Source organism: Trachurus trachurus, assembly GCF_905171665.1.
Source record: "Trachurus trachurus genome assembly, chromosome: 7".
Classification (NCBI taxonomy): domain Eukaryota; kingdom Metazoa; phylum Chordata; class Actinopteri; order Carangiformes; family Carangidae; genus Trachurus; species Trachurus trachurus.
The window spans coordinates 16,648,133-16,792,311 of NC_139901.1; the positions used below are offsets into that span (position 1 = coordinate 16,648,133).

At 40.2% G+C, this 144,179-nt stretch overlaps 2 protein-coding genes across 2 annotated transcripts; one reads left to right on the plus strand and one right to left on the minus strand.

Moving 5' to 3' along the window:
- Nucleotides 1-1,635: 1,635 nt before the first annotated feature.
- LOC310989003 (band 4.1-like protein 1) lies at nucleotides 1,636-26,702 on the plus strand (the record flags this gene model as incomplete). The annotated part of the gene is made up of 22 exons (XM_083975844.1): nucleotides 1,636-1,707; nucleotides 2,022-2,171; nucleotides 10,908-11,012; nucleotides 11,660-11,702; nucleotides 11,932-12,007; nucleotides 13,834-14,052; nucleotides 14,180-14,267; nucleotides 14,352-14,504; nucleotides 15,609-15,706; nucleotides 16,931-17,106; nucleotides 17,430-17,674; nucleotides 18,237-18,275; nucleotides 19,476-19,505; nucleotides 20,209-20,364; nucleotides 20,601-21,683; nucleotides 22,830-22,880; nucleotides 23,309-23,710; nucleotides 24,749-24,970; nucleotides 25,081-25,140; nucleotides 25,345-25,434; nucleotides 25,856-25,936; nucleotides 26,580-26,702. The coding sequence occupies 22 exons, from the start codon at nucleotides 1,636-1,638 to the stop codon at nucleotides 26,700-26,702; spliced, it is 3,762 nt and encodes a 1,253-aa protein (XP_083831970.1).
- Nucleotides 26,703-32,492: 5,790 nt separating this feature from the next.
- Nucleotides 32,493-99,605, minus strand: cntn3a.1 (contactin 3a, tandem duplicate 1; the record flags this gene model as incomplete). The annotated part of the gene is made up of 22 exons (XM_083974713.1): nucleotides 32,493-32,584; nucleotides 33,406-33,574; nucleotides 34,806-34,918; nucleotides 35,703-35,889; nucleotides 36,117-36,232; nucleotides 37,321-37,555; nucleotides 38,053-38,123; nucleotides 38,452-38,601; nucleotides 38,811-38,969; nucleotides 40,677-40,794; nucleotides 44,010-44,185; nucleotides 46,516-46,643; nucleotides 52,675-52,825; nucleotides 56,601-56,733; nucleotides 61,813-61,952; nucleotides 64,993-65,177; nucleotides 65,519-65,621; nucleotides 66,472-66,675; nucleotides 75,567-75,662; nucleotides 85,625-85,800; nucleotides 88,791-88,923; nucleotides 99,551-99,605. The coding sequence occupies 22 exons, from the start codon at nucleotides 99,603-99,605 to the stop codon at nucleotides 32,493-32,495; spliced, it is 3,090 nt and encodes a 1,029-aa protein (XP_083830839.1).
- Between the last annotated feature and the right edge of the window lie 44,574 nt (nucleotides 99,606-144,179).

The window sequence follows — 144,179 nt, forward strand, 5'->3', positions numbered from 1 at the left end:
GCTAACTCCATCGGCTGACAAGAAGTTAGCCAAAACGACCGGATCGCTTACTTCTGCTTTAAAAATGTTTTCACAAACATGTGATTAACAGGATTTTCTTGTGTAAGTTTAAAACATGGTCCAACGCACCGTGACACCGTAACCCCCCTCGAGAGATGAAGTCTGCTGACCACTAGCTTCTCTAGTTGTAGCAACTTTAATGACCGCACCATAACAAACAGCCTGTCTACTGATCCACGCGTAACCCTAACCCTAACCCATGGGTTAAACTCTTTAAATGCATATTGAAGTGTTAATTATGGATTTTTAAATGTTCAAATCAGCAACTTCAAAGTATACTACTTAATGAAATTCTTTGAAGCAGAAAAAAAAAATCATATTCTCTTTATGGCTGTGGTCAAAATCAAGTTTTTCTTGCCAAATATTACACATACTGTTGGCTAACGCATTTCCAGGGGTTTCTTGAGAAGAAAATGATAGTACATTATGCAGTAGAGTACTATATATTTCTTGCTTTCCGTCTTCCTCCTGAGACTGAAAAATGCATTTTAAGATAAACAATATCCTACTCAGTGAGAGGAAGAATCCAATAATTTAACACTTTATTTTCAACCACATTGGAAGACGGAAGCATTTACTTAAAATTCTCGTACTGCCCCGTTATAATCTAATATTTCTATTTAAAAAATAAGTTTAAAAAAAGGCTTAAGAATTGCAGCAGTGGTTAATTCTGATGAAAATTCCACTCTTGTTATCTTGAAAAAATTCAGCTGACATATAAGAAGTGTTAAACTTGTGACCTTGTGCTCAAGAAAGCTTTAGATTGACTCTGGCCTTATCTCTGGCGCTGTGTGTCTTTTAGCAGTAACACCTCATCTGAATATCAACTACTTTACGGTCACTGTGGAGCAGTCCGTTTCGGTAATAGCAGTGGTCACCTTCAAATGACAAGCCTCAACGTTGTATCAGCCTATATCTCACTTCCCTCTCCCTGGTGTCTCTCACCTCGTAACCTCTGCCTTTTACTCCACGCTACTCTTTCCTTCCTTCTGTCTCATCCTCAGATTGTTGTCACGTTCTTGGTGCCCTCTCCTTCCTTGTTGCGTCCCTCCCTCTCTCTCTCCCTCTCTCATTCTCTATCTCAGTGTGACTGCTGTCCTGTGCTTGTGCCGCAGGGCTCTGTGGCTGATGTAATTTATGCTATCTCCTTTGCTAGTGAGAGAAGAGAGCGTCCTGAAGCCAACACTCTTCATGCAGAGTGCTCCTGTGGGAGGCTGTGAGCCAGCTACCGGCTGAGCTACTCTCTCTCTCCCTTTCTCCATCTTCCTATACACAATGATCAGTCTGCATGGTGGTTCAGGATGATTAAAAATACCATAGTAGCTGTCAGCTGCAGAGGAAATTGGATGCGATGTCACCACAGGTATCAGTTCTGCGGCGGGTCATTACGCCACAATGTCATTTTAAGTGATGATTTGGTATGCTGTGTACAGACAGAGAGGTGTTCCACAGGCGGATTGGACTTTTAGCCGCAGTAAACACTCCACTGTGTTTTTTTTTTTTTTGGAGAACAGGAAAAGATTTGATGTTGACTGAATATGTTTATGTGTGGTTGCAGGACTGCAATCCATTTCAATGACAACAGAGAAGGCTTTCGCTGGGGAGATGAAGAGCGCAATGGAGGGTGACGCCAAGAGGACCAATCAGGTGGGAGCTGTGTGGAACTCACAGCAGCTGTAGATCATTTTACTCAGGCCTCTCAATCACTCAGGCACCTTCCGCTTGTCTGCTTTATATGCAAGGCGACGAGCAGCCTCTGCCCCTGCCAGCAACTCAACATCTTAGCAGCTCACACTACACCATGCATTTGATGATTGCTTTATGTGATCAAAGATTGTGGATTTAAATCACTTAGCAACCAGCCTCCTGAGACTGAGAATTCAACTGTTTAAATAAAGGACAAAGTACAGTGATTTGAGTGATTCACTTACTTACAAGGAGGGATTTCCTCTCTCCTGCAGGTTCCCGAGGACCATGGGGATATGGACGATAGCTCAGACAAGACCCCCAGCAAAGCCTCTAAATCCCCCCAGAAAACCACCAAGCGGCCCAAGACTGTCCCCGTCAAAGTCACTCTTCTCGACGGCTCAGACTATGAGACTGCAGTTGAGGTACACTTCTCGCTCTTTGACTAGTTTTTGCTTGGGAAAACACATGGGGAAAAAAGCCAAACAGGGCATCATGAAACCAGCAAGCTGATTACAGAGGTTTATATATATATATACATATATATAAAAACAGTATTATTAAAGCAAAAGTAAGCGATCCGGTCGTTTTGGCTAACTTCAGCCCGACGGAGTTAGCAGTCCCCGCCCTCGATCTATTGGTCCTCGTCCCTACGTCACCACATTCACGCGCATCCCTTGGCTGCACACACAGCCCTTCATGCCGTTCGCTCTCCTCATTGGATAAAGGTTGTAGGATACAAGGAAGTATACAAGAAGTTTTCTCCTCAGCTTACAGCAGAGCAGAGTGACTGACAGACCTGTGTTTCGGACCAAACATTCTATGTAAGTGATTGCTGTCGGAAGATATAACTATTTAAGACTTATATTAACACAAATATTCCGCTTACTTCTGCTTTAATAAAGGTTAATGATAGGAACTTATCCCTAAACTGCCAATTTAAAATAACTTGCTGTTGTTGAAATTACATGAATATGATAAATAAACCCACAAAACTTGTGTTTGAGTAGAGCATCAGTTGGAGATTCTCCTGAACAACAGAGAACAAAGCGATGCCCAGAGAGAAGTGAGACTTCAACACCCATGAGCTGTTCATGCATTCACATAAGAGGATGCAAAGAAATCCTGGAAATAGGCCTAATAGTATGAGGACACATTTAACATCTGGCTACACTTACATTAGCATTCACTTCAGTTACAGGTAAATTGTTCACATAAGTTATTAGAGAGTCCCAGGTTTTGTGGAATCTGTTGATGGAACCGTTGAGGGTACATCTGATCTTTTCCAGTTTAAGGTTCTGCATAACGTCCCTAACCCAGTGGTGATGTGATGGAGGAGTAGCAGCTTTCCATTTGAATAAAATCAAGTGTCTAGCTAATAAGGAGGAAAAGGCAATGACCCTCTGTAAATGAACAGAGGGAACAGATCCCGTTGGATCAGAAAACAAACCAAAAACAGCAACCAACAGAAAAGGTGAGATGTGATAAGCATAAGCATTAGAGATGACTTCAAAAAAGGATGACCAGAAAGGAACAAGTTTGGACAAGACCGGAACATATGATAGGAAGTAGCCTGGGTCTGTTTACATCTGTCGCATAATGGGTCTACGGAAATATTCTTGCTAATTTAGCTTTTGAGAAGTGTAACCTTTGCAACACTTTAAACTGTATTATCTACATGGAAAGTTGAAAGAGTTGAAATGTTGGAAATTCAGAAAGGAGTCACCAAAGAATTTTAACGCTTACTTTAGGTAGAAAGGTCATTATATTCATTGAAACAACGGGCAGAAGTTGCCTAGAAGAAGTTTATCTGATTGTTTGACAAGTTGCCTCTTTCTTCATCAGACTTTGTTGCAGGGATACGGCCCTGTACCCAGATCTCAGAGTGGTGGTTATCATTAGGCCTACTGATAAAAATGATGGACACAACTGCATAAGTCAGATCTGTTGCTATAAGCAAACAGCGTCCTTTCCCAAGAGTTATCCTGGACAGAATGTTTCAACAACTGCATCTACGGTGCCCCTGAAGTGCAAATCACAACGGCAAATCAGAAAACACAACATCAAATTATAGCTTCTGCACAGCAATGGTTGGGGCCGGGCAATTTTAGGCAAAATTAGGCAATTTGAAAATGAAAGTTCCAAAGCTGTAGCACATACGGTTGATTTGTTATGAATTTGTAACAGCAGGACTATTGTCTTGTGGTTTGTATTGGGCAGTATTGGGGCTACTTTTTGGTGAAAGTTGCAAAACTGTAGCACGTATGGTTGGTTAGGAATTTTCTAAGTTTTTAAATTTAAATGCTTATTGTCTGTTGGAGGATATGGGGCCTTTTTACACTTCTCAGGAGAGAAACTGTGTTCAAAGTTTAAAGAAAGCCATTAAAATAGTCTTTACATTTAAATATACTTTCTTTGGGTTTATTCTACATTAATTTGATAATTTAACATAAATGTTATAAGCTTGTGCGATTAATTAGTTAATTTTTTTTAATTGATTGACAGCCCTACAAAAAACACAACAGCAAATCTGTTGTGTTTTCTGATTTGTTGTTGTATTTTTTTATTTGTTGTTGTGTTTAGTAATTTGTTGTTGTGTTTTCTGATTTGCCGTTGTGATTTGCACTTCAGGGCCACCATAGAAATCATACGTAGAAACAACGATCCATCCATTGTAAGGTCGAGGCGGTGGGGGGGCTAGAGCCAATCCCAGCTGACATAGGGCAAGGGCGGGGTACACCCTGGACAGATTGCCAGTAGTAACAGGTATCACACGCACTCCCATTCACGCACTATGGGCTATTTAGAGTTGCCAGTCAACCTACAGTGCATGTTTTTGGACTGTGGGAGGTAATTTGAAAAAAAGGATGTCTTGGTGGATTGTTTTGCCAGAGTTACATGCATGCATGCTGTAAATCCATATCTTGCTGTGCAGTTGAGTAAAAGCTACAGCGCTTTTAAGAAGCTGGTGTACATCTCCACCCTTTGAATGGAGTTCTTGACTCAGCAGAGTCCACCACAGTACACCTTAGTGGGATTTAGTCTCCCTGGGTAATTCATGAGTCAGGAAATGCAGCTGTTACTATTCTCACTGTGAAGGCTGGAGGGAGGTGAGACAAGTTCTGCATTGTGGGGGATGGAAAGCTCAGAAGAGCAATCCTCAGCTTTCCTGAATCGTGACTGTATAGCCTTTTGTGTTTGTAAACAGATGGGTGTAGCTCGGTGAATTCCCACCTCTCTTGGTTTATTTGAAGTTCACAGTAGCCTACGTGCTCATCATGATTGAGCATTGTGGATAGTTAATTTGGTCTTGGACATGAAATGACTTCTGAGTTAGAGCACCACCGTTTCACACCAGATGAAATCCTGTGAAGGACTTGCATGAGCCGCACTTCCAAACATGCACTGGAGTCTCATTGGACGCCGCTGATGATGGAGTGTGATGGGAATGATCTTGTTCACAGCTCAGCCTCATTCATGTCAACAGAATTGTTTTATGACGTACTGTCTCCCACGTGACCTCACATGATTTACTTACAAGAGGCAGCGACTGGTGGAATGTGTCAGGAGTCCTGAGAGTGTCTCTCTCTCTCTCTTTCTCTCACACGCACACATTTCACCTTCAACTCCTCCACCCCCGATCTTCCCCCTCTGTCTCGGTTATGTGCGTGCCTACACATGTGCATACACATTTCTTCATGTCACCTGGATAGTGACAGTGGAGATATTGGAGTTTGACAGGAAATCCATACAGGTGACAGATTAGTGCTCTTGTGTTTGACCGGGGGAGAAAATAGGGTGGGAGAGGGAAAGAGGAGGAGCAAGAGATGAAAAGGGTGAGGTAGAAGTCTGAGAGTAACAGGGGGAGGAGGTAGATACCAGTTCTTGTTACTACTCACAGGAGTGTGCATATTAACGCGTCTGCAAATGAAAAAGGCAAGCGGGGACACAGTGATGAAGGCAGTGAAATCATCACTTTAATTGCAGTCATGATGTGCAGCGAACAGGCACCTGCTGATGATAAAAACGCAGAGAAGCTGCCTGAGCCTCCTATTGATGTTTGACTCACAACATTATAGATATTGATTGAGCACAGTGCATTTAAATTGTGCAGTGCTTGACCTAAAGCCATACCATTAAACAACAAATTCACCACCTGCTGACATTACTCAAAGCCTTCAAGCTGAGATGGAAAACTGTTTATAACCGTTCTTCAAAAAATCCGTTTGAATGAAACATCCGGCTTCTTAAACAGAAATCCCATAGAAACCATTGTACGAGTATTTTCACTGCTTAAACTTTGGCTGAAAGGGGATTTTCTCTGCAGGTCCAACTCATGAAATGCTAATGTTCATTGTAACGGTTTATTCATTTTTCCTGGTTAACCACAGGCCCATGGAAGGCTTGACTTTATTATAGAGACGGAGCTGGGTTCTGCTATTTCTGAATTCAGTGCTTTCTATGTCAGTGCTCAGCCTCAAACTGGGCGATCACTTCTCTGGAGGTGACAGAAATTATTATGAAACAAAATAGCTTTCATATGAATCATGTACTGGTACTTTTTGAACAATGTTTCCTTTGCACTAGCGTGAATTGTAACCCAAAACTCTAATATTGTAGCTATGTTAAGAATCCTTTCTGAAACTGTGACAGGCGTGTGTGACAGATGTACATGCTCAATTAAACCTACAGTGCTCAACATTCATGAATTTAGACTCACAAAGGAGACCAAACTCTTGTTTTAAGGATGATGAAATCAGCATGTATCTGTATTTCTTATTATTCACTCCCATTCAAACAACAGCAATTTAAAATCCATCCCCAAACAGACCTTCTCTGCTTCCTCTCCTCTTTAGAGTTCAGGCTGCACAGTCAGCTGCTGAGCCTCTAAGGGTTAAACATTTTGCTCAAGGGAACCTCAGAACAACATACAGCTGCCAATACTGTAGCTCAACCTGAAGGGCAGATTTTCTGTGTTCTACACTGCTTGACATCTTAAGAAGCAGCTTGTCTTACACTGGTGCTTTCAGCCACTACAGGGACTTCAAAATTCCACAGATAAACACAAGTGCTGAGGAAAAGCTGAAACAAATCTAAGTTATTTTTTGAAGATTTTGTGGTGTGGCTCAGGAGAAAGGAGCGGCTCATGCTGGGTGAATGTAAGGCAAATTGTTAAGCAATTGTCAAGCAATTTCGATGATCTATCTATTTCTAACTTTTTCTAACAGTAGAAAAATGTTCCAAAAGGTTAGACTGTCTACATCAGAGGTCACTAGTAGGCGGACTGTGGACCAGACACAGACCTGTTTAACCCCAGATCTACAACCTCTAAATCATTGAGAAATAAATCATGTTTTTGACAGAGCGTTTCCATCTCATGCAGCACAGCTCTCCAGCTGTTACGGCGCTGGTCATGTGATGCTACACAGCCATTCCAACCATAACCCTGTCATTGTAACTGTCAGAATCAGAGACTGAGACACGGATGAGAGACAAGATATAATAGAATACAGAAGACAGAATAAAACATTAGGAAAGGGGGTGTAGTCTGAATCTTAGCATTTTATTTAAGATTCCCTTTTTTTTCACATTTAATGAGAACATTTTTGTTCACCTCTCTAAACTTCATTGGAGCACAATATCAAATTGCTCCGGTAATACTCCTTTAATTACCAGAATTGTTCTGAGGTAGGATTTGTCAAAATTTAAGATAGAAGATACTGTACAGAATACTGATTTTGGCAGGGAAATGAATTTATGCAATTTATTTAGCTTTCACACAAGTCCAAATTGCAGAAGCCCAGAGCATAAGCTCTTGGAGGCTCCCCCAACCTCCCACACCCTCTGCATTCTCCTCACAAAGGGCAGTCCAAGTTTTCAATTATAGGTTCTCAGCAGAGGCCACTATTGGAAACACCTATATCTTACACAGCATTAAAGCAGATATCAGCTTCACGGCCGTTTCGGCTAATGCTGCGTTCAAGGCAGGCTTTTGAAACCGTAAGTTACAGCTTCAAGTCACAACTACGACTTGGTAGCGTTCCAGGTAACCCGTAGCTCGTGTTTTTACCATCCTGTTGTCTGTGAAAGTTCCCTATAACGGCCACTCGTAACTTCCGACCCGTGAACTCGTACCAGATCGAACTGGTATGACTTCACAGGAAGGAAAAACACAAAGTACGAGTTTCTTTGAACGCACCATGAGTTAGCAGCCCCCGCCCTTGTCAGGCATCAATTGGTCCTCGTGCTACGTCACCACATTCACGCGCATCCCTTGGCTGCACACACAGCCCTTCATGCCGTTCTCTCCCCTCATTGGATAACACTTGTATCCCACAAGGAAAATTTTCTCCTCGGGTTACAGCAGAGCAGAGTGACGGAGAGACTCGTGTTTAGGCTGAAATACTTCATGTAAGTGATTGCTGACGGAAAATAGGACTATTTAGGACTTATATTAACAAAAACATTCCACTGATATCTGCTTTAACTCTGACAGGCTACAGCCCTTGATCACAAATTGATACTGCTCTTCATAGGTAAACAAATAATACTGTTAATCTGTATCGCACAGAATTTACAACATATAAAACATGTTGATATAGTGATGCAACTAGAGCCAAAAAGATAATAATAATAATAGCCAAATGCCGGGGTGTGGGGGAATATTGTGTTGTTATTTACCCATTAACTCATGTGGTTAAATCAATGAACTTAATTTTCTCAGGAAAAATGCCATCTATACATTTTTAACAGCTTCCTCTGTCACTTCATTCTGTCCTCCAGTCTTGGCTGAATGGTTGAGCTATGGTTAGCTGAAATACATGAAAAGAATAGTTACATTGTTTGACTGAAAGAGTGATCACCTATCTGATCAGTTGTAGTAAATAAAGATCAACTTATTTAAAGTACTGTACAAAATAATTAGATACCTTACCCCCAGGCTACTCGTGTATAGGACATCACTCCATGACTGTGCTGACCGGTTGCACTCAACAACAAAAAACTGGAAAATTGGCTCATAATTTGGGAACAGGAGAGAACGGTGAAAAGGGAAAGATGTTTTAGAGGTCACAGCCATTTTCTTTCCAGATCAGGTTTTTCTTTTTATGGTTTCAATCTTTGTTGTTTGTCTTCTAAAAGACAATTATTTCCTGCTGTGGCAAATGGAGCTCAGCTGTTTGATGCAGTCCCTTGGCTAGCCTTTTTTTTGGGTGGGGTGGAGATGGGGTCTTAATTTACCCAGAATTCATTGTATCACAGTCTGGCTTAAGATAGTGAAGAACTAAACTGCTTTGTGCAACAGATGAATTTAAACTTCCATGTGAAGTCTATTTGTTATCTTAGACAAAGACAGTCTGTTTCTGTGAAACCAGTTCCAGGTGTGTGTTGCAGGGCCGTGTCTCTCCAGTCCAATGTGTCACTATCAACTATCAAAGGACATGAGGACATTAAATATTGGGTTACCAACGAGTGTTACGAGGTGATGTCAATGAAATCTGTGAGGGTTCAGGGCTTTACAGGCCATAGGGAGGACTACTACTCACTACTGTGATTAAACCTTTTCTCTGTTAGTGAACGTAGGTTATTTGCTAATGCTAAATGCTATCAAGTACACTTTCAAAAAAAAGTTGAGATGTAGGGTATGTTCTTTAATTTTACTGTAGTTCATTTCTGCATTCTGCATTTCACTCTCTTTGCCTGCACCACAGTTTCACAGTTGGTTTTCCATTAAGTTTTAGAAAACAAATTCCTAAGGCCATGAACTGTCCCCATCATTATGTTTGAGACATCATACAGTTTTTCTTGTTTTAAATTTGCCACATCTTTACAGTTTTTGAATGACTGTTTGCCACACTGATATATTTCCATTTGCATCAGTATACAGTAAGTGATGTAGTTCAATAGATATTACCCCGTCAGTCTGCCATAGAGTGTCTCTCCTTATCTTGTTTGCATTTGCTGAGGCTATCAGCAAACTGGATTTTTAGGATTACACCAAATGGCTGCTAATACAATCAGACCACAGAACTAGTTACAGAAATGTGATTGGAGCCAGTTGGAGCGACAACAGAATTTCATCAGCAGCTCCTGAATTGGTTGCCATGCTTGGGGGACCACCTGCGATGTGTGTTGCAATTTCATTTTGTTGGAAAATCAAATGAACGTGCTGCTCAGCCCCCCAAAAGTCTCTGGCTGCAGACTCTGCCTGTTAGTCAGCAATATTCTCTCACTAATTTGCCCATGGCAGCCTTGGTACAGCATGGTAGAAATCATTATTTATTTGATTGAGGCACAGATGACTTTATAATGCTTAATTAATTACCCTCTCTTAAATTTTTAAGAGGTATTCCAACTGTATTCCAGTTTTTCTTACTATGGCTGAACAAAGCTGTGTGATGGCCTTGTGGTAACCAGAGATAGAGAAGGGAGATGGCACATGCATGCACAGAAGGGACCTAGGCTATTACTTCTGTTTCCATGGTAACAGTTGCTTGGTTGCTTTGTCGCCATAGTAGCCAGGTTTCCCTTGGAGATGAAGCTGGCATGTGTGTGTCTTGTGTGTCTGAGCATGTTTTTGTGTGTGTGTGTGTGTGTGTAGCTTTTTTTCCTTTCTCCAAGGCCGTCTGTGAAACCCACAGAGGCCTGTTATCAGCCCTGAAGGGCAGCAAAGAAAATAGGTGTGGTCTCCTGAAACGCCACTGATGTGAAATGCAATTCCTCCCCATATATGGGCATGCTGCTGAGTGTGGCTCCTCCTACTCATCAGGAGAGAGGACAGACTGGAAGCATCTCTATGACTACAGTTGGGCTGGATTTTAGTGTGTCACTGTTACATATATTTTTACCTCCATTGTGTTAAGACTAGACGACCAACCACTTAATCACACACAATAAATGCACTGTCTTCCTGACTGGTTATCGATCAGGGTGTTGTTGCAGTCATGTGGTATGGATCGTAACCATTATGCCATCTGATGTCCTAGATTCGCACATATCTTTATAAAAGTGAATTACTTAACTTGCATTGACCCTTCTTTTTGTCTTTTACAATATTTTTCACAACCGGAACCTGAACCATGTTACCTGCCCACTTGCTGTGTGTTCTTATGCTGCATATTTATATGCATGTGTGTGTGTGTGTGTGTGTGTGTGTATGACAGAAATTTGCCAGGGGCCAGACCCTGCTGGACATGGTGTGTGGCCATCTGAACCTGCTGGAGAGGGACTACTTTGGCCTGACGTTCCAGGACACGGACAACTCCAAGGTCAGACTCATGAAAAAACAAACACACGCATTAGGATGGCTTAGCCTACAATCACTCTTTTACTTAAATCTGTAATTGACTAATATGTACTTTTAAACCTATATGACTCCCAATTAGAAACTATTCCCCATGTTATGTGGAGGTTTTATTTATAGCTGCTAATAAATAGTTTATTTGTGTTTTGTTTGGATTATGTCAGTGATTTCAGAGCAAATGTCAACCGCCAGTTTTTGCTGGTGTTTTGAAGCAGTGAGTCCCTGGTTGGCCTTCAAATTGTGCTCAACCACTTACTGCTTGAGACTGGCATACATGGCCTTTAACCTTTTAAAATATGATTAGACAGTATGGCCTTTTAAAAAATGGTGCACAGGTTATACAGCGCACCATGAAAGCTGTAGTGACATTAGGCTTAGAGAGGTGGACTCATCTGGCATTTATAGGCCCAATATTGATGCTTCTAGTGATTATAGACGCTTTCATCCATTTTTGTTTTGTAGTATTAATATATTCTTCTGTCAATTTGGAGGATATCATTTAAAATGGGAGAGCAGTAGGCAGTGCATAAAAGAGGCTCTTAAAAATGAATGATGATTTTGCTGAGGTGTAACTTCTCAAAAGAGCTGTCTCTTTCTTTCTTTCTTTATCAGAATTGGTTGGATCCCTCCAAAGAGATTAAGAAGCAAATTCGGGGTAAATGCAGCACACACACACACACACACACACACACACACACACACACACACACACACACACACACACACACACACACACACACACACACACACACACACACACACACACACACACACACACACACACACACACACACACACTGTACATACAGTACATACACTTATATACACAGTTCACTGTACAGTATGTTTTCTCACAGAAAACGTTGCTGGTGGTTTGTCCACAGTTGGTTCGTGGATCCTTGGATTTTCTGTCAAGTTCTATCCCCCAGACCCATCTGTGCTCATTGAAGATATCACCAGGTAGGTCTAAATGATACAACAAAGATGTTTGAACTCCTGGTTAAACAACACAGATTTGTTGTAGTTTGTGATTGGGCAGAATTTATAGAAAGAGCATAATAGATGAGAACAAACTGCCGTACTACTGTAGGTGCAGGAGCTGACTCTGGAGAAAACATGAATGTGTGAAAATAGAGCAGGACAACAAATTACTTCAGCGAACACTGAAGAAAGCTGTGTTGCTGAAACAGAATATGACAACTGTGCCTGTCTGAAACTAGCAAAATACTTGTGTTTTACCTTCTGCTGCTTTGCAGTGGGTGTAAGGTAGAGCCCAATATGCTAAGTGAGATAGTTTCTCAGTGGGGTTTATGGTGCCTGCCTTAACATATACAACTTTGCTAAAACATTTATCACCAGGCGAGGATGCCTGTGCTTGCTCTTTTAGACCAGCAGGGGGAGTGTTGGCTTGTCAGCCAGAGCTCCTGTGTTAGCCTAAGGTTGCTATGTCTATGTGACCCGCCATCTACAAAATTTGGGGCACAAGTCCACCCACGGGTGCAAGGAAAGATTGGTTCCGTCCCGTGTCCTTATTTCACTGGGCTCCCCTGCCGTCAACTCTTCCTTTCATGGCCCTCTTGCTCTGCCGTTGGATGTCGTCTCTATCCCCAAATCTACACACCAGACCGTCCAATACCGGGGGTTATTCCCACACACATCCCATAGGCCAATCACACCTGCAGCATTTTGGGCTCAAGGAATAAATGAATGGACTGTTTGTTTACATTGATACAGCAGGGGGCAGCCATCTTGCTCGTGCCAGGTGTTGCGGTAAATCACTCACTTGGGAACCTTTCCCTGTGCTCCCACTGAGCATAGTCACACCCACATAACACATTGTGACACATTGCCCAAGTTTAATAATCCATACAAACAAGATATAATATTAATGAGTCTAGGTTAAGGTCACGTTTATTTATAGAGCACGGTATAAACAACCTAGGTTGACCAAGGTGCTTTACATAAAATAAATAACAATAAAATACAATGGTACATTTCAAAAGACAATTTCAGCAATGACACATACAGTACATTCAGCACACCAAACAACTTTGTCTCACACAGGTCCGAAAGCCTGGGAGAAAAAATGGGATTTGAGAGAGGATTTAAAAATCTCCAGAGTCTCTGATGACTGGATATGCAGTGGTAAACTGTTCCACAGCTTAGTTTTTACCCTGCTTTTAGGCACATCCAGAGTTATTTCATTTGCAGACCTCAGAGCTCTGATTGGTCTGTGAACATGTATGAGTTCCACTAAGTATACGGGGGCCATACTGTTCAAAATTTAGAAAACAGACATCAGGATCTACATGTAGGCCTATGCTAGTAGTTCTGTGAGACTGTCCTCTAGCAGAAGAGGTAAATGCCACTGTATATGGCATGATTGTGCCAACATGCAAATGTTTAGGAGGTTCAGTGTTTTCATGTTTCCAGCCTAGCATTGACTAATAAGCACTAACCACAAAGTACAAATTTAGCTGACAGGAATGTTGTTAGTTTTTTACTAAGTGTTGGATAAAGTAAAATGTTGGTATAATGATGACACCTTGAATTCAAGGGATCACCAAAGTGATGAAGATTCTGAGCACCATGAATGTCTGTAGAAAATGTCACAGCAATCCATCCAATACTGGAGATATTTCAGATTGGTGCAGTGGCTCTCAGACACCTTGAAAAAGCAGCGCTGCTAGCATGGCTACAACTTGAAGTAGGTTACCGAGACTGAGAACAATTCCAATGTAGACACATAACTCTCGATGACAAGCAGCACCTCTGTCTTTCTTCAGGTACTACCTGTGCCTGCAGCTGAGGGACGACATCCTGTCTGGTCGTCTGCCCTGCTCGTTCGTCACCCACGCTCTTCTGGGCTCATACACTGTCCAGGCTGAAGTGGGAGACTATGAGGCAGAGGAACATGGCCCAGACTACGTTTCCGATTTCCGCTTTGCCCCCAATCAGACACGTGAACTGGAGGAGAGGGTGATGGAGCTTCACCGTAACTACAGGTTGGAGGAAATATGGCTTTGTTAATTTAATTAAATGGCAACAAGAAAAATTGTGGAAGCTGGTCTTTTTGATTTGTGGGATGAATATGAAAGAAGTGATGAATCATGCGTGACATTTTTGTTGTAGGGGAATGAGTCCAGCAGAGTCAGAGGTGAACTTTCTAGAAAATGCCAAGAAGCTGTCGATGTATGGTGTGGACCTGCATCACGCAAAGGTACAGAGATACTGCGCTGAGACTTTTCATCTATCCCTGCACATTTGTTGGGGTTTTTTTATGCTCTATGTCTATATTTACTAGGATTCAGAAGGGATTGACATAATGCTCGGAGTGAGCGCCAATGGCCTTCTTATCTACCGAGACCGCCTCAGGATAAACCGGTTTGCCTGGCCAAAAATCCTTAAAATCTCGTACAAAAGAAGCAACTTCTACATCAAGATCCGTCCTGGAGAGGTAAATACTAATTATAATGAGCTCGTGTTCCCTTTTGCTTCACTTAACAGGAGTTCACTGCACCACTATTGCATGCACACCCCCACTAGAACAGCTTATGACAGTCACTCTGCCTCAAAGCTGAGGCAACTGAAATGATCATTTGGTAAAGAGCCAACTCCACATTTCTATTTCATGGTTTCACAGTTGTTAAAATTACATCATTGTCTCTCTTGACTTGTCCCAAACAGCATAAATAGTCATTTCATGGTTTGATAAAAGAGTTATTTCTGAGATTTATCTGCTGCATATCATGCAAGGAGTTTTTTTGCAGACATTATTTATAGCGCTCAGAGATACTGTTCTTAAATATTCAGCTGATAGGTCATGTTTTTATTATTTTCCTCCTTGCCTTAGCCTCTGTAAAGCCTGATTAGCCAGTCATGATGATTTTTACTTCCATCAAGGATTTTACTTGCAAGTGTTTGAGCCACATTATGCTCGCACTGGCTTTCAACTCCCTAAAATTATTATGATTTACTGCTATTTTCCTTCATTCCTTGGCCTATGTGGAGTGTGCTTCACCGTTAAGCTGCCATCGACATCTTCATACAGACTACCAGGGCTATTCTGTGGATATACTTCTTTGTTCTGCAGATCTATCCTCTTGAGTCAGCTGTCACTTCAAATTTGCCTGGAGGGTCGTCATTGGTCTTTAAAGCTGTTGTACTCTAAACAGAATTTTTGTGTGGAACAAAAGTTGTCTTCTTCCTGTAAACGGGCTCCTCCTGATGTTTAAAGACCTGTTATGTTGCTAATAACCTATTGATCTGTAAGTGTAGTTTCTGTTCACGCCAATGAACATCTGATGGTGCGAGTGCAGGAACAGCTAATTTGTAGGTTGGTTAGAGATGGAAAATTTACCTGACATGGCAGATGCGAGATTATATTTCTAGTACAAGTAAACAAAAAAAACAACATTGATTTTTCCATTACTGCGGAGTAAACACAATTCGCACTTGCCACCACACCTCCGTCTCTCCCCACCACTCACTCCCTTCACTCTCCTTTTCTTCTTCACATCCCTTCCTCTTCCTCCACCTCCACTCACCTCTCACCTCTCAGTATGAACAGTTTGAGAGCACCATAGGCTTCAAGCTGCCTAACCATCGGGCCTCAAAGCGATTGTGGAAGGTCTGCATTGAGCACCACACCTTCTTCAGGTAGGACTTGATACTCACAGAGACACACCTTTGCTGCACTGCAGCTAAACCATGCATGAATTGTTAGCACGGTAGTGCTATCCTTCATTTGAACCTGTATTGTACACATATTATAAACCTTATTATACAGCTGTGTTGCAGCCTTGAAGGTGAGATTTACATGTAATTGTTGATCATGAAACGGTCTAGGTCGTTTATTAATACTGCGATAACATCAAAGCTACAGTCCTCAGAGAAAAGAGTCTGTATTTAAAAACTGAGCCTTAAAACCAGCCGTCATGATTTCTGTAACTGATGCCACAACAAAGCAGTCACCACTCTCAGTCATGCCAACAACCCCCACCCATACCTCTTTGAGAGGCTCAGAGCATCCTCTCTTCTGATTGGGTCACTGACCCATTGTTACTGGAGTTCCAGAGAGACTTCTGAGAGAGCAGATGTAAAACTACACTGAGATTTATTTGGTTCTTGTAATCACAAATATATCTTCTTATGGATCAACACTTCAAATATAACACAGCAGAAGAGTGAATATGGGAAAAGGAATATGGTACATCGCACAGTAGAGTTTCCTATATACTGATATGTAACTACATTAAGGTTGCTGGAGAGGACTGGATAATTTGCTACTAATATGTATATGTATATTATGCAGGCAGTGATCAGTTGGTACTAATTGGTTAATTAAATTCCAATTTCAAGTCATTAGAGAGTCTTGTATAATGTGCCTGAGAGCAAACATACAAATCAACACCTGTGTAGTAAAACACATTATTACTTCCTTGGATTTAAATGGGCAGTGTTGCTATCCAACTCAAGTGGAAAGAACGTGGTCAGTCTAAAGATCCAAACGTCAACAAACAAAAAATCTGCCTACAACTTCACATCTTGTCTGTCAGTACAAAAATCAAAGTGTGAAAATTGTATGTTGTGGTTATACGGAGGCCACACTATTTCCTGGCTAACCACAGCAACATCCTTTGTGGTTAAAGTGGAATCATGCTTTTCTTGTTTGACTCAGCAAGAAAGCAAATAAATGCAGTTCCCTAAATGTCAAAATGAAATATTTTAGCTTTTCTTCCAAGACAGTTGCTCTGGAAATCAGCACCTGCTCACAAATAAAACACATTTAGTTGCATGAGACAGTACGTAGTTATTTTCAGGAAACAAAGTACAGAGTCTTAAGCGCTTGTAGTAAACACATTAAATTGAACTTTCCTGCAGGTTGGTTTCTCCAGAGCCGCCTCCCAAGGGCTTCCTGGTGATTGGCTCCAAGTTCCGGTACAGCGGGCGAACCCAAGCCCAGACCAGACAGGCCAGCGCTTTGATTGACAGGCCCGCTCCACAGTTTGACCGCTCCGTTAGCAAGAGGTACCTGCTGCCTAGAAGCATGGATGGAGGTGAGTACCCTGACTATAGTCTACCTCGAAGTTCACTCATGCTCAGTAACCCTGAGCTTGAGAAGACAGATCAATGGATGATAGCGATACATTCATGAAATCATAATCTTCATCTCTCACACAGTGTAAATATTTTAGCAGCTGGAATGTGAAGGGAGTGCTCATCAAATCTCTGCGAAGAGAAATTAAGGCAGTTTTAACTTGCCTCAGTAAAAATTCAGACTTTATTATGCATGGCTCATTGAGATACAGTCTGATGCTTTAGAGTCATTCCGTATAAAAGTCCTTGTGGTTGATCGTCACCCTCTCTTACGCTTTTCCAGCCTCGGCTCTCGGTGATAGCATGGACCAGCTGTCCCAGCGAAGCTCCAGTGAACGCACTCAGTTCATGTCCAGAGAAGACCTGGACCAAGAGGGCAGCCTGGATCTGGACCATGATCATTACCACTATCAGGACCAGGATCAGGACCACTACACAGATCAAGAACTGGACCAGTATGAAGGCCACGATCAGAAGACGATGCACGGCGAACACTTCTCCACACCCACCAGGACTTTGGAGCTCAAGGTACATGATGATGATGATGATGACTGTAGCTCCTGTCGCCTTGGTGTCGTGGCTGTTGTAACAAATGACTTACCTTTACTTCAAAGAGAATTTCTTACAACAGTTACAACGATTAAATCAAAGTATAACATACTGCTAGAGTAACAGAGGAACAAAGCTTTGACTTCCTTTTGCTCATGTGAACAACTACGAGGCGCTTTCCACGGATTCAGACAAATCCTCCATGAACCTCGACTAACACCCTTCATCTCTCTCTCCCACGTTCCTTTTCATTTAAAACCGTAATCAACCTCCTGGTTCTTCACTCCTTAGCCTACTTCTCTCTGTTTTCTGCTCCCCTTCGGAGTTATCAGACTTCTCAGTACGACTTCTCTCTACTCGCTATTTCTTAAATCGCTTTCCCAAATCTATGTTGACCTCTTTGCTGCAGATGTTATTTTTTAACCCTGCCTCCTGCCTCTAACAGAATCTTTTCTTCTTGCTGCCGTAATATTAACTCTCTTTGCTAACCTCTGCTCTCTGTCTCTGACCTCTTTCTCCTCCACTTCATCCTCTCCTGCAGAGTGAAGAGTTAGGCTCCCCTGTAGACTCAAAGCCAGAGGTATTTTGGCCTTGGTCCTTAGTTTCTGTCTTTGTGGTATTGGTTGTCATAGGTTATGCACCTGTACTCTGTGTTTGTTAAGCACGAGCTGTCCATTTTTATTTATTTATTTATTTTTTGATTGTTTGTCTTTTGAGGGAATGTTATTTCTCCTCATGTCATGATATCCAGGATTTCCACTGAGTATAACCCATGGAAACTGCATGAATCAATCTTCAGATTCATAGAAACAAAATATTTAAACATGCATTCAGGCTCTTTCTTTTCTTTCCTGTCTCTGCCCCCTTGGGAATGGTTTCAGTGGGAATTCATATTAGATTCTCCTCATAGGCATTCAGCAGCTCTTATCTGCAGTGACTTAAACTGTTTAGCTCTGGTAGAAAAGGCCTCTTGTTTTTCAATTGTCACCATATGTTCATAAGCGCACATCTTTAACAGTGTCCCTGTGTGAGCAAAGAGGGATTGGTTGTTATTAGCAGATTAAGCAGATGGCCCCAAAGCGCTGGGATTGATTCAGTGAATCAGTGTTGTTATAAAAATCTGCTAGTAGCCCTGCTGAGTTGATTTGATAATTATTTGATTTGATTTGTAATCATTTTAAAACTTTTCCTTTGTTGTGTTTATTTCAGAGATAGACACATCCATGTCATTTCTTATTTATATGGCTAAGATTATTCAAGTGTAACCACTCTATATAATTTCATTCCTCAGGAGGTGTATTATTAAGTAGCTGTAGAAAACACTGGCGCTGCATTACTCACTAAAGGATCTGTTCATTTGTGGTTTCGTAAAGTCCTCTCACCAAATCTCTAGATGAAGTAGTATGGGAATAATCTCCCTGCCCAAGCACTTACGTTCAATCAATACACGACTGCATTAATTATCAGTTGGCCGACACTGTGATGGATCGTCTCTGGCTTCCTGGCAGAACATTAAATGGGTTAACAGTCTTAGTCCAAAGCCCCAACAGTGTCAGCTGTTTCTGTCTGTCTGTCTGTCTGTCTGTCTGGCCGCCTGCCTTTTTGACTCACCTGCAGCACTTTACCTCTTTGTCTCTGCACGCACCTGTTCTCCAAACCCACCACCACCACCACCACCTCCTCCTCCTCTTCCCCAATCCTTCAACCTCCTGCTTTGCTCAAAAAACCCTGCACTTCATCTCACTTGCCCCACCTTGGGCTCCCTCATCTGTCGGACAAGGATTTGGCCATCCCTCGGCCCAAACAGGAGGTACTGCTTGTCCTCTCTTTTTGGCACGTGCTGTGTGTGACCTCTGCCAGGTGTGCTGTGTTTTCTTATTCTTATCTGTGCCTGTTAAATACATTTAGAGCACAGTTAACGGCAAACAGCGATGAAGGTGATGTTAAAGCATTCAGTATGTTTTTACTACAGCACACCTAATCATTTTGGTGCATCAGCGTCTTTGTATCTCTGCAGTATCATATCTGTGCATGTCAGTCTTGTATTATTATCTGTTAAAGCATTTGTTACCTGTCTGGACTAGAGAATCAATAAGAATTTAAATCAGTGTGGGGCTTGTGCTCAGTTTTCTAACGTTTGCTTGGTGCTCAATAAGTGTAAATGATTATTTATGATCATCTAGCCTATAAGAAACAAAAAGAGCATCAACAGCGAAGTTAACCTTTACTTGATCCAGATCTCTATATAGTATTTAAAATGCAAAGTAGAAGAAATATGTTGAAAGTAAACTTCAACTTTGTCAGTTTCTAAATGATTGTCCAATCATTGTAAATCCCTTTACAGCACAATCTTGAAACAGATAACAGCCAATCCTGGAGCACGCCCTAATCAGAACAGATTTAGAATATTTTGATTAGTCGTAGAAACGACTGTGAGCATCTACTAGACGTTATGTGAGGATTTTAAATGATGTTAATTCATGTCCCTGATGTGCCCTTCGCTTTGTGAGCAGCAGTTCCTTGATAAACCAGACGATGTGATACAGAAGCACCAGGCCAGCATCAATGAACTGAAGAGAGCTTTGAGGCAGCCGAACAGCAAGATGGCTCAGAGAGAGAAACGCCTCTCCTCAGCTACTCCCCCTGGAGGAACGCCTGAACGGAAATCAGTAAGAACAACTTAATTTTCCTTTATCACTGTACTTAATTGATGAATCACTATTAGTTAGTGTCTGTTTTAAATGTTGAATTGATCAGTCTCTTTCCACCCTGTCTCTGATCCCACTGAGCCACAGACAACAAGGAAAACAAATACTCAATTGCAGTATTTATGTGGAGTCACTAATGGCAGAGCAGTGTACCTAGCTAATAGGCTAATGCAACTGTTTACTCTATGTCAACATAGGCGACCGATGATGGCAAATTGATTGACAAGCAGGATGCTCATGAAGGAGCACTGGACACTTACTCTAAAGTGGAAAAGAGTAAGACCTCCCCTATGAGTAGAAACACATTTGCAGTGACATCTTGGACTGAAGCAAATATGAAAAACTGTCAAACACACTGGGACTCTGTGGGAGCTGGACCTGGAGCGTTTCTGAAACAGGATACAGACTTTACATCGACAGGACTGCGAAATGTCAGCGCCTTGGAAGATACGTCCGCAACTAAGAGGCACCACGAGAACGCCATTCAAGAAAATGGATATGGATCGCCACCTGACAAAGAGAGGAGCACAGTGAACAACAGAGATGCGAGGCATTGTCAGCATGAGCACGGTATTCACAGAGAAAGACCAAAGAACTTTGAAACGCCGGTAGCTGTGGATTCTGTGCCGCACGCCAGAGCTGAGAATGATGGGAGGCATCATGAGACCTGGAAGATGAAAGACCTGAGCCCCATGGGAACGAAAGATTGCAACAAAACTAGGAACTCAGAAGTGACCAAAATAGTCCCTCTCAAGCCACAGCGATCAAAGAAGTCTTTGAATAAAGAGAACAAAGGTGATGTAAACCCTCAAACTCAAACCCAACCTGAAAGAGTGGTCTGTGGTGCATCTGGAGACGTACACATGACTAAATCAAAGAACGGATCATGTGAGGCAGGAAGGAGACCAGATGATAGCACCGCGCTGCAATCTGCTACAGATGCTGTCAAGGAAAACATAACAGCCACCAGACACCACAGTGAGGCCGTGATGTCATACAGGCAGCAGACTCAACAGATAAAGAATGAGTGGTCTGGACAACAGGAGCTGAGAGACTGGAGGGATGCATCAGGGCAAAGCCCGTGGACAAGAGGAGGAGGACATGAGGATTATTCCCAAAACAGCTCAGAGAATCTCTTTTCTAGCTATAGATTTCAAACAGCTCCCCCTCGAACTCTCCCTCTGAAAACGCAGTGGTCCCGAGAAAGACAGAGCAACGTGGACAACAGCCACATCCACTACAGGACGTCGACCCAAGAAACAGCCAAGAGAAAGCAAGCGGTAAAAAAAAAAAAAACCTGCCCCCCCCCCCACCCCTAACCTGTTTGTCAATCATCGGAAAGTAGAACATTGCATGAGCTTCAGGCGATGTCGTGCAAAATCTTGTTTTTTATCATCTATAAACAAAAACCAACCCAAAAAAATCACACGCATCCTTCAGAAACTCATGTGGCTGTTTATGAGAAAGCAAAAGTCCACGTTCCTCTGCATCGCATCATTGACCGACTCAGTTCACGTCCATGGTCCGGGGAGCTCTTTGCTTTCCCTTGTCCCCCACCCTCCTCTGCAAAGCTTGACATCTGCTTGGCCATTTCAGAACCCTGTTGGCCTTTAAGCAAAAAAAAAAAAAAAAAAAAACTCTCATTGCTTAAGCTTCAGGTGTCCGTTTTATCCCACCTTAACTTGTCACGTTAACACCTCTGGTCTCTCCTTCCAACATCCTCACAGAATAAAGGTGGCTGCTGTTGCAAGGAGCACAAGACCTTTCCACCATTTTTTTTATTTTTATTTTTTTTATTTAAATCCTTTTCTATAAATGGCTGTGAAGGGCATTTGGACCAAATGTTCTGCCTTGGCAACTCTGTAGCAATAGCAGAAAATGAAAAAGATGATTAGATGTAATCACAGGCTTCAGAGCTGCCAAACCTCTTCAGGGTTTAGGCATTCATACGCCACATTTATGAATATGAATACCTTTTTCCTGAAAGGGACTTTGAAAACCTAACCTTTAAGTGCATGGCATTACCGTTGCACTTGCAGTCATTTTTAATGATGTCAGCCTGTGAAATATACCCTATGTGCATGCTTCTTACAGTGGCCTTAAGATTTAGAGTCTCTCTGGGAATTTGTATGTGTTCATTGTACAAGTTGAGCACAGCCCATGAAGTTGATGGATGAATTAAAAAAGTGTCAACATTTTACAGTGCAGTAGAAGCCATTAGCATGAAAACTGAGAAGAGTACATGATAAATGTGGTTTCTCTACATGTAACAAGGCTTTGATATAGGAAACCTCTTAATAACTGTGTTTCTACAGTTACACACAGGTTATGGTATGTTAGGTATTAAAGTCTGTGGCTGTCGTTTCTATCAAGTGATGCATTAGTTTTATATCTACCTGTTCTTGTTGTTTGTTTGTCTTCTATAGGAGACACCTCCCACACCTGCTATTCATGAGGAGCCTCTCAGCGATGCATCAGTGAGTCATCGCTCACCTACCGGCCCCTTGTTAGGGTTTTCTTTCTTCTTTTTCTTCCACTATCTTGGTAACGAGTAAACGAGCAACACTTTGTTTAACACATTCTTCTTCAGGATGTTTTCATTTGCCTGTTTGTTTTCATGTGAAAAATATGTTAATGACTTGTCTTGTACGTTTGTTAAAGTACAGTATAGTCAAAAAAAAAAAAAAAAATCATTGCTTTACAGAGGGGAGAGGAAGGTTTGAAACGGGTAAGACTAGATAATGACTGATTCTGATAAACGGTGTTTTCATCCAGCAGGGAAAATAACACCAGAAAGAAAAACTGTGGCCTACATCCATTAATCGTAGTAATTGTTTCTGTGTTATGAAACTGTGAGTGGGTGTAAAATTTCATTATATTAATGCAAAATCTGTCTTTTCGGTAGAGGGAACTATGGGAGAGACGTCTGGGCTCTGTATCAGAGGATGACCAGGACCACGAGATCCTGTACCTGAAGGAGACCCACCTTGGCATCGAGCGTAAATGCTCCAGCATCACGGTCAGCTCTACATCCAGCCTGGAGGCCGAAGTGGATTTCACCGTGCTCACAGACCTGCAGACAGGCATGGAGGAGTTCTCCAGGGGCATGTCAGAGCTGGGGGACAGGGATCTGTCACCTGATGGGGGCCTGTGTCTGGGTATCGACTTCCTTCAGCAGCACGGCCCCTCGGAACCGTCTCCTCCATTAGTAATGGCCCCTCTGCCCAGAGGAGCCAGCAGCAGCCCACCTGCCAAACTTACCCCGGCTGAGGAGGTCCGACCAGAGGTCAAACGACCCGACGTTCAGGTAGACCTGTCTGTTTATTGCTCTTGGAGGTGTATCTTCCTTTTGTTGATTTGCTCAGGCAAGTGAGAGGAAGGATACTATTTTTAGGCACAAAAAAGAAAAAGAAATGTTACTGCAGGGAGTGTTGTTCAATCTGGGTGTGAACATAATCTGAAAGTACTAGCTAGAAATCCAGTGACATGTTTATACATCTCTCTGGATTTCTTTAAGACGTTCATGAGAAATAGATATAAATAAATTATAGAAATGAGTGAAAAACATCCTCCAGTATCAAGTGTAACTGCTTCTCCATCCCTGCCGACCCACCTCCTGTCACACCAACATATCACCATCTTAGTGCCTCCCAAGGTTCCTGCTAGGTACTGTATGATGACGGGTTACCGAAGTAAACTGTTGCGTTCACGCAAGTTTCATTTACAAGCAGTTATTTTTCTTTTCTGTTGTTGGTCAGTGTGAATAGAAAATATATAACAACAATGCAACTGTGGTGGAATCACACCTGAAGTATTTGTCAGCAGATTTCACAGAAGGTGATTTTCACTTTCTGTAAAGGGTTACCGTTTGAATCGACAAAAAGCTGCACAAAGGACTTGGGCTAAAATACACACATAGAGGACAACGATGCCTCTGGTGGATTTAAAATAAGAAATGAGCAGATAAAAGACAAAGAAAGTGGGTGTAGTGAAACCTGCAGACAGGCAACATATTTTGAGTTTAGTGATCTTAATTAAGAATGATGAAGAATAAGCTTATTTGGAGGGACCAGGGGAGAACATGTCATATTTTGGAGCAGATCTGGATCATTTATCATGAATGTTTCTCTGCTTTGTGTTGGTGAAAAGCAGCACTTGTCGTTTTTTTGTGACCTTACTTGAAAGATAAAGCATTCCTCTTTAACACAAGCCTGAAACACAATACAACAGAGTCTGTATGCTCTGTTACAGTCACTCATGTCTTCTGTTCTTTTGTTCCTGTCATTCAACTGAGGTACAAGATGTGGTTAAACTGAAACATGTTTCTTTTTCTTTTTCTCCTAAGCCCGTAGTTCCAAAAAAACCAAAGAGGTCAGTGCCGGTGTCATCATCAGTGGACAGAGATCAGTCGCACAGAGAAGCGAGTCGTGGCCCTGCCGTCACACCACTGAGCAGGGAAGCCAGTGATGTCATGCCCACGCCGACTGTGAGGAAGACAGACGTGAGGACGGAGACTCAGCCCAACGGGTCAGAGGTCACCACAACCATTGTGGAGTTCACAGATCAGGTTAATGATAGATTTACAATAATCATTATTGGAAACTGTGATTGTGTTATTTCATTTTCCTCCTCTATAAGCGAGTTGTTCAGGTCACATGATGGATTTGTCTGTTTCAGGATCATGGTATCGCCGGCCTCAGTGAAGTTTCTTACTCTACGAGACAGAGTGTTTCCCCTGTGAGTACAAACTTAAGGACTTCTCCAACTCTGCTCTGCAGGAGTTAAACCTACATACACAGACACAGATTTGTGAATACATTCCTGTTCTTAAATATCAAAAAGCACAACTTCTCTTTTTATCTGTAAGGATGACTGCAGAATTGTGTGTGTGTGTGTGTGATAATACATGTATTTATGTCTGCTGGCTTTTGCTTTTCACAGGTGCATATGGGAAGTCTTGGAAGAGAGACAGCAGGGTCGCCTATCCTGGTCACTGAAAATGTTACCTCGGCAACCACTCATGTGACCAAGGTAGAGAACGTACACAGCTTAAAATTCAATGTCTATCTTGTTTGAGAATTGATATTTCAGCCTGACAAAGGTACAGCTTCACTCTCCTCTCTGGATACAGCTTCACTGAGGCCTTTAGAAAAAACACACACCGTTGACACAGTATTGGTTCATATGTGTGGCCATGGCTGCAAAGTGTTTTATGCCAACAAAACATATGGAGAAAAAAAACATATTTCTATCATGTTTGTGGCTTGGTTCAGTATCTTTTACCCTCACTTTGGATTTTTGTTTGTAAAATGAAAATTATTATCCATTTAAATGATACCAGTGGTGTGACTGTGATGAAAGGAGCTCAAGGACAGTAACCCATTTTATTTTGGCAACACAGATATGGCAGTGTGTGGTAGGAGGTTAAAGGAAAAGCCATTGTGTGTTGCAGACGGTGAAAGGAGGATATTCAGAGACAAGGATCGAGAAGAGGATTATAATCACAGGAGACGATGATGTAGACCAAGAACAGGTGAGCTGAGGTGGACAAATGAGATGTGGATGAATCTAAAAAAATAACCATCTGAAATGCGCAGTTGCTGTTATTTTGAATGATGGATACTTGTAGTTCTTATCAGGTGTTATTTTGGATATATTTATTATTCAAATACATTATAAATCTTTAAGATCCATAAGATTTAGACATTGATATAACAACAAGTCTTTGCTTTGGATTCTTGCATACAGTATATCATGCACACATATTTGCAGTCATTAGCCTTAGATAACATCAACATTAGTTTTTTTCACTTAGCAAGTATGTTAATTAAGGAAATTAAATATGCAAAGAAAAATGACTGTGCTTTGCAAGCAACAATTTTTTTTGTCATTATGGGTTGATTTGGCTTTTACTTTTTTACTTCATAAAATCTCTAAGGTGAGATGAAATACTTTTGCAGCAGTGCAAAGCAGTGCAATGATATTTCATTTAAAATATTATATGGCAGAGAAAAGGAGCGCTCACATTTGAGAAGCTGGAAATGAAAATGTATAAAAGTAGTCTCCACTTTGAACTGGAACTCCGTCTGGAGCTGGAGGAGACAGACGTGAACAGATATCTTTGGGAAAGTTATATGAAGTTCTTAAGGTGTAAACAGTCTAATCTTTCATTGCAGGCTCTGGCTATTGCAATACAGGAAGCCAAGCAGCAGCATCCAGACATGCAGGTGACCAAGGCAGTCGTTGTCAGGGAAACAGAATCGTCAACTGAGGACCGACACGGTGTATTAGAGGTATAGGTGCCATCTTGACTCCAGAGGATAATATCTGGCCAGGATTTAGCCTTACAACCTCCTTTTGAAGTTCAGGGATTTAAGGTTGGCTGTCTTTTTCTTTTTTTTTATCCGCAGTCCTGATTTGCTGAGACGAGAGTGCCCCCCTTTGGACCAGAAGTATCAGTGCCCGACCTGAAATTGCCACCCACCATCCCTACTGATAGACTACTGCCAGTGGTGCTCAAGTGGAGGCTCTTGTACATGTTCTCACACACACACACACACACACACACACACACACACACACACACACACACACACACACACACACACACACACACACACACACACACACACACACACACACACACACACACACACACACACACACACACAAACACACAAAGCTGAACGAGGACCTCCTTTCAAATCCTTCTGTTTTGTTTGTATTCAAGCATCTCGCTGCTGATATCTGAGTAGTCTGGCAGTGATGCTGCAAAAAAAGAAAAACAAAATTACACATTCTTCATGGTCTTTTATCGGTTGACATTTATGCCACCGGAATAATTCCAAAACATCTGCAACAATTAAAGAGATAATCCAACTAAATTCCCTGCAAAGCTCTCAGGACCTCAATATTCAAACAACTTGCTTCAGTGCTCCTCAAAGGTCAAAGGGAATTAGCGTAGAAGGGGTTTGTTTCAATAATCTGTGCACTCATTCACACTGTGGAATAATCCAAGGTCACGTGTCATGTTGGTACCCTTTCCTCGCATAAAGTATAATTTGGAATGTGTGAAAAAAAAAGTGGCCATGAAAAGTGTCTTTTACATGTCTGTCCTGCTGTACGTAATAATTAGAAATCATCAGACTCCTGCTGTGTGTGCTGAAAAAGAAAACTACTAAGTGTGTGTCTTACAGTCTGTTAATAAGTCAAAGAATCCATTACATGAAGTGTCCAGCGAAGCAGGTTTAAGTGAGAGAAGAAGTAATTTAATGTGAAGTTTTCCCTCCTGCATAGCCTGTCAAATGAACAAATGAGTGCCGTCCTATGGCCATTACACTGACTGATGATGATGCACTAATTAGACAGGATCATGCTGTGCCCATAAGGTCCTCTGATGATGTTTGTTAAGGAATAAACTTGGAGCTAGTCTGATCCCCAAACACACAAACACACACACATACATACATATACACACCCCTGTATCTCAGTTTTTACTTTGTGAGATTCCAGCTGCTGCATCGTGATGGATTTTGATTGGATGTTTTGAGAGTCTCAGCAAAGAATTTGTCTTTGAACATTAATACACACAGTGTAGCTGTTGTATTTATTCAAATGGTGGCAATGTAGTTTCTGAGCATGCTGATGTTTCAGGGTGAGCCCAGTTTCTTGCCTCCCCCAGCCCTTAGATGTGCTTTCAGAATTCAGCTGGATAGAAATACCACTTTGGCCATTTTGTGTAGTAAGAACATAGAGTAGGCTCGCAACCTTGTTGAAGCTGCAGAACGGACTGCTGCATCAGTAAAACAAGTATTTAAATTAATATTTGCATGATAATTTTTGAGTAATATGGACATTAAGGCAAAAGAAGGATGGATCTCGAAACCCAGGTTTATGAAGGAAACAAGTAAAAAAAATCGTAAAGTGCATTAGTATTCACAGTCTGAAGTGAGATCTGAGTTCTGACAGGAAATGAAGAGTATTCATCAGAGAAAGTGGAAAACATCAAGCACACAATACACGCTAATGTTTGTCAATTGCCCATTTCCAGTGACGGCCCGATACGCCACAGTTGATTCAACCAGTTACAACCTCTCAAAAGCTTCATATCATTCTCAGTCACTGGTGCTGTTTCATATATTTTTACCCATCTCATTTAATTTCCCCATCGAGGAAAGTAAATTTGTGGTGACTGACATTCATTTTTCATAACTGTTTATTCTATGACAAAATCCTCTTTGTCTTTTAAGATTCTCTGCTGAAATGGTGTCAAGAATCAGAGCCCGTCCAATACTCTTTCAAACAAAGTGCAGTGTTAGAAATAAATGGTAGGAACATTATATTTGAACTTTTAGTTGTGTGTCATTTGGTACATGGATGTTAGAGGGATGCCATAGACATGTAGTGTGCCAAGTAAGGTAGCAGTCAAATTGTACAAACTCTGATTTTGTATGAAACTTAAACTTTATATGAACAAACTACTTTTAATTACAAAAGTGCCAGAAAGTCAAATGCATAAACTTGACATGGCAAACTTTTGCTTTAATTACAGTGTCTTTAATATTACCTCCTTGCGAAAGGCGTTTTTTTATACAAAAGTCATGTACTCCAGTAAATCAATACACGCAGCAGCAAAATCACTCAATTGAGGAAAGGCAATGTTAAAAACTGTCATGTCAGGTTTATGAACGTATTACTGAGGTATAACTTTGGCTTTCGGACACTAAACTTTAACAGTTAACATTTCACATGTGCAGTGTAACTCCTGTTGTGTTTCATATTTTGGTTCCAACTACTTTAAAGTGAAAGTGATCTCATGGCTATGGGTGTCAAACAGGAAGGTACAAAAAAGAAAAAAAAAGAAGAAGAAAATATGCAGCCATGCATAAAACCTTGTACTGTATTTTTGGTGGCGTTTGGTGGATTGTGAAGATGTCAAGTAGTTAACGGCCATGGGTTCCATGTACACTAGGGGGCACCAGTTACCTAAAAGAAGAGAGCTTTGCAGCAACATCAAGCAATCCCAGCTGAAATCCTCCTCGCTGTCACTCACTAGAGGCAAATTTACCCAAATCATCCTTGGATCAGTCTGGAAGGTCAAACTTTCCTCCCTTTGCTCAAGGAAATCTGACAGATAGAACCTGACTGTGATTAATGGCAGACTGTCGGCTGTAGCTCAGACACTTGGTACCAGACTCTGATTGGACGACCTCTGGCTGACCCTTAAACCTATAGCCCACTCCTGTCTGTGCAGAGCCCTCCTCCTCTTCTTCCTCCTGCTCCACAGCAGCTTCATCTCCTCTTCCCTGCTGCTCTCCATTGCTTGGTGCCGTGTCTTTGCTGTACATTGTACTTGCATTCCTTCAAAATGAATAAAGAGGAGAGAAAAAAAAGAAAAAGATGAGAGGGGACTCTCTGTTTGATCTCTACCATGTATCTGTGTCTTATTATGGCTGAAATGTTAATTTTAGGCCCTCAGGTCCTTTATTTTCATTCATGAAAATCAACCCTATAAGTAATCTTCAATGCCTTTTAGATGCGTTTTTGCATTTCAAAAGGGATCTGACTTGTCAATAGCTTATTCTAACTTATTTCAGACAGCAGAAATAACTTAATAAAAGGCTTTTCTTTCAATACTGCAATAAGAAGTGCAGCTCAGCTGTTTGTTTACACACATATAAACCCGTTCTGTATAAAAACGGACATGCCCAACATTTAACATTGTCTGGGAAGATGATTTCTATGATAGGGGAAGTTATATCATCTGCTTAGTGTGGTGATATTCAGATGTAGGCCACTGATATCATGTCCTTTCAAGCTTCTGCTCTCCACATCAGATACTGTCGCCATTTCTGATCGCTCACAGTTGTGCAGACACAGCGTGAAGTGTGGAACAAATCAACGTTCTCCCGTGTCTGAGGGCAGAAGGATCACCAAACAAATCTCAAGAAGGTGACAAACTTGCACTTAATGGATGGTATAGATCTGCGGATATTGACTGCAACTATGACTATCTGCTTTCACAATATTGATCAGATGCGTCCATGGAAGGATGACAGGGAGAAATGAAAATGTGAAACAGGAGATGTGCCACACACTCACAACGACCTGGAGCACAGAAGTAAAGCTACAGCCGAGGGGCTTAAAGAGATTAACATTCACTAAATTGAATTAGCAATTCACATTTTGAAATTGCCAAGTCAAGCCCTGATCTTTTAATTGAATGGGAAAAGGCTTCATGCAAGAAAACTCCGAAACCAAAGAATTTCAAGTGTTCTTGTGTAGAGAAACGGGCTGAAAGGCTTTTGACACAGCTACAGAAAATGTTTGGTTAAACTTACTTCTGGTGCACCATAGTTGATCTTCCACAAAGGCTTGAAGATATAAAAAAAATTGGAAGTATGAAATAATCAGACAAACCTTGACTCTCAAATGCGAGTGAGGTCAGACTGATACATTTATACAAAGCGACTCTGGCTGCTTATTCTTCTCCGTGACCTGGATGTTAAGTTAATTAAAAATGCAAAAAAACGTCTTCATGATCTTGGAAACTGTTTGACAAAGATAAAAATCTTACCTCAAGGCCCACATATTAGCTTTTTCCAGAGCAAACTCTATCACTCCATCATTGCCTGGCTTGATGAGGAAGGAACACTGAAATAACACAACTTTTAGACCCTCTACAGTATGACATCAGAGAAGGAAATGAGGAAAATGGCATTATGTTTATTAAAAGCAGGTTGGTCGATTCAAACATCCTTAGCAACGCAAGTACATACACTGGCCAATCTCATGCCATACAGCAGCTGACATCCGCACTATGTAATAAGCTGCCCTGTGCTCATCATGACAGATAGGAGAAAGGCATATTGTTTCTGAGCCCGAAATGCCCAAAAACATGATCTACAAAGTAACAAAAATGAAAAAATAGCAACATACTCAGCAAACAGCAAGGTCTGTTATTCATAAATTATAGCATGAGTGAGCCAAAACACAATGGGGGAAAACAGAGAAGGAAAATAAATAAAACGTGTCCTGAATAATAAAAATATGGATAATAATCATAAGACTTAAGGCTCATTTGGGACCTGAGGATTTCATACATACAGTGTACAACAATGCGGCTTACACAATGCTCAGTGTGCCTTTGTTACACACCTATTGAGGATGAGGGAGACACTGATTCATCAACACTAGTCTGCTGTTTACAATGGAAGCCATGTTGGGAGAGTGTACGCGCTGCATTTTCTCACAATGATACAACAGGTGGGACTGAACCACGTTGGCTCGATACCTTTGGCTCCAGTCAGCTTCATGGCAGCTCTTGAGGTTTTGATGTAACATGGTGTAACGCAAAAAGCATGAATAAAATCCAAGTTACAAAGGTCCCAAATTCTGGTTTGTCATAAAGCAATGAGGCTTAGCTCCCTGTTTTATTTTTATTTATTTTTTGGCAGGGATTAGTAACAGTTGGTTTTTCTTCTGAAAAAGTTGAGAGAGTTTCTCGAAAACAGTCCAAAGAGAGGAGGAAAATGACTTCAATCCATTGTTTTGTCTTAAGTCAAGCTTAAACTTCACTCATTTTTTAAGAATGAGTTCATTAAGTACTTTAGCTCTCCTCCATCCCCAGATAAGATACAATCCTGACATCCAAGGAAACATCCAGTGGTACATACAAATCCATTTAACAAAACCTGCACAGCCCCACAGAGAAAGCATATACACATCCTATTGTGCATCACACAACATGGGTCCTCCAAGGTTAAATCCATATGAGAATACCCATCGGTTAGAAGGGAGCAGAGGAAAAAAAAAACATCTTCAAGGAAACTGCAGTCAAGTCATGGTCTCCTCTCAGTTTCATAAACACAGCTTCTGAAAAAGTCACTTCCTTTCAGTAACTCCTTTAAAAAGGTAGAGGAAAAGGGTCTTCCTCACAAAGAGATCTTTGTAGATGGAAGAGGAAAGACACTGTGGGGTAGGGAGCAGGTGGAAATGCTGCTGCTGCTGCTGTCAGTCTCTTCTTGTCTTTGACCTGCTGTTCCACCTCTTAATAAGCGGCTGTAGTGCCTGGAATCTGCAGACGTTTGTCATAGCACAGTCCTGGCTGTGAGGATTAGGGCTGCAAGGTTAACCAAGGGATATGCAGAGGCCTCTGGGGCTGCTCCTATGGCTGGGGAGCCTGAAATACACAAACAAACCAACATCCAACAGATCTGATCGCTAAAAGTTTATGAAAACTTTTTGAAGCTACTTAAAATGGTATAAAGAACAAAATATACTAAACCAACTGTAGCCTATGAGATGCCTTCGTAACAAGATCTCTGTGGTGTGCGTACATCACTAAATCAATAGATGGCACTGGTGCGCTATGCTCAATTATGGGCCGACCTGACTTTCAAAGAGCTTGACTACTGAGGCGGGCGCAGCAACAGCTATAGTTTGATTAAAAGGAAAAATCCACTTTTAACAACCAGCTTCTGGCAAAATTCTTTGCATGTCTGAGTCCATTTTGTTGTTTTATGATATATACTCAGTCTGTGGATAAGAGACTGTGTTTTACTGCTGAAGATAAAAGAGAGCAATGGCTTATTTGAAGACTCACTATTTTGCACCAACATTTAATGGGAAGAAAATACCTCATAAATATCAGAGATACCAACTTATCTACAGACAGCAGCCTCAAAAGACCATAACACAAGCAGCTGCAGAATGTGTTGTGTTTGAGTACAAGAGTATATTTTTACACTTGCACACTGGTCCTTGATGAATACCAACAATGTCAGACTTTCTCTGGGATTTCTGGAAATCGGCTGCAATGGTAGAAATCACATTAGAGACAAACATATTCCTTATAAATCCTGTACACCAGCGTTACTGGTGTCTGAAGGTAGATGTTTTCTACTTTACCCTCGCTCAGCTGAATATACATGTCTTTGCAATGATGTCTCACAAATGAAGACAGACATCATTTCCATGTTTCATGTGTCAGGACAGTCCCACCTGCTATCTTGGGGATGGTTATCTGGCGGCTGCTGCTGCCTTCCCCGCCCTCGCTGAAGGGTTTAATCTGGATGACGTAGTCCTGGTTGACTGGCAGTGACAACTCCAAGGAGGTGGTGTTGGTCTCCACCACGCTGGGCTGGCTGTGTTTGTCCTGGCTGTACATCACCTACAGGAAGCAGAGAGGGAAGGATAATGACGATTGGAGGCATGGTACTATGAAGACACTCCAAAAATACAAGGAACCATTTTCTTGTTGATGCACTGACGAGTAAATCTGACTTCTCACGTTTTCAGACACCTCCATGAGATGTAACGTGCTGCTTCTGAAGCTAACAAGACTCAGTTTAAGTATTTGCACATAACTGTGTTGTAGGGATAAACTTGGAGGATGAAGCCAGAAGAATCAGTCCAAATGTTTCAGTTGCAGCTCGACTCTGGGCTGTGCAATGCAGAAAGGCCAGCTTTCAGATGATCAACTTTAGTGCAATGTAAGTAATGTGCACAACTGCAGAGCCATAGGCAGAGTTTTACATTCTAAATATAGGAAATTAACATACAGTATGTACCTTTTATAGTAGATTTCTAAGTCAAAACAACTTGAAGTGTACGCCCTGAAGTAATTAAGAAAATGTACATCTGCTACGGCAAGTCAAATGTCACAATGTGGGAAGTTGTCACAGGCAACTGTTAACATGTATTTCCAGCCATGACTCCCCATGAACAACAATTTTAAAAAGTTACAGATTTTGTGTGTGGCTGAAATGATCCGGCTAGAAATAAAAGGATGTCAGCAGTGGGGTTATTAAGGCTGTTATTTGTTATTTTGAGGAAATGAGGCAATTTGTTGAGGACTTAAAAATGTTATTCATATGCAGCTTTATTCGACCAATACAACTTCAGGATGAAATAGAGCATTGTGTGGTTCTCAATTAAAGGGACAACAAGGAGTTTTGGAAAAGTGAAGCCTGTGGTATTAGTGGTGGCGGAAATGCTGGTCGGCTCGACCAGCATTTCCGCCACCACTAATAATAACAAAATAACGATAGAGACAAAACGATATATTTATCAAAAATGGGCCCATTAACAAGTGTGGGTAACGTAGATTCATCCACATTAACTTGAGACTTTTTTATAACCAAATAGAAACTCCTCGTTGTCCCTTTAACTACTGTGTGAAATCAAGATTTTTTTTTTTTACTTATAATTGAATTCATGATTTAGTGTATTTAGTCAAAACTGACAAATAAGCACTCTACTCATATGAAGTAACTGGACCCAGTGACAGTCTGTCAATCTCTGTTATGTTACAATCTGTAAAACCATTTATTCGTCAGGGCTGCAGTCAGTTCCGTTTAAGCTTTCTCTACCAGAGAAGTGTAAAACTGTCCACTTTTTACCTTATACCCTGTAACTTCTGACTCATTCTCCAGAGCGTGTACTTGGTCCCACCTCAGGATGACCTTGGAGTTGGAAGTGTTCCACATTATTTTGACTGGGGCTTGACTGGGTGCTGGGGAAATATTACAGGAGAAGAAGAGTGAGAGGATGGAGAAAAACAACAAATTGCTCAGTCAGTAAACAGTTACACAGCATTATCAGTTTATCATACCATCGTCAGGGATAACTCTTTGGAATATACATAATGTGATGAGATACACAGGGGATTGTAAAATAAGTCTTGTGGCAACAGTTATGTGCAATAATCACCATATACAGTACTGGATCATAAGAAGCTACACATCTGCCTCCCTTTGACTTGTGGGCCCCTGTTTAGTTTGCAAACACATGTGCATGAGTACACAGCTCGCATGATGCACACACAAGAATGGTAAGTGTGAAGCCATAAAAGAACAAGAGGAAGAACGAAGCAGGGGTGAAGCAAAATGCAGAGGAGTTGGCTGGTGTTTTTAGGGAATCCTGCCTCAGCTGCAAACATCTCATCATTTGCCAACTTGGCCTGTATGTCAAATCACCCATTGTGACCCTGTTCACGTTGGTGCAGTGCCGAGAAACCAAGCAACAGGCTTGTGAAAGTAAAGAGAGGAAGAGCAAGACTGCTGGCTGATGTAAACTAAAATCAAATATTGAACAAAAATGGCTCTCTAAAAGATTGATGCGAGTAAATATTATTGACACATTTTAGGTTTCAGCTATACACAGTGTACTTACTGTATGTTGGTGAGACACACTGTCCAAGGAAATGCTATTGGTGAAATCATATTTATACTCCAAAGTGACCATGAGGCTATTATCAGAGATTAAAAAAAGAAGAACACAATGTGGTGAGTCCTTACGTGGTTTCTTGGTTGTGACATTGACTGTGACGCTCTGTGGGCCCATTCCAGCGCTGTTATAGGCCCGGAGGGATATGAGATAGGTACTGCTGCCCTCCAGATCCCTGATGAGTACTGAAGTTTTATTCCCCACTGTCTTGATCACTCTGGCTATGTCCTGCTTTTCTTTTTCACCCCAGTATCGCAACTAAAAAACACACCAACAACACACAGGTTATTCTTAATGGTCTGCAGCTGATTTCTAACTTGACACCTCCACAGTGTACAGTGGTTTGGGTGAATCCTGCAAAACCATGTTTATATAGCTTGTTTCACTTCATGAATGAATAATTATACAAACACTCATACAAAAAAAGGTTGTTGGCACTATCCACTATGTCGTGTTGTGTGTGGGCATGCATGTGTCGGCTTGACCTCGTAGCCCAGGATGCGTCTGCGGTTGTTGCTCCAGGCCAGCGGCTTCCAGGTGACCTCTACTTCGGACGCTGATACACTCCTCGCCCTCAGCCTCCCTGGGGCTCTGCTGGGCTCTGAAAAACACACGATAGTAAGAAGATATGGATTCAGTACACCCACACCTACAATATGACTTATTGAATGTTATTGACTGTAGTATAGCTCTATCAAATATAGCTGTATTAATGTGTAGGAAGGAGAGAGCGCTTCAATATTGACATAAAGTTGGATTTCACTGGAATTTGTGTTACTCAAAGTGTAGTATAACTTTTCTGGCTTTTCTACATAGACAACAGCCCCTAGAGTAATGCAATAATGCATATGTAGGACTAGCACAAGTACACTGAGAGGACTGCAAGTTCATTGGTAAATGGTGAAACATATAAAAATGTCTCTCTTCTCTGTGTCTTATGCACATATTTATATGGATAACATATATCTGTTGAATAAATGTTTTTACTTAAAATTTCTTATTAAGTAAATCATCTCACAGCCCTGCAACTATTTTAATTACTTAGCCAGACACAAAACCTTCATGTGCATGAAATAACTGCAATTTTTTAATTTCTTATAATAAACATCTTCTTTTTCTTTTGTGTGTAAACGACTAACCAAAACCTGCTCATGTCCCTACTGCCTGACTCCAATGTCACAGCTCCAGAAAACTTCTCGTCATCTTAATTAGTTTTGTTACAATGAAAACGATGTAACAAAAATTTCATGAACTCAGCTGACCTGGTTGATCCGGACTGTGCATATTGTGGCTAAAGAAATGAACAGTTTACCACCCTTGTTTCACTCAAACAATGCTAAACCTAAATGTGTTTGTCCCCTGTGAGATAACCAAACTTGTTTAAAATTTGTCATAAGGTTGTGTTTGTGACTGCAATTTTAGCCAGAAGCTATTTGAGAAAATATGTTTCTACTGCTTATTTTAAAAGTGTCTGGGGCCACAATATTAAATCCAATTCTTACAACAAAGAAGATATTCAGTGATAGGTAACGTGACAATTATCAAAAATACAAACAAAGGAATTACAGAAATAAAACCAAGCCAGTCTGATGCATTTGTGCAACGTAAAATCACTGGCTGTGTTAGAGTTGTTGAACATTCCCAGAGAGAAATTAAAACAAGCTTTGCTGTAGCTGTAACAATACCCACCTTCCTCAGCTGAGTGGATGGTGGTCACTGGACTAAAAGGACCCTCTCCCTTGTTGTTGTAAACCCCGACTTTGACTTGATAAGGAGAGAATGGAGGGATGCTTTCATTCTTGAAGACGTATCTAGAGGCTTCTGGGGACGTGACAGCAGCCTGCATCCAGCCTTGTGCCCCAAGTGGGCGGAAAGCTACCACGTAGCCAAAGCCTGGACCGCTCTGCAGCTCCTCAGGAACAGGCTAAGGAAGTATGAGATGACTCAGAGGGATGACTCAAGATGACTGATATTAAAGATATTATACCTAAAAGTAGTGCAGCTATGCATGGATTAGGGCACTTAGGAGAATAGTGCTGAGAGTGGTACTGTACTTGCAAGCCTAGCATGAATTTATCACTGTCTGGTTAAGTGGTTTTATTCTGAGGTGAAATATAGCAAAACTATTAGAGAGTTCATCTCTGTCTGTTCCGGTTTCACATTGAAATAACTGAATGACAAAACTGACTGGAGAAATCCAAGTCACCTTAAAAACTAAGTTTATATTTCATTATATATAATATTTCAATTTTATTGTGATGGATTTCAATATCAAAATAATATAGGCTTGTATTTTACACATAATATACACATTATACTAATGCATGTTTTTTTTTTATTATCAATATCAATTTCACATATAAAAACATATTTACATGTGCTCACCCAGACACACAAATAATCGAATGTATGCATTCCTACCTCCCAAGTGATGACCAGCTCTGAACGCCCACCACCACCGCCATTCACTCTGGCTGGAGTCACCCTGGGAACTAACAGATGAACACAGTGTTATGTCAGTTTGTAAACTCAAGTATCTCAAGTATCAGAGTAGGGAAAGGGTACGACCTTTCTTAAATTCATACTTAAATGTGCGTTATAAAAATCCCAACACCTAATGATCTTTATGAGTTCGGCCCTGTGTTAAGTAAGACGTTCTTTCAATGTTGTGAGTATTGTGAGACAGTATGGCTCTATTTTCATGTTAGTGCATAGAAATGTTCATATGTATAAGTGGTAAGAGCTGTAAGAAGAATGTTTCTACATATGTGTCACTCAATGTTGTCACCAAAGAAAATGTGATGAGATGTGGATACATACGCATTTCTTTCGTGCGGGCCTTTTTGGAGGGTTTGCTGGGCTCTCCTGTTCCAATAGCGTTGGTTGCCAGGACTCTGAACTCATACTCCACCCAGGGACTCAAGTCAGTGACAGTGGCTGACAGCTGCTTCCCCCCAAGCAGCTCAGGAACTGAGAGACATCACAGAAATAACCTTTCATCAAAGCCCTGCAAGATCTGCCACTGAAACTAAGCCAAGCTGGTGATGTGTTATTTACTGTCATTTTACGTGTGGTGTTTGAAAAGAATACCAATCACTCCCCCTTCACTCTTTTTTATCTAGTCAATGAACCTCACATTCACAAAACCTTCACCAGATTGTCAGATGAAACCAGCCTACCAGTGGTGACAGCTTGCCACCCGAGAGAAAAGGGCGTTCTGGCCTGGATGGTGTAGCTGAGGATGGGGCTGTGGTTATCCATGCCTGGTCCCCAGGACAGTGAGGCAGTGGTCTCTGTCATCTCTGTCACCCGACAGTCTACAGGAGGGCCAGGGGGACCTGGAAGGATAACTCACAGTTCACTAACAAAGGATGATATGTTTTGTAGAGATTAATGAAGACAAGAGAACCTGAGACACAGCGTGGGTGGATAACAGCTGCTAACAACCTGCTGAAGCTTAAGTACAACACTGAACTATAACCAGTCTAAAATGAATGTTTGTAACATTGAGGGTGAAATGGGGAAAAAAACCTCTTCAAGCTTCAAGCTTCACTTGTTTAAAGAAAGGTAGTCGATCGTATCTCATTTTCTGTATTTATAAAGAGCAGTGTTTGCGCTAAAACAGATCATAATAGGCTGCAGAGTAATGGTTCCTAATGTAGAAGTGCAAAGTAAATGACAGGGGTCACACGATGATTAACAGAGCAAGAAGGAAGAACACATTAAATCATTTTCTGTAATGATATTCATTCTTCTCTAGCCTTTGCTTTTTTCAGGAGAATGACCAGATAGTTTGACCTCTTCTGAAGATGAGTGAAATAAAACGAGGTAAGGTTATTACGAGCAAAATTCACTCACTTTATGCACTGTGTGTAACCTGTGATGAGGAGTCATTGGTTAATACATTTTTTATTTTAATTTTAAAGAGGTCATAAGTCAAAAAGGTAGTGAGCCACTGTCATAGAGGGGTTTCATGTGGGAAGGCAACGGTGCAATTATACTGTATGTCTGCATCACATGTGCCTCCTTTATAGCGCTGTAGAGACGCAGTGTGCAGAAGTCTGCAGCTTTCTAATTACATACCTCACAGTAGTTTGTAACATGCTGTTTTATAGAAGGCTATACAGGAAGCTGTAGTGCTTTTGTGAAATTGAATCAACGTGATTTCATTCACTGGAAAAAAGAGTGAGATTTGGTTTCAGAAATGTCTTTGCTAAATGTGTTGATGGATAACAGTAATCAAACTGTTCTCTGGGATTTCCATGGTGGTCACAGCCCTGACATACATTACAAGAATATCTCTTCATACTGGAGGTGGGTGTGGTGAATGCAGAAATCTGTTTGTTGGTATCATTTTGTGCAATAAATTGAATCCTACTGCTACCTATTGTCATCATTCATGCTGTTAAGCAGCCAACAAAATGACATAATGTTTGAATCATGTTCTTGAGGAATCAAAATGCTTTAAAAAAAAAAGCAAGAACTTCAACCATTATAACTAATGGTCCAGGTGGAAATCAATAGTGGAAAAGGAGTGGGAGAAAATATAAGTTATTCTTCTACTGCATATTGCATTATTTGCAGGATAAGAAGTTGGATGTTTCTTATATAAAGTGAGAAAGACTAAGTAAAAAAATGCTTTGACATGTCTTGGATAAAAAATGAGAACACTATGACAAAAACAGGCCATAATCACTCATTGCATTGATATTTATGCATGGAATCTCTTGTAATAAAAGACAAATCACACGCGATGAATAGATTATTATGAGGTAGAAATATTACTGCAAGAATTTGACTACTGAAGTTTGATTTATTACCCCCATCCATTGAGATAATGTTTTCACCAATGTCTGTCTGTCTGTCTGTTTGTTTATTGGTTTGTTGTCAGCAGCCAAACTTGGTGGAGAAATGGAGCATGAGCCAGTTAGAGTCAGGCAGATCCAGACATGCAGATCTGTTACATGGATTTTTCTTATGTTTAGTTTGGTGTATGATGTTTGACATTATGGAGTTTTCAAATGTGGTATAATGGCCATCCTTACCTCTGACGACCACATCAGTGGCAATAGAGACACTGTCCACCTTGGTCTGGACCGCACATGTATATTTCCCAGCATGCCTCAGTTGAATATTCCGGATCATGATGTCACCAGCTGAGCGCTGTCAGTGCAGAAGTAAAGTTGAGAACAAACAGCAAGATGAGTAAAGAAAAACTAGTAAAAGGGCAAAATCTTGAAATTCAATGTGATCAACTAAAAGGGCTGCAGAAACAAGAGCAATGTCAGAGTGGTTTCTTTTGGCATTCAGTTTATTACATTATGGAAGAAAAAGGTACAAGACAAATCCAGGGACACGCCAAATAACTGAGTGCAGGTTTTCATGATCATTTATGAGGACGGTTCTTTGTGGGGAATTAAAAAGCTTCTTTCAGCTCTATCCCTTTTATTCACTCTGAATCCATTTACTCTGCAGACATCCATTCAATGCCAAATGCATTATTAGCTTTTAACTTTAAACTTAGTGCTAATGTTAAGTTGATGTCTTATCTATGAAAATAAGGGACTGTGAAACAGGATGAGGCTCAGTAATTACTTTGATGTATAATCAGGGACATTTTATACAGCTAAAAATTCAGTTGCTTCAAGTAATTCACTCTTTGAAACTCCCTGCCATCATTAAAATAATATAACTAGGGATGGAATGGGTCACAGATCTCTCACTTTTGCAAATTTTATACACAGCAGGAAAAAAAAACCTCCTAGCTTGCTTATTAAATTAAGTGAAACTTCAAGAAGCCCTACAAAATACTGTAATCATAATGTTATGTGCCTTTTAGAAACAGAATAAAAAGAGGTGATCTCTGTCCATTTCACGTCACGTCTGCATCTGAATCTGGAGCTTGACTTAAGTGAGTCAAATGAAAAAACACTAATTGCCATATAAAACCAGTTAGAAAAGAATATGTTTCTGTTCTGAGCTGTACAAGAGAGAGGAGTCACGGCAAACAGAGAGGTTCATGTAGAAACTGAATGTAGTTTTCACTTTGTTTAAAATTTGCAGGAAACAGTTGACCTAAAGGTGCTGCTGCATTTTAACCTTTACTTCCCCTTGTAATCATTTTACCATTAAAATAATCACATCTGTCAAATTTGAATGGAACTGAATCAAGGGTTATTTCCTCCCATTCCTGAGCAGTAACACAGTACTCGAGGAGGTTGTGGCTTCATGTTTACTCAAGGACATGATTTTCATAAGACCCACACACCTACTTTAAACTGATATTCTTCATTTCGGTGTGTGTGTGTGTGTGTGTGTGTGTGTGTGTGTGTGTGTGTGTGTGTGTGTGTGTGTGTGTGTGTGTGTGTGTGTGTGTGTGTGTGTGTGTGTGTGTGTGTGTGTGTGTGTGTGTAATGGATTGAGATGACCTTTTTCATCTCTATGTAACATGTACAGAACTTGAGTGCTGAAAAGATAGTAATCAAACACTCGGATTTATATGTAAAGGGGAGTAGCTATGCTGATAAAGACTGCACTTTCCATACAGTATAAAAATTGACTCATTGCTATTACAAGTACATTATACAAGTTTTAATCTCCCTGAGTTCACAGTAGATTCTATCCGGACAGAAAAGGATGTCATGTCCTGCTCTTAAAGTTATATAGGTTATTACACTTCCTCTGCTGTGTCTTCGAGGAAGATTTGAGCGTGATCTTAAAGTGATGTAATGGACCAGATCTAGCTGGCTAGTGCGAGCTGAGGTGCTCAGAGATGCTATCATCTGTATCTATGTCTGTTTAATCCTGCTACTCTGCACAAGTATCTGTATTTGGATTTAAACTGGAAGCGGGAGTAGTTTGTACTGCTTTCTTGCTTCGAGATGAGAACAGATGTAATCAAATTGCAAAGGAACTTTTTTTTTAATTTAGGAAGGCTCTAAGAAGGAATGCTGTAGCATTTCCTCACATGGAGATACTGTATCGAGGAAGCACATCAAATAAAAATGTGCTTTCCTTTATTTTCAGATTAATGATATGAATATTCAGACATTAAAAATATTTGGATCCAACTCATTATCTGCGCCTTTCCAAGGAGACAGCTGTTGGCAAGGAGAGAAATAAAGTTTAATGCTGAAGTCACAAAATTTCCTCTAGACGGGTAAGTAAACAGATGTTAATGTTAACATTCGCTATGTAGCAATAGCTACAAATGGCTCCTTTAACTAATACGACCATCCACCATTAATATGGCACTGGTGTCTTTACTACAACGCGGGGGGTGTGGTGTGATGCAGTCAAGTGTTAAAAAGAAGTGCTGGGTTACATGCAATTATTAAAGCCTCTGTTGTTGTTCATGATCATGTTCAATGGAGAAAAAAAACAACTAGGGGTGATAAAGAAGCCAAGACCTCATAATTGCATTTCCTAATTAATGAAAAAAAAAAGAAAATTCTGTTAGATGATCAAGTGTGATGCATGGCTGAGCATTGCATAATGAATTTCTTAGTTGCTGCTTATGTCAGTGAAAAGGGTGGGAGGAGGTGTTATTAACAAGTAGAACAGGCAACAGAGAGTCCTCTTGTTCAGTCAAAAAAAAAAAAAAAATCAGTATGATTCATCATGAGCAAACAATATTTTGCTCCTTAAACTATGAAGCTAAAATGAATTCAGAGAAATGAGATGTAAATGTAATTTTTAATAGAGTTTAAATAACCCCCTTCCCTGTGGGTGACTGAAAGGTGACATTCTAATTATTATAAAAAGCTAAACAATTCAGATATAACTTTTATTTAAGCCAGGCCTCAGAGGCTGCATGCTTTTTAAAGCTATAAGGGCATCAAAACTGGATACTAAACTTCTTCATTTTTTTCCTCAGAAAATGTAACTTGGCCAACACAAGAATTTGTTGTTTCAATTATGATCCAAAAATATACATACAGTGTAATTCTCCCAGTTCAAGTTTAATTTAAAGTGAGTTACGGTACTTAGTTTATTGTTTATCTGTCAGGGACATCGTACATGTGTCAGTTGCACCAGAGTTAGCTGACAGCTCATTTGCATCTGCAGCCCTTGGCAGGCAAACAAGAAACAATTAAGACAGAACAAAAAATTGACAATACATTACAGTACAAAACCAAACATTAGAGTCACAGATAACAGTCAACTTAAAACCAGTGGATATATTAAATATGAATGTCATCTACAGTATTCAGCAATAATAAATATAAATAGTAATGTGCCCAATAAATAGCAAAGAACTCAACTCAGACACTTGAAAGATGGTGATCCGAAGGAGATGTAGGCATATCCCATTTCCTTTATGTTGTTCATTGTTCATACTTGAAAACATCAAAATATTCATAAATAGATGCACTCACCCCACCAACTTTTTCAAAATAAGCCCCGTGGCTTCCAAAGTGGATGAGCTGCTCGTTGAAGAACCAGGTGAACTTAAGGTCCAGCGTGGGGTCATGGGAGACCTGGCAGGGCAGCACGATGCTTTCACCCACAGTTACGTCCAGATGGCCGGCTGGACTGGTGATGACAGTTGGCTCTGGAAACAGGAAGCACCAAGTTAGAGAAAGTGAGCATTTCCCTGTTTATTCTCTCCAGAGTGTCTGCAATATAGATAGGTATTCAATTTCGGTTCACTTGCTTTTGTTTCTTTATGTATTTTATATTATCAGAAAGAATTGCAACAAAACAAATCTGTCCCAGATGTTAACCAAACAATATAAATTACTTTACAGTCTGCTAGGGAGCTGATATTGCATCTCTTTCAGAGACTTTCATAAATCAGAGCACAGCCTTACGTTCCACTTAACAACAACAGCTACAAAATTAAAGAAACAACCAAAAGGAAACACTCAACCGCTACTGCAGGTCAGAAGTGAGCCGATAATTTGGCTTTGTTTGTGCAGAGACAAAATACTCTCCCATTTCATCCTCAGCATGGTGTGCATCAACATAATCTTTGGTCCCTCGCAGCTGGGTGTCTCATTCAACAGCAGTGCAGTGCAAAGGCTGGGAGACCCATACACCCGTCCACTGTAGATTATGCATGCATGTCATAAGCATCTAATGGACAGGCGAGCCAATGCAGCATGTCAGGGGGCGTAAAGGTCTATATTCAGCTCTGTCAAAACAGGCCAGCTTGTTTATCTTGTTTATCTCTAAAGGGAACTGACTGGTCATGGTAGTGCATTCCAGGTGAGTGTTAGGGAAAGTTTGGCAACAGATGCAAAATAAGAAGAGCAAAACTTTCTGCTTGCAAAGCTGTCATGCTTGATGCTGATTTCTTGTTATAGACTAGAGGGCAAAACCACAAATTGGCTCCCTCATCCCCTACAGTTTGCTCTGTACATGACAAGTCTTATTGTGTAAATCTATGGCCTAATGAGAAGATGTTTTTAAACAGGTATAAAGAGCAGTTTTCACTCTATAGACCTCAGACAGAATAATATGGACTACAATATATACAGTACATATTTCGGTTGAATTAGCATATGAATTGCAGAAATGCGTTGTTATCCTCAGTGAATGGAGCAACAAAAACTGGCTCCTTTAAGACCAAGGAGATGGTCATTGACTTTCAGAGGTCTAGGGCCACTCTTTAGCAAGTCAACATACAAGGGAAGGGCACATTTATGACACACACATTTTTAATGTAATGCACATTTATAATTACCTATAAATACCCAGCTGAGCATCTGGACAGTAAATTGGACTGGTCTCTGAACACGTGCAGAATTTACTAAGAGGTGCAGAGCCGGCCTTTTCCTCAGGAAGCTCAGGTCTGCAGTTAAATCATCTCATCTCATCTTTTCTCATCCCATTCCACTACAGGACTGCTATCAGACTGTACAACACCTCAGCCAGAGGAAGTGGCTCATGAATGAAATCATATTGTCATTATTATTATGAACGAGAATGAGGAATTAGAGAATGACCCTGCAGATTACCATAGCATTAATTTAGTTATAGCCCTTATCAACAACAAAAATATTTACTGTATGCATGTAAAATCTAGTTTTACTAAATGCTAGTACTTGTGCAGTTGAATCCTTCCACCTTTGATGAACATTTGAAACGCACATAAATGTACAGTATATAGTGAATAACAGCTGCGTTGGTTCGTGTAAAAAGGCTGAGGCAGAAAAAAACCCCTGCAAATTGGGCTTCTATGCAAGCAAATTTGCAATTCAAAAAACTTGTGAAGAGGAATCACCAAAAGGCATTTTAATAGAGCACTGTTGTTGACGCTGCTCTTTAGAAAGACCTAGAAAATTCATTGCACTGCAGAAGTGTGTGATTTAAATGGATTGAAATCTTAAACAAACCGAGCATGGCTATGAGCTACTGTGAAAAAAGAAGTATGAATTAAACATTGAGGCGCATGAATGCAATAAGCCTCTTGTCTCACTTCCTCCAGCCACTGCCACTCAACCAGCTGGACTGTGTGTGTGTCAGGTACGAAGAGGCTCCTAACAGCAACTCTGCTTTTTACTGTTTGTTCATCAAGTGTGCAGTGAGGGTCAGTGTTGGTACATTTAATTCCTTTGCCGTATGTCCCTCCAAAATACTGTCAACCACAAATGATGGGTTAGTTTATTACAGGAGCTGGGTAATAAAACCTGCAAGGGGTCCGGTATTCAAATGGATGACACAAAAGGGTTTTAATAAATAAGCACTGTACTCAACCCCATCTTAAAGACATAAACCTGGGGATTACCTTCGCTCTGTATTATGTACTGTATGGCACAAGACCAAAGGTTGCCAAGGTAACAGCTAATTGGCATGAAATAAATTATAGACAAGCAACATCCAGCTACCATTTAGAGTATATCCACAATGTCTGAAGTCAAGTCAAGAAAATAATCTTACCTTTAACCAAAAGGCTGCCAGCACTGCTTGCTACTCCAAACTGGTTCCTGGCTACACATGTGTAGAGTCCAGCATCCATTTTACTAACATTGGAAATCCGAAGGCTCCCATTATCCAACACAGTAACTCTGTAGGAATAAAAAGGTACAAAAATATATATATACATACGTACATCTGGTGGGTTGACAGCTTTAGGTTAATAAAGTCACTGTAAAGCACTACTTGTAGAAGCTCACGTGGCGGTCACTTTATATTCAACTGGCATGACAATCTTTTCTAAATGAGCAAGTCCAGTATCCTGTAGCATTTAACTTTAGCCCGATCTCAGAGAATTTTAATTGGCTTCTTGAGCTTCAGAGTGACAATAGGAGAAGCTCAGTGTGGGGCAATACAAGTTTCACCTTCAGTCCATTTTCATTTCACTAAATCCATCTATGAGCCATCTGAGTCACCTGTTCATATCTACATTTTTGTACTTTTAAATGTGAACCAGAGCTGCAATTGCAAATATGTTTTGTATGAAATGGAGATGAGATCATATTTTTTCTACTAAAGCAATAAGAATATTTGGCAAATTTTAGTCCCAAATACTGTAGTTGATGCTGATAAAACATTGTTGTCTGTTACCAAATTGATAACAGAGACAACCTAAACCTTTCAGGAAATGTTTAACTCCTAGCGCTTGGTTGAAGGTTCAGTAAGTATTGCAGTGTAGTATAATACAGAAACAAGTCCACAGTGACTTCTTAATAAGTAAAACAATTTTTTCTTAGCCTTAACTAAAATGTCTTTTACATTTGACCACAGATGGGACTGCAAATCTCTGATAGTTGTGCGGTTCATACACCCACCATCCACCCAAACCACCTCCTGCTAACTGCTCTTGTTCAGAAATGCAAATACTCTATTTAATTAAAAAGGAAAATAAAGAAAAAACGAACATAATCCATCCTTGGGTTTGCATTTAATAAAAAAGATATCTGCTGGTCCTTGTACATATATGCTATAAATGTAATTTCTAGTGCTGTTTGTCTGTTATGCGAGTGCTGGAAGAGCAATATGAGGGCACAAAATGTTATGCTGAAAAAGCTAAACCTTAAAATGTTGATGCCCCCTCCAGGAGCACTGAAAAGATTTGTGGGGGATGAGTTCTTAAAAGCATGCCAGTGTCAACAAGGCCTTGAATACAGTGTGCACAGGAAAGGTGCACAAAGGAAATATACTGTACATAAATCTATTCATTCTGCCCCATTTTGTGCAAACTCAAGGATAAAAGAGGATAAAAGAAAGAACGCATTTGATTGGGAAACTTGTTTGATGAGATGCACATATGCCTGAGACATTTAAATACTTAGTTAAACTGAAATGAATGACTGGGCCGTGGGTGATTGAGGCACACAATGAAAATACATTCGTGGCTTGATTAATTCTGTTTACCATGATGCCGAAAAAAGCATTCCTTTACTTTGGTGAAAAACTGGCCACATGCTGCACAGAGTACTCAGATTAAAAGCTAAAAGGGATTTATTCATGTTTTCAGCACTGCAGACAGTGCAACAACAAACATTATCAGATATCACCAGTACTAGCTTGGTATAATGTATCACTAAATAATTCATTTTTAATACCTACTGTTCATGTTTGATGCTTTTGTCTTTCCTGTTAACAAGGCATTCCAGCTGATTCAGACAAAATCTTTTTCTCCTTTGATCTCTGTAATTACTGGAGGTAATCTATCACAGCCTGTAAAAGACAGTGTGACTGAAGTTTTTGCTTACTTCCTGGATTTTGCCTGTTTCACATCACTGAAAAATGTTTCCCAGCACTTCTATCATGCTTTGAGGGGTTGCTATTTGCTGTCTTTCCATAAACTTGGTTCTACTGTAAAAGTAAATAGACTGAAATAGTTTCAATATAGTGTGTTTCTCACTCACAGTAATGTCAGCAATAAGTTGTTACTTTAGACTGACAAACCACTTTATTTTATTAAGTATAGCTCAGGTATGTGTTCTTCATTTTTGGTCACCAGTCAGTCTGATTAGAATTGTAATTTACAGTTTTGTTATCTATTTGTTAAATAAATATTTCATTTTGACATTTTCTGTTTCTTTATGTTGTGTCAATTGGACCTCTTGGTCACAGTTCACTTTAATCGTTCTCTGATGATACACATGTGAAAAAAATTCTTTGAAATCCAGAGTCTCAAAAAAAAGAAAAAAAGATATTCTAAAGCTTTTTATCCAAGACAGGATACCTCTTGTTAACAGTACAAACATGTGAAAAATGTATTTGAAATTCAGAGTCTCCAAAAAGAAAAAAAGATATTCTAAAGCTTTTTATCCGGACACCTCTTGTTAACAGTACAAGGATAAAAAAAATCTAATAACATGGCTTCAGAATATTCATACACCTTCACTTTTGAGCACTTTATTATGTTCTGGATTTGAATTGATGACATTTTTGCCCATTAGTCTTCCCATTAGTCCACTCAATAATTAATAGTGATAAAATGGATGAGCATGTTTTCCATATAAATCAAAAATATATATATATATTTTATTTCAATATGAGTTACAGTATCATTGCTAAATATTTGTTGTGTAAATTCAGAGAAACAAAACAATAATGGAAGCAGGAACAGGAGACCTCTCTATATTGTTGCCATGTTGGAGTCAAGAATCTGCAATGCAGAGGTGTCCTTCAGCAACACTAAGTATATCAGCTCAGATCTCCTGACGGGGGGTACGCATGAAGAAAAGTCCCTACAGGGATCAATAAAATATCACACTGTTAAAAGTAAGTTCCCTCGAGCCAACAAGACAGCCACTGATTGTTCAACTAATAATTAATTTGGCCTGATTATTACAAAGTTATTACAGACCATTAAGCCTCATGAGCACAGATTAATATTTCATGGCGTGAAACAGTTGTTTGTCTAATGCCAGGGCTTAGCTGACAAAAGGACAATATTTATGATAATTCACATGTGCTGGGATTTCGTCCTTGAAAAGTAATTTGTCAAAGAAAGAAACTTAAATGTGTTATTGACATTTTTGATGGATGCAAAGCAGAAAACGCTCCAGCTTTTCACCTCTTTTACAAATTCAAGCTACAGTGGAAAATCTATCCACAGTTAATTCCTTCAGTCAGAAAGGTCATGCCAATTTGATCAAATTATATCCAACAAATGTTTGATACTGTCTTTCAACTGTGGTTGTAGAACAATTTCCTGACCACATTTGAAATTAATTACCCCACTTATGAATGCCATGCCCTGCAAATCCTCACTAGTAGCTCCCATCTTATCTTCTAAAGTGCACATGACGGTGTAATGGGGTTGAGCCAGTGTCTCAAAGAAGGACTTGAACACTCCTTTCTAAAAGATCCCTTGAAGGCAGTCTGGACCTCCCAAAATGATCAAAAATGACCTGTATCGCCTTAAAGGCTGGAAGAATTAAAATACATTAGCCTTCTTGACAGAGTTCATTCCCCATGGATATGGGGGTATATTCTCCTAACTGAACTGAGCCCTTCCTTTGTAATGGACTATAACAAAGAGTTATGGATATGAGATGTCACAGGGATAAGACTTGCCATTAAACTGTGCAGTAGCTTCCTCTTCACCCATGCTACAATAGAATGGTTCAGGATAAAGATGTAAGGAGCATTATCTGTCTGACATGCTCTCACTTCTTTCCCTCTCCTCTCAAACATTGCCCTGGAGCAATTAAGTATAGGGGAAATTTGTGGGATAGATAAAATCTTGAGCAGTGATATAGTAAACAGGCACTTTACCTCAACCTTATTGGTTAGTGTAAAATTGAGCTACTGGCTGCAATCTAAAAGCCTGCTGTGTCTCTCTCTGGTGTAACAAAAACTAAGAGACTGGAAATGAAAAACATTATATTTTAACCACTTAAATCAGATAGCATACAGTAATTAAGTCAGTATGTTACTGGAAACTTACACTCTCATCAAGTTGTGCTTAATTAATTCACTACTGATACACATTATGTTTTGCAAACATATCCGGGAAGATCTTGGTGTTTTAGAAGCAGGATTATAAATTGATTCACATTGCTTGTTAAAGCAATGCATGTCATTTTGCATAACAATCTTAAACACAGTGGTTCAATCAGGAGGTAATATTCCTAAGAGCTGTTTCCTATATCCATTTCACAGTTTCTGGCAGTGGTCAGCAGTAAAATTAAATTAGGGTAAGCACTATATCGTTAACCTCATAGCTTCCTTTTTAAGTGCACTGCAACCCTGTTATAAGGCTATCTTGTTATGCAAGCCTGGGATACGAGCCGATGTAGGTATCACCATTGCATGATTTCATTAACTAATCAGATCCTGCCTGTGTTCTTAGTTGATTTGTTCTCCCCTGCTCCAGATCCTTGAAAACATTATCCCTGGAAGATTAGAAGGAATTATGGGTATTTTAGTTGAGCCAGTGGGATGGATTAGTGATATGCCACTGCTGTAATAGCATTGGTAGCCGCCCCATTTCGATATGGAGGAAAGTAAATGCTAACGAGCCAGGACCGGGGGAATAGGTTTGCGAGAGATGCTGCAATAATGTCAAAGCCTAACATCTTGTATGCAGCTCACCCACTTCAGGGTGAGGCTGTAACGTTAAATCTCAAATGGGAAATCTTGCCTTTATGGGCACTACTGATATTGCACATTGCACTATAGATGCATTTTCCTTTCAGTACTTAAGAGGATGATAAATCTGCAAGCTGGTTCCAACATTTAACAGGCCTTTGCAACACATAATCTTGGTGCTGATTCTGCTGCTCCCCCCTCCAAATAAAACGTCTCTCTCCTGTAACCGAGATGTCTCAGTCTGGTATTATCATCTGTATTAACAAACACCTTTAGTTTCCCCACCATACTGTCTGACAGGAGAAGGTGAGACATGACTTCATGTGCAGCACTCCCACTGTGGCGAGGATGGATATACCAGAGGTTGCATATGGAAAAGCTGCTGAGCCAGTTGAACAATTAATCCCATATCAAATGAGAAATCTGGACCCCCACTATCTCACTGCATGTGCCAGCAGGTGTGCTTTTCTCCCTGCTGGCACATCCCTGTGAAAAATAAAGATGCTATCAAACACAAAGTGGAAATGCACGAGTGAGTCATTTGTGTACCTCACATACAACAATGCCATGAGAGATTTTCCTCTCAGATCCACAATTAAAAGTGCAGCAGCACGTCGGTGTGCCTTGGTTCATGCTCAGTGTTTCGTGAATGCGAAGCCAGGTGGTGACATTTCATAAGATGTATAGATTTCCTGTGACTGCCTGTGCAGACGAGTGTGGGTTAGAAACAGATACAGCGTATTTACACATCCCTACCTATGGGTATGTATCTAAAAGCTGGCCTATACCATATACAGTACTGTATGCATATCTTCCTATGTGATAAGACACAGTATGAATGCTGATAAGTCACTGATTAGACTGTACATCCTGCTGTTCCTTGACCAGCATTATATCTTACAGAGGTGAGGTGTTTTTTTTTTCTTGTCTGATTAACATTTGTTTTCTTTCTTCTACTCCTCTGCACCACACACGTATTGCATTGATCTGCACTTAACCTGATTTCTAATAAAACAAGGTGTCCAGCTAGTTCCCCTGGTGTCACCACCATCACAGAAGAATGTATGTTATTCAGCAGCAAGTCCCTGATCAGTCCTTCTGGGTATTTCATCTGCTTCCTGTGCGTCTCAGTGGTAGTCTGGATCATCCTCTGCCTTGTGCTTTAATGACTCTCCGGGCCTTACATGCTGCTAATGAGCTGATGGATCAGCACATCGATCCAAGTGCCGCAGTCTAGGAACAACCAATTACCTTAAGTAAACAGTGCAGAGACCAGCTCTGAGCACAGCCGGGAGAGCAAAGTAAAATGGAGTTCAGTGAAGAAATGCAGATAGCGGGGGGAAAGTGGTGAAGTGCAGAACGTGTTATGCAGCTCAGATTGTATTGTGTCACACTGTGTGTTCTTTGCAGTTTGTCACCATGAATATCAAGTAGGGAAAAAATAAAATAAGTCAATGAAGTGGTATTCTGCAGGTAAAGCAGACGAACTAAACAACTGTGGCCCTGTCCAACAATGCATTTACTGCTCTACACAAAGAAACCTGGTACCTGTGGCTCTCTCTCAGGGCTTCCTTCCCTTTCCTCCAGGAAATCACACCACGTGGAGACATCCTGGGCTTGCATTCGATCAGAATGTCGCCACCCTGTCGCGCCATAGTTTGAGCCTTCAACAGATTCTGTGAGAAGTCCGGAGCGATAGCTGATGGAAAGAAAAGAAAAATAGGAATGTAAGTATTTGTCTGAGTGAGACAGCAGCAGAAGAAAAAAACAGACAAGAAAGTTAAAATTACTGTCAGAGAGAGAGCTACACAGTGGGTAGGAGCCAATGAGGAAGTGACAGTGGAGAAGCATCCTAAATCTTGCAGGTCACTCCATCCATTAGGAAGGTCAGCCCTCTCATCCCTCCGTTTCCTCACACATAGACAAGTGCGCGCACACTGACAGGCTCACATGCTTACATAAATGCAGTAGAACAGTCATGGTAAAAGACATTTTATTTGAAAGAAAGTAGGTTTTCCAATTCCATGAATTTTCCTTAGAAGGATATTATGCATTAAGAATTAAGCCGTGGGGCTCTGAAGCAAAAACGAGAGAATGTAAAACGAGAGGGAGGCTTTGTTGCTGCTCCTTTAGGCCTTAATTACTAAGGCGCCGTCGTCTGGAGCTGTTTTGTATGCACACCGACTCAGCAGAAAGCTCTTCAAAGTGAACACGCAGCCTGGCGCCTGTGACATGGCTGAGCACTTGCCAACGCATGTCGGTGTGCGTGCATCTCCGGCAATACACACTATGATATGCATGTATTTATACAACGCACAAGGCGTCTCACTATTATTTCTTGACACTAAGTGCACAATGCCAGCATCTGCAATGACAGAATGGACAGATTTGTCGCACTTTTCTTATAACACTTGAGTGGGATTCATATGAACTCTTAAAACAAGAGTTAGAGAAGCTACAGTTTAATTTGAATCTCTTCATCCTCTGTTTTAAATGGATGCAACTAAATACAACATGTATTGTAAACATCCTCTTCTTTGAAGGGGGATCATTTTAAGTCAGTAAATATTTTTGGCTTGACTCTGCAACAGCTGGGCCAGTCCTACAATTACCATTGACCATGAGTGGCTGAGCGACTGACTGATGGAGTTTCACCATTAGTCAGCTGGCCAATTCATGGAGTTTCCACATTGATCTTTCAAAATGATTTGGCATAAACTGTTTCTATTAGGGAGGTGTTCAGAGCCTGTAGTGTTGACTTAGCAAATATGTTGCTGGATCCAGGGATTTTTTCAAAATAGTACCAAGTGACAAATGTCACAAACCATGGCTACTTTTCATAGAAGGGGGTCACCAGCAGGTGCTAAAGGTGGTCGAACACCTTTGACTAATAAATGAGCAAATATGAGGGCTCCACTTACCGATCCAAAGGGCATGGTCTGAAGTGTGTAGTGTCACTTTTTCTGTTTTTAGGGGGAAAAAACTGTCACTGCGACAGGCGCATGGTACAAAGGGCTTGTACTTAATCTTTTAATTATTCATGAATGTGTTTCAGCCATAACATCTAATAAACCAATCACAGTGCCATCTCCCCTTTCCTTTTAAAAGCCGGGCGCACTTGCACTTTTGGCGTATTGCTATTACTGTATGTGCAGTGCTGCAGTGCTTCACGCAGTTAGATTTTATTTGCGGTCAGTTGATAACATACTGTGACTGACCAGTGACTCCAGCCATGACACACACAAGCAGCAGCTCTGTGGACTTTGAGGGTCAGAGAAGGGCTGAGTGAATCAACATGCTTCTACTTTGAAATAGCAACACAAATCACAACATTAGAAATATTTGATGTTATATTATGAGAAGTGTGAATAAATCTTCAGTTCGTTATGTGACTGTGGAGACAAATTAAGGTGATGAATGAGAACTGTGTGAACCATCTGTCGGAGGGCTGCTTTGATGTCAATAGAAAATGTCTGTGGCGGGGGAAGTCCCACCGAGTGCAGAGACATCCATGATACATGAAAATATGATACAACGCACAACATGTCACAATTAACAAAGCTCTGACCTTCTGAGGCTGCAGTTGAAACACCCACTTGACTGATTCCAACACCTTAATGCATTTTAACACACTCAAGTGTGTAAGAGGCAGAGTGTGTGACCTCTGTGCACCCATGTATGTTGGCACATTTTACACTCCTGACAATGTACTCTAATAATAACAGTTAAATACTGGACGGCTGACTTAAGACCAGGTTTTTGCTGCAGGTCAATAGTGCAATTGCTTTCTTGCAAGATAGCAAGTTACCAACAACGTGCTTGACTACACACCTCATTTTAGGACCAACACGCCCATGGGTGCAAAGACAAAGCAAGTGTCAAGTGCAAGATAGGACTCAGATGAGCTGACATATGCGCATGCAGGCAAGAGAAAAACACCCTCCAGGCAGATCAACATACAATGTTATGGTGCTTATAATGTCATTGTTGCAGAGGAGGTTACGAAGCACTGATGTTCAGGAACACATAAAAAGCTCTACATTATAAATTCATAAAGGTTGTTATAAAAGCACATAATCAGCTCTACATATGATTAAAAACAAACAAGGGAGCAGAATATTTCTTGATGAGTGATGGAGAAATGTGCCTCCGGTGTCAGTCAAGTGTGTCAGAGTCTGACTTATCACTGTCAAATAATAAATATTATACAACCAACAAAAGCCTACACATAAATCAAAATAGTAAATTATTGCATTATTTATCAAGAAAATAATCATCATATTCGTTAACCATGGAAATAATAGGTAGTTGCTGCCCAACAGTATTGTGTATTGCTTTTACAGGTATGGTTGACCAAGTGAGGAAAATGTTTTCCTTCTCTTGAGCAATTTGCAATTAAAGATGTATTTTTACTGCTTCATAATCTTTCTTTAAAGAGGTTCAGAATGCAAAGTGTAGATTTTTATGCTCCCACTGAAGGGCAAGGACACTGTCAGATTAATCCTGTGACCTCTATTATAGAACAGGACATCATGTTGAGGAAATGCACATTCATAAATGATGAGAACTAATACAGTGGTGTCCAATATGGTCTCATATTGTATTCTGTGGATGAGAGGGATGAGAACTGTTTGTCATGTACAAGCCACACATACTGATCTGTCCAAGACATATGCATTTACATTAAAGACATTGGTATGTGCGGAAGCAAAGTGTCTTTAATACTTTATCAATGTTTTTCCAATACCTGCTTTTATCTCACCAGTGTGCAAGGAATTTAAGTTTGCATCTAATTTATACAGTAAACTAGACGAAGCTTAACTCTAAGTAATTATAGACTCAATTCATAACTCCACAGACACAGCAGATTCACTGCAGTTGATTTTTTGCTGGTAACTAGTTCAACCACAGTTTTGCTCTCATTCCCTGCAATTCTTGGTGCATACAGCTGATCTTCCCTAAACACACCTGTCAATTCAACATTCCCACCTGAGGACAGACCAGCACCTAGTGTGGTTACTTAATGATGAGGCAGGAACTATTGTGCACTTTTGGCAAGATCAGAAAAAAAGGGTTTTCCATGTGTCAGCTTTGATTCAAATTGATAAATGTACCCTGCATTTTGTACATGGTGGCCAGTCAAGAAAGAAAAAAAAGTTTAAGAGCACTGATTAAAAAAAAGGGAGAAAAGATTTTATAATCATTTTGGTGATCCAACTGGCAAAACACATTTACTACACGTTGCAGAGACATATGCAGTCAATGTTCTGCCAATATGACTGTGAGCGTAGGAGATATGGCCTCAGATATACACCTTTAATTATAGTGCTTGCACCAAGCTGACTGGTATCATAGTTATTTTGGCACATTTATCATCTTGCCAAAAGCAGTGTCTCCCATCTACAAGTGATTAGGGAGATGGCACAATCACAACTCCAGTAAATGTATTTAGAGCCCTGCATGTTTGGTCTTACCTACGACTCGTAGCTCAGCGTTGGTGAACACTCGGCCGTGCTTGTTCTCCGCCACACACTGGTACATGGCGATGTCAACCAGATTCAGGCTACTGATTGTCAGCACTCCATTAGTGGCCTGAATTCTGTCCTGCTAAAGAAACACACAGACACACACATGCATGCATTTAATACAGTGTGGCTCGAAATGGAGGCTGCTGTGCTAACCTGACAACAAACACGAAACAGGTTTAGACAGGGTGAGCAGTCAGCACAAAGTGTTTGAGTGGTTGCCTCTGGCATAGAAATAAAACCTAATACAATCCACCAATCCAATTAAGACCTCCTCTGTACTGGTACTGCTGTATGCGCCTTCTAATACTCAGACTCTTGGTTAATTACCATGTGATGAAAGCACCGTTATTACAGTCATGCTGTGTCTCTGCTTTGTCCCATTGTCCATGTTTCCAGACGCCTACATCCAGTGTTCACCATGTTTTGGCTCTTTGGTCTCCACCAGCTTTTGAAAGACATATCTTTGTCTCCAGCTTGTCACTAACTGTGTGTGTCTGTTGTTGTGGAAAGGGACAGTGCATGATGATTCATTGTGGTTATGTCGCCACAGAAACCTTTTCCACATTATACAAACAGTCATTTGATCTATTGCTAATTTATAATATATATATATATATATATATATATATATATATATATATATATATATATATATATATATATATATATATATATATATATATATATATATATATATATATATATATATATTGATTAGTAGAGCAAAGAGATAAGTCTATGGAAAAAGGAAGATAAAGTCCTCTGTTGCTATTCGAACAGGATACCACAGTAAGTGGCATTACATTCACATCCAGCATTCTTATTATAAAAGACACCGTCCTCCCTGGATGATCCTTTACCAACTCCGACATTGATCGCTCACAAGTACTGACACATGTTTATATAACATTACTATTATATAAACTGAACTAAAGTGCAAATGTTCTGGACTCAAGGTTTTCTGACATATGAGCAAGTTCAGGTTTATAATGTGAAAAAGAAATGCTCTATAAAGACATACAATAAAAGAGAATGGGTTACAATACACACACACGAGCGTGCGCACACAAACACACACAGCATGCAAACCCAAATTCAGCGAGTAGGATGTTCCACACTTCAGGTGCATAAACACTCACACCTCTGTCACCGAATTTCAAATGCATTCATTGAATCTGGAGTAAATGGCAACCCTGTGACTTGAGAGATCTAGTGGGTAGATAAACTGATGGCATGTCAGATATATAATCTGAAGTCAGACTATTCAGGGCTTTGTAGACTGGGAGCAAAGCCTATAAGTCAATCCAATAATGAGCAGGTAGAAAGTGGGGCTGTTTGAGAATTGGGGTGACAGTGGTCAAAATTCTCGTTCTTAGTCAGAGTACTGGTAGCTGCATTTTGAATGAGCTGAAGCTGCTGGATGGTTTTTGTACAGGAAGACCAATGAAACGGGTGTTACAGTAATCTATTCTGCTGCTGAGAAAAGGACTTGGACAAATCCACAAGCCATTTATCTCTAGAGCTCCCTCAAAACTTGTGTCTATTTAAAGCGTAAGAGTTTCACACTCATGTCAATACAATAATCAAACCATCCAACCTTTAGGCTGTTGTAAGTGCTTACACTTTTCGGATGATCATAGTTACAAGCAATTATATAGTAATTACACACCCATGGAGTCTTTTTCAATAGCCTGTAGTAAAGAAGAAGAAGTACTAAGCCAACCAGTAATATTAAGACCATTACTCTTTTATTAATCCTAGCTCATGTTTCCTCACTTGGTACAGAATAATGTTTTTTATTGGAGTGTGGTTTACTGTGTTTTAATGGTGTCTACAATTATTGTTCTGTTGTTCCTGTGGGTCAATAAATAAGTAATATCAGGTCATTGTAAATTCTATTGCTTCCCAGGTGTTCTGGGAGCTGTATTTTCCCCCAACAGTACTTTCCATATGTCTTGTCTGTAGCAGCATTTAGAGTATTTGTCTTCATTTAAGGTTAACCTACCAACCATGGTTTATATCTAAAGTCAACAACCAATAAACATAGCAACAACATAATTTGTGTTGACTCTGTGGTCTATCTTGTGAAGCTGCTCCAAGACTGACCCTTCACTTTGTATAATAAATGTGCACTGTCTTTTTAAGGGAATTCCTAAACAGCCCAATTAGTGCCATAACAGCATGACATACTAGGTATTAATGTGAGAATGCTGATCTAAAAACCACTTTGAGGTGGGTAATTAGGGTTATATATGGACATTTCAGGCACTACAATCCCAACGTGTTCATTCTAAAGAATGTTCTGATCTAATTCAAGCTTTAGCCACACTTTTTCTCTCCTTGGGGGCTGGTAATTGAAACACTGCTAATTTTCTGTGGTCTTAATAGGCCCGCAGTGACTATGTAACCCCTTACTGCTTAACATAGCACTGAAACACCATCAAACAGCGGCTGAAATCAAACCTCTGCAGAACTAGTCAGGAATAAGCTGCAGGATGCTTGTTGTTTTGTTCTCCTCGAAACCTTGTAGTGTTAGAGAAAATATAATAGGTGATGCTTTTTGTGAAAGTATTCCTACCAAAAATATGAGCAGTAAATACAACACCTGAATAAAGCTCTTCCCACCGCTTCTTTTGACCTTTACAAGGTTTGGCACTGGTTTCTGCTCCCTTTTTATAGTTGTGTAAATTTAAGTGTGGCTGCACTCATTGTTCTTGCCCTTGATCTTTCCCATTCAGTGTAGCTGAACCTTTTAATGTCACTGACAAAGTAGTCCGGAGGGTCCTGCTGCCAGTCTGTCTGTCGTCTAGAATCATTACAGCACTGCTACTTGAAAAGACAAGGACTCTCCCTTAACATTAGTCAGTGACACTGCTGACGATCTTCAAAGCAGGCTCTTTCCAGGGCCCCGGCACACGATGGACACACGGCTGACCTGGCGCTACGGCTACTGCCAAAGGGGGTCCTGGGTGAGGGTGGATGAGACAGTTGAACAAGTGGAACACAAGTCTCCAGGTTTTTTGTACAGGAATAGATGCTTATATGCGTGTTCAAGGGAAAAGGGATGAGAGACCGAGAGAGAGAGAGCGCCATAGCGACTTTGAATAGATAATGGATGGTCCTTTTTAGGTTACACAGCGCAAGGGCCCAGGGGAATGAAAGAGATGAAAGAGATCTGTGTAAGTGCATGGGTTGGTGCCACTCTATGCTGTACCCATTGCCTTAGAAACCCCTCAGAGACTCAGCGGTGTCTCTATCACAATCTCTTCAGCGCTGGAGACAAATGGTGGCATTGGCCTGCTTCATGGTCATCATTAATTAAGCTCGACTCTTCTCTGATACCAGCACTGTTTCAAGTTGCAGTGCAGTCTGATCATGGTCACAGTAACTCCTTAGAAGGCAGGTCCTTGACTTTAGAGGTCAAAGGTAGAGCCGTGTCAAAAGCACACACGCACTCACTATCACCCACACTATCTGACTAAAGGCTGTGCTGGTGTAGGAGTGGAAAAATACAAGCGTGAGCAGGTCCTTGTTTCAGTGGGGTGACATTTTGAAGTGACAGCCCTCCTCTGCGCCATTTAATTCCCTTGGAGGGGGTCCAAAATGAGATGGAGAGAGACAGGAAAAAGTGGGAGGAAAAAAGCTTGAAAGGGAACGTAAGAAAGAGAGAAAGAGAGCACCGGAGATGCTGAGATAAAGAGAGAGAGTGAGAGAGGAGGACTGATCCATTCTAATGAGGAATAACAAATGGCCCCTTTGGCCTTCCTCTCCTTCTACCTCTTTCTCTACATCGCTGACCTTTGGGTTTGGAAATTGATTTACTGTTGCCGCTGTTGACGGTGGCATTTTGAAAATGGTAACACCCCTCCTCATTAATATAGCCACATGTACAGAGAATAAGTTACCTTGGCCCCACACCAAACAAATTTCCTTTATGTTATTTACAAGCCAATAGAGGAGATGCACGGGTGGAGTGATAAGTGTTTCCTGTGGTTCAGGATGCTTGGGACATAGAGGAAGTGGCCTTTGTCAGTCAGCCTATTTATTTAGATTAAAACTGTATTTACTCCACATGCAGAGGTTGTAGATACTCCTCTTCTGTGTCATGATGACCACCCATTTGGTGCAGCACTCTGCAATATTTCTCAGTGTGTGGGCATCAATAAACAACTCTATAATCTAACCAGCTCTCTATTCAAAGTACAGAAAACCAAACCCACCTGCCCATTTAAAAAAAAGAAAAAGTCAACAAAAAACAACAGGCATCAGGCTCATTACCCAATCAAAACACTGACTATTGGTGACCATGATTTACTAGAACTGTTCCTTTTAGGCAGAAAAAACACACACACTCACAACAGCAACACAATAACATGAACTGAGGTAAATTGCCTAAATGCAAAATATATTTCAAATGATAAGGCATTTTCCACCCTCCCCTGAGAGAAGAGACTTTTAATGACAAAATTGAGAGGAGAAGATAGGAGAGATTGAGCGATAAATTGTCGAGTCCCTGGTTGATGACAGGCAGAAAATGGCCTCACTTTGGCTTCTTTGCAAAACACATACACACACCCTCCCCCAACACATACGCACACATTTTTGATGCCAAATTTAGTCAAAAGCAAATACAGCCATATCAAAGTGACATGTTCTTGCCAAGTATAAGCCAATGAGTTGGAACCATTATGAGCTTCTGAACAAAATGAATCCAGCAAACAGTGTGATAATGCAAAGTGCATCCTTTAAGTAAAATGGTTCTGAACACGGCCATCTTATCAGCTTTCATCTTACACATTACATTACGCTTGTCTCCACTCACTGAACTGCTTTGGCTGTTGTAATGACAGAAAATATTGACTCAATACTATTTAAATAGAAGCCTGTTAAATTGAGCTTTGCAGCTTTCAGTAGTCGCAATTTGTGTATTACACACCTTGATAAGACAGAGTCTTGATTAATGCTGGAGCGCACAAATTAGCACTGCTCATGTTAAGTACCAGACTACTTGTTTCTAAAATAGTTGTGTGGTTGTTGTTGATGTCTTTGTTTTTCATTCATCTACATTTGAGGCAGGCATGGGGAATCCAGTCTTCTATAATACACAGGTTCATGTTTTCTTTAACACTCACAGCAATTAAAAAGAGAAATCCCTGACCTCCATAGGATCCAGAGGCTCTCCATTCTTCAGCCAGCGGTATGAAGGTTTGGGCTTGGCATTGGCTTTACATTCCCACACCAGAGTGTCATCAATGGTCTTCTGAACATCCTGGGGCTTCTCCGTCAAGTGAGGTGGAGCTGAAAGGTCAGAAACCACATACTGTAAATTAACACCTTAATACTACACAAGCGCTTGAGCATTACCATTATGCAGCAGTGTTACAATAAATCAATCAGCCAACCAAGCAAGCAATTAGTTCATTAAAGAAGCATCCATGTGCGCAAATCATAAATCCACTTCCAATTAACCCAAAGCTGACCTCTACTTGAAAAATATATAAATAAAAATAACTGTATGAGCTTAATACTGTATGTCGGAGGTTGAATGGCTGAGACTGTTCACCTTAAGTGTAAAAGGGAAGAGGTGTAGTGGAACATTTTACTGTGATTGTTTTTGCAACCTGTGGCAAAATGAAAATACATACAACATGTGTTGTGTGCTCTCATGGAACCTTGTTTTAATGTCTTTGCAGCTGATGAACTTATCCTTGACCGTGTTAAAGAAAAGTTCTCTATCTGCATTCTTATCCAACGTTGTTTTTACTCATTAAAATGTACAGCTCCTCAACAAAGATGAACTATTAGGTTTGTTAAATTATGCTTGAATTAGTTATGTTGATATATTTTTTGGCTTTTCATGCCATTATATAGTACAGATGAAAGAGACAGGAAATTCGATGCGGGATTCGAACTGGGGCCGCCTGCAGCGAGGACTATAGCCTCTACTTCTCTTTTAAGATAATTAAATTTTTTGACTGTGATTTTTGTGATGCTCACAATGAAAGGTTTGTCATTTACTGTATTTCAGAAATACAGTTTATAGCAAAGGCTACATATCTACATTCCCTTTATGTCTTGAAACTTAAGAAATCCAGAAAGAAAATGCCGCTATATTTACGATTGTGCTCCTACTGTCATATAAATGACTAGCACCTTATCTCTGGCAACAGTGTAAGGAGATTTATGGCACTTGTGAAGCACCCACATAAATACAAGACGCCCTGCCAGGGTCAAGGGGACCGTGGCAGTTAAGTCACTCTGTCGACTTGCCTGGCTGTGTGACTTTGATAATGTAATTTTAATAATCATAATGCTTAATTGAAAAAGCATTTTTATCTTTTTTCTTTCCAGGACCAGGAAAGAGGACAGTCTCAGCTAGAATAATATCTGCAGCGCAATCCGTGTGTCAAACTGAGGCCCTCCATCCAGCCAAACCAAGGGGTTTCTATAAAAACACAGTCTCTTCTATTATTAAATCATAATATGTATGACGTATTTATACTGGTCATAATGTGCTTTGTGGATGCCAAAAGTGTTGTCTTTTGTAGTAGTTGCCTGCCAGATCCTGTCCAGAACAGTTGGTATTTTGAAGCTGCATGCCCAAAAACTTAAAAGGTGAAATAATGGCACCAGCAGCTGACAATGAAAATGTCTGGTAATAAAGACGAGAGTATGTTTCAAAATTAATGGAGGTGTTTCTTGCTTATTATTTCTCTTTGTATTTCCTATCTTTGGGAACAGTGCTGCCTGCATTGCCTGAAGAGCAATTTATTTAGTAAGAAAAAAATATATTTTAAAAGCTTACAGAGAAAAAAAGAGCAGCTCCATATGCTAATTGAGATAATATTTTGTTATCAAAAAATATGCGTTCTTTATGTTATTTTCACAATGGGAAATTGCATACTTGTTATGCAATTTTGTTAGAGACCAGCAAGCAATACTGAATTAGAAATGCATCACTATACAGGGCCAAATAATACATGACACCCTGTTAACAATATTACAAATGAGACCGTCAGATATAACATAATGGAAGCCAGGGCATGACGCAAGCAGTTTCTATACAAAATCAATCTGATCGTGCGTGAGCCCATTTAAATGCAGTCAACTGCTAAACCATGATCTAATTTCATAAATCCCCTGGAACTACAGAAGGACAATTAAGTGGGAAATCGAAAGAGAAGTCACCCCTTATTGTTCCCGTGCCCGCATTGGTTGGGTGTCGCAAACACGACATCCCAATATTGATTCTCCTATTCTTCTATAGAGTTGATGGATGTCCCACAAGCGCCTGTCTATGGGAGCTTAAAATGAGATTACAGATTTTTATCACCTGGCGGCCGGCCAGTCTGCGAGGCTTTGAGATAAGACAAGACCTAAATCTTACAAGTGGAAACACAATTTCCACACAGCTACAGTAGAGGAAAGCTATGGCGGACATGCAACAATGCACCACAACAGTGATAAGTCAAAAGCTGTAAGTTGCTGAAACCTCATGATTGTGTTTACAAAGTGACCACAACACAATCGTACCATTGTCCCAAATTTCTGGGCCTCTTACTTGGCAACATCCAGTCTCTATACTTCTCTATGAACAGGCACATCTCTTTAAAGTAAAGCATTTGTAATCCCAAGCCTATCTACAGGTACTGTGAGCATTTCATCTTACCCACAGGTGCTGAAAAACCCTGTATTATCATATCAAAGGCAGCCTCCTTCACAGGAAAGAAAAATCTGGATTTGATGATTTCAGTCAAGTACATCCCTACAGGGCCTTGTGGGCAGACATCATCAATGCATAAACTGCAAAATAATGGAGAGAGAAACTATAAAAATCCTTCATCAAAGGCCATTAAAAGCTTTCCCAGAATATGGGCCATAAGTCCAGTGTTGGTAAGGGAAAAATCACCTCTCCCTGAAAGGGGGTATAAATCTGTGTGCACTACTGCCCATGTTAGCTGCTGGCACAATAAAGATCTTGTCAAAAATGAACTACTGGTAATAGGTTAATTTACTACCACATTCCACTATATGATGCCGTTATATATGAGTTCTAATAAAAACTACAGATTGCATGACAACAAATAAAAAAATTTGTTAGACTCACACCAAAGCTGGCCTTTGATTCTGCAACATTTTCAATCAGGTCCAGTATTAGTGAACCTTTGAGACTATGAATCAATGGGTAGAAGATTTGGTAAAAGCCTATAAATGCACATGATATGTTGGGGAGACAACTGACAGGTTGATAGCATAAGATATTTTCTTGTTGCCTAGAGAAGAAGAGTGAAGTAAAGTTAAGTTTTCGATCAGTCAGCGAAACCATCCTCCTACTCACCATAGAAAGACAGCTTTCCTTTCACTGAGTTTCTTCCTCTGCTGTTTTCAGCTACACATTCATATATCCCTGCATCCTCCTGTTGGAAATATGGGATCTCTAAAACTCCGCTGGCTTTATTTATGTCCACCTTCCTGCCAAAAGATGCTCCATCCACTCTTCGCCAGCTGATGGTTGGCACTGGGCTAAAGGTATGAAAATATAACACACACAGCAATGCCATGACATGAAAAATACTCCTCAAGATTGTTTTATCTAGAGATCTGGCTTAGTTGAAGGCATATAATACATTACATAAAATATACATAAAATAACAATGAATATTGGAAAACACGGACACAGTATGTCAATGTTAAATTAATCTGAAACTGGGGAGCATTTCTTCTCTGCATATTCTGGGTGCACTAAAAAAAGGTGTCATTAACGTTTCATTCACTTTACGAGGGTTTCCATGCAACTTACATTGGTACAGTAAACAATAAATGGCATAGTGATGACTGGCATAACAATGCACAGTGGGACGTACTTTCCGAGTGCAAAACATTCCAGTTTGACAGTTGAGCTCTTGGCGACAGGAACAATTTCAGGGAACTGAACTTCGATTTTTGGCTCGTATTCACCCATGACACCTGGAGTCACAAAGAGAAACACAGAATTGATGCCACACGATAAGGGATTGCTTTCAGTTTAAGGCCTGAAAAGGTCACAAAATCAAAACAAAGCTTAGGCAACGACTGTGTTGGCAAAAATAAACAGTGATTCAGTTGCTTTGACAACTTTGTATTGTTTCCATGGGCTTAAATTTCTGCTTGTTTTTGAGATTGAAAATACAAACTTTCACACTAAGCCTACAGTATTTTGGTGGTCTACATACTGTAGCACCAGGCATCTGCCAAGCATAATTACAAGCCTATCTCGCTTTGGACATGAAAAGAGAAAGATGAAATGTTGCAGTTGCTCGTTGCCTCTTGAGCTTGACACCAGTTCTCCGTGGGCTCTCTTTTCCAAATCGGTCAGCTAGATAAGAGTCAAAGAAAAAAACTTTGATGATCTGATCAGCCAGACTGTTTTACCAAGAGACTCACCGCTCTTTTGGGGGTACTGGGCAGCAAAACCATGCAGTCTTCTTACATTTCAACACAGTGTAATGTGTAATTTCACACAACTATGTATCTTATCTCAAACATGCTAAACAGACAGTAAACAGTTTCATTTTGTGAGCCAAGTCACGGGAATAAATGAGCAACAGATGATGCAGTTTGCTGGCAACAGTTAACCAGCAACGGGCAAAATCAGTGTTTGCCAGCTTAAACTTTAACCTTTTAAAACGTGTTATCTTGCCAGCTACAGCTAATTAAAGTCAAAACATTTGCAATTTGGAAGTTGCACAAAATTGTATTTGTGAAACAAAAAATAAACCACTGTTTCTTCTCTGCTTTGTGCTCACTGCATAGTTCAGTAAGGGTTGTAAGTCCATACCATCTACCCGTAGCACTAGGGGGGTTGGAGGTCCTTGTACACTGCTTTTGGTGACTGTGTTGGTGACTACACAAGTGTAGTTGCCCACATCGGAGGGCTCCACTTTGGCAATGTAAAGATTGCCTGTCTTCTGGGACACAAATCGCCGTGTGTCCTGGATGACAAAAGACGGGTATTCATTGAAGATCCAGGTGAAGGTGAGCTCTGTGAACAAAGTCAAAAACACAAACTGCATTTTTACATCATCCACACCTGTGCAGCCATATTATATGCATCATTAGCTGTCTCATCATTGCAGTTCAAGTGCATGCCTTCAGGTATAAAACAATTAGTGGATTACACTGGTCGCCCCCCATGATTATAAACACAATTCATAATTGAACAGCTTCTTACTAACTGTTTCACAGGTACAATATGTTACATGTCACACTGAGAGTATGAATGACTCACTCTTCAGCTTAGAAGAGAACTGGAAAGGTTGGGTGGAAAAATGAGGAGTACATGGTAAAATGATTAAGCATGTACAGACTCATAACAGACTCCATTGAGGCAGTGGAAAAGCAAACACTAGTGGAGGCAAGAAATAAGAGTTGTTCTGATTCAGACACAAGTACTGGAAATGTCTTGGATACTGCCGAAAATACTGGTATTGGTATTGTAACAGTTCGTGAGTGAGAGTCGGTCGTGTGAGCAGGAAAAACAGTATGTTAATGTCCACAAAAATAGTTCACTTGGGACTTCACTCTTGCCCTTTTATTGAGCCGAACACTTCATTCTATCATACATGACAAAGAAGCGGTCTCACTTTACTCACTGTTAGCTGAGTTAAGAAGAAGAAAAAGGAGAAACCATAGGGAGAAACCGGGCAGCTCAGTAAGCTAATGGCGTCCACTCATCGGGTAGCCTTCTTCTCAACTGAAAACAAAACAACGCGGCGCGACGCTCAATGACGTCCCGGTGCCGCCACGCTTACGTTCTTAAAGGAACATTTACAACTGTTACAGTATACAAATACAAATTACTTTAGTAATCACCAAAGGAAAATTCATTTGTCTTGCAGAAAGATCTCAGAAATTTGCTGGGCAAAAGTTCCTGGAAAACGCCCTTTGTTTGTGTGCTATTCTATTATCATTGTATTTCATTTTATATTAACTTATTCAACTTCTGCTTGGGATTTTTTTCTTTTAACAAGGCTGTATTTACAAATACAGAGACTTATTATGTACAGATTGTATATTTTACAAAAAAGGAAACAACAAAGCAATCAGCATCATCCTTTGAGGCTGTCATGTAGCAGCAAAGGACCTTAAATCAACCCTTAAGCTGCATCTGCTGCATGAAGAATTGTACAGTATAATGCCAAATAAATCCAATGTATACCCATCTCATGTTACTCAGAAATGATAACACCAAGTTTTCTATTCATCACTCATGATAACAAGTTTCTGAAAGACTCCCAGTACTATCAACCGAATGGAATGCAGTCACAGAAGCTATGCACTAACAATCAGCAACATTATAAAAACGAATGATGGTGTTTTGACATATTGACACAAGGATAGATTGCTATGGACCATATTGCATCCCTGTCCCAAAAGCAATCTTGGCTGTTGGTAAAAACTTGTCTAAGCGATGACTCGGCACAACAGGACAGGGAATAATTGAGACGTGAGTTGGACACTCATCTACTGACTCAGTGTTGCTCTGCTCTTTAGGGCTCGAGGACATGTGGGATTGAACATATAACTGTAAACCTTGCAAATCATGATGTGACACAGTATCTTCAGAAACTTGTATGATGTGCATGTGAGAGTGCATTTTTTTTTTTGTACCAAGTACAGCGTAGGTGTTTTTTTTAATGTTAGTTGCACATGTGAGGACAAACTGACCCTGTGATCATACAAAGAACACAACAAGATTGCAGCTTCACACCTGTCTTTCTTTTTTTGTCACATTTTAATTCCAGTAGGGTCGATCATTTTACAATAAATCAATCCTGTAGATTTATTTTACATGTCTGCTAACAATTAGAAAGGTGTTTGGGGGCGTGGCGGGGGGGGGGACTCATATCTAAGAGTCTTATGTGAACTGTTTAGAAGCTTTGGTCAGAGCTAGAACTAAGAATGGTATCAATCTTTGCATCTAATTTACTGCAAAGAAAAAAGAAAGCGTTATTCCAAATAGTGAATTAATCATTTAATGGTTTCACAGACATAACAAGAGGAGTTTCACATCTCTTGCAGTCTCCAAGTTACTGTGACTTGTAACAACCATGGCTCTTTGGCTTGATCCGTCCAACCCACACAGGAGAGCAGCTGTAAAAATCCTCCTCTTCCCTAAATAATAAATCCCAGCTCTCATCCTCACAAAGTTATTCATATTTAATGTCTATTTTTGAAACAATACCTTCTTAAGCTGCATGCAGGGCATGACAAACTGGAACAACAGCAAATAAGAGGTTACTAATTGGTTAGTTAAAGATTCATGGTGAGAAACAGGAAGCAGGAAATAGGAAGTGGAAAGCACCATTTGGTTTTACTTGATGATTTGACTTAAGAGCCTTCTGCGGATGGACGGTAATGGAATAATGCAATCATGAGTGACAGTGAGTGGCAGATTTTCATTGTGGTTCCATTTAGCCCTTGTATAATGAACAGGCAGCATCAATTCCCCCCTAATGATCTGAGAGGGAGAGAGAAATGGAACATGACAGGCCAAGGACATATTGAATCCAGAGTAGATTTTTTTTAAGAGTGTGTATTGTATCAAAGAAACGTATATGGGCAACTTGTGTCAAAGTTTGTACTCCCAAGTCTGTTCCCCGGACGGTAACAACCATTAACCAGGGGTACCTATCTGTATTCATAACACACAAGTTCACTCTACGAAATGGCTTAGGTCACGCACATGGGAAAAATGCCTGCAAGCTATGTGTGTTGTTACTAGCCAGCGAGCAGCCTCTGTTTTGGGGTAGATGCACTGGATAGAGAGAGAACAAGAGATTTCAGCCTTGAGTAAATCTAAAAGGCCTGTTTCCATTAGTGAAAGGAGGTCAGATGCATTAGGTCCTGGGCGCACCACAGTCATTCAGACCCTCTCAGAGCAAAAAGACAACATATACTGACATTTGATGCAAATGCAGCACAGAGAAGTGAAGGAACGCTGCTGGATTCCTCTTAGATATATGACAATATTTTGGTCATTCTTTAAGAGCAACTTCAAACTGCCTCTCTGTTTTAGAGCATCCTGTTCTACACCAGACTACTTCCTGCAGCTGTCTTGAGGGTTTTCAGGCATCGTTAAAATGAAATAATGGCTTCCTGAATCATGCATGGGATATTGAAATCCTTTAAGGAGGAGATGAGGCAGATCCTTGTCTGAGGCTGCATTGAGCTGATCATGAAATGTGTCCTGTCACCCTTTATGGGAGCATGTTTCTCACTTTTCCAACACTTCCCGTCTATTTAAATTCCTTTTTTTTTTTTTTCAAAAGTGGAACAACACAGTCAAAGTGCTGTAAATAATACATCAGCCCATTATTCATCCTAGCATTATGCATGTATGCATCACAACATCCTAGTGTATCCATATAATATTCCTCATATTTGACAAGATCTTTTGAGTCCTTACATTCTTGTTTTTTTTTTATCATATCTTTGTCTAAAAGTCAAAATATTCACCAATTCTCTGCTAACTCTAATCCAACTAAGAAGATGCCATTTAATAGATCTACCTCTTGATTTCAAAATTTTCTCTTTTAAATGAAGACTGGAACTTCACAAAAAAATATTTGGAGAAGTTCAACTATTTATTGATACTTGAACTTGACACTAGTTCAGACATTGTTCTAATTTTTCTGTCTACCAGTACAGCTACAGTATCAAATTATTTACATTTTACACAAAGCAGTATATTCATTACTTTTTGTAGTCACAATGAGGGGGTGAATGAGGACAAGGGTATGTGACTGGAAAGTGTGTGGGTGTTTGTGTTATGTGTATAAATGTGTGACCATGTAACCACATCTAGATGGATGTCTCCTTACCATAACAGATATGGTCATGCTGGCCTTTTAGCTAAGATGTTAGGAAATTGCACATGATTCATCCAAAAGCACATCTCAACATCCTCAACATCACCATCGATAGGCATAATCTACAATGGCAGGTGCTGAAAATGTTGTCAGAAAATGGATCATTCCAACCACTGCGCTAGGTCTCCAGAGAAAAGATATGATCCATCACAACAAGAAGGAATGAAGGGGCTGCCGGTGTAAATAAAAGCAGTCTGTACGTTACTGGTCGGCTGGACAAAAGCAATTCCGGCTGTGCATATTTGATATGAGGAAAACAGCAGGGATGTGAACTGACCCAGTTTGAATGAATTTGAACAAGATTAGCAATTACTCAGCCAAATACAATTACTGTTGACAGTTAGAGAGCAATGATAATGCATGTTGGATTTTGAATTTTCTCGGATTATCATATCAGATGCCTTGCATTACATTTGACTATATTTGTTTCATCCTTTTCAGGTCGGGACAAAATCTGTCTCTTCCTCCATATTTTACCTCTGTTGTAGTTCTTGATCTCATAATGTCTGTTACATCATTTTCAATCATTTCAATAGTATGTTGAACTTTATGATAAAATAACTACCCAAGGAAAATGTTGGAAAAAACACCAACAGGGACAACCTTCCACTCCGAAACACCGCTGTTCCGAAACCCCCCACACTGCTGCAGCCACTGCTCCTGCTGATAGCAGACTTTTCAATAGCCTTTTCGGAATAGCGAGGTCTTTAGAAAAAATGGGAACCCCAGCCATTACGAAGATTTTCAGAACGGCGGGGTTTCGGAAGGGCAGGGTGTAACCAAAACAAACAAATTTGTGGCTGTCAGTAGATGGGACACAGTCACAGATTGTCACTGTAAAAAGACACATGCATGCTTTTGACATGCTCATAAAACTGTCACTTATTTTGGCAAATGTAAAATAAAAGTATAGAAAAACTTTGGCTATGTGATGTGTGATATTAAAACCTTGATGCACAAAAAAGAATCATTTTATCTAAACCAAAAATGAGGGATTACCTTTGGTTGAACATGTTATACTGATAAGTATTTATTTCTTGTATATTACAATTTGTATTTTCTGCCCAAAACGGTGAGAAATGTTTTATTTTTAAGTTTTGGTGTTTATGTTTCTTTTTAAGTAACAGTGACATTTACTTATTCTGTTTGAATTCAGAGGACCCTGAGAGATTAATGGTTATTATGGAAATGGAAATTAGCCTTTGGCTACACTCCGGCTTGCTTACATCTTATTCCTAGTGAAGAAATGTCCATTAGCATGCATTGTCCCTCCCAAATAAACTAATAATAAAAAAATAAATACAATTATTAAGTAGGGACAGCAATTTCGCTCAATAATCCAAGTAACAGAGTTCTTCAGTTATTTGTTGTTTTTTATCATACACTTTCTATAGTACACATGTGGTCTAATTATGCAAATAAAACTGCTCCTGTTTCATTCCTACAGTAGTCCCTCAGGCCGAGCTTCTTCACAAAGTCTTTAAATGAGCATGCCAACATTAATACACTTGAAATAAACTGAAAAGTAAGAGGAGAACTGTAGCTAATAGAGCGATGGAACAAGCAGTGATGCAATCATCAACATACATCTGTACAACACTTATCAACTCTACAATGGTAATACAATATTTCTATCTAACGAGAGGAGGCATTTTCTCTAATGACAGTGTGAGACATATTGTGGCACTAAAGTATTAGGTCTGTGTTTCCTCTGCATCTTCGATAATTAAATAAATAATGATGGGCCTACAGATTTAATGGTAGTGTGTGGATGTAGTTATGATTCCTCTTTAAGAGCAGGTAAAGGCTTTGTATTAGACTTGATGCGACAGATATGGGCCAGGTGCAATGTAACTGTGTGGGTTACTGACATCAAGCCCTCCAGGACTATAGTCCAAAATCATCAGTGTCATGTTGGTGGGTAGTCCAAAGGGAGTTTGGAGCATACATAAAAAGAACCAACTTTTCTAACAAATGACAGACACGAAGAACATGAATTATTGAATAGAGTTATTGAATAAATCTATTAACATTTCCCTGAAGACAAGAACATCAAGACCCAGATATCATATCTCCAGTGATTTTGTCACACTGTGGCACATCTTGGTAAACATTTGCAATTTTGTCAAATATGCAAAATCACAGTTAAAACAAAGCAGTTGAAGTCTTGCATCAGATGATGAGTTTCTATAGAGCGAGATTACATTTTTGTAATAATATAAACAAAACCATGTCCCTAAATCCTCCTTTTGCGTGAGAGTATAAAGGACAAAGAGTCTAGAGACACGGGTGGTTTAACCATCTGTTAGTTAAAAGGTAACACAAAACATTTCATCACTGATGAAAGAAAAAAAAACAAGAGTATTCACTTGATTAGGAGGTGAGTTACAAAGGTTCTTAAAGGACAAACATGTTGTCAGTTTTCTCGCAGTGGTGAAGCGCCCACCTGCTGTACATGTTAATAAATTGTTATGACACTATGAGCCTTATGAACTCTGGACAAGGTCATTCAACACTTCCAGTCCTTTCCAGAGCCAAGCAGCAGCACTCCTGAATAATTCCTGAGGAATTCTTTGAAAATGTGAAAATAAGTAGTGCCTGAAGTCAAAATCTCCCTTGGCCTTGTTCCTGTATGTAACACAAAATCTCTCAAATCTAAAGAGAAAACACCTTTGAAATGTATTTCGTATCGGTTGGGTAATACCCCGCTTGTGCCATGCTGTATATGCTTCTCTGTTTGGCACTCTGTACCTGGCACATCTTAGTAATATTACATTTTAATTGAGATTAAATCACATTCTAATTTGTATGCCCCATCTTGTGCTCACACAACAGGAATATGAAATTAACACAGGAATCATTTGCTTTTAATAGAAATAGATACACCTCTATATAATGAAGTCCATTATCGGTGTACTAATAGTACAATGCACTACACATAAATAACTGAGTAATGTTCTTCTAACAACACGATACAACATTTACTGAGTTGATTACCTTTATCAAACATGTAGATAAATAATGCATTTTTTGTTTTGTTTTACTCAAAGGGAGTTTAAATGTGACTATGACTGTTCATTCTATCTCTCCTCTTTCTCCTCCTCTCCTCTGACAAACACTTGTTGTCTGTTTGTGTGCTGTGTGCAAATCACCCCAAAGAATTTGGCACATGTAATCCATCCAAGGAGAGGTCAGTCAATGTCAACTCAATTCTGTGACCAGTGCTAAAAAGATGGTGAACCAAAAAGGTTGCCATATGTTTTGTCAGTGCTCTTACATAAAGAAAGCAATCTCCCTCTTCCAAATTGTAAACATTAACCTGGTACAGTACATATGCCATTGCATTATGTTTCTAGAAATAAACCAGACAGAATTTTTGCAGACGGGTCATTATCTTAACAAAATTGATTTTTTTTTCCCCCTGGGAATAATGAATAAACTATTGAATTTAAATTGCTGTGCCCAGATTTTTCAAAATATTTTTGGACACTGTCATGACATTGCTACTGCAGCCAAACACTCCTGACAATGCTGCTGTTTTGTTTTGGCATTTTGACACCTTTCACCAGGAGATGTGTCTAGAAAAGAAAAGGCATTACACTACAAGGCTGCCAAATGTAAGCATATGGCTCATTGTTCCAGCTTTTCCTGTCAACACAAGGTGAGATGTCCCAATATAAGATACAGTATACAGAACAAAGCTGCACACAATTAGCCCTACTGTAAGGTTTGTGATAAAACACACACACACACACACACACACACACACACACACACACACACACACACACACACACACACACACCTGATCCTATTCTTATTGCAGCTAAAAATAACATAGTAGCACATGGTTGACTTATGTTTACTCAAGATGACACCAAATATTGGTTTGTGCCCAGTATCCACTTTCACTAACACAAGTACTATTTGTCAGTTTATTAACTGATTCTCAGTGACACTGCTGTTAACAATAAACTTGTCTTTTCTATGTCCATTTACAAAATGTACTATTATAAATTATAAATATTTACTATCATAAAGTTAGATTTCCTTCAGTACAATGGAATATTTTTGTTAGCTTCACATGTGCCATTATATTGAGATTTATTGAGATAGATAAACATTTTCGCTGATCCAGTATAGGCAGAATTCCTAATTGCCAAAGTGTTCGATAGATTTAGGCTACACTTGTTCAACAGAGAAAATCAATACCTCAGTGACTAATCTTTATAAATTGAGTTGGCTTTCAGTCATGAATATGGGATAAGGAATTATGTTACGATGAAATCATAATGAAATGATTCCACCAAAAGTTGACACAATAATGTTTAAAGGAGTAATAGTAGTATTCATGATGATAATAAAAAAAATAATACCAATAATGGTAACCATTATCATCATCATAGCTTTTTTTCCACTCCTATCCTATTATTATTAAGTGGCTCATTCAATTCAACTTCATATTTACAGTAAAAACACTTTAATGATACTCCTTTAAAGATAATGGCAGTATGTTACAATGGAGGACTACTTTAAGCCTGCCCACCTGGTAATACAAAAGCCAATCTTCAGACCCCGGTGTAGAGGTTAATAGCACTGGATGCTAACTCACATTGATAATGTCGTGGAAGCAAAGGGCTGATGTGAAGCAAACAAAGCACCTTCAGAGAGAAGCTCCATTACTCAGCCTGGCAGGGCCCCAGCCACAGACAGCCTCTCTAGTCTGCATGCCAAAGTTTTCCCTCGCCCCCATTGAAAATCGGGCTCACAGGCCAGAATGTCCCAAAGTAAAAATGACTCACTCCACTGATCTCAACAACATAAACAAACAGCCAGGAGATATGAGGGGGAGAGCACAAACATGACTTCCACTTTGTCCAGATAAACACAGTAAGGATGAGGAATCAGAGAAGTCCACATTTCTGTAAAACTGATAGTGACTCTTCACTGCAGCACAAACGACCGGCAGGTACAAATTTAAATTGCGTAAGAAATAACTTACCTCCAGAGTGGTGGGGCGGGCCACACAGTAAGACCACTCCTTGACCTTCACGAACCCTCACTGGACTTCTTCTCTGCGTCTTGAAGTTCTCCAAGTCTGCTTACCACAACACAAAAGCAATAAAGAAAAAACAATCAATTCATTATGAAGCCATAAGCACACAATAAGCAAACACCTGCCTCTCTGTTTACAGAGATAAAATGCACTACAAGTCATATCTGTGGTCACTCAATAATTTCATATCTGGTTTGAGCACGGCTACTGGCCAGACTTCAACAGTGAGACATGATACAGAACTTTTGCATATTTTATTGAACAATTCATGCTATGTTTGCATAAACACAGACATGGTGCTATGAAGTCCAGAGCACTTCTGACTGGAGCAGAAAGCAATTCCTCAAGTATAAGTCACACATGAGTGAATTTAATTGGAATGGCGTATTGTTATCACTTTCTATGTTTCATCCACTGCACACATCCAGCAACAATTAAATGACTAAGACTGAAACATCATTTGTATGGAGACCGATTACTTGTTGACAACCTGCTGAGAGAAAGCACATAGAGACAGCAATCCTTGAACACTTTGCCTTTTCATGCTTACTGTGGCTCTCAGAGCATATTTGGCTGCAGGCAGTGCAGGCAAATATGCGGCTGCCATATAATGACATAATCAAGACAGAATTCAAAAACAGAGAGAAAAAAAATGCAAAACTGACACATCCTGTGTACAAGCACAGCAGGGCGACCCTCTGCATAATAAATAAAGAATATGATCTTTGCAGACCTTGTGAGTAATGGCGGAAAATTACATCCACCATTCAACAGCTTTACATAGCTTTATAGGGGTGTGAATCTTTGGGTGGCTCATGATTCAAAATCGATTTTCAATTAAACCGATTCTTGATTTTCTTTTTGCGATTTTTAGTTTGCTTTATTAACACATGTGAAAAAGTTGAATGATGATGATGTCTACAGACTATTATATCAGAAGCCATATTTCCTCCCAAAAAAATGCACATCACATGTATCAGATTTATTCAGCAGCAATATAAAGTAAACTGCTACATGTACTGATTTTTTAAAAAGCCTGGACTGTAGGGGTGAATCTCTGGGTGTCTCTATTCGATTCAAAATCAGATCTCATATGCACATGCACATGTATCACCTGTAACAAAGGCGGTGCAAAAAAAAAAGAAAAAAAGAAAAAAGACGGCACTCCGCTGTCCCGCCAGCCCACCTGCAGCCTGTCTGCAGCGCCACAGAGGAGCTGCTGCTGGTCCTCTCTCTTCAGCCTGGTGTTTGGCTGCACTTTGTATGAGTTAAAAATGTGAAGATCTAACGTCACCTGAGCATCGATCAGCTGATCCAGAGCTCAGTGGATGTGGCTGCTCAGCTGGAGCTGGTTCACAAATGATTAAGTATAAAGCTTGTGTATGATTTCACAAATTAATTAGTAGATCATTAAATTCTTTTCATATTCGGTGCAGACAGATTGAGTGGATGCTTCAGTGCCCGATTCTTAATCTATGCCTAATTCATGGATAATACAAAATAACATACAGCCAGTCGGTGCAAAAACACATAGGGTCCCTCTGAACTAACAAAGTGTGTATGTATATATATCTATATATGTATATCCTCTAGTTCCTCAGTAAATGTGAGAAATGTGTTAATTCGCTGTTCTCATTTTATGCTGTGTATGCCTGAAATGGTTGGGGAGGCAATAATAATCAGCCTAACTTCAGGTAACATTAACTCTTACTCTGTTTATCTCTGTATAAATAAAAAATCACAGTTAGTTTTTGAATGTGCTTGCTTTCTTAGCTGAATTTCAAAAACAGAGGTAAAAAAATATTACCTGGTAGGCTAGTTTCAAATTATTTTATCAGCTTTTTAGTCTTTATAACACAAAAAGTTATGATACACCCTCTGAGCAGCACTACATCCACAGGAGCAGAAAGGAGGCCACAGTACCAGGGCCACCTGGTTAGCGTGCTAACTTCAGAAGAAGAGGATGTGAGCGAAGAGCATTAATACTGGCATTGCCTTCCACTGCTAGAGACAGCTCTTGGCAAATAGAGTAGTGAGAATTGATGCTTAACTCACAGCATTTCTTCTACTCTGATAAGTTACAGTAACTGTAGGTAATGAAACTGGCTGTGCAGCAATAGCTGAACGTACAAATAGTTCCAGTATATTGACGTTTACCAAAACATTTCCCTGATGATAGCTTAACAGAATTTAGACATCATTATTGTTAACATGTTATATAGTTGTTCTCTATTCAAAACAACATTCAAAAAAATCTTCAGTATAAGTGATGAACTGATACCAAAGAAGCAATACTGCCATCCAATGAGCTATCCCACTAAAGCAAAGTTTTAAAGTTGCCTAATTTTTCTCCCTATACCCCAACATCAGTGTTGGCTTAGAGAGCAGAATAACCGCTATCTGATAACACATTAGACTGGAGCTGCTCTGGCAGGGCCACGACCTGCTGACTCAGATAGTACATCCCATGCCGCAGTGGTAAGGACTTTGAATGGTTTCATGCGGTTGTTTCGCTGACTTTCTGCACTTTATTGTCATCCAAAAGTTGACTAATGAAATAATACAATATCCATCACAACCATTTGGTATGTGTACTGTGTGAAAGAAACTAGGTCTGCATATGCCTGGGTGCTGCCCTGTCTCTTTAACTTCTTCAGAGTCTGTCATTAGCATGGCTTTGGTAGTCTGCTCCCTGATTCATGATTTTCCAACAACTGGATAACTCTGATGAAAAGTACTGGCCTTTTCAATACGGCCTTTTTTCCTCATTAAAAAACACTGTGCATAGAGTACCATTTTTCCTGATAGTGACAGTTTTGGAAGACGTGCTGTCTACTCTATCATATTAAGATAGCCATGTAGGACCTTTTGTACAGATATTATTGAACTGAATATATTATTATTAAACATCAGTACAGACATTGGACTCAAAGAAGATGTTTTTTTCCCCAGATATTGAGATATTTCTAAAATTTCTGTGGATAGATGAAATATCTTTTAAACTGAAAAACAATTTCCTATTACATGCACATTAGTGTATTATTGCTGTTTACCAGTTACACAGGGGAAAAAGGGTCTCAACTTTAAATACCGGTAAAGTAAAGCTGCTTGTGTAAGCCGTACACAAGCAGCCTAAACGTGTGTTAAGTACCCTAAACAAGTAACTGTGCTCGGTGTTGCCTAAGGGTGTATGCTACATCTGAAAAACAGTATATCAAATTGAATATTTTATCATAATGAGGAAGAAATACTGAACAAGACATCTCCTCCTATTTGGGTGTTTTTTTGTCCCCTTACCCTTTCTGTCAGTAGGAACTATAAACAAAATATGGGATCAAATTGGCCCTTTTCTACCAAACCAGGCTCACACATTAGAAAATATCAGAGTTGCTCAACTCACAGCAAATGTGAAGCCCTCCTGATCAATATTCCTTTGGAGTATGGTGGGGCGTAAATGAGCTAGACACACTAAAAGCCAACAATGCCTGACAACCCAAGCTGTTCCGCACCCTGTGGATCATCTTATCAAGCCTATCATGGCTCTACACCTCCATGTGCTTCTCCATGGCTGGGTTCAGGCTATTTTGAGTGTTTTCAGATCCATGAAATTGGATGTGAATTTGCATTTTTGGGCTTGCTACTCCAATGTGACCCATTGTAATGAATGAGAGGAGATTGCAAAAAGGGAAGAATTGAAGCCATGCTCTTGAAGTCTTAGCTTGAGGACAATTTGTGATGTCATTACATTTGTCACCTAGTCATTGTATAAAATAAATAAAGACTTTTAAAAAGTTTCTTTATTTGAAGTTCTCTGGCTATGGTTCATTTGCCTCCATTAAGCTTCTGTCTTTTAATGAAATAAGACTAGGTCAAAACCCAGTACGTGGCTGGACCACATTGAAGGCCATTTGCCTTCTGCCTAGTGTCAGCTGGTTTCAGCCCTTTATATATTTGCTATTCTCCCAAGCTGCCGCACTGCACTGCTAAAATCCTCATTTTATAACCACAATATAATTTGACAAAATCACCATCACATAAGTTAAAGATAACAGCTGCTCTGTGATTTCAGCTAAATTTGCTTGTACAACAATCTCTCAGAGAAAGTTAGAGGTTTTCATTTATGTCAGCTGCCTTCAAACCAGTCATTCATGACAGTAAGGCTGCAGGAAGAATAGCTGCTGCGTGGCAAAAGCTAATGGGGATCAAAACAAAACAAAAAGGGTTATTGTGTATTTCTGATGTCAGCTGACCAGTTGCAGAAGGTTTGAATAGAATATATTCTTTAAAAACACTATTAACCTTTTGGCCAAAAAACTACAGATTTTAATCGGCTGATGGCTCAGGGTGAAATGTCTGGGCATCATCAATTAATATCAATCCAAAGATATTTGGATTCATCCTCATGGGACCATGTATGTTTGAACTTAATGTTATGCCAATTGATTCAAGCGTTGTAGACCAAAGTGTTGACAGGTGGGCTGACTAATAATGCCCTCCCATTAGTAAGACTGAAAGGTCGTAACTGTTTTCGAGCAGAAATGAAAATAATCGTTTCTCCTTCCTTACCATAAAAGTTATGTCTTTGTTAGCGCTCCTCGGTTGAAACAGTCATGGCTGTTGATGAGTTATTGTTAAGTGAGTCACCTCTCACCAAGCCGTGTCAAAAAGCGAATGTGAATCAGTTTAAATATAATAACGTTCCCTGATATCTTCTAAACCCATTAATGTCATAAAAGCTTCTTTCACCTAACTATTCACTTTTTTCTGAATTATTAACAAAGATGCGCTCTAAGTGCATTTTAATCGATCTCTCTTGAGAAAGTCTTGTCAATTTACTTATACTTAGATTCATGACCAGCCTCAGTTCTCAGACTAGCTCAGCTTCTTGTCTAACCACTAAACTTATACATCTATGAGAGGAGAGGAAAGGAGAGGGAAGGTGAGAGAGAGACACACCAAATGAGAGGAGGTGATGGTTTTTATCACCTATCAGAAATGCAGCTATTCATTTATATTTTTACTTTTGTCATAACAACATGACAGTTTGTTTGTTTATTGCGTTGTTTTTGTTACTTGCACTTTAAAGATTTTCGTCAGTAATGAAGTTTACACAGTTTTATTTAGTGTTGAAAAACCCTTCTGTTTACAACCACAGTCACTTCGACTATTAAAGCAAAGATTATTCGCTTCAAGGTAAGAATATTCACACAGTATTGGTTTGTGTTTGTTTTGTGATGTTTTATGCTGTCCAATCTTTACCAGAAAGCTCTTTATGCTCCTTGTTTTTTACTATTATTATTATTATTTTTATGAGTAATACCTTACATGTACAGTAGTCTACATGTTTTGTGTGGGAGGAGGAGTGAAATATGTGGAGGACATCTACACAAACCCTCATTTGACAAAACAATGTGCCTGAAAGCATTTCCAGTTGTAATTTACAGCAAACCATTTTGTCATGCAATATTGTGTGAATATTCTTACCTTGAAGTAAGTAATCTTTACTTTAATAGTGACTGTGGTTGTAAACAGAAGGGTTTTTCAACACTCAATAAAACTGTGTAAATTTCATTACTGACGAAAATCACTCAAGGGCAAGTAACAAAAACAATGCAATAAACAAACTGTCATGTTGTTATGATAAAAGTAAAAATATAAATGAATAGCTGCATTACTGATAGATGAAAACCATCACCTTCTCTCATTTGGTGTGTCTCTCACCTTCCCTCCCCTCTCCTCTCTTCTCATAGACGCATCAAGCAGTGAACCCTTAACAGTGAGTGACACATGACATTTGAGGAGTGATAAACATCAAAGGGGCCTAAGTCTTACAGAGCGCTACTGCTGGAGTCTCCTGTCAATTACAACACTGTTGTGTAGCGCAGCATTCACAAAATGCTCACTAACCTGCACGCTAGAAGATGATTTGAAACCGAGGCTGAGCACTTACTGTATAGCATCACGGCGCTGATGAGAAATGTTATTGTCCCTTCCTCAGATGCGCCCCAGCACAAAAGAGGCTTAATTTTCACCTGAGGCAACAGCAGTGACTAAACGAGTGCAGGACTAATGAAAGAGAGACAAAAAGAAAATGAAAAAAAAAAACAAGATATAGAAATCTTGCAAAGTAATTATATAGATAAGGCTGTTAAGTTAGACTGGAGCCAGTAAGAAAAAGATGTGGATGAAGAGCAATCACAGGGCTGAATTTGATAAGAACTTATAAGATACAAGGGAGTCACATCCTGCATCTCTTTCATACTGTAAATACAACGATTTCATCCTTCATTAAACACCGTTTTACCCTTGTGGCTCTATAAGCAGCACAACATCCAGGCTGTAGCATGTTCTCCAGGAGAGGCATCCAATACACTTTGCTTATTGCAAGCCTTGCAATCTGCTGTATAATGTTGCATCTTGCATCAGTGAAAATCCTTTCATTTACACCAAAAATATCCCTTGGAGATTAGGAAACTCAATCTGGCTTGATAACCAAATAGATTATTCCTTACCACACTCCCAGCAGGCGAGCAGAACCTTTTAAACATTTAAGTCTGTATTGTCAACAGGATCAAGAACCTTTATACTTTTAGAGGTTTAAGCCCCAAACAGATGGTATAAACTGTTATATCACCCATCTTTCAGAGGATTAAATAATGTGGTCCATCTACTCTTATGTTTTCACTGCATATGCATGCATGCAACTCTTGCCTGCACACAGTCAGTGTTATGGGACATCATCAGCTGGCACAGATCTTAGACATTGATCTTCAGTCTTTCATCAGCATGGGCTTTCTTCAAAATATCAACAAATATAGCTTACATTGTTAATGAGAGTACAATTGCATTTTTTTTTTTTTTTTTTTTTTTACAAATAAGGACGCTGTAATCACTGTTCTACACCTGTTTTTAGCAGTGGTGACTTACAGTGTTGGTTTTAGGCTTTCAGACTAGACATAAAACAGTATCAAAATTATATGTGTCATAATTATTATTCACACTAATCAGTATTAGCATATTCTTGTTAAAATGCTCTGAAATTATTAAAATGTAATGTCCACCAAATGATTTTTTGGCTGAAAACAGGTCTGCCTTCTGCATGCACACTCTGTAAACAGGAGGACACCAATTTTATTATTTCGGTGTAACGTCTTTTGGACACAGACATTGCAAACACACCTGTCAGTGCACCTAACCCAGCACAGCGCTGGGCAGGTGACAGGAAACATAATGCCTACGCTGTACTTGGGATAGAAACTGGCTACAGCAGCAGTGAGCTGCAGCCCTTTTTAAAAAACACAATCCAAGCGTCTCACACTGAGACTCAGTGGCTACAGCTCACTATTTCTCTCATGTGTCTGTGTGCGAGCTCCGTGGCCATGTGACATTGCTCTGACCAGACAGACAAACTCATCTAGCAGAGTAAAAGGAGTTAAATGCGTTTTTAGCAGGATTAGTGGCTATACTTACTTTGGCGTAAAAAAGGTTTTAGAAGAAAAAAAAACTGGAGCTGCGATGTCACCGCCTTACAGCATGTAATGACTGACACGTCACAAAATGTCATCATACAGAAAGGAATCTTTATCCCAGGCTTAATAAGAGTATGAGCTGGACATTATTGAAGATCCTTGTATTCTCATCATTATGACCGTTACCTGCGTCTTTGTCTCTCAGAGTTATTACGAGATAGAGATAGACACAAGCCCCTGGGAGTTTGAAAGAGCATATTGAGCTACTGTGAATCAGATGCTGTTAAAAATGACATGATAGTGACTCATAACAGGCAGCTCCTCCAATGAGTTATTCCCTTGACCTGAGACCTACTCAATCACAGAGCACACTTAATTAAGTTAAACCAAAAGCAATAAATAAGATGTACAGCACATCGGCACTGATGCTTGTCCTCATCCATTGACAAAAGCGGCACGTTCCAGGTCTGGCCCAAGCGATGGATGACACCAATAACAATGACATACACTACCAGCCAGGACTCAAAAACTGGTTGGAAATTTGGATATGATCAACGGCCTGCAAGCAACTCAGGACACAGAGATTTGCCTTATGCTGAAGATTCAAAGCTGCTCTGTGACAAAGAAGCACCAAAAAACTGTAAGATGGATACCTCCAGTGCTCTCCCAGCCAATGATCATTTCTGCGTCTGCTATGGCAGAGAAACAGACATCAGAATTTAATCAAGCTGCACCGTCTGTTCACAGATATAAGAGCTGTCACTTGATATGGGTGCCCATCAAGAGTGGAGGCCTCAAGTTCACCTTGCCATCAGAGATGCCTTAGACTCTGGTCTTATAAAATGTGATGGATGAAGGCTGTAAAGCATCAACTATATGGGGGTCTGTCAAGGCCCACCACACAATCACACAGTCCTCAGCACAGGGATGTGAAAAATGTTGAACCTCCAGGCAGAGAAAACATCAACAGTGGGGCATTAATCATTTTTAAGGATAAAAAGTTAAAATTAACCATCAATATACTGTATATATGTAATTAGTTATTATTTGATTTCTTACTAATGACCGTCAAAGAAATATGTTTTTTGGTCAGTCAAATCTAAACAAATAGGGAACAGCATATCACCAGAAAATTGAGGTGTCCACTCCTGTCATAAAAAACAAGGAAATGCACCCTTTCTCTCCTCCCACCTCTCCTTCCTCAGTGGCGTAGTAAGACCAGGCCATAGCTGGCCTGTGGACAAATCCTAATGAGCTGCCACATTGGTGGGCAGGTGGACTGTCAAAGATTTCATAAAGTTTTTACTGCCCCTCTTTGTGTGTCTGTCATTCTGGGCAAACATGAGAGCGTGCTGTGCATGTGTATCAGAGCTGGGCTCACTGGCCAATCAAAAAGTATCAACCTTTACACTGAGCTAATATTAGCATGAACCTGACAGTTGTTACACACTGAAAAACCTGAATGGATTGGGTTATATAAATGTTTTCCACTAAGTTGTACAGTGAATTTTGATTACAGTATGTGTCCGGGTAGGTACAGTAAGGTAATTTTCTTTGTTTTTTATTGTAGTGGCAACAAAGGTCATACCCAGTTTGCCCAATCAGAGAGACAGAGCAGAAGAGCAACAGCTGAGCTTGAGGAACGAGTGGAGGAATAATGAGGACGGCTACAACACAGGTTTATAACCTTAGTCACAATTACTACTCTCATCCTGTCATGGACTGAGGGCAGACTGGACGCTACAGTGACTCACTCTTGAGGTACAAGGCATATTTCCATATTATATTTATTTATAGTGCAAGACAGGGCAGGCTAAGGCAAGCTGGTGAGCAGGCTAACTTCAGTAAATATCAATGCGAGAAAATTCATGGATGCATTTGACAGTATTATCATTTGACTGATAATACTGGTTGATTTTGAATGTTTCAACTACTGCCTGTCTTCTGTCCCTGGATGTTTTTTGTTAGATTGCATCAGGTCTGACAGCAAACAATTTCCAGACACTCATGGAAATTATACTTTCAGTTAACTACATTGTCTGATGCTTAATGAAATTTTACTTATAAATAAAAAACAAAGGCCGAATTGAATTCAGAAGAAGTGAACTTGAACTAAACCTGAATAATAAAAAAAATGCTGCAATAAAATAATACATTTTATTAAATGATAATGAAACTGAAAAGAACACGAATTATTGAAGACTATTGAATGCCAAATAGCCCAAGAGCTGTATTTCTGCTAATTGAAGTGGCTGTCACCAATAAAAAATGAAATTATTCTGAAATTTAAAAAAAGAAAATACCCACATCCTATAACACATCATACTAATGATGAACAGTTATAAAAATTAAAATCAATAGAGCAGTGTTAGAAATATCAGTCATCTTATCAGACCTCCAGTGAGCTCACTTCTCTCTAACTCCTCACCTTCAGATTCTCTTTATTTTTTAACCTGTACCTTTCAGTCCCTGCTGAAGCTGACTCAAGTGACACCGGCTGAAGTCATTTCTACATCAAACATACAATGATCTTACATGCAATGTGCAGACTGGCCTCTCTGCTGACGATGGTGCCAAAGGAGTTTGATGCCAGGCACTGGTAGATGCCAACATCTTCCTCTTTGTTCAGGCGACTGATATGCAAGTTTCCTCCCATGAGAGAGTAACGTGACCCCGGTCTGGGCAGGATGAAAGAGTCATTTAGCTTCCACCTGTGAATGCAAGCACATGAAAATGTCCTTAGTGCATAGTGTGTGATAATCAGCTCTGATTAATTGTACTAGACAGATGGATGCTAATACAAAAACTATCAAAGTCAGAGAAACTGACCAGTAACCTAAACTGTGGCTTACCAGACACTGTACTGGCTACTACAGACACTGAAAGAGATGTCACACTGTGAAGTGTGCTATGGCAAAAGCCAAAATGAATACTGAAATGAGAGGCAATCAACAACAGACATTTCACAATGCAGTTTATTTCTATTCAGGCTTTTATTCAATTCGCACATGTCACGTCTAACAAATAAATCAAGTTCTGTAGATTCCTTTGACATTTCCTTTTTTATTTTCAGCCTGTTTGTCCATCAACCACAACCCGATAAGGATGGTCCTTTCACAAGGAACAAAATCCTCCCCTCCAATCACAGTGATTGTCACATGTAAGGAGCAAGAACCACCACTGCTCCAACAAAATTACTTCATGCAACACACAGGATAATACTGCTGTTTGATTGAACCTCTTCTTCTCTAGAGTAACACAGCAGTCCAGCAAGTGTGTGTGTGTGTGCAAGACAAAGAAAGAAGAAAAAGAGTTGGGGAGAGAGAGAGAAAGAGAGAGAGAACAGCAAGACACATCTGCCAGCGGTCAACTTGTTACTGTACAAGATCTGTGTGGCTGGGATCTGGGAGTGTTATTATTGTGCTCTTTGAATAATTAAAGCTCATGTTCCAAGAAAACCTGCTGAGTTGATGATGCCGGTACAACCAAATTCAGCATGTGACCATAGCCTCCTAAATAATTACTGAAGACTACAAGGTTCGATTTCTATTGAACATTAAACTGTTGACACACTGACACACGACAACATGACACAATATTAAAAGGATTAAGCTCTTCCATTTAGTTTAGCAGAAAGCTCTCTAAATGTATAGATACATTTAATCATGGCTTCTTGGAATTGCCTGCTTTACAATCAGGCAAAGTTTATGTGCAAATAACACTTTCATTCTCAAACCACAGCCAAAGGGAAAGAAAATGAGGAAAAAACATAGAGCATAAACACAGACTGACAAGAAAAGTGACACATGCAAAAGAAGACTCTCAGGAAATAGCTTTTCATCGAAGAAATAAGCCACAATTAGGGTGAATGTTAGCTGCTTGGTCTTAATTAGATTTTCACAGCTCTCTGGAAAAAAAATGAAGTTTGAGGTTTCCAATTTCACCTTTCCTCCTCTTTCTTCCTTGAAAAATATTTAGAGAGAGAGAGAACGGGAGGCAGCTGAAAGGAAGGGAATGGGGGGGGGGGGGGCAGTGGAGTGGTGCTCAACAGCAGATTGGCTGATTAGATTGATTTAGTGATTCGGTGTTGCTGCTGGAACTGGTCCAACAGCTCCAGATGAGACAAATCAAGGGGCTGTGGTGACAACTTGGAGTGGGAGCTCTATGTGGCAGTGATCGTTGGGTAGTCTTGGACAAATTAATTTGTCCTTGGCGCCCCTGAAATAGACCTGCCAACATTCACAGCAGTGAGGAGCCACTCAGCATATGGTGTACTGCTGCTGAACCTCACAAGGACCCAAAACCCTTTCAAAACTCATTTCCAGCTCTGGCACAAGTGACCTCTGCTACAAAAGGAAATTGTCAAGTCAAAGGCAGCACTATGATGTGTGCTGACTGAACTAACATCACAGCCTATGTCCATCTGCATATCAGTCCCATCATTAGAAGTGATAAAAGACTGATATCATAACAGCTTGTGATCAATCTGAAAATCACTTCTTAATGTGGTATATAAACTGCCACAGTTGGTGGCACTTGCTGTAATTAAAGAGCTAATTAGACAAAATTTGATTCGATATGGAGCCGTGCTCACTCTCAGAACTTGAACTCAAAAGGGCAAAAAAAAAATGTTACTGATTTGAACTTGTGAATTGGTTTCTATTTGAAAAAGTAGGTCTATGCAGACAGTGAAATAGTGACTGATTGCTTAATAAGTATTCCAGCCGATCCAAGTGATAAGATCTTGTACATTCATTTCAATTTGTGCCCATTAGGCATAACACCAAGGATCTTCAAGCTACATTAGCGGCCGCATATGCTGATGTTATGAGAGATCGTTTCAACCTATTACACATTAAATGCTTGGCTTTGCAATTTGCATTTAATTACACTGACAGAAGTACAACAGCTATGTGGCCCCATTTGATGGATTATGAATTAACAGCATATGTGCTTGATGCACTTTAAAGCAAATCATTGTTTGTCATTTGTTTTCATTTGTCATCATTTTAGCAGCAGAAGAACCGGGCATCAATTTGTTTCGAACACAGTCCCTGGAGGACTGCTCAAGCACACAGTCCGTGTACTGAACAAGAACAGCCGCTGTTTTGCTGCACCTCTGTCCATCAAGTGATTTTTATCGCGTAATGATAAGCTCCAAATCAGATGAGTCTGTGAAGTCTTTGGCAGTGATTGTGTATATAACATTAACTGTAGCAGTCCTGAAGCAGAGATATTGAACAACATCTCTTATCACATCATTTCTGGTATGTGAAATAGACTTGAGTTTTTTTGGGTTTTTTTCTTCTTCACTCAATCTCTGTCATGATAGCAGCCAAGTTTTGGTATGTGATTCTCTTGGGTCACTTGATCTTATCAGTGGTCACTGACACTGATGACTGGAAGCTCTAAAAATGATAGAGGTTCATCACACAATGTGAATATACAATAGATCAGCAACGAAGGCCAATTAATTCTTCATTTTCAAATTAACTAAGACTGACAGTAAAGCTAAAAGCTGTTGGCAGCTTGCAGCACAGAGCCATAAGGTCGACGAATACCCAGTTTTCCCAAGGCAGTAAATCCAGTCTCACTTGGTTTTTAGTACAAATGTTACACTTGAAAGCTCTGGGGTACTGCCTGAGGGTTCTGCATAACAAAAACTGAACAGCATGCATAAAGCTATGCCTGCAAGTGTTACCTGTAGAAGGGTGGTGGGTGTCCCTGTGCCTCACAGCTAAACACCACCTCTCTGCGGTTCTCACCAGGCTGAAGGGGAAACACCACACTGCCAGGTTGTTTGGTGAACACGGGCCTCAGCAGGACTCCACTTTCTGTGTAGGGAACCAACAAACGCTACATCAGTTTCTTGTCATTGTGAGCCTGAAAACCACATTTAACATTTACAGGAAGCAAGTTGGAAACCGTGCTGCACAAAAGAAGGCTGACTTACTGTGTATATTTCTGTTTGGCACGAATACGCATTTTTCATATCAGTCATAAAAAGTACTTCCCTAAGGTCCTGCATCAGCTGGTAACCTTCATAAAACATTAATGCAAACATTTGAATGTACAGACTGTACAGTCAGAAGCCACCACACTTCAGCACAGTTTCATATAAACCCTTCAAACTCATCACCACTTTCCCAAGGGATGTCATCCTGTAAGAAATCTGAAACAACAAATGTTGAGAGTAATATGGTCTCATTTTAAATCAGCCCTCATTCGAACCATCAAAATGGTGCCCTTGAGAAATAGACAAAGAGAAAAGGCCTATAATTTTCAGAGCAATTTTTTGAATACTTGAGAGAGGGGTTGTTTTGTGTTTTTATGTCTTGTGCTCTTTCAACACTGTTTTTGTTCTGGGGAAGTGGAACAAAAATTGCTTTTATCATTGCTACCCATTACTCATAATGAAATCTTGCCATGATATAACAAATCAACAGTGATGCCTGAAGATTGCTTTGAATAACACTTTTATGGTGTTATTCATTGTGCATATATGCAGTGTGGACAGTACTGACGACTGTTATCGTTATTATCACTATCATTATCATAATTATTCATCATGTGGCGTTCTACAAGAGAGAAAAACTTGTAAATATACAATATATACAGCATAGTACATACATTTATACAATAACTCTAAATTCCCTGAGTGATATCACAGCATTGTTGATTCATTGTTTTTGTAAGAACAAAGACACAGACAGCAGCATGTTGTGCTGGCAAAACCCACAGTGACCCATGGGGTAGTCAACACTTCATTGGAATAAACATTTCTTCCCTGCGATGGAAGGGGAATTCATTTGGATTTGTCAGACTATATTTGCATTTCTGTTGTGGTGCAGAAGTGGGAGGATTCTATAGGCAGGGCAACTAATTTATATGAGAGACAGGTAGCCTTTTCAAGTCCCTGAAGCCCAGGGAGTACAGGTTTATCCTCAAGACTCAAAATAACTCTCTGAGAGGGTGGGGATGTTTGACAAGGGACCTTGTACACTGATTGTTCCTCTCCACAAGGATAAACCTCTCAGAAAGTTACACAGAATAAAGGCCTCCTAATTATAATCTTTGTTAGATGAAGCGTGTCCTTCGCAGCAGCGTTGAGAGATGATTGATTACCAGAAGACACTTCCTTGTACAGCGCATATTCAAACACAAATCCTCACACTTGTTGTGCATAAACTTGCCAGGAAGATAAAGCATGCAGTTAACATGAGAGGAATCACAGAATTGATAAATGAGTTCAGCTATTAAGTTAAAAACATTTACATTCTGCATATTTTTTTGAAAAACACTTCAACACTTCAGCTTATTTATTCAGTAATCTATTTTATTTTTTTAGGAACTGTTTTTGCATATATAAAGTGCAAAAAGTAATCTTTCAACATTCATTCGCATCTTTGAAGGTGTTTTATTGTATTCAGTTGTATTATATGCGTAGGGCACTAGGGCACAATTTTATTGATGTGTCCCCTGTTACAGCACAACTTGCATTTCCACGCTTGCAACCAGGGGCAAATACCCAAAATGCATTGACCCATGCTTGTCAGTACTCTTTACATAGCCTTGGTGTGCAGTGCACTCATCAAACCCTACATGGAGTGCAGTACACAAACATAACTCAATATTCAATTAATGGAAAATTTAATCAACATACTGTAGATATTTGGTTGTAGCCCGTCCCCTCGATCATGGCAGTGCTAAAGTGACCTGATATTTGGCAGCACCATGGCAACTGTTGTTATAATGGTGAGTAACTGTCAGAATAATGAGAAGGGATTGAGCTCCGGGGGCTGTGCCTGGGGGCTCAGTTCAAACTGATGCAAACTCTCTGAAACTCTTCCGTTGCTCTAACGGGAATGAATGTAACATGTGGTAGGGAAAGCAGAATAATTTTGTGGTTTGCTTTCTGGTAATCAAACATTAAGGGCTACACACAGGCTAGGCCTGCTCAGACCGAGCTCCACAGATATTCAGGGATTTACTATTCTTTCCCAGGAAGATCTCATTTTGGTGGCATAAGTATTGCCTTGACTAGACCATACTGCAAAATACTTTAGCTAAGTAATGAAGGTTTAAAATGTAAAATCAGCACTGACCATAACAATTGACACACCTGTTGGAGGATTCAAAATGTAGTCAAGAAAGCATGTCACAACCAGAATGTCAAAATGTGACTGCAGGTCCAACCCTCAGCACCCCTGAGCAGCACACAAAGTAGAATGATGAAAAAGTGCTCTATCAGAGAAGTGCACTGATCCAGAATCCCAACGGGAAGTTGACTTCACAATGCCGCAGGACAGAGATGGAGGTCATTATGAAAGGATCTTTAAAAAATATAGGCCGCCTCCACCCATATCTGTCACCTGCTGCCAGATGGTGATATGTACAGCCATTTTCCAAGGCTCCTCAGACTACACAAGACTCAGCACCGAAGCACAAGTGGAAGGCAGAGGGAGCTGTTTTGGAGGCTGAAATAAAAACTAATCTCAAATTCAATACTAGCTGACAGCAAATGAATTCCTCCAGCTTACCTCAGCATGAATAAACAGGCACATGGGGAGTTGGCTGTGGGGGAGGTATCGGTCGTTTGTGAGGTCCCAAATCCATTCGTTTCAGCTCAGGGTTTTATGCATCAAATAAAAAAAGCCAATCTTGCTTTTTAAAGCATCTTTCCCCTCTGTTCAGGCCGATAAGGTACACCTATAAGGTCTCTCATTCAGGGGCAGCAAGTGTTTCTCAAGACCAGCAGGAAGGTTTGGATGTTTAACCAACATAGATTCAAACAAATCTTTTCTTAACATCTAAAACATCTGGGCAATCTGTTTCTCCAGGTCCTCGATAAACAAAAAACATCAAACTGTACATAATAAAACAATCAATAATTAACAGTTTACCAGTAAAACACTGGAAAAAGGAAAAACCTGTGAATGGACATTGTACTATCGACGTAGAGAAGACATTCGAAACCAATAGAAATAAATAGAGTGAACTTACACGATATCTTATCTATATGCGCTACGGTGTAATACTGTACAGCCGACTGTCGTTAATTAAACTAATTACAAAGTCGGTGGCACAGTCTGCAAGGAGAGAAATGTGGCCAAGTCATTCCAAACCAATATCCAACAGTGTCACACCATTCTCTACTTAATCAAAGCTAGTGCAACTGAAATTCAATAACAACCTTTGTATCAAGAGTATCCAATGCCATGTACACTGGGGAAACACAGAAATTGATTAGGTCCAACTCCATATGTGGGGAAGGCAAATTAAAGCTATTTTTTGTTAGTGTTCTCTGTATTGAATGTCTACATAAACCCAGGAACATACTGCTTCTGAGAATGCCATTTTTCATCTAATTGTAGTAATATCCCTTCCTATTCCTCCTCAAGATTGGTTAGAAGGTTATTTGTCACTTACAAGCTGCTGTGCTGCACACTAATGGAAACATTTATCATGGTATAAAACTGTATGCTCTCAACCGCAGTAAATTCACTGATTTCTGAAATTTTGAGTGCAGTTTTCATTGTCTAACAATGCAAAGCAGCATACAGTGGATAATTGCACATTTAAAAAAAATCTTGCATAATAACATATAGCTCATACATACTGATAAGACAGTAAAGTAAGAAAATCACAACTTTGACGCACGTGTTAACACCTTCTAATTAAACTACTGTATGTGTGAGATCAGTGCTGAAAATAAATGTTTAATATTTCTTTATATTAATCTAATTCCACCGGCAACTATCTACTGTCATGGCTTTGTGGATGTGTAAAACAATGCATGTAAAATGTTCAGATTAAAGTGGAGTGACGTTATCAGCCTCATGACTTCAGCCTCGGGAGACAGTACAGTACATATGTCAGAAAAACAGGCTGTTGGATCTGTCATGTCAAAACATGTTGCTCGTTGCTCTTTAATTAACAGTGATGCATTTAAAAGAAATGATACACAGTACAGTTCAATCATTGTGGTCTATAATTAACCCTTCACAGCAAGTACATTTAAATTGGATGATTTTTCATTCCTGGATGAAGTGGAAGTACAGCCAACTATGAGAGGAGCAATCACCAGGGAATATTCCACATCTTCACATATGCAGAACTTCAAAGATGCAATGAAATCCTTGCTTAAGGATTCGTAAAAGGCTTTGCCATGTTCAGATGAATCAATGAGTTAAGTCAATATTTGAGACTCCAGTCATCCCTGGAATGCACACATAGGGATAGAGAGTAAAGTAGTAGTAGGCCTAGAAGATTATACTGCCGACCAGAAGCAGCCCTTAATCGGCACCATAAATCTGCTTTATACAAAAAATGATATGATTTATCTTGCAGTGGTAGTGCTGAAACGCAGAGTGTGTAACTTCAGCCACAAGGAGCCTTTCAATAAAAACAACGACAAAATTGGTGATGTCATGAAAGCAAGGAACCAGAGGAGCTGTTGTCGTCCACACAGAACATATACAAGGTTTAGATTCATACAGGAAATCAAAGTGACCGATGTCAGGGAAGGGTTGGGAGCAGAGATAGCTACTCATCAGAGGCTGATTCATCTGCAGGAGCTTCTTCCTCTCCAAATCACATGGGTAGGGTTATGAGCCAGTAGAAACATAATAAAGCAGTTTTAGTTTGAAAAATCTGTAATTTGGGACAGCTAATGTGGTATTAGCCGTACCACAAAGGATTAGTCCAACCGGGAGGGCAGGCTTTCCAGTCTTAGCTGTCGTCTGCATGTTATCCCTTGTCTCACTGTAGCAATCAGAATATACGCAAGTCTTTATTCAGAGTGCAATTACCAATGCTTTTAGTAGACCGATGACGTATTGGAGCAACTGGAGACTTGTAACATTTGTTTTGTTAATAACCTATGAAACAGACGTTCAACAGGTTTTTGTCGGCAGCTGAATTATCCACAGGGGTGTCCTCTCCAAAACAAACAGACTGAACAAAACAAAACAAAATAAGTGATTCACTGACACAGAAGATGTCTCCAAAGGCTGGAAGCTGAGCTGTCTAACATTTACCTGTCTTGTTCCTTTTATAACTTTAGATGATCACTGTATCCTTCATCTGGTTAGAATATACTGTATCTAAACAACAACGACAAAGGTGAATAAAGAGGATGTGGCTTAAAGCCCCTACAAAGAACTTTTAACTGGATATGCAAAAGTCTCTTGACCTACAACAGCTACTGCTTCTGTCCACATGGGTCGCCAAAATAAACACAAAATGAAAGTTCTTTACAGATGCTTTAAAATTTGATTTTAAAAAAATTCAGCCCACAACACTTATGCCATTAAATGTATATTATTTGGGCATGTCTGCTGCATGACAAAGGCCTATCTGCGATCTGTTGACACATTTACATTTTTTTTTTTTTAAATGGCTGCTTCTGACATATAACCGATGTTCATATTGCAAGTTATTAATTGTGCAGCCCTGACTAATACAGTAAAATGTGATTTTACCAGCTCAGACTGCTGTGCCCTACCTTCATACAAATTCCAAAACTCATGCGTTTTACTAAGAAAGAGGATTTAATCCTTTATCAGCTGCAGTGAGATGAAATCACAGGGCGGTTGTGTGGTTGTAAGGACTTTCGCATCTCAGCAAGTAGGTCCTGAGTTTGATTCCTGGGCCTGGGGCCTTTCTGGGGAATTTGCATGTTCTCCATGTGTTTTCTCTCTGTGTAGTCCAGCTTCCTCCCACAGTTCAAAAACATGCATATTAGGCTGCTTGATGTCTCTGGATTGCCTGTAGTGCGTGAATGTGTGTGTGTGTGTGTGTGTGCGATGGCAATCTCTATTTGTAGGCCCTGTGACTGGCGACCTGTCCAGGGCATACCCTGCCCTCGCTCTATGTCAGCTGGGATTGGCTCCAGCCTACCCACAACCCTCGACGGATAAGTGGTCTTGACAGTGGACTGGATGGATGACTGGATGAAATCACAGACTGATGTCCTCATAATCAGCATGAACTTGACAAACAATTACTGCAACCAATTATGTTTGTAATCTGAACGAGAGAATGTCAGCATTGTGTCACCTTCGACTCAAAAAAAGAACTTTAAATCCTTTAAAGGCTTACTGATTTCTAGTAGCACAACCATTGCTGTGCCAAACCACTTCAGCTGTCAAATGAAGACTCATTGTTGAATGCTCTGATTGGCCAATAAAAACAGTTTGAGATAAGTGGTTTCAGAACACTAGACATTTAATCATATCACTTCACTTTCAACAAGTCCTGGAGATGTTGTTGATTTTTCATCAAATTAAACATCAACAGCGTGTGCCAAAAATGCATCATTTTTCTGAAACTGTAAACACTCATTCATCTAACAATGGGTTTTCTGATGTTAATTTTGAATTATTCTCAGAGGACAAAACATTTGATTGTTGGTTGGAGCCTAAACAGCAGTTTTACTAGATATGTTCATATTTCTGTTTCCAATGTTTCTTAATTGTAGCCCTTAAAAGCCAACTACAGATGTTTCTGTGATTTCGCTGCTGCTGAAAATTTTTCGGCTCATGTTGAAATGTTTGGAATTAACTCATTGAGTGCCGCGCTCCTTTCCAAAGTTTTAGTCAAGTGTACCGGCAATTTAGAAGATTTTTGACGATTTTTGTAGATTTTGCTCATTTGAAAGGTGAAACTCTCTGCTTCAAATGGCCACAAACCATTTGTTTCTACGTGCCTCCGTTCCTGAGAAAACTCAAGCTAAACATGGCCCGTTTTAATCAAAATCCCATGCTTTTTTTCTAGAAAAGGAGATAGAGCGTCTTTTATGAAAGGTGCTCTGTTTGTGTCTGTCGCTCTTCTGACACTCGCATTTCTGGATCAAAGGGCTCGTGTAAGATAAATATATACAACAATTGTTGTTCTATTCACAAAGCCACCATCGGGGGCGGGGGGGGGGGGCGCCACTAAACAACAATAACACAGACGCACCGTGCCGTGTCACAGCTTCTCGCCACGGAACGTGATGGTCTCTCGGCCAGAGCAGGTCGGGAACACCGGTCCCACCGGTGGTCGCGGTCCTTCTGTGGTACAGGTCGGTGGTGCCGGTCTGCTTTGGCCGAGAGACCATCACATTTTACCGCGGGAGGACACGGTGTTGCTCCAGATGAAGACCGGACGGGACTGCCGGCTGAGAGCTTCCTGTTCGGCTCCAAGCTGCTGGAGCAGCGCGGGTGACAGTTGAGCGGCTGCACTGCATCCACATGCAGAACTCGGTTTGAAAAAGCCGAGTTATGATAAAAACTTCCAGATCATGAGCTGTCATGAGTTTTTGATCGTCATCTACTGTATTTCAGTTCTGCTCGTCGTAGAGCCCCCAAATTTACACATAAAGGTGTGTTAAAGTGTCTATTTTCATAATTAAAAAAAAAGAAGCAAAAAACGTAAAATTACGTTTTTGGCACTCAACGCATGGGAACGAAAAACGAGAAATTACGTGGTTGGCACTCAATGAGTTAATAGGAGAATAGACACTTTGGGCTCTAGTTTCGTGGTGCAGCGCAAAGCGGCGCAGGGTGGCGCAGCCTGCACAGTGCAAGTTGAGTGCAGCAACATGGTCCTTTTGACAGTTTGGTAGACCGCGGTGCGCCGAGATGGGTGTGGCGTCACAGATTCAGCCTGGCGCAATGACAGTTTCCAAAAGGCTGTGCCAAAGGTGTGCTGAAAGCACACCAGCTCCAACCTGGTCTACTTTCGGCGCAGTGGTAGTTTGGCTGACCGGTGCACAGTGCGCACACGTCACCAAGACCTCACAGGCAGGTTTCCACAGTTTCAGGTACATTTAAATGCAATAAATAATCACAACAACAACCACTATTTAATGCAACTAGCACACAAATGTATATCTATATCGATTGTCCCGTCACATCTGATGTCAGATCAAAGGCGTTTGTCACACGTAATAGGAACTCAACCTGACTGAATTAACACAGATGAAACTGTGATGCAAACAAACAAATTCACATCTCTCTCAGCCAACCACAAACAGCCTCAGCATCAGAGAGTGATCATATATTCGGCATCGCTCATCTCAGAAAATCCAAAAGAAAAGAGAAAAAGAGAGAGACGCTCGCTGACAAGGGCCGGCCACAGAGCTCAGTGATGCGTCCTTTACGCACAGCTGCTTCTGATTTCATCCCCGTTACGCATGGTATTTGTTTATGTTGTGATCTGTGCACACTATTCATCTTTGTTACACAGGTTTTAAGGTTACTTAAATGTGAGTTTTTGTTTGTTTTTCACACTGGGCAGCGGTTCTGCATCAGGGCAAACCTGATTAACAATTAGTAACCTCCTCCCAGACTACTTTTGCTCAGTCCACGGAGGTCTGTTCATGTTACCATATATTCATCCTGAGCTCGGACCTCCCGGTCCAAAACGTCAGTATCCTCCTGTAAAATGTTTGGCCGTCTGGCGTCGCTGTCTCCCTCGTCCATGTCGAAATATAAAATGACAAAATTGCAGTGCGCCTCACCCGCAGCACATTTAAAGGTGAGTCGGCTGTGTTAAACTCACTCACGCTTTCTCCCCTCCCTCTTCCCACTTGCGCCGGTAGGAGGGATGGGAGGAGTACCTGCGCTGGGGTGCGCCGTGCACAAAACTTGCAAAGTGCTGGTCTATGAAACTAGAGCTCTTTACATCAAGCACCACAACTGAATTTCTTCCCCTTTTTGATGGCTATTTTTCCCTAATAACCAAACATTGTCGATACTTGTTTGATATATGTTTTAGAATAATATATGATGTTAACCAGAAATTTCTCTTCAGCCCATACATAGATGTGTCTTGCCGACAAATTATTGCCACGAAACTCCTTCTGTCAAATTAAATCTCTTCATTGTCCACTTGAAGGGACTTACCATGGGAAGGTTAGCTCATTCACACAACCACACATGCCGTAGAGTACACTCCTCGGCCTAAGGCCATTCAGAGCCCTGGGGGTTGGGATGGGGGGAGGTTGGTTAACTCTAGATGAACTCACTATGGGAATGACTTCCCCTTGGCCTCATTGCTCTCCCACACAGCCAGTGCCTACTGTTTTAAGAAAATCACTTCCAAGTCTGGATGAGTAACCTCCCTAGCAGCACCTATCCAACAACGTCACACGGTATTGCGTATCTGCCTACTAAAATGCTTATCATGTCTCTCTCAGAACACAGAGCCTTTGGAGGTCTATCATTATATTGTGCCATACTTGTCTTGCAAGCAGAGCATATGTAATGTAAGCCCATACTGAATATTAATGCTCAGTTACTCTGTGTTACCAACTGTGAGTGTAAGCCTCAAGAGTGAGGCAAGGGCTGTGCAACACAATGGTTTTCAGAAGCGATTTGCCCTCTGCTTCTTTGTTAATTTGTGTTGAATAGATAACGGTGAATGTGTTTTCTGCACCTCATCATTGCAAGACAAAAGTTTGTGGCTGGAATCTGTCCGGAGATTTGAACTGTCTCACTGAAGCTGTTTATCTGAGATCAAATGATTTATGGAAGGATTTCCACTATTGCCAAAGACATTCACTCCTCTGTATATTTAACAGAATGCCTAAGTAGGACATAATATGTGATCCAGACTTGTGGTGTAGATCCTAATCCCATAGTGACTCACAGTTCCCTGAGGAAAGCCTCATTAGACATCCACTGATGTGTATTGGATTTAGTGATAAGTGGTGCTAATTGCCATGTAGGCAAATTTAGTTGCCGACGTGCTGTTGTGCTTTTGAAGAGATGCACACGAACAAACACAAACACGCAGTGACATTCATAAGCACACACACAAACACACACAGGCACACTAATTATTTTAGGGTCCCAGCTGCGAGGAGGGGCTGCTGATTGGAGCAAGGCAACATGAAAGATTACTCATTCCTCAAGATACCGTGCTCATACAACAAAGCCTTTATTCATCTTGTTCTGAGCTCCAGACTCTGACATTCTGAAGAGGACTAACATTTGACCCTGAACATTTTATAAGAGAGGACAATTAGGTCTCTCATTAAAGGCGAGATCAATGACACGATTTCTGTACTGCTACTAGTACAATCTCAATTAGAGTAACAATTGAGGTGCTCTTAAAAATGAATGACTGCACATTCAGTAGCTGATAGGGCCTGTCTCTCAGAGATAGAAACCTGGCTTTTTCTTTTCCGTCAGGAATCACTGTCTGAAAAAAATGCAATGTGCACCTGAAAGAATGTGTTAATTTGCTACCTTGAGCTGCCAATGAAAACACAACAGCATGAATTTTTCCTACCATTTATGAATTTGGTGGAAAGCTTTGGGTGTGCCATGCCATAAAACCAGTTCATTTTCCATTTGACTTTTAAGTGCCATCTGTTCCGTATGCTGAGGCGCCTTCACAAAAAAATCTGGAAATAACAATTCAAAGCTCCTGTGCTAACAACATAAAAAAGTGTATGTTTGGGAGGCTTACCTGTCAGACAGTCCACCAATGACAGCAGCAGTATAAGTTTCCATGGCAACTCCATTTCAATGGTCTCAGGTCAACACGAGCTCACATCCAATCACAGGTGTGTAGAATCCTGGCTTTGTCCTTTTCAGTACTTTCACGATTCGTCTGTTAAATAAAAATAAATGGAAGGGGAAAACCATTAGAGATTCACATACAGCAAGTGTGCATATTTCCTGTGCAGTGACTTTTATAATATAAGACACAAGGAGATGGCAAAACTCAATTATCAATCATATCCTGGAAGCCCAAAAAAATCTAAGCTAAAAATATTTGATTTCTGCAAATACTTTTTAGGTCTACGTGACATTTAGTCGATTTTGAATTGCAGATACCGTGACAGCCAGGGTATAAAGTATCTCTGAAAATAATCAAGAATGTGCTCTGTCTTGTGCAAACTCAAAAAATGATTTGTCCAACCAAAGCACTTACAAAGCACTTGTGCACACTTGCGCTGTGCAGTTTGCTTCAGTGTTCTTAACATTGCATAATGGGGATTGTGTCTGCAAGAGAAACATAAAGGGATTGCTTGCTTGTACTCAAACCTGCTGAGACAAAACAAAAAGCAAGCTGGTTGTCAGACACATCCCTGGCAAGTAATAAACCACTGTCCTGGCTCCTCGAATTCATCTGAGCTGGGGGGATTATGTATTTCTGACATAAAGAGCTGACTGTACACAGTGCAAAACCATTTTCCGTCCCCACGGGAGACTCACACAATTGATTTTCTCAAGGACTAAACCGTAATTTATCCCTGTTTAGACTCAAATGAAGTCTTAAAAAAAGTTGTGACATCATAATGAGATGTATTCCGCCTGTCACTGATAAACAGTGATGTATTATTTGTCTAAATATGTCCCCCCCGCCCCCCCTAAAAAAAAAACATGTTGACAGCCACAATACTTTCTGGTAAAGCAACAGACAAATCTTATATGTGTTATAAGCTGGTTATGGAGTGAAGAAGGATGAGGAGAGGAAATTAGCCATTGTCTTTGTTCCAGCTGACTCTCCCTGGTACATTTAACTGACTGATGGCACAGTTTCCTCTGACTACATCAGCATGCAGAAATAAATGAGAGTAGAAATTAATAAGAACACACAGTATAGTCTATCAAGGAGAAAGTGCCAAAAAAGCTGAGACAACTGAATGATTACAGTTTCATAGTTTCTTAGTTATCTGTGTGCCTCTTATCTATGCACCACTGGAAGGCATGACAGAGCATACTGATGCTTATATGAATATATCAGCTGTGTCCCTGACACATTCGCCTACACTACTCTTCCTTCTGCGTGTACTAAACCATTAAAGGCAACACTTTCCCCCTATAAATCTCATTATGGAGATTGGGTTTAGAGTGTCATCTTAGTTCCAATTTATCTTGCAGTTATTAGGATGCAAATGTCATGAGTAAATGTTGGCTTTTAATAATAAAACAGAGAGACTTCAAATCCCTTCTTGTGCTCCTGGATATTTTTGGAGTGCTCCTCCTTTGAGGGAATAATTGTGAGAGATGCGCTGAATAAATTATTCCACACAATGTCTTTAAAAGAGTAGCGTAGAAATTCAGCAAAACTTTATATTCTACTGTCACACCTCTGCAACATTATTTCAATATTTTGACAACATCTTATACGTGTATATTAACTCCACTACACAAATTATAAAACTTTATTCACGTGTAATGATGTTGTGATGCTATGTACTGTAAAGGCCTTTGAGACAAACTGTATGTAAAAATGAGCTAGACAAATAAACTTGCCTTGCCTTGCCTGACATCTTCAAAAACGGTTTGAGTAATTGTTTTGGTCAGCCATGTAAATATTTGAGACTCTGGTCATCTAAAATTAATTTATCCGTCTCTACATCATCACTGGCCACCATGACCAGAACGTGTGAACTGTGGAGACAGCCCATTCATAAAAGCAGGTATCTGTTGGCCTCTAACTGCCATCTCTTGATCTCTATTACTCACAAGCCCTGAGACAGGAGACATCAGACAGCAGGGTTAGTGGGGGGGGGATAAAAGACAGCCTTTTGATCCAAAGAAGCTTAGCACTAAGATGATGGCTAGGGGAGTTGGGAGTGTGCATGGCAGTATTTGACTTCCTCTTCGGTACAAATTAATTACCCTTGTGACCTTAAGAGGTAGTGACAAGGCCATTGACTTACTTTCATCCCCAACTGGATCTCTCGTTTGTTTGCTGTATGAGATGAAAGTTAATGATAGGAAAGGCTTTCAAACTTTTGCTTTCAAGTTCCACCCTCTTTCATGTCTTTGCAAAAAAACTAGTGGTTGAAAAATGGAGTTTGACCACGGTTGGAATGGCAGTCATGGCCTACACATTTCTTGACCCAATTTGTAATGTCACCGCATTTAAATGTAACACAACACTCATGACTCCAGCCTGTCATTTTAGCAACCCAGACAGAATAAATGGAGGATAACATACAAGGACTATAAATAACACAGATTTGCATACTTTTTGTCTGTCTGGGTAATAATTTAACCAGTGCTGAACCTTTGATGGGGATGCTGCACGCAGCTTTATCCCTCAAGTGCCTCATATTCCTTCCTCTGAAACTGACACCACAGCTCAATATCTAGGGGAAATAAGTGGTACCTAACATTTTCACATGTTTTGACGTTAGTTAATTAAAAAAAAAAAAAAAAGTGATTAATGCAGGAACATGAGCACATTTAAATTAGATGAGATGTGAAATAGCTGTCATCTCTGACTCCATGAGATACAATTTCCATAAATATTTCCGATTTGAAGGAATAATGTGTGAATTGCCTAAATCCTACTTCCTTACTTATCATAATAAGCAACATGTGTGGTATTATGTAAAAATATGAATATAACTTTTTTTCTCTCCCCTTTGAGGATTAATCAACAAATACACAAATACACAGCAGCCAAAATGCCAAGCATTTGCTCATTCAGGTTTCACAACATTTCTCTTTTTTATGTTATGATCAATCAAGTAGCTTTACGTTTTGGGCTGTTTGTCAGTGACATCATCTACTGCACATACAGTAGTGCCTATAAAAAGCACACACACAGAGGCATGAGGATATGCAGACTCAGCAAAGAAGGTCCTAAACCACAAGGTTCAAAATCCAAACCTTCGTTCCAAGTGACAATGCCAACTACTGCACCACTACACCTCCCTGGACTCCAACAATTCGTCAAAATATTTCATTCTGTCAATCCACAAATCGATTAATAGACCTGCAGCTCCAGTCCACACCCCAGTGCAGTCGTACTTTGTACTTGAGCGTCATCTAATCACATGGAATTAATGTTATGTGCTGCAACAGCGGAGAGCTCGGGTGTGAAGCTGAGCGCTTCATTTTATTTGACGTTTGAGGAAATGCAGCTGCTTTGAGGCAGGTTTCAGATTTGTGGAGACAAAGCGCTCCTCCAAATTTCAGTGTTGTCAAAGTGACACCTCTGTTCCTCTTCTCCTCTGACAGCACCAGCTGGAGTTGATAAACCACAGATTTTAGTTCAGTCAGCCGCAGAAGATGACAGTGATGGCAGCTGATTCGACCCTCTCCGCTACATCCGATCTCTCCACTGCCATCAATTTTTCAAGGCTCAAAAATGTATTAATAGAAGGGTACTCCAGGTCCCTTTGGTTGAGGAGTCCAGATGAAGATAAAATTCACACTAAAATGCATGAGCTGCCCACACACGCTCACTCACTCCTTCCCACCCACACCAACACCCCCCACCACCACCACCACCCTACCCGAGCTCTGAATCATGAATGAGACCAGACTCCCACACTCTGCAGGAACGAGACAAGACCAGGAAAAATGGCATACAATGCTGCATCTTTAATCACCTGAGCTGTGACTTCACTTGATCTGCAGACACCAGCTCGATCAGTGTTTTCCTGCATGTGAGGCTCATCTCACGGCTCTGAGTGCCTCCAGTCATCTAAAATTCATTTTCTGGCGGTGCTCGCATTGAGACTAGTAGTAGTAGGGAACGTGAAATTTCTCCCTAATCCTGCATACTTTGATTCACCACACACATGAATCAAAGATTTACCAAGCAGCTCTGTGGAAGAGTGGCAGTGATAATGACATCAAGTTCTTATCAGATGCTATTATTTTGCAGTTCCAGTGCAGGTTTTTTTTTTACTCTAAATATGTTTTAAATCTACTTATTAACCCATATATACTGTGAGCAGTTGTAAGAAAGCAATTAAGAGTTTCTTAGCCTGGTTATAGATTTGACCAAGTCTATACTTTGTTCTTAAAGATAAAGATTTTGCAGATATTTTTCTTTCATCATAGAACTAACACAGCCGTGGCTATGTGTTAAGTAGGTGTCATATCTTCTGGATCCATAAAACATGTTTGTAGCCTCCTGTACAATTTTAACATGAAAAGATTGAGTGTACTTTCAAGTACTTTCAAAGGTGTTTTGAAGGTGCTTTTGCTTGTACTGACTCCCACAGAGTTCCACAAGTTCCACAGAGATAAAAAAAAAAAAAAAAAAAAGTCAGAAAAAAACTTAACTTCCCACTGCCAGTCTTGCTCTGTAAGAACCTATGAAGCTATAACCACTAAACTCAAAACTTTTGAGTCGTTGCTTTTAAATGTGCCAACCCTTTTTTTTCCCCCCTTCCTCACAAATGGCACACCACGGGAGTCATGGAAGTGCCAGCATATTCCCCAGCCAAGATTCTACCTCAAATAGTGGCACAAGACAAAGAGACTAATGGTGTTTTGATCTAAGCACACAAGCCGCAGGCATGACATAACACATGCCAGCTTCTTCCTTTCTCCAGACCGCACCAGGGGCACTCCACGAAACGCTCATCCCACTCTCCCCAGTGACAAGACCAACCAAGTGTGTTGAAAGGTTATTTCTGCTCACACACATGCTCCAAGCCCAAGTTTTAATATAATGAGCACAGGATGTGGTAATAATTTACATAACCATTTCAGATGTATGTATCAAAATCCTTTTTTTTGAAATCCTTTGTTGCTTTTCTTTATTATTATTCATTATTGATTGAATAGTTAATCCTCAGTCATGCGCTCATTATATAATCCGTAATACAAACAGAGAACTGACATGGGCGTCACTTATTTATTTTTTCATTAGTAATAACCTGCTAGTGGAGTGGCCTACATTTGAATTACTCTGATTGGTTACTGAAGCAAACAAACTGTCTATTTGTCTTACAGACAATGCAAGTTCTGACTAATTGTGTTTTATTTTCATTTTTTATTTTTGTTTTTGTTTTATTAAAGCACAAGTGGTTGTCATTGCCAATACACCTGCTTTCTAAGGTAGTAATTAAGGATCCCATCAGGATTTAGGAGCCTGCCAGTAAATAGTTCCTTAAATACAGAGATTTGGGTCCTTGGTGAAAAACTCTAGCAGTTATCTTGGGAGGTAATTTGAAATCCATGTCAGAGAAATTATTACTGTATTATAATTATGGATTTAAAAAAACTCTTACAGCAAAAAAAGTACTGTGGTTTGGAGCATCATAAACTTAAAGGGACAACGAGGAGTTTTGGAAAAGCGAAGCGTTTTCACACTACATTTATGAGCCTCCGCGCGCACCGTAAAATTATTTTGACCGGCGCAAGACGGACTCATGTTTTCATTCATCAAGAATTAAAGTCAGAGGTTCAAAGAGGTTAACATACCACCGTAGTTCCGACCATAAACGGCGATTCAGCTGCGTTATTCTCATGACTCGTTGCGAAACCGAAAGTAAAAAACACTGGTCGGCTCGACCAGCATCTCCGCCACCACTAATAATAACAAAATAACGATAGAGACAGAACGATATATTTATCGAAAATGGGCCCATTAACAAGCGTGGGTAGCGGAGATTCATCCACATTAACGTGAGACTTTTTTATAACCAAATAGAAACTCCTCGTTGTCCCTTTAATAATACAAGTCAGGATTGATTTTAGCACTATGTCACCATGGTTACAACAATATTTCTCATTGCTTGGTTAGGTTCTCTGAAAAGTACTCAATATAAGACTTTCTTCTTTCTTTAACTTTCTTGAATGTTTATGCACATCAAACAACATAAACTTATGTTTGCACAGGGGAATCGAACACCACTATCCTGTGACATAGGCTATTCAAGTGTTCCACTGACCCAGTCATCCCAACCTCTTCATAAAGACTCTATGCACTTTTCCCTTTATTTTTTCACAAAGGGTCAGTCTTGTTATAAAATGTGCTTTGAATTTAAGTATATGAAGTATTTGATTTATGTTACACTATATTGTTTTGACAGTTACTCCGCAATTACGCATTCCTTTCTTCGTACCAGACATGTAGTGAACTATAACTTTGGAATAGCTAGTTTTTCCTAGATGTCTGATCTTACTTAAAGGGACAACGAGCAGTTTTGGAAAGCGAAGTGTTTTCACACTACATTTACCATGAGAATCCGCGCGCAGAGTGAAATTCTTGGACCGGTGCAAGACGGACGTCTTGCCACAAATGTTTTCATTCATCAAGAATGAAAGTCGGAGGTTCGAAGACGATCAGATACCGTCGTAGTTCCGACCATAAACGGCGATTCAGTGACGTTATTCCCATGACCCACCGGGCAGCATCCGCGAAACCGAAAGTAGGAAACGCTGGTCGGCTCGCCCAGCGTTTCTGACACTAATACAGTAATAATAACAAAATAACGATAGAGACAAAACGATATATTTATCGAAAATCGACCCATTAACAAGTGTAGGTAACGCAGATTCATCCACATTAATTTGAGACTTTTTTATAAACAAATACAAACTCCTCGTTGTCCCTTTAAGTATTTTCTCAGTGGGCCTTGGATACATCCAGCTGTGGTGTCCCTGCACCACATGCCAAAATTGAGAAATCTTGTCTAGAAGTAGTTGCATGTTTATGTACACTATAACTCACATTTACATTTTTCCCAGTGTAAACAGACTACATGTTCAGCACTGGAAAATAGTACATAATGTGCAGCTGAAAAAGAACCACAGACAGTGATAAATAAATAGTATATTATCAGTAAATATATAAGCATTAGAAAAAACATAAAACAGTGCCTGGCGTGCATGAGAAAAGACAAAAAAAATATATCTAAATAAATATTTAACTATACAGGTGGAATTATCTTCATTGTGATCAATACAACTCAGGGCTGTCATTTTAAAACCCTTTAAGGCAATAGGTAAACATATGGTTTCAGTTCTGCATCGCTGCTCTTCAGCTAACAGACTGTATGGAAGCACTGCAAAGACTCACAGAAGATATATTGTGGAACTTAGTAGGTTCCTTGAAAAGATAAGTCCCTGCTGTACTAAATTGAATAAAATATTATAGCTTAGAGTTTAACTGACCATGCAGCTACAGTCCTTTGTTTTTGGAATAAAAAGGCAGATCAGAAATCCATTGCTTATATATGGTATACGCCTAAATTCGTGAAGCACATCAATCCTTCTATGAACAGATCATAACACATACCTACATCAGCCTGCACATGCAATTTTCCACTCCTCCTGCAGACTATGCTCCACTTCATGGGGTGCCATGAACTTCATGTTCTACCCCCCTCCTCATCCTCCTCCTCCTGAGCCAGCAGTGACATCATCAGAAAGGTGTCCTGCCATGAACACACTTCCCCAAGGAGATGTGTAGTAGCTCTGCATTCCAGCCACTTGAATGCAAAAGGTAAGAGGAGTAACTGCACACAGGAGGCACTACAGTATGTACTGGAAGGAACTTTTGGGTAGAAACTATATGCCAAGAGAACATCTCGCTGGCACACTGTCAATAAAGACTGCACTACAACAATGAGATTTCCCTCCAAACAGGAGGTGAAATGAGGTAAGAATTCACAACATGTAAGAATTAACTGTAGAAAGAAACACGTTTAATTTCTGAGCCACAAATAATTTACTTAACTGCAGAATTATCATGTGCAAGGCTGAGGCAGCTTCCTCTCTGACATATGGACACAAGAGAACAACTATTTCCAATGCACTGGCATGCTTAACGACTTTAGACAATCTGAACTGCAATCAAGCTTGGAGCTGGGTGCAATCAAAGACAGTGAGGGATGATGTGACTGGACTGAGTCCAATCCCCTGTTGATCACTGGAGATAAATGAGGTCTGCCGGAGGTTTTAAATGAGCACGAATTATTAGGGTAGCTGTGTCCTCCTCTCACAGATACATGGATAAAGTGGTGTCCATGGCAATTAGAGGACACCGTAAAAATATATTGTCTAAAATAGAAATGATACATCTTAAGTGAGAACTGGATTATTTTTCTCTAATTGAGGTATGGTCATGCAAGCAAGAGCACAAATGTGACGTGCAATTTCACGCTGTGCATATTGTAACTCTGTTTTGCTATTGTCTGAGAGTGAGAGAGAGGAGGAAAAAAGAAAACATAATAATAGTTCAGTTACCCAAATATGACAGTCTGCATGCTGATATTTTATTGAATGTCTAAAATATGAGGTTTTGCACTATAATTATCTTCGATGGCATAAGTGGAAGTTTGTGAGTGACAGCCTGATGATTGAACTGACCGAAAATAAGCAATAATGGGTTAGCAATAAAGGAAATAAGATGTATTACACAGAGCATAGTATAAGTAAACAACAATTATTAATATTAAGCCTACCTGAGTAAGTCCCCCGCGCTGTTTGCTGGTGTTTAGCCCTTCTCGGATATCCATGTTATACCGCGCATCTCCTCACTCCTGCTTCACCCGGGTAGCTCCCAGCGTCGAGTCGACGGCAACACTTTAAGTTCGGTTTCCTCGTAGAAATGGAGCCAAACTCATCTCGTGTGTCTCCTCTCGTCTTCAGACACCCTTTCCACCTTCGGTCTCTTCGTTGTTCTCAGAGTCCTGGGAACTTGCTGGTTGCCGCCTGTTCTTCCGCGCTCCACACTCCCTGTTCCCTGGTACGTTCATTGAAGGTGCCGTTGCGCTCCTGCTACTGCCCCTGCTCGCACCGCTGCCCGGCTGACACTAACACAGCCCGCAGCGATGCCTTCTTCTATCTCAGAGAAGTGAATATTTCTTTGTTCTTCTTTTTCTTCTTTCTTTTTAATTTCTTGAGAGCAGGAACTGAAAGTGTTCATGGTCTGGTGAACGTCGCTGTTGAGTCTCTGCGTCCGGCTCGTCCACAGGAGGAGAGGAGGACTGTGGCTGCCTGCGCGCGCGGCGGCAGTGGCTCATGGGACATCAGAGGTGGATATGTAGTCTAGCTGTATTTTATTTATTTATATTCACGCTGAAGGTTCACACCACATCCTCCTTAACCCCCATGTCCTCAGACATAAGGCTGTAGCCTACATATTCTTCCTAATCTGAAGATCCTGTTTATTCATTAACAACAACAACAACAACAAAAACATTTTATTGAAAGCTGTTACAGATACTGTATTTGGATGCTCCAACTGGCCCATTTCAATAAATTAAAAAGTGTTTCATTTTCATGTTAGGCTATGGCTGAGCAGATTTTATCTACCCTACTGAGTATAATCTTTTATATTTTCATCAATAATAACTGCATCATAATTTAGCCTACAATGACAGTGTATTTTGTAAAGTCTTCTAGACACCCACTGTTAAAAAAGGTGTTTTTTGTTATCTTGCCTAATGAGAGTTGCAGAGGTATCCAACCTCTGCTTGATTGGCGTGACCCTCACCTCCAGTTGTTTTGTTGTTCCTGTTCATAAAATAATACAACCAAAATACTGCAATATTCAAAAATTGTTATAGAACCTGCTCAGTTGTTTCCTCTGAAGCATAAGTACAAAGAAGCAAAATGCAGAAATGGGCCTACTTCACAAAAGTCCTTCAAACAGTGCAGCAAAAAGGAGTGACTTATTGGCCAATTGTATTGTCCTTCTCCATAATGGTGACACACTGTCCTGACAAAACAATGCAGAATCAACACTTTGGCTACTGGAAAACATATAGCCTACAACTTTGAAGAGATATTCCGGCGTAGGTTTAACCCATGGTCCAACCATAGACTGTAAAAAGAACACAGTGACACCCATGTGATGTCAGCAGTTTAACATGTTTCTTTTATCCACGAACACTTAACAACGTTATCGTAAACATGATGACAAAGGTTGTCTGATGTTGAGTATGGATTTTAACCATAATCAAAATCTTCTCCTAAACCTTACCAGTAGAGCCTTAACATAACCAATACTTTATGTATACTTGCATGTTTTTTATTGCGACCATCATAACCAGGGTCATATACATGTGCATGGGGTGCTAAATCAGTAGTTACATTTTACTCCTGGACCATGGATCAAGAGAAAAGTGGAAAAAAAACCTTTGAGGTTGTTTAAGTTGGAAAAATGTTGGGGAAAATGTCATCACACACTCTATACTGTACAGCTACTGTCAACAACCAAACAAAATACAATGCACTGCTGATTGAGGCGTTACACCATCAGTAACAGTTGTAACCGAGATAAAATTATTCATAGTTGCATCCATTTTTAATGAGGTGTTAACATTTCTTTTTTTTTACTCCCTGTATGTGGTATAGCAAATTAACAAAATTAAAACAAGAAACAAAAGAAAAGAACAGTGCCTGGAGTGACACATCTTTGTCAGTTAAAAAGAAATATGATCATGCACTTTCTCATCATTACTTTTACAGACAACAGGAAAGGCTTCCAGCTCATAAAGTTTAAACAGTCAGAAGTTGTATGCCTCCGGCTCATAATCCACTTGTAATGTTGAGTGGGATTCAAGAAAATCTACTTCTGTTTGAGCCAATGCAAGAGTGATAATTACAGGAGAAATTAACGAATGCCCCGCTGAGCCCTGGAAAGGCAAAAAGAAAAAAAAAATATTTGAATTAACCTACTGAATGAACATTTAGTACTCCTTAGCCACCCATGCACATACCGGTAGCTAATAATGGCACATCAAAGCTCCAAGGAACGCTTTAGTATAGCCACCCTAAACAAAAATATCTGCAAATAGGATTGAATATTTCATGAATTCTTCCACCGGGGGGGGGGGTTTCTTATCATTTCATTGTGATAGGTTCTTCCAAAGAAACTGTAACTGCATTTAATGTTATTCAATTTGACAAATTTCTCCCTGCTCTCACTGGGGTCGGGAAAATTTCATGTGGCCAGGCCTGTGCAGCAATGAGTCACATCAGAAGATGTCAATTGAATACACAAATTGTCCTGTGGGAGTGAATAAGTTGCTGTTATAAGAGTGGCTTGAAACTGCCAGAAGTCAGACAGACAGGCAATTTCAGGGGTCCATTTCACAAAGCAGGTTTAGTGAAAACTCTGAGTCTGTTAACCCTGAAATTGATGTGATTCTGCATCGGCATTCATACGTCACTCCACCGTTAAAAGTGGGCGGGGAGAGGGTTTTTTTTGCTGGTTGCTATGGTGAATCATATTATCTTTGTTCCATTGATGAGGGCTTTTCATCTCCCCGTAACTCAGGGTCAAGTTACCTCAGAGTTCATTGAACTAACTCTGAGTTTCCTATATCAGTTCAGGATTAGACTCAGAGTTTGTTGAACCTGCTTTGTGAAACGGACCCCAGGTCCATCTCTGTGAGAGCAAGAAAAAGCAAATAGATAATACAATCTCTGATATCTCTCATCTTCTCAACCTTTTTCTCAGTGTTTCTTTATAAAATGAACTGACACTGTGACTCAGTGACAGGAAACAGATCAAATATTCAATTTTGCTTAAAAGAAAACTCAAACAACAGAAGGGCTGAAAAAATCTCATAATGTCATATTGCCACACTATAAAAGACAATTGTTGTTGTTGCCGTTAATAGATAATGTCTTTGTGGAGAAACGAATCATTCGCAAAAGATCCACAAAAAGCCAACTATACAGCCACATGATCTCTAGTTTGTAAATGACCAGTTCTTGGCTCATTAATTTATTGCGGCCATAGACTATATTAAAAGGCTGCATAACTTCACTTCAGTGTACCCCTTTAAAGAAAACATCCCACACAGTTCATCACACGACTTTGTTTTTTCCACTGAGCTGTTATCGTCTGATAAAGGGGACATATTATGGAAATATCACATTTTGAAGGCTCTTTAATGTGAATTTGGGCTTGCCTTCCAGCCCCCAAAATATGAGAATTGACAAAAAAATCTGTAATTTGCAGGCTCCCTAGGTTGAAATCGATGTGGTTTTACGAGCTGGTCCCTCAGTTGTCTTCCAATGATGTAAGTAGTTTTAGAATTTGTATACCACTACTACCTGGCAGTGGTAGAGGGGTGGGGCAAGCAGTGACTCATTTGCATTTAAAGGGACAGACACTGAAACCAGCCGTTCTGAGCAGGGCTGTTTTGAGCAGATGAAAAGAGTGCTGTGATGTTTGATCCTTGGGGTATTTTGACCGATGCATGTCTTTAAGATATGTCTTTAAGATACCTGGGAACAATTTTATTTTGTGGAAAAGGGACATAATATGTCTCCTTTAAAGCTTTCTTGTGAACCTGGTGTGCATTGACTAAGTTGAGGCAATCCTCCCTGCCCTTGACGCTGCATGATGCCATTCAATTCATTCAGTTTTAATCAAATCAAGCACAGTCAGCAGCTCAGTCACCTCCTCGGTGTTGCAGACAACACACAGGAGTTTATGTTTAGGGCAAAACCAATTTGTCTTATTCAATACCTTTTTCTCACATTCTTTACTGACTCATGATCAATGTTCTGTGGGAATAAAAGTAGGCTGAAAAAGCTTTTTGCTCCATTTTACTCAGTATGCCAAGCTAATCAACACAACAAATAATGAATCAATAGTCAATGTTAATCAATCTTGTATTAATACTAGACAACAGCTATCCTGTGTTCAAATGTTATGCACCATCTATTGTCTACTGCAGTGTTTCTCAAATGGGGGTACGCGTACCCCTAGGGGTACGTGAAGGCACTCCAGGGGGTACGTGAGATTTTAAATATATATATTAAAAAATATATAAATTCCAAAATCCATTAAAATAATTATATAATGGATATTTCAATAAAATACATGTCTAAATTCATTAACTAAATCTTATATTCAGTGGGCTACTTAATTAATTATCCTAAAAAACCCGAGTCCCCCCCCCCACCAGATGGTTTAACCCAACCTGGCATTTGCCGGCATCGCCTGTCAATCAAACAACGGAGTCGGGGTTGACGTAGCAGCAGCGCTGCTGAAACACGGAGGGATAAGTGATAAAAAGGCGAAACCAGAGCCGGTAAAATCCCGACCGTGTTCAGAAGAATTTGTGGTAAAGGGATTTACGTCCACGAGTTGCAACCCACTCTAGGCATCATGTTTTGTTTTTTTCTGTGGGGAGAAGTTAGCAAACAGTGGCATGAAGCTGGCTCATCTCCAGACGCATCTCAACACAAAACATGCACGTCATGTCGGTGAGCCTCCTGACTGCTTCATGAGGAAACTTTATGAATTCAGGTTGGTGTTACATGAGATTTTAAACGACAGCATCAAAGTGATCAACTTCATAAAGTCAAGGCCACTAATGCAGGTGTGTTTCACTGCCTCAGTTAACACAGACAGAGAGAAGTCCTCTAGCTCTCAACCTGTTATGATCTGAAGACACACCTCTGATTGAGCACAGTCCCCCCATGCCACCGTGTTGCAGGACAACTGACTTGCAAAGCAGTAGCCCTACTGTCTGGACTTTTTTTGTGTGTGAAGAAATGTGTATCTATAATTGATATCATGAATTCATTTTGAGAACAGATATTTATTAGATAGCATTTTAGACTGATGATTATTCTCATGTGCAAAAATCTTTATAATCAAGTTGATTATTTTTTAGTCTGTATATATTTTTATTTCCAAATAGTTCAAAAGAGGCCACTATAACCAATGTTTTACACAGTTTTAAAGTAAAATAAAGCAGACACTGATGACACATTGCTGTGTTTTACGTCTTTTGGTCCAAAAATGCTTTGCGCTGGGTAGGGGGTACTTGGCTGAAAAAATATTTCACAGGGGGTACTTCACTGAAAAAAGATTGAGAACCACTGGTCTACTGTATACTGCTCTCCACACAGGTTGCTGCTGGGGTATATTAGGTTTGGCGTTTTACATACACGTGTTCATATCGTGTTTTCTATTTTGAGATACAGTTAACCATATGTTGTCATTAATTGAGCATAATAAATAGCTGTATTTCAGTCTAACATTTCTTAGGCACAACTTCATAAAACATATATATATGGGCTAGAGAAGTGACAGTAAATCTTTTACACTAAAAACACAATTTGGCACTGAAAACAAAAACCTGAACTGAAACTGGAAAAACTTGTATTGGCACTGATAACACCAACATAAAGAAACAATGTTAACTTTTTTAACTCTGACATTTTTGTGTTATGATGCGTTTTTCAATGTCAGTCTTCAGATTTTTCTATAACTCTGTAGTTTTTAAACACAGTTGCTATATTTGTTTTTCCGTGTCAGGGGGCAAGAAACACTCCATTTATTTACACCCAGAACCCTGACAGGATAGCATACCAAGGCAATGGTTTACTCAAGTTCACCTGCAACTCCAGAGCTGCATGCCAGTCTGGTTCTCTCTGTTGCTGTTTTTTAACAGGAGACTAAACTATACTTGATGGACAAATTAAGACATATAGTCACAGATGTATACAGTGAGAGCAGGAGATGAAAAATAAAACACATCCCTGTGGAGCATCCGTATTTGCAGCCTGTTTGAAGGCTAGCCACCTTTGATTTGTCAGAAAGTGTGATATCTGCTCACTCATTGACAGAATAATGTATAGTTGCACCACATGGCTGAGCAGCAGGGTCAGGATAATAATGTTGAAATTACAGGTGAAGTCCATAAATGGGACTCCAGGAGGTGAAACAAAGAGCAAAAACTATAGGGACTTAGATAATGAATGCGTAAGCTTCATTTTGATAAGAGTGGGAAAAATCAAAGAATATAAAGCAGCAATTAGAAATAGAAATTAGAAACAGAAATACGGATTACCCTACCACCAAATACACTTGCTAGTAGACACAAAAGGTGTCTGATATACATTCACTGGCTGTATTTTTTTTTTCAATCCAGAGATGTCAAAAAGTAGGACAATGGGAGCACAAGACAGTGCCCCCAATTTTCCAATGACACATGAGCTTTGAGTTTCCCACAAGAAGCCTAAAGATAAAAGGAGTGGATGTAAAACAATTTAGTATAAACTCTTCCTTGTTATGTTTGCGAATGTTTATACAGGTTTTTGAATGTAATTCTCAGGAAACAGAGTTGGAAATAGGATCAGATCTATTGTGGAAAAAATGTTGTCTTCCTGAAGCAGCAGCATCATCATTTAACAGCTGATGAAAAGTGAGGCATTTGCCAACAGCATACCATAAATATTACAGAGCCTAATGGTCTAAGTGAAGAACTGGATTTGAGGCTTTGTTTTTATTTCTACAGGCAATTTTCCTTTATGAAATAAGAGCTGACACAGCAGATCCCCTTTGTCCAACCAATGTTCTGCAGGTATTTATTAAGGCCTTATATGGCAGTGTTTTATAATGTTTGGTTATGATTCATACTTTCATGTTGTTTATGTTTCTAAACGGGTTCACTGTATTAATCCTTACTTTACTATACATATTTAGGTATAATTTGCATTTAGCACTGTATATCAAAGTGTTTGTTACTATAGCCCCACTTGTTAAGCTGTTGTTGATCCTGTGATGAGCAAACTCTTTTTTGAGAGCTGAATGAACGCATATGGCACATACATACTGTAAAACATAGTTTCTGTGTCAGTCTTCATGAATGCACCTGACAAAAAGTATGTTGACAGAGCTACTAATTTTCTAATGGTATGTCCAATATGAAGCAAGTGCTCAGAAATTCTTCCATAAGAAGAGTTAACTATGTTTTGCTAATTAGTCATGTTAGTTTGAAATAGTGTAACTCAAGGGCTTTGATATTGATTTGTGACTCTCGGCTCCATGGGCCAAATTGTCTGGGTGGGAGATATCTCACAGAAAATCAAGAGGTTGAGGTTTTCAGCCTTCACTTGCTGCACACTAATGACCGCCTTGCCAAAGCATTTAACCTTGAGCCAATCTGTCTTCTCACTTAGAAAAGCAGAGTTCTTGAACCATGAAATAGAGGTAGTTGTCCCGCTGAAAGGAGGTTACAACCCACACTACTTCAAGATTAATCAATTACTGGCATTCCAAATGTCATGAAGTCATTGGTTGGAATCATTATCAGAACCTCCTTATTTCAGTCAGCTTTTTGTTTACTGTTGCTATCATTTCCTTGAGAATTAAAAACTCAAGTGCCTATGTACCCAGCTGTCTCAGTGCGGCCGCGAAGATATGTGAAAGAGGACGAAAGAAGAAAGAGTACGAATCTGAATTTGGATGTGTGTGTCTGTGTGTCTGTGTGTCTGTGCGTGTAGGGTCAGGAGGAACACATACATCATGATGAGTCTCAAGTGTGTATGTCATTAGTATGTGTTAGTATACTGTGCCCAAATTATTGCATTTTTTTTTAAGTGTTTCCAGTCAAATAGGCGGTGCACAGCCAATTGTGACTGGAACGCCCACTAATGTGACTGTTTGGGCCCTAGTTTGCTGGCGCAGCGCGGGTGGCGCAAGGTAACGCAGCCGGTCTAATGCAAGTTTCGACCAGCGCAGCCTAGCGCAAAGTCAGATTGGCAGATTGGTAGATCGCGCTGCGCTGAGATAGGTGTGGCTGCGCAGCAGGGGGAGGCGTCACAGATTCAGCTTGGTGCAGTGGAAGTTTCATGCGAAAATGTCCCACCGAGGTGGCGCTGAAAGCTCGCCACCTCCAACCAGGTCTAGTCTCAGCGCAGGGCGAAGCGCAGCAGGTGCAGTGGAAGTTTGACTGACTGACCTGCAGTGTACACACATCACCAAGACCTCACAGGCAGATTTCCACAGTTCCAGGCACATTTCAATGCAATAAATATCCACAATAACCACTATTTAATGCAACTAATGGAATCAACACGTGAATTTATATCTATATAGATTGTCCCATCACATCTGACGTCAGATCAAAGCAGAGATCAAAGGCTGTCGGCAGCATAATGGAAACTCCACCTGAATTAACACAGCAGGGACGAACTGGCACTGAAAAGCAGCTGTGGATGTCCCAAGCAGGACTGAGGGTGGATGACTGCATGTCGCTGCCGTGTTGAGATAGGCACTGTGCCCTTGTGATGATCCCCTTTATTTATTTATTTACTTATTAATTCATTAGCGCGAGCGACCACGTCGTCACGCAGCCTTAAAGGGATAGTTCACCCAAAATTCAAATTTCACTCATTATCTACTCACCCTCATGTCAACTAAGAGCTGTGAGAATTTTCAGAGTCCTCCGTTCCTTCTCTGAGTTACGGGGGGGTCTGCGCAGCAGTATTTGTCCATATAATGGTTGTGAATGGACACCACGTTTCTTCGTCCAAAAAGACACACCAAAAAACATCCAAATACCTCCATACTGCTCGTCTGTAATGTCCCTCTTGTATTGAAGCCCCGACATGAGAAATTGTTCCGCCGGTCAGTGCAAATCACGTGAGATTTGCACTTACACAGGCAGAGCAGTGAACTGAGACACTGGGAGCTTCCGCTACAAACAAGCTTAAAATATAGACTTATTTAATTTTTTTCGGAACAATTTCTCATGTCGGGGCTTCAATACAAGAGGGACATTACAGACGAGCAGTATGGAGGTATTTGGATGTTTTTTGGTGTGTCTTTTTGGACGAAGAAACGTGGTGTCCATTCACAACCATTATATGGACAAATACTGCTGCGCAGACCCCCCCGTAACTCAGAGAAGGAACGGAGGACTCTGAAAATTCTCACAGCTCTTAGTTGACATGAGGGTGAGTAGATAATGAGTGAAATTTGAATTTTGGGTGAACTATCCCTTTAATGAAAAACAAAACACAAATCATCATCTCTCTTAGCCCACCACAACAGCCTCGGTATCAGATAGTCAGTATATAGCCTACTACAGTATACTCAGCATCTCTATCACAGAAAAAAAAGAGACAGACAGAGAGAGAGAGAGAGAGAGAGAGAGAGAGAGAGAGAGAGAGAGAGAGAGAGAGAGAGAGCGTCCTTTATGCTGATTTCATCCCGCATGGTGTTTGTTTATGTTGTGATTAGTGTACACCTCTCATCTTTCTCACACAGGGTTTGAATAAATGTGAGTTTCTTTATTAGTTTATTAGTTGTTGTTTCTTACATTGGGCAGCCGTTCTCAGTGTATCAGATCAAACCTGATTAAGGATATTAGTAAACTCATTATTCGGCCACTCTGAGCTCGGACCTCCGGACCAAAACAGCTGTTTCCTCCTGGGAGAGGTTCGGCCTCTGGCGTCGCTGTCTCCTCCGTCCATGTCAAAGTATAAAATGACAAACTTGCAGCGCGCATCACCCGCGGCGCAGGTAAAGGTGAGGAGAGGAGCTCATTTGATTGGTGAAGATCCGAATCGGCTGTGTTAATCCCACTTCTCCCGCCCTCTCTCCTCCCGCCCTCTCTCCTCCCCCTTTGCCGTTTGCGCCGGTAGGAGGGACGAGGGGCAGGCTTGCGCTGGCGTAAGTCGGACTGCGCTGCCCAGCAAACTTGCGAAATGGACCTGGACACGCCTAGTTGGCGTGGCGAAGCTGCGCTGAACTTAGACTTCGCCCGGTCTAGGAAACTAGGGCCCAACGTGTCAGCAAGTGCTCAGGACAGGAGAAGAGTCCTGCAGACGGCCTGGAGGAGGGGCTGCACTGATTACAATATTGGGAGCAGCTGGGGTGGTTGGTTGATTGAAGGGTGGGGCCTCTAGGCCTCGGTGGAGAAAAGCCCTCTTGGCCGTGTGGGGAGGAAGACAGCCAGCTCTTCCCCTTTAAGTTGTTTTGTGTTATTATTTCAGGCATTTTTCCTCAGTTTGTGTTTTTGCTTTTGACCAGGCCTGGTGACAATTAAAAATTACTTTTTTCCCTACCCTGCCTCCTGCATGTTCCTGACATCTTACAGAGATTTTCCTGACTTTCACCTGAGCTACACTCCCTCCTGGTAACAATGTGCATGTGTATTCATGTCTGCATCCTGCGACTGCACACGGCTGCCCATAAAGTTGGAATAAAACATTTTTTAAGTCTTTTCATGAAATGACTGTGACAATGTAATTTATTCTTGACAGATAAAGTGTCTTCTTCTCAAAACTTTATTGATCAGTCTCTTCCAAACATATCACTGTGAAAATTAAACCATAATTAGACTTTGCAAAATACAAAATTGGGGCTATTGCACAATAGGATTGAGGCCTTTGTTTCAATTTTTCAACCTTGGTATTTGGTTGAAAATTATAAAGCCAATTGTGAAAATGTGACCTACAGGCTTAAAGCCGGAAAAGGACAACATTTTATAGTGTCAACATTAAGCAAAGTATGAATTTGTTTTACCTGCGTAATTGAGACCTTGCACCTGGTCAAAGGTGATTACTAGTGTGTATAAATAGGAATAATGTGTCTGAAAATTATTCCAACTTTATGGGTAACAGTGTACATACACTTATGTGCACACATGTGACTCAGTCAAGGCTGTGGGAATATTACATTTATTGTGGCTAAGGCTGGAAAGTCTTTAAATCAGTCTGCATTGATCTATGAATGGATGTGGGTGACTCAGTATGTGCTGTCCACCACTGCTTTATACTGTGTGAACACTTTCTACTTCAAGTCATTAAAACTCTGTAGCATGTGAATGAACGAGCGCAGTGCTATTACGCTCAGCCGCTCAGTGTGTTTACTTTTATTAAATCACCGGAGAACTACACCAGGCCTGCAGCACAAGCATACAGACCTCTCATATAAGATTAGACATTTATAACTAGATATTCTGCTTTTATATGAGCCTATGATGCTCCGGTAACCAGAAATCTCCCTTTTTTTAAAAAGCCCTAGAGAACAGAGACAAAAACAGTACATGGCGGGCGGTTAATGGTCTACCATTGGCTCAGGTGGTTAGTTTGTTTTATTTTGTGACTTTCAGTGGTGGCAGAAGTATTCATTTCCTTTCGTTCAGGCAATTAACTCAATCGAGGCAGAAGTGCACCAGCAAGGTTCTGCAAATTAAAATTACTATTTTTATCAGCAGAGCCTGGTGGTTTTGAAGTCGGCAAGAAAACAGCAGTTTCTGATTAAATAAAAATTAAAAATGACTTGATAACAAAAAGGTCTGTCACTGTGGGATTCTTATCTGTAACAGTGTAGGACATTTATCATACAAATATGAACCAGTCAATGACAAAACAAAGACCTTGCCGGTCATGCATTGACCACAGTTAGCCTATGTCTGTGCATGCGCATGTGAAATGCAGTTGCAGGATGTGCACACAGACGTCCAGCCATGTTAGAAACCATGTATATACACACATACACAAGAGGGACTAAAATAATCAGACAAGCATGCGCCTTTACTTTCTTACTGTCTCTTTACTGTATGGCCCTTTCCACTCCACATGGTGTGTGTGTGTGTGTGTGTGTGTGTGTGTGTGTGTGTGTGTGTGTGTGTGTGTGTGTGTGTGTGTGTGTGTGTGTGTGTGTGTGTGTACCTGTGGAAATTAAACATTTTATTAAACTCATCACACTTCTGAAAGAGAATCTGAAATGTAGAAGATTTACATGATATCCACACCACTCAGCATCTAGTTTCTATGGTAGCTGGGGAGACATTCCAGATTTGAAGTGACAGCTACCTCTTTGTACAAGCACAAAACTGACAGTGACAAAATGACAGCTTCAACTGCTACTGAACATAAGAACTGGAAAAATCTCAACGTTATTGAAGTGTGTAATGTGTGAATAAAATGTTCTTCATAGATCAGTCCTGCTGTCGTGGTCCAGCCAACAAGTGTCTATACATTGTGTGTTTGTGTATGTTGCAGAGTGGTTTTGCAAATGTGATTGAAATGCATGACTTTGAGGTGTTTAGACTAATTTGTATGTGAGTGGTACGGCACCTGTAAAGAGTTTTTGAACACTCTAGTTTTTATTGAAATCTAAGCAGTTCAGGTTCAATGAAATTTTAAGTGGTGACCTGTTCAAGGTCAAAATAAATAAATAAAACTAAATAAATAAAATAAAAACTTGAAAATTGTGTAGAAAACACATATTTTTCCAGGGATGAAGTTATCGGTTAACTTACAGCTTTCCTGCCTTAAGGTCATGCAGACATTTCAGTGCCCCAACTTCTGTTGATGACTTTAAATCCCTCTGTGAGTACAACGGCCGGGTTGGAACAAACACCCTCAGGTGTATCATTAGGGCAATAGAATACAATATTGTACTGTATTGGAATAAGCACTGTATATTTCTATGAAAGAACAGTGAGGAAAAGAGAAATAACGAAGGAAGGTGGACTGGTTGGTCAGGGCATGGTGCAAACAGCAAGATGCTGACCCAAAACATCAGATGAAAAAAAATAGACGGTGGCTTCACATGAGGGAAGAACAGCACATTCTCCAGACTAAAACCCCATGGAGCTGGTTTGAGATAAAGTGGAAAGAGTTTGGAAAGCAAACCAAAACACAAGTGCTACATTTGTGGGAACTTCTGTGACAGTGTTGGGAGAAACTTTCAGGACATTGTTTCAAACAACACAAGTCACACACTGTAAATTGTAATAAGTTCACTTTACTTAAAAAAAGTCAGGAAACCGATTGCCTCAAAATTCCCAAGTAAAGTAGCTAATTCATTTTAAGGCGATATAGCTGAAAATAACTGTGTTTACACAACTCAGATAATGGCAGTAAACTTGAGTGAAGTTAACTCAAAATCATTAGTTAGGTTGACTATAAAATGTCAATTATGACTACTTAAACTTGTGAGTTATGTTAATTAAGCAGTACTCGTAAAAATAAGTTATCCTTACAAGTTTTACAAGTTCACATTACTAGCAAAATATCAGGAAACCGATTGCCTTGATATGTTCAAGTAAGCTGAACTAAAAGTGATAAGCTATTGAAACGAAGAGACAACAGACAACAGTTTGAATGGAAAACGAAGTTTAATAATTAAACTTTTTTGTTCTGAACACAAATACATGTAAAAATAGGGTCCAGGCTCAAGTGTGGTTATAATGTCACGTCACATTCACATCGTGAGCACATTGCATCAGAAGATTTTTGAGTGATTGTATTTTTGGTTTTAGGGATTTATGTCCCAAGTGAGAGAAGCACCTTTTGGTTGAAGTCGAAGGTGTACTTCAGTTGTTGGCATGTGGAAGATTTCCAAGGTCATCCATGACAATTTTTCCTTCCAAAAAGTACCTGAAGACTGAAGGTGCAGTGAGTCAGGGGAGGCCTGTCTGTCCTCAGGAACGATGGTCAGGATCCCAATGGGGGTTTGAGACATGTCTGGGTCTTCGCAGTCCTAACAACAATAGCAGCAATAACACCAAAATTACATATAAGATTTGAATTTATATGGCAGAAAACACAACACAGACACTAAAATTATAATGTAACACTTCTTCATCACTGCGGCTTCTGGGCAATGTACTCGCTACTACCACAGGAGGCTGATGAGTAAACTTCCAGTGTAGTACAGGAATGTGAAAGTCCTACAGTTTGCAGCTGTCACACCTACTGTATGACAGTCCACACAGCCTCCTGTGACAGTATAGCGAGCACATTTCCCAAGAGCATCAGCGATAAATAAGTGTTGATGTTGTTGCAAGGGAAAGTTCATAACATTTTTGTGTTTAACTAACTACATGTTGCACTTCATACAGTGATGATATCAGTAGAACCCTTCTACTTAAAATCAGCTAAGTGAAATTCATTGTACTTCTTTTGTTCTTGAAGACATTTGGGTTTCACATGGGGTGACACTAGGGAACTGCGACTAAATCCTTCCTGAAAGTCAGCAGATACCACTAAAAGTGTTCTGATTGGGGATAGGTCATCAGTGCATTACGTAAGAAATACTGATTCAGGCTGAGTGGAAGAAAAGTAACTAAAACTAAAGCTATCAAAGTAACATAAGAAGCAGAATTAAATAGAGTGGACATCATGTGGTGTGGAATTAGAAAAATAGTAATAAAGACGACTTACAAAGCATGTCTTGAAGAAGTCTGTGTTCTCATCTCCAAGGATCACAGGAAGGCCACGGAGGACTGCTGTTCACTTCGCAGTAATATCTGTACTCTGAAAAATCATGTCAAACACACATCACTCCTGTGTTAAAGGACAATCAATTAATAGCTCTGCACACACAATGGGGTTGTGTATTTTGTTCCCCACATAAAAAAACTGTTACTTTGTATCCGAGAAACTTACCTCTGGTGTGACTTGTTGCATACTTCTGAAGTTTCTGGCCAACACTTCCCCCCTTGCTCCTGAAAAGGAAAAGTATGACAAATTAATATTTTAATTTTTTAATAATTTATATTAACCCTTTTTTCAGAAGAAAACAAACAGTAGCCTACTTACACTTCCAATGCATAGCTGGTTTCTGTCTTCAGAAATCAAAACCTACAAAAGAAACAACAAAATCAATCAGTTAAACTTTAATCATAGCACAAACATAGATTAGGGCTGTACAGGATATAAAAAACTAAACTTATCAACCAGAGCATCCAGCATTTCCCAACAATAAACGATGGCTCTCTCTCTGGTGATGGTGCACACACACGCACTTACACACACACACACGCACGCACGCACGCACTTACACACACAAACACACAAACACGGGCACATGGACGGGTGGCGTAGTGACAGTACTAAACAATGCTAAATGTGCTAATGTGTTCGAATTGCTATCACCCCCCCCCCCCCCCCCCCCCCCCCCCCATCTCACCGTCCGACCGGGGGAGAAGGGTCTGTCTGCGGCCTGCAAGAGGGAGGCGTTTCGCGTAGAGGCGTGTCGCGTAGTGACGTCACTACGCGACACGCCCCCTCCACACGGGAAAGTCACGTTGAACCACGCGAGATGTAAAATGAGACCGCCAAAACAGGAAGTAAACCAGTTCCGCCGTAAAACTTTACTAGTCTGAATGGCCGAACATATGCAGACTGTAAGTGTCAGTGTAATTTAATTAATTCATCGATTAATGTATATAATAATTGTGTTTAGCGATGGACTAAGGAAGTAAGGCTATATTTATCCATATTATTAAATATAAGTGTATTAACAGAACGAAGCCAGCCCGTTGCCGACTCAGCAAAATGTAACGTTAGCAAAGTTTCAGAGGGTTATTTGCCTGTTTGATAAGTGACATGCAGCGTATACATACGTTTTATTGCAAATGATCCTAAAAGGTTGAGCCAAATAGAATTGGGTGTTGTAACTTAGCCAGCAATCTGGTGTAACTAATAAATTGTAACTCTGCTATAATATTGACCAGCTCATTAAAAAACATTATTCTCACCGTGGTCTAGTGCAGCAATAGTTTGTTTGAAATTATTGTTCACATTTACATTTAAACACGTACTTCATACAGTCACAAAAGTGACCATTTCTTAAAGGTTAGGGGAAGGGAACAATAACACAATACCAGACCGTTGCTAGGTAAAACGAGCCGTTGCTAGGGACTCAATAAATGCGCATCACCCTGAGCAGACCATAGATATATGGAGCAGACGAACAGGCGATTAACAGCCACTCTACTCAACATAAATTCAACATAACAGTGCCAGAGGCTGTGGCGAGATTCCGAATGGGACCTCAATATCAACCGTGGTAAGATTAATATGTAAAGAATTGATGATAGACACATGACACATCAATGTGTGATGTAACATGTAATTGAAAACCTTTATTGTTCTTTTTTGACAGTGAGTTAAATGTGATGGCCGAAGCCCTGGTGGGGCACATGTCCAAGGAGGGAGCAAAGAAGCTCCAAATTTACAAGGAGAAACTGGAAGAAGCCCTCTCCTCTGAGGCATTTCTGAGCAGGCTATAAAATAAAATAAAAAATGAGCCTTGAAATGTTTTGGTTTGGTTTTTTGTAAATAGATCTCTTCTTCACTACAAATACGTTTGACAGACCAAATATAGTTGAGATGAATTGCTACTTGTCACAAAACGACCATGACAAAGAAAGTTATGGTCTATGATCAGTGCTGTGAGTGCATGAGTACAGTAGTGTGTGTGTTGTAGGGTGAAATAAAGGAAATCAGAATACCAAACAATTATCTTGTGTTTTCTCTTGTGACAAAGTCAGAAAATTTTACATCTAAATTTTAATATAAATGAAATCCTGCCTTAATTGTTTTTACCCAATTAAAAATGTAATAATAACATTTGTAAGCTTTTGAATACATTCATTATAGGGCAAAGAACGCGTAGGCAAAGTCGTTAACTTTTGCATGCAACATGCAACTGTAGTGGGCTCATATCCCTTTAAGAACCGTGTGTAGGGCGTTCCCTGTAGTGGCGGGGGGCGTGTCGCGTAGTGACGTCATTACGCGACACGCCTCCTACAGTGCCTACTACTCGACACGCCTCCCTCTTGCAGGCCGCAGACGGATACACTTGGACCGGGGGGTGGGGGGACTTGCTTTTTCAACCGTCAATAAGCACGCTGTGTTTGCTGAAACTCCAGTAAATCCCTAAATGTTACACTATCCTTACAGTTTTACATTGAGTTAGCTTTAGCTTTAGCTTTCACATGTCGGCAGAGGACCGACTTGCAGCAACAACAACAACAACAACAACAACAACAACAACAAAACTCCAGACCTAACGGATAAAGTATATGGCAAAAAACGACTTTGCAACATACAAAACCAGTTAAACTTACCGTGTCTCTAGCTGCAGCAGCCGCCTTGTTGTTGTTGACGGTTTACCGGGCGCTTCATTCAAAGCACGTCGTCACTCGTCAGTGGGCAACTGCGCATGTGCGTTCGACGAGAGCTGCCGAATGCTGCCGAGTTGCTGCTGGTGATGCAGATGGGTCTTGCTCACTTATACCTCTAAGTACAGGTTACTTGCAGCTGATGAGTTTGATTACTTGCCTCAGTAGAAAGTTGTCTTTACTAAGTTTAGGTGAGGGTAGTCAACAAAGTAAGATGAAATTAGTAAAGGTCACTTTTCTTTTTTAGTAAGGTATACAATTACATTTTACAGTGCAGGTGTGTTGAGCTGCCAGAGGAGTCATGGCTTCTATGATGACAGATTCTATGATGTCTTTCTTTATTTCTTATTTATTTGTTCAGTTCAATTTCTCAAATACCTACTGGAAATGTTGTGTTGTGTGTTGTTGTTGACCTGAATTATACATGGGAGATTCATTGCTGCTCTATAATATAATTTCTATAATTGAATCTATGTCAGTATCTTGGAACATACAACCTGCCATCCAATTTAAGGTATTTTTTGTTGTGGGAGTGACTTATTTAAAGCAGAAGTAAGTGATATATTTGTGTTAATATAAGTCTTAAATAGTTATATCTTCCGACAGCAATCACTTACATAGAGTGTTTGGACTGAAACACGGGTCTGTCAGTCACTCTGCTCTGCTCTGAGTCGAGGAGAAAACATTTATCGTATCCTACAGTTTTTATCCAATGAGGAGAGAGAACGGCATGCAGGGCTGTGTGTGCAGCCAAGGGACGCCGTGAATGTGGCGACGTAGGGACGAGGACTGTTATGGTGAGTTCAAGGAAACTCGTTTTTTTCCGACCTGTGAAGTCGTACCAGTTCGATCTGGTACATAGACTGTACAAAAAGACGTACTGGTACGATTTCACGGGTCGGAAGTTACGAGTGGCCGTTATAGTGACTTTCACCGGTAAAACAGGTCGGAAAAACACGAGTGGGTTGCCTGGAACGCTACAAAGTCGTAAGTTGTGACTTGAAGCTGTAATTTATGATTTCAAAAGCCTGCCTGGAACGCAGCATTAGCGAAAACGACCGGATCACTCACTTCTGCTTTAACATATCCAGTTTTTCAACCTGAACCCTTGAGTTTATGAATATCAATTGTGTTAGTTTTTGCCAAAATTATGTGTCAGTGATTCTAATTACACAACACACATGAGCTTTATCCTCAATATGTTAAGCCAGAAAACACTGCAGGCACACAGAAAAGGCCTTGCTCTTGTTTCTATTTCAAATTGATTAACATCATCAGAGCCTGCGCTGTAGCTGCCCGTTTGCAGAGGGAGCGAGAGAAAGCTGCACACCAGGAATTGCAGTTCTTCTGCTCTGATATTTAGGGAGTGATACGGTGTAGCTTTCATATTCTTTGTCTCCACTACACCTCTGCAGTGGCAGCAATTGTGACTGTGTGTCTCTCCTGTCTAATGAATAATGCACACTAAGACACCCTGAGTTATCCAAAACCAAGCCCCTCTTATCCCTGTTTGAGTGCATTGATTTCCTTGCTCTCACCAGCATCTGCAGAGGCTCAAAGGAAGCTCCTGTGTGTGGGATAGAGGGATAAAAGAACAACAACAAGGCAAGCATCAAGCTTGTAATGCACTTGTGGATACTCTTGAGTTCACTGCCTGGTGCTCAGATGAAAGCAGAGGCAGCATCAATCACAGTCCTTATGATATCAGCAATTAGAAAATCAGTTGGCCAGATCTGTGGTGACTGTGTGTCAACTTTGCTGTGATTATCATCAAAACAGGTGACCGGACATTTAGCCACGATGAGACTTACTGTATTTCAAGGTGAGGGCCTGCAGCAAATCCTTTGTAATTATCTCCTGGCACATGGAGAGAGCTTTTAATGAGCTGTGGACAAGCACGCTGAAACAGCCTCTGTTCTACAGCTGAAACCAATTCTCATTTTTCACAATCAGTAACATCACTCACCCAGGAGAAATGATTATATGCGCCATCTCTTGTAATCATAGCAGCATACAGTGAGGATGAGAGCTGCAATGGTTTATTAATTTGTTAAATATTAGAGGTTGGGAAACAATGTACGTTCACCCTGACAGCCATTTAAGATAATTCAGTCACACAAATTTTTACTGCAGCTCCCAGAGTGCTAGCATTTTGTTTTACTGAATTGATACATTTCTAAAATATCTTTTGCAGGCATTGAAAGTAGATCCTAAATATTTTCTGAACTTTGAATATTGCATGAAAGGTTATTATTCTTAAAAAGTGGAGAGGTCACAGAAATGCACAATATGGCTCTTTCTCTAGTCTACTCTATGCAGAACAGAAGAAAGACACCAAGAGAACACTGAAGTATAGACAACCATTTCAGAATTCAAGGTCTTACTACTGTCACCATCTGTCCCATATTTAACAATTTCAGATTAAATCAGTATTAATCTTCCACTGACCAAAAGGGACTTCACTCCCATTCAAATAAACCAATCCAATTTGATAAGGAGCCAGACTATTTGGATAAGTGTGGCGAGCAAATCAGCATGAGCTACTCTCTTGGAGATTGTCTATTTTCTCCTCATCCTTGATTGCTTTAAGGACTTTAGTGCACTGGAAAGTAAGTTTAGTGGAGTTTGATCACTGCTACGGACAAGTCGTCCGAGAAAGGCTTGCTGAATACTCAGAAAACTCAAATATTGAAAGGCCACAGGAACAAAGTAAATGGTATAATCTCACCGCGTGAGTCAAATTGTAGGAATCAGAGAAATGATGAGTGGCCTCCAGTAACGCCCCATATAATCCAACTCATGGGAGCATTTTTCATTGCGTTCCAAAATGTATAGAAATCAATATTTAATCTGCACCAAATATTGGACAATGCACAAAAGTGCCTGAGATACTAAATGGTAGACAGTTACAGTGGTTTGCTGTCAGTGGAATGACTAAGCTTTTGGAAAGGCTTAGGAGTAAACTTGGAAAAGCATCACTGGTGCATGAAGTGTATTTTAATACCACACCTTGTGTTTGCAGTTGCTCTGATCCCAACAAACTCTGCAGGAGACAGAACAATAAGTTTACCCTTGACAGTCAGTGGATTTCTTGCTGTCATTTGATGAATGCCCATTTGCAGGGGATAAGAAATACATTTGTGGCTATAGTACAAAGCATCAGTGCCGCAGACAGCATAATGCCACACCTAGACTTGCTGTCTTGTTGAAGGTGACCTCAGCATTAGACAGAACAATAAGTCTGCATGACATCGCGGCTGCTGTGGGTGTGATCAAGATGGTAATTCATGCCTGCAATGTACAAAGTCCTGTCGTGAATGGCCGTGTGTCTGTGTGTATATTTGCTTTACTTGTGGGGTCCAATACCTTTACGGGGACCAAAATGCTGCACCCCCACAAGTTTAAATGACTGCTTGAGGATTAAGACATGGTTATAGTGTTAGTGTTCAGTTGGGATAGTTAAGGTTAGTACAAGGGGTTAGAGAATGCATTATGACAAAGTCCCCACCAAGACAGGTGTACATGGTTGTGCAGTGTGTGTGTGTGTTCACAGTTCACAGTCTGAGGGATATGTCTTATGCTTGTTCTAATAGGCTTTGCTCCAGTGACTGCAGGGCTTACAGGTGTACAACCCTCTATGCACACACAGACACACACATAGTTCTACGTTTATCTTTGTGAGGACACTCGCTGACACAATGCATTTGCCTACCCTTTAGTCAAACATCAACCATCGCAATTAAATGCCTAAACTCCATACTAACCTCAATCAAAATTTACCCCTAACACCTTAAACCAAGTCTTAACCCTCAAACAAAACTAAGTTCTGAGGACCACATCACTCACAGTGTTGAAAAATCAAACCGGTCCTCACAGAGACAGAATTGCAAGAACACACACACACACATACTCAGAGTCACATTAGATTTCAGGAGACATCTCACCTTTCTACTTTGCATGTTTGCCCCTGCCTCTCAAGAGGAGCTTACTAATCAGACTATACTGTACTGTACTATGAAATGCAGATACTTTTTCAGGAACTGCAGGAACATGAGTGTGATATTGTTTCACTGAATTGACTGAATATGTCCTATTTTAGATAAATATTAAATATTATATAAATATATAAATATTCAAATTATTAATAATTTGAAGGGGAAAGTGAGTAAAAATAAGTGTCAGTGAGCAAAATTCAATTAAAACAAAAAACACACACACTCTGCCAACTCCCCTGGAAAATACTGCTTGTGACATCTCACCCTGAGAGATGCATGAAAGCCTGGACACCAGCTGGGACACCTGGCAATCCACCTGTCACAAACGTGTCACACACCTCTCGGACTTGATAACAGGGTGTGCACATGGTCCCAGAGCAAGATCTAAGCAGGGCCCTATGGAGGCTGCCATCTCTGACAACAGGTACATCTGTTCCTGATTATTTGTTCCATGAGGAAGCAATTCAAGCAGATTCACTGGCACAAGCATGGTGTGGGGTGCTTACAGGTAGCAACGTCAGCACAAACAAGATTAGGTGTCTATATATATATATATTTGTGATTGCCAAGACAACTGGTATAATTTAAAGATGTTTAATAATAATAAAAAAAGACTGCATTTTTTAATTACTTTTAGATATTAACAGAAAATGTGTTGGCAACATTTTCAGGCCTGTCACTTAAAGAAAAAGACCCAGTGAGAGACAGACAGCCGGCTTCACAGTTGGTCACTGCATCATCTTGCCAAGGTTAGGAAAGGTCAAAGTCACCACATGTCTCCTAACCAGAGCCATAGTTCTGATGTACCTCCAAAAACCCACATAATGTATGACCAAAAAGAAGCAGGATTTTATGTGCTGTTAAATTAGGTCTTTGTTGTTTAGACCTAATTTGAATAGGCATTCCTGGATTTTAGCAACATAAATGCAGTTACATGCAGGTAATGTCTTCAGTGAAATGGTAGTTTTAGAATATGTAAAAAAAAAAAAAAAAAAAAAAAAACCTACCCAGGGACATGCCTGACTCTTTTTGGGAGCTTGGTATTATGGCCAATTCACAGAGGACCCAAAGCGTTAATACTTGAAACAGTCTGCAGCAGACTCTCTCCAAGTACAGCTCTGTCGTAATGAACACTTAAGCCCCCAACAGTTCTGTGACAGTGTGTCTCTAATAGTCCACGCCATGGATTAATATTTCAGGCATATTAGGGTCTTACAGTTATAAAGTAATTTTAATTTATATTAAGCAGAAGACCAATAGACAGGAAAACATTCTCAATTCTGAATGACTGGATCACAATAGTCCTAATAACACACTTCAAACCAAAAATGACTCTTGACTTTGCATTAAAAAAATATTATAATACGTTTCACAGTTTCCATTTTATTTAAATAATGGAAAAGCAGTTGTTCATCCACGAGGTAATTGTATCCCAAAAAAGCTAAGGCTAGAATCCTGTGTGAAGAGTTCCCAGCAGCTCCACTGGTGTGAATCATCATTACTTAAAAGCACTGATTCCACATACGTATGTATAACTTATCCCCTTTTCTTTTTTCTGCCTTCCATACAAATTGGCAAAATATATCAGCAAATATAATAAACATAATAACCTGTGACTTCACTTTATATACTATATATTAAGCCAGTAAGCCATTACTGTAATTTAGTTGGTTTTTTCTGTACTTGTACTTTTAATTATAATTTAAAAAATCTGTAATTTTACTTTCCCTTAAGAATGTTTTTTTTTTTTAAGGTATTGTAGCCTACTTAGCTACATTTTAAATCACGTGGGCGTGGGCCTAGTGAATGTGAATGATGATGGCAGGTGGTGCTAATCTAATCACAAGAAGGATGGAGACTATGGTTGCCAATGCCACCCATCCCTTGAGTATTTAAAGATTAAATAGTGCATCCTGTTTTGAATCAATATGGGATGGGTTCTGAGTTGTCTTGAATGCAGCATCATCCCGTCTGCATCCTATGAAGCACCATGCGACTCTGCCCGTGATCATGAAATAAAAGCATGCTGGGGTTCTTGTTTGTTTGGTTTATTTATGGAAATGGAAAGAAATGGACTTTTACTAAGATACATGGATGGATCCACAATAAATGGTCACTGTGCTGCATCAAAATAGCAGCGTCTGGACTCTTACTTAACACAATACAAAACAAACATTGGCATATGACAGCAGCTGAAAATAGAGAGGTGTTACTCCTGGGTCAAGCATCTCAGTAGCTCAGTAGTAGATTTAGCGACTACCTCTCTTTTCCTTTTTGCACTACACAAGAAAGAACCCCAACTTTGTTTTTCTAAACAAGCTACTTTTTTTTACTACTTGAGTACATTTTCAGACCAGTACTTTTACTTTTACTTAAGTAAAATTTCATCAAAGTAGTTGTACTTTTACTTGAGTAGAGTATTTCAGTGCTCTTTCCATCTCTGGAGAAAGCAAGCAGGGGGATAGCATTCATCTGGATTTGACAGCAACTCTGGAATCAGTTCATTTCTGAACATTTTTGTATTGCTCTAATTACTTCACAGAACTTGGCCTTCCAAAAATTTTAGCATCTTTTTTTTCTCATTCATGTAAAAAAAAAAAAAAAAAAAAAAAAATCTTGTTTTTATTTTTATTTTACAAATGTTTACATGTATGTAGAGTCAGATCTTCACTTTCTCTCAATAAAAAGCCTACATGATGGGTGTTCTCCCCCAAAGTCTTTTAACTAATGCATAACATCCTGGAAGCAAAGAGGACAGGGAAGTGACTTGAGTCTGTGATTCACTGGAGTGGACAGTCGAACTGCAAGCATGCAAACACGGGTCAGCACATAGATCGCTCTGGAGAAGAGCCCCCCGCAGGCTACAACATGCAGCTAAAGGTGGAACGCTCATCGAGGAACATATAATGATGTTTGTCACTGCCAATGATTCTGCTTGAGCAGAGAACAAGAGGGGCGCGAGTGGCTTTGTACTCAATGGAGCAGAAGAATGGCTAGGAGAGACGGTAGTGTTGGTGTGGTGGATAGTAGAGGTGAGGGAGGCTGGGGTTGATTACATAGTTTGGTATGATGAGCTGGCCAGCTCTGGCTGAGGAGTTGGTGTGTGGTGGGAAAAGGTGTGTATTGGGCGGCAACATCCCTGCTGATCACCTCATTATATGAGCTTCAGCTAATGATTTAATGGCATATAATCAAACAGATGTTGTTTTGTCCCATCACTAATATATATAGACAGGGTTCTGGTGAAGTTGCGGCATACTGGTGGTCACGCATAAATGTGTTGTCTAGCTACTGGAAATGTCAAAAGTATTTTTCTACATTTCCTGTTCAGTGTCAGTCACAATGTAGCCATAGGCTACGTTACAGCACAGACAAAATGAGTTAATTTGATATTTACTCCAGTAACCTCACTATTTGACCCCATTCAGTCCTCTCACGTGTTAGCTAACCCGGACCTTAGGATAGCTAGCCCCAAGGCCCTGTACTTTATTTGAGCCAATATAAATCCTCTGACCACATACTGTACAGACTTTAATCTGAAAAACTGTTTTTTATTTTTATTTATTGGCTAGTTGGGGAATGTAGAAACAAAATGGGACACACCATCACAGTAAGTACTGCTGCATAAATGCTCTATGTTCATGATGTATAATTGATAATTGATTTATAATAGATAAATCAGATTTCATGCAATAAATAAGTAAATAATTTGTCTGATGTTAAGTTAAAATTTAATCCTATGCATGTACAACTGCATGAAGCAGATCTTGTTTTCTCTCCTCCATTGACAGATATGTCTCTCACAAGGCTGAGGTGGTAAGTCTTATTATAGTCATCTGAAGCCAAAGTAGACTTTCAAAGTGACGCTAAAAAGGCTCTCAAGGACTCAAGAACCTCTGTTCATGTCAAGTGGTTAACAAAGTATTTTGTTCCACTTGAAAGATGCTTTTCTTTTATATTCACACAAAGTGCAGTTTTTCCCGTTTTCATGCTATATCCTGTATATTTTTTTTAAATGTATTTTTTGACTAAAAAACAAAACAAAACAAAAAAAGTTCTAAAAAAAAGTTCTCGCTGCGATACACCAGAGAAACAAGGTGTGCCCGAACAACACGTATCAAATAACCAATGTGTGTGTTGTCAGGAGAATTGCAGTCACCCTATCAGTTGATATGGTGCCTTTGTAAGCAAATAGTTGCTTATTGATACAACAGCTTTGAAGAAGCTGATGCCAGCACAATGGCCTCAAGGATGCTACTATAACAGGATTTGGGAACTTTAGCTGCCTCCTCAAGTCAACTTGCATCTCCTAGTCCAATGAAGAGGAAAACAAAACAACTGCCGATCAGGACTGTGACTGTTCTGCAGCACTGATAGAAGATAGATGTTCCTTTTGCCACAGATATGCTTGTTGTTGGCAATGGTTTTGGAGACAGTCTCTGCAACTGTTTTCAGAAACTAGATGCTAACAGTACCTGGCAAAGGCTTTATCAAAGGGAGGGTAGTGGTTTGACTCCAAGCCCTGGGCGTCTAGGTACCATGCCTAGTTGCCTACCAAAGATGTGTGTCTCAGCCAAGGCTCTGCTTCCTCAGGCCAGCATCTCCACCTCTTCCCTGTTCACACCTTGATACTTGCTGACACCAATCTTCAGTCCTTGGAGGCCAATAGAGCATGAAACTTAGTCTTGCCTTACCCGGTATCATTCTGAGCCAGGTCTAAGCCCTTTGATGATTGCGTGGATTGACCATGAAACAAATCAAAGATTTTATCTTAGCTCATGTCTGGTTTCTTGATGATGGACCAGATTGCAATGGCGTCCAAAAAGAAACCAAATTTGTCCGCCACCTCCCCCCTCTACAACAATTTGGACCTAGATTTTGGCTGATGGGAAATTCAACCTTTCCCAGGAAACAGTTTTTTTCTGAACGCTGGAAGATCCATGTACCAGCAGGAATCAATGATGTTATACTGTAGGTCATCCATCCTCTGATGGGGCTCTACAGACCATCAGACTTCAATGGCCCTCACCTTTCTTTACCACCATGTTATCTGTAAAGAGGATGACTAAGATTCATATTATTTTATTTTCAAGCTGAGGCCAGCCTGATGGTTGGGTTTCCAGAAGTAAATCTTCTCTTGTAAGTATACTAACCAAGCAATGTATCATATGTTTGAAGAAAGAAGCATGAGAAGTAGGTTTCTTACTACTGCTTTAGCCGTCTAAAAATTGTGAGGAAGAAAAATTGGATAGCTGAATTAGTGTTTTCAGTCCCGTAGTGTGAAAAAGCAGAATAATTTGTGGCAAATGATTGTGGTGCTGGTGAGCACACAGTGACTGAGAGCTGTTGTGTTGGGTATTTTGAAGAGACTGCACCTGGCCACTTGAATTGGCCGGATTGGAGGGTAGACACACAGAGAAGGAAAGTAGGATCAAATACTGTGTGATAAAAAACATAAGAGAGGGTTGTAGAGGTGCTCCCTTGAGAGGATCGAGCACTGTGTCTATCTGTGTATAGCATCTGTGAAAGTGTGTCAGTCCATATGCACTTGTATGTGTGCACTTGAATGTGTCATGTGGTTCTTGTTTTATATCACCCGCAGTGCAGAAGTTAATCATCATCAAACCTCACCAGCTGTTTTGCCGTCATTTAGGTTTACTTGTTTCAAAGATCTCAACGCAGCAGCTCCATTAGTTTCCAAATGGAAAGCTGTTGGACACATGTTGTTTTGCTGTTCAGCAGAGATTGACCAGAATTTCTCTGGAAAATTACTTTTCAGCAGTTGCAGCGGTGCAGTTCAATGTGGCCTCAGGTTTCCGTCTGTTCGTCTGAGTAGTTTAAATCAGTGAAGCATGGCTAACACAGAAGTTGACTGTGATTTACATTTGTTATCCTGCCAGCAGTAATTGTGGGTGTTAACACTGACTAAATGAGGTGAAGCTCACTTGTTAAGGTGAAATTAGTTATTCCAAGGATTCGGTTTTGTCTGTCTCCACCATCAGCTTAATCAAGAATAATTTTGTGGAACAATCCTCCTTTGGCAAAAGTGATGGAAACAATGAATACATTTTACTGTATTTGGGTGTAGATAATGGAAATGACTTATTTTGAACAACAGACTGGAGGCGAGTGGTTACAAAAGGAAATTTATTTGACTCATCTTGACCAGAGTGCTCCTCACTCTGGGCCGCATGTACAACTGGAGGCAGCAACAGATGTATTAGACTTTCATGATGTGTTCTCTTCGTATTTCCAAAAATACATCAATTTGATTTGTCCAAATGGAGAATAGTATCAAATATAAGCCACGTTATAAAATTATGTTTACAAACATCACCTACTGATCCACTCATTATTCCAGCAGCTTCTTCAAACTTTAGGCAGAAGGCCTTAGTCCAGTGAGAAAAGTTTACCTACCTCTGATGCCGAGACACTGCAGTTCTCACAATTGTACTGTTTGGTGCAGTTTAACAGTCATCAATTATTCATGTAGAGCTCTATAAAATCACGGATGCTAAAGCACTATGTGGAAAATAATATAAACTCTGTGTGACAGTTTATAAAGATGCTCAGTCATAGAGTGATTAACCCAGGGGAGTAAGCTGTGCGACCAACTGTGGTTCTGTGTGGCTGTCATCTCCCTAACATCTGCCTCCCCAGAATACTACATTCGGTTTGGTTTCCTCAGCTCCATCTACCCGGTTGCCGTTTATGTATTTGTGTCTTTATCGTGGTTCAAACAGTGAGGCAGCTGTGGACTTTTTCTGTTGTATAATGCGGTTTAAAGAGGGGGGGGGGGGGGGGGGGGTGTACATAAAACCCTGAAAGAAAAGTTTTAAGAAAAAAAGTTAAAATACAGAAAACTTGTGGCAGTAACTCTGTAGAAAGCGTATAAGACTGGGTTCGAGACCACATCAAGTCCAGTATTAAACCAGGTCAAATTTAATAGCACACGTGATGGGCAGGAGACAACAAGAAGCTTGAATTTATTCATCATCATTATTTTATTCTCTGTTTACTATGATTATGGTAGAGTGTGACACAAGCTGTCTATTACGATGTGTTTTAAGATGGGGTTTTGGGTGTCACTAATACGTGTTCAAACTTAATTACTGAGTACTTAGATATTGGCCTGCCAGTGTTCAAGGCATAACGTTATAGGTTAGTGTTTCCAGCACCATGAATGCTACATCAGCATCAACAGTTGCCACTGAACAAAAGTAACTAATGCAGAATAGCGTTATTTTTGGAGCGTAATGATAGATTGCTTTATTTGTTTCTAGGTTTACCTAAACAAATAAAGCAGAGGGTGGGGGTGGGAAGGATCCTTAGAGGTAACTAGACAATATCCTTTTTTGAAATCTATTATCCATCTATCACTTTCAACTTCTCATAATATTGCAAGGAAATAATCTAGGTGCATTACTAATGTCACTTCAAAACCCTTTGAAATGAGCAAGGGATGACATACAATATGTGGATGGAAGATGGCAAGGGAAAATAACTCTCCTTATTACCTAGAAAAAGCTCCTACAGTATGGAGACATTGAAGCAGTTTTACCTTTTTGATTCTTAGATTACTGGAAGAGATGGCTAGGACTAACATGACATGGAAAACACTGGTTTGCAGGTCACAAAAAAGGAAGTACAGAAAAGTAGAACAGGCATGCACCCATAACTGATATTGCATAAACTCAGCATAGATCGTTCCAACTGAGCTTGAAATTGCAAAATTGCTCGAAACACAGCGGAGATGCCACTTTTCCACAAGTTCCAAAAGTCATCTTGCCCAGTCAGAGTTTCAAACTGTTTAAATCAAAACCACTGAGGAGTCACCTGCTTCTGTAATGCTGTAATGCTCACAGGGTGCAGATACCTCAGAGAGCAGTAAAGATCCATCTACAGAGCCAGAATTGTTTTAACCCAAGCCCTCAATGCTTTGGCTGTGAAAAGCAGAATTCAGTACAACAAAAAGTGTGATGGTAAAACCATATAAAAGGCTTTGTAATTTGGCAAGAAACATCACATCATAAGCCAAGTTTCTAGCCACGTTTTAAACAATTTCACACAAAATAGATTTGCAGATTCATCCATGTTTTATACAAAAACAAAAAATGTGGTACTCTTACAGCATTTCAACATCTGGAGGTAATTTCCCTGTCAAGTGCAATTAAACCATTGAAGAAGAAGAGGGCATTATATTGCTATTACTATCACCAAGGTATTACCACTAACTACTATTGCAGACAGTTATACATAATACATCGATCTCCTCTTCTTGCAAGTCAGTTTTCTATAGCCTGAGAAAATTAAAATAAGATGTGTGTGATAAGTGTTATAGCTGCATAGATGACAGGGCATTTCCTACAGTATATGTTTGTGGTTGTGGTATGGTAAACATTGTGTCACGACAGAGCAAAAACATTTTGAGTTCAAATCAAATGACCTTTTATTTATCATGATGCTGTCTAATGCTCTGTCTTATCTCTTCTGTGATAACAAAAAAATTCAGTTCCTTCGAGTTTGCACATTCTCCCTTGCCTGTGAGGGGTCTTTTTCGGGTCTTCCGGCTTCCTCACACAGCTCAAATACATGTGCAGTAATTGGCAACTAGGTGTGAGAGTGTGTGTGCATGTTGTATGTCTCTATATGTTGGACCTGTGATGGCATGGCGTACCTTGCTGTCACCCTATACTGTATGTCAGCTGGTATTGGCTCCAGCCCCTCATGACTCTGCAGTGATAGACAATGGATGGATAAAAAAAAACTGGACAGGCATGGCATGTGAAAAATATTGTGTCATCGATTATATTGGAGCTCTTGTAAAACTGTAGCTTGTACAGTAGTTTCGATTGACAGAAGGTTGGTTTAAACTGTGTGCAATACAGTGCATGTGTTAAAATATAAAAGCTGGTACTGTATTTGAGAATTTTTCTGAAATGTTTGGGTGTGACGGCTTGATAATTTGAAATTCTATATCTTTTTCATTTTTATTTTCCACTAAAAAGACAATAGATACAGTTGTTTGTACTCTCACATCTACATGCTCACATGTGCACTATAGCTGTATATTACAGAGGGCTCTGTCTGATCATTCACAAGAGCCTGCCTCACATAGACTTCAGTACACTCCCAGCGCAGCTTTGGCAGAGCTGGAGAGGGGCTTGTGATGTGTGTCAGGTTTCTGACGTGTTGCTTTGATACTGATAGGCCCTCATGGGTGGCACCGAAGGAGTCCTCCTACAAACCAGAATAAACAAACCCACAAAAGCGTTGCAAATGTCAGAAGTGACATAATGAGGGCAATGAGAGTACTTCTCTTACAACTGAACTACTGAATGCTGTCTGCAGCGATGAGACATGGGTGGAGTGTTGAAATTTTATCTTCTGACCTTTGCTGTGGAAAAGGACCTAAAACTAAATATCATCATTGATTCAGTTTTGCTTTGGATGTGTCCAATACAGTATGTCAAATTAATTCAAAAAGAAGTTGACCACAAGCAAAAGTGGAGCTTGGCCCTTTGGACATGCCTCAGTGCTAACTGAACATGTAAACCATGTCAGATTCTCTGTCTGCTGTTGTACCATATGAATCCTTTTGGTAAAAACATGCAAAACATTCCATACAAAGTCTTTAAAGTAAGTAATTTCTTGTCTGGGGAGCAGCTCTAGTTTGTAACACAAAACATCTGCCCTGTTTTAAGAGTTAAGCATCTGAGAAACATTTTCCTGTTCACAAGTTTAAGATGAGCAGCAGTCCACAATAATTGGGAAACATTTCTCTTGTGCAATTTCTTCAGATGAAGATTCTCGTGTGAAATCTCCATCTACATTTTCGTGTCACCTGTAAGATACAATAACTACAAACAACCGCACCTGCCAGCCGTTCTTATTCATGAAGAATTACTGCAAGCTCTAAAAGCTGCTGATTTTTTCCTTATAAGTCTATCCAAAGGTTAATAATAAAACACCATATAATAATAGAAAATATTTGCAATTATGTTAATAATACTCATGTTAGTGTAAGATGAATTGTATGTTATTATAAAGGACTATTGTATGTTGTGTGATTAGAACTGTGTTGTGTTAGAATGTTGGGGCGTAGAATGTTGGGGGTGAGATGTCAGTTGAGGAGAAGAGGAGAGTGACTGGCAGTTGTTGTTTTGGTCTTGTGGAAAATAAACCATCGTTATTGAGCTAATCCGGACTAGTTCCCGTGCTCATCTACGACCCACAGATCTCTCAGATCGAGGTGACGCGTTAGAGCGTTAGCGTGAGTTTGTAAGCATCTGCACAGCTTTCAGATGTACTTTGCTTTTACAGATTCACAGATACTCAATACTTATTTTAAGACTAATGCTGTAACAATAACCCTCAAAAACAATGAGTAGAGATCTGGTCATAACAGAGGCATTTTTTTTAGCAAGACCTCTCACATGCAGGCACCAGAATACAAGAATGATTCAATCACCAACTCACATTCACGCCTCAGCTCGACTGCCTTGGTCGTATTAGATTGTGCCGGGAGGTAGGAAATAAAGCTCTCTTCGCAGTTACAAATGGCATTTTATTTTTCATAGTTTGGCCAACATTTCAGCTGGTTCTGGTAACATTATATCAAAGCACTAAATTAAGTCTGATGAGATGAGGCAAGCAAGGTACACACAAGTCATTAGTCAGATTTGTGATAACTGTAAGCTATGTACAGCATTATTGCAAGTGCTGTTAAAGATTAGCTGCAGAGTTGGTCTGTAATTTTGATACATATGTACAACCAGACAAAATGTCTGATTTTACTATGTAGTTTTTCTGCATAAAAATGTCTACAAGGGACTAGATCTAATATGTATATTATTAAAAATATGTCATCCTAACCTTGAGAAATACATCATTTTCATTATGGTATTAGTACATTTAATTTGGTCGCCTGTCAATGACTTCATGTCTCCTATAAGTGCACTTAGGTTGATCCTTTTTAAAGACACATTTACAGCTGCATATTTTCACTGGCTGAAGGATTTTAGTCATCAGACACTTGGATCTTAAGTTATTACAGGGAAATTGGAGCACATATCTGACTGATAGTGTCATGGTCTGCCCTAAGAGGACACATCCAGATAGGAATAAGCTGCTTTATGTCTGACTACAATCAGCCCAGAACAGTTGATTGTTGAGAAGAAGATCACATCACAGACCTCGGCAGTCCTGATGTTGCCACTGGTCCTGTACAATAATTAATAATAAACTCAACCTGTTACAGCCTACAAGTGGACTGACACATTCTATCTACTGTGAGAAAATACACAGATATACACCTCCTTGTAAAATAGTCTTTTCTAGTCCTTGCCTATATTTTACAATAACCAATGTAGAGAACAAAGCAATAATCCGCAGATCCTTTCTATCCAGTCACTAAGATTTGGGGCTGAAGGTTAATATACAGTAGTTGTTTATTTAAAGCAGAAGTAAGCGGAATATTTGTGTTAATATAAGTCTTAAATAGTTATATCTTCCGACAGCAATCACTTATATAGAGTGTTTGGTCTGAAACACGGGTCTGTCAGTCACTCTGCCGAGGAGAAAACTTTCCTTGTATCCTACAACCTTTACCAAATGAGGAGAGAGAACGGCTTAAAGGGGCGGTCCTCTCTGTGTGTGCAGCCAAGGGATGCGTGTGCATGTGGTGACGTAGGGACGAGGGCGGGGACTGCTAACTCCATAGGCTGACAGAAACTTAGCCAAAACGACCGGATCGCTTACTTCTGCTTTAATGTCAATATGATTGATAGTCTACATTTTATTTTTATTTCTTCTGGCTGAGGATAATGTGTTAAACTATCTTTTTGTAAAGAGTCAAGTCAATCGTAAAATCAAACAAATTACTTTACACTGACATTGCAGTATAGAACAGTGGAGCAGGCTAGTCCAGTTATCATGGTTTATTACTACGGTAAGTAGTAAAAATGACTTTTACAAGAGTTAACAAAATCTGGATTTTCCTTTATCTGCCTTGATGAAATAGGGTCCATGTTTTTCTGAGTCTTGTTTTGGAAGTCATCTTGATTACTAAACAACCCTTTTGCACTAACCCCTCTGTTGTCTTACCTTGGTGTTATGATAGAAACATGTAATCCTGGGTGTTGTTACAGGGTCACAGAGCACATGTCAAACTTGAAAAATAGGCTACTCACAACTTTTATTCAGGGCAGAAATAAGTAAAAGCACTAACAAGGAAATGAAGTTCAAAGCACTGTGGCCTGATTACATCTGGGGAGAAAAATGAGCAACGTTTGTGATTCCAGCCTGAGAGGTGAAGTTAGGATTACTTTGAAACATTTATGTAAAACACCTAAGACTCATCCCATCTCTACATTTTTATTAGAAACAACAACAGATTGCATATTGTTTCTTGTTTGTGTCAGTTAAATAAATGTATTTCTGCATAAAGATTAAATATAAAGATCAATAATATGTTGCATTATTCTTCATATTAAAACAGTTTTAATTCTGTAATAAGAATATACCATCATAATGGAAAAAGGTATAGTTATCATGTTTAAGTTCATATATCCAATTTATTTATGCTGCCTTACTTCAAAAAGTAGCATGACACTTTCTGCAAAACTTATTTTCATGTTGAGCCAATGAATATTCTGAAGTCCTGAAACAAGTCAGAACAGTCACAAAAAATATGGGCCCTAGTTTCGTCGACCAGGTGAAGTCTGTGATCAGCGCAGCTTCGCCACGCCAACGGGGTGTGGTCCAGGTCCATTTCGCAAGATTCGTGGGCCGCGCAGTCAGACTTAGACCGGCGCAGCCCCTCCCCTCGTCCCTCCCACCGGCGCAAACGGTGAAGAGGGAGGAGAGAGGGCGGGAGGAGGAGAGAAAGGCGTGGAGTGGGTTTGACACAGCCGAGTCAGATCTTCACCAATCAAAGGAGCTCCTCTCCTCACCTTTAACTGCGCGGCGGGTGATGCGCGCTGCAAGTTTGTCATTTTATACTTGGACATGGACGGAGGAAACAGCGACGCCAGAGGCCGAACCTCTCCCCGGAGGAAACAGCTGTTTCCCCGGAGGTCCGAGCTCAGAGTGACCAATAATGAGTTTACTAATATACTTAACCAGGATTGATCTGATACACTGAGAACCCCTACGCAATCTAAGAAACAACAACTAATAAACTAATAAAGAAACTCACATTTATTCAAACCCTGTGTATAAGATCAGAGGTGTAGGCTACACTAATCACAACATAAACACACACCATGTGGATGAAATCAGCAAGGACGCGCTCTCTCTCTCTCTCTCTCTCTCTCTCCCTCTTTCTCTCTCTCTCTCTCTCTCTCTCTCTCTGTCCTCCTCTCTCTCTCTCTCTCTCTGTCCGTCTCTTTTTTTCTCTTTTTTTCTCTGTGATAGAGATGCTGAATATACTGTAGTAGGCTATATACTGACTATCTGATACCGAGGCTGTGGTGGACTAAGAGAGATGATGATTTGTGTTTTGTTTTTCATTACGGCTGCGTGATGCGGTCGCACGTGCTTATGAATTAATAAGTAAATAAATAAATACAGCGATCATCACAAGGGCAGAGTGGTATCTCAACACGGCAGCGACATGCAGTCATCCACCCTCAGTCCTGCTTGGGCCATCCACAGCTGCTTTTCAGTGCCAGTTCGTCCCTGCTGTGTTAATTCAGGTGGAGTTTCCTTTACGCACCGACAGCCTTTGATCTCTGCTTTGATCTGACGTCAGATGTGACGGGACAATCTATATAGATATAAATTCACGTGTTGATTCCGTTAGTTGCATTAAATAGTGGTTATTGTGGATATTTATTGCATTGAAATGTGTCTGGAACTGTGGAGATCTGCCTGTGAGGTCTTGGTGACGTGTGTGCACTGCAGGTCAGTCAGCCAAACTTCCACTGCACCTGCTGCGCTTCGCCTTGCGCTGAGACTAGACCTGGTTTGAGGTGGCGAGCTTTCAGCGCAACCTCGGCGGGACATTTTCGGACGAAACTTCCACTGCACCAAGCTGAATCTGTGACGCCTCCCCCTGCTGCGCGGCCACGCCTATCTCAGCGCAGCGCGATCTACAAATCTTCCAATCTGACTTTGCGCTAGGCTGCGCTGGTCGAAACTTGCATTAGACTGGCTGCGCTACCTTGCGCCACCTGCGCTGCGCCAGCAAACTAGGGCCCAGTTTGGATCAGGCTGAGGTGTATATAAATAGAAAAATAAAACACCTTTCTAACCATGACTTGTTCCTTCCAAACATATATCCTTTCTCTCAGTATTGAATGTTCATGAGCTTTTTGAAATAAGTGGATTTCACAAGGCAGAGTGGCAGATGAAAATGCTTTCGTGTTTAGGTTCGATAAGGCAGAATTTCATGAGGGGTTACAGGAGGGAGGTGGGAGAGCCGGAAAGTGAAAGTTATGTTGTCAGGTAGGAGAACAATTGGAAAGGACAAGGGAGGAGCTGAAGATAACAAGTACAACAAAAAGCATTATCTGTTTGTGGTGGCTTTGCTATACCGCTCCAGCAAAATGCAGTGGTTTTTACCATGTTTCATTTCTTCAAGCGGAAGTAAGGCAGGAGAGAGTGGGGGAAATGAATGAATTAACAACCTTTTTGTGGTGTTGAAATTCACAAAGAACATTTATTGACTGTCTCCATGCCTATGTGTTTATCATCAAACACT